At 46.1% G+C, this 122,507-nt stretch overlaps 5 protein-coding genes across 12 annotated transcripts; 4 read left to right on the top strand and 1 right to left on the bottom strand.

Annotated features, from left to right (window-relative positions):
• The first annotated feature begins 1,475 nt into the window (after positions 1-1,475).
• ABCF1 (ATP binding cassette subfamily F member 1) lies at positions 1,476-38,881 on the top strand. 2 transcript variants are annotated; one of them, XM_088662709.1, is made up of 28 exons: positions 1,476-1,658; positions 6,510-6,556; positions 7,025-7,108; positions 7,687-7,819; positions 9,519-9,556; positions 9,864-9,968; positions 11,259-11,321; positions 13,672-13,734; positions 15,223-15,309; positions 15,558-15,602; positions 16,991-17,107; positions 18,678-18,770; positions 19,034-19,156; positions 20,008-20,108; positions 21,264-21,349; positions 22,374-22,513; positions 23,910-24,058; positions 24,960-25,043; positions 27,182-27,306; positions 29,438-29,550; positions 30,442-30,613; positions 31,471-31,545; positions 31,933-32,003; positions 33,634-33,666; positions 34,604-34,772; positions 35,780-35,844; positions 37,309-37,381; positions 38,352-38,881. In XM_088662709.1, exons 1-28 carry the CDS (start codon positions 1,568-1,570, stop codon positions 38,516-38,518), a joined length of 2,712 nt encoding a protein of 903 aa, XP_088518835.1. In that variant the 5' UTR covers positions 1,476-1,567; the 3' UTR covers positions 38,519-38,881. The 2 variants fall into 2 exon arrangements, with proteins under 2 accessions (XP_088518835.1, XP_034963133.3); XM_035107242.3 differs by having other exon boundaries at positions 7,684-7,819.
• Positions 38,882-43,226: 4,345 nt separating this feature from the next.
• On the bottom strand, positions 43,227-65,538 carry PPP1R10 (protein phosphatase 1 regulatory subunit 10). Of its 6 annotated transcripts, none has more exons than XM_088662704.1 (20): positions 65,186-65,319; positions 64,378-64,753; positions 53,590-53,707; positions 52,955-53,041; positions 52,357-52,492; positions 52,064-52,115; positions 51,864-51,941; positions 51,401-51,571; positions 50,894-50,999; positions 50,298-50,407; positions 49,893-49,993; positions 49,275-49,422; positions 48,806-48,967; positions 48,146-48,392; positions 47,516-47,591; positions 46,880-47,077; positions 46,359-46,473; positions 45,690-45,797; positions 44,777-45,391; positions 43,227-44,362 (listed from the first exon to the last, which is right to left on the bottom strand). In XM_088662704.1, exons 3-20 carry the CDS (start codon positions 53,694-53,696, stop codon positions 44,253-44,255), a joined length of 2,727 nt encoding a protein of 908 aa, XP_088518830.1. In that variant the 5' UTR covers positions 53,697-53,707; positions 64,378-64,753; positions 65,186-65,319; the 3' UTR covers positions 43,227-44,252. The 6 variants fall into 6 exon arrangements, with proteins under 6 accessions (XP_088518830.1, XP_088518832.1, XP_088518834.1 ...); XM_088662706.1 differs by having other exon boundaries at positions 45,116-45,391; XM_088662708.1 differs by lacking the exons at positions 46,880-47,077; positions 65,186-65,319 and adding an exon at positions 65,381-65,538 and having other exon boundaries at positions 45,116-45,391.
• A 26-nt stretch (positions 65,539-65,564) lies between these two features.
• Positions 65,565-73,968, top strand: MRPS18B (mitochondrial ribosomal protein S18B). Of its 2 annotated transcripts, none has more exons than XM_035107248.3 (7): positions 65,565-66,073; positions 68,462-68,556; positions 71,285-71,382; positions 71,608-71,676; positions 72,374-72,440; positions 73,295-73,354; positions 73,603-73,968. In XM_035107248.3, the coding sequence occupies exons 1-7, from the start codon at positions 65,946-65,948 to the stop codon at positions 73,818-73,820; spliced, it is 735 nt and encodes a 244-aa protein (XP_034963139.1). In that variant the 5' UTR covers positions 65,565-65,945; the 3' UTR covers positions 73,821-73,968. The 2 variants fall into 2 exon arrangements, with proteins under 2 accessions (XP_034963139.1, XP_034963138.1); XM_035107247.3 differs by having other exon boundaries at positions 65,974-66,073; positions 68,406-68,556.
• A 6,877-nt stretch (positions 73,969-80,845) lies between these two features.
• ATAT1 (alpha tubulin acetyltransferase 1) lies at positions 80,846-107,718 on the top strand. The gene is made up of 12 exons (XM_035107250.3): positions 80,846-81,019; positions 83,487-83,547; positions 83,975-84,066; positions 84,995-85,055; positions 85,562-85,675; positions 86,410-86,511; positions 88,862-88,907; positions 93,673-93,744; positions 94,514-94,733; positions 103,086-103,183; positions 104,533-104,584; positions 106,609-107,718. Exons 1-12 carry the CDS (start codon positions 80,925-80,927, stop codon positions 106,937-106,939), a joined length of 1,344 nt encoding a protein of 447 aa, XP_034963141.3. The 5' UTR covers positions 80,846-80,924; the 3' UTR covers positions 106,940-107,718.
• Positions 107,719-110,979: 3,261 nt separating this feature from the next.
• Positions 110,980-121,240, top strand: C2H6orf136 (chromosome 2 C6orf136 homolog). The gene is made up of 6 exons (XM_035107251.3): positions 110,980-111,184; positions 114,784-115,302; positions 117,067-117,155; positions 119,764-119,964; positions 120,642-120,711; positions 120,864-121,240. The coding sequence occupies exons 1-6, from the start codon at positions 111,050-111,052 to the stop codon at positions 121,020-121,022; spliced, it is 1,173 nt and encodes a 390-aa protein (XP_034963142.2). The 5' UTR covers positions 110,980-111,049; the 3' UTR covers positions 121,023-121,240.
• The last annotated feature ends 1,267 nt before the right edge of the window (positions 121,241-122,507 follow it).

Genomic DNA, 122,507 nt, shown 5'->3' with positions numbered 1-122,507 from the left:
ATTTTCAACTAGCTGGAGCTTCCAGGTTAGCCTCAAGACAAGAGCCATGTCACGTAGAGTATATAGCAGCACATGGACAATATACCAAGCTTGGCTATCTTGACCCACAAACAGTCATAGCTACCTTACTTACCAAAGCTGGTAAAAGGCACTCCTATTTGCTGAAGTCACCTGGGCCTCTTGCAAGAGAGATGGATCGAGCACTCACAAACTGCAAACCTCCTCCTTCAGACTGAGCATAACTTCATCCAAAGCAGGCAGTTGACTAATTACCTGGACTTAGGAACCATTTACCCACAGGGCCTCTCTGTCTTGTCATGATTCAATGTCAGTTTGTTGTCCCTCATCCAGCCCACCACCAATTCCATAACTTGTGCAGCCTGTCCTGATTCAAGTGTTAGTGTACTGATGGCCACTCCCAATAGCTTCATATATATGTTAAAATAGCACTGGGGACAGGATGATATTATTCAGCACCCCATAGCACAAATGCCTGGGAGCCAAGAGACAATCAACACCTTTCTTGGAAACTGACCCTGGAGATAGGACCAGAACCACCACAAAAAAACTGATACTGCTCACAGCTGATTATAAACCTTGATCGATACCATGGTAAGCTTTTCCATTAATCTTATACTTTTTTATATTTGGTTTTGTAAACTCTGGAACTTCTGCCCAGTGTAGTTTTCTTCTTCTTAGGGACTATATAAAAATCAGTAATCACAACTATAATGATTATAGCCGTGTATACGCACTACATTTTAAAGCACAAGGCTTCCCCCAAAGAATCCTGGTTAGTGTAGTTTTTACCCTCTCGGAGAGTTGCAATTTGCAGCACTCTTTAAAAAACTACAGTTCCCAGGATTCCTATCCAGGGGTGGGTAGGAGAGAAAGAGGCTGTTGTGCTTCAAACGCGAGGTGTGTACTCAAACCAAGCAACCCTACATTCTTGAGTATATACAGAGTTGCTGTTTAGATCTGGACATCTGTTTCATTCTGGGCATGCACCTGCATTCCTCTCAATAAAAAGCGCTGCAGGTCTTTCTCGGAGGCAACGACCCCCTTCCCACTCTTGGCTAAAATAAGCGGAAAAGTAAACTTGTGCATGTCCTAGAAACTGCACGTCTCCATTTGCTCTCCTGCAGCCTGCGACTAATCTTCTGGGTTTTTGCTGGTCCGCTCTAGGAGAGGCGCTTCCTGATCTTGATGTCGCAACCTAGGTCTCTCCGGTGCCCTTCTAGGAGAGGCCCTGCCTCATCTCTTTGCGGCAACCCGGTCTCTCCCGTGCCCCTCTAGGATGGGCGCTTCCTCATCTCTTTGTTGCATCCCGGGTCTCTCCCGTGCCCTTCTAGGAGAGGCGCTTCCTGATCTCTATGCTGCAACTCGGCCTGCGCTCGGGGATCGCTGACGAAAGCATCTGTTCTCTTTCTGGCCCGGAGAAGCCCCGGTCGCGTCACCTCCCGCGCAAGCGCAGTGCGGCCCAAGCGGGCATGTGTTGTGAGCCAAGATTGCGGTAGGAAGAGCCGCAAAGAAGCAGGCGGCGGGCGCCGGAGCGAAGGGAGCAGCCATGCCGAAGGGAGGGAGGCAGCCGCAGCAGCCCCAGGAGGAATGGGTCGGGGACGAAGAAGAGAAGCGCTGCCCCGGAGAGGGCGCTGGAGGTGAGGGCGGAGGCGGGTGGGCGGGGAGGAAAGGGGCTAGTCCTCATGAAGGTTGGGAGGAGGACCTTCAAGGGGGAGGGGGAAGTGGGGATAATATCGGGGGGGGGGGCTAACATACACAATTACGTGTAAAAGTCTTTCCCCTTTAAAACAACCCAAAACAAGCAGCCACCATTCACACACCTCTGTCCATACACGTGCCTTTCTGCTCAGAAGCGAGCTCCGCCGTGGTCAGCGGGCCTCGCATAGTCGTAGGCAGTACTTTTTTTCTTTTAAAAAAACGTTTAGGGGTACTCTCATTTTCCTACTCATATTGAAATACTGCCCCTCAAAGAGGCCAAACTTAGATTCACAAAATGTTTAGGGGTATGCGTCTCCCCAGAAAAAAAAGCACTGGTCGTAGGTGTGTCTGAATGTGTCTGCTAGCATTTAGCACACCCTCCCCATCTCCGGTTGCCCCTGCCTCTCTTTCCCCTCTTCCAACTCACTTTCTCCTAATTTGCTGCTTATGTTTTGTCTAAATGGACAGGAGCCCAGATGTCTCTCCCCCCCCCCTCCGTTGCTGGTTGCTCTGGGAAGTGCCAGATGCGGTGCTGGTGGTTTCATTGCTATTCTTAGTATTTTTGATGTGCTCCCCTTGATTTGTGTGTTAAAGGAACGTTCAAGCGGCTGGCTAGATAGAGGAGGAATATTGGGGATGAAACTTTGTGGCTTGGACAAGGAACCAGACTAAAAGGCCCCATACATGTGAGCCTCCATATGTGTCTTCATTTATATAACTAGAGATAATTCGACCAAGGAATTCCCTAGGAAAAGAAACAGTGATTTAAAAATAAATTTAAAATACGCTAGGTTGAACTGATAAACCCAACCTGTACTAAGTAAATCAAAGTCCCAGCTAATCCTAGCTGCTAATGTATATAAAAACAAGGCATGTGTCTGCTTTTAACAACTCTTTGATATTTGAGTAGTGCTTGAGTCTCGCATCCATGATCTGATCTAGTTGTAATCCTTAGTTTAGTTGTTTTATTATTCCCTGTATTGTAGATGAGGGGGCTGAGAGAGTAGTTTGCAGAGGTTAGATTTCTACCAGAGACTTCCTTTTTAGCTACTCAGTCTCTTAGCCATAGTAATGGTTATTTATTTTCTTTATAAATATCAAATAAACAACATAAACTTTCATAAAAATGGCTTTAGGTTCTACTGCCACTTGTGGAAGCAGTATATGTTCCTCCTTCCTGCCAACACCATAGTTATTTCCTGCCATTTTCTTTGCTGGAAAAAGGGCAGAGGTTCCGATTGGGTAAAATATGCTAACTGCGCAGAAATATTTGTTCGGCATTATTTAATGTGGACTTGGGGCTGGGGCAGCATCCTTTTGCTCCTTAGCCTGTATTGTCTTAACTTCCACCAGCGATAGGAGCTGCCCAACAATTCCCATAAAAGTTTCTCAACCTCTCAACCCATTTTACAGACACTAGTGACAAGGCATTTGGAAGAGGAAGGGTGGGGCATTGGGCTATGATGAAGAGAACCAGGTGAGTCCCAACACATGTTGCTGTAATATGTGAGTTGCCAATTATATATAGTATAATTACTTTCCTTGTGGGGCTCCTGAGCTTCTAACAAAGAGGCAGAACTGCAGTTGCGGAAGCTACAGTCGTAAGCAGTGTTAGAAATTCATATACAGTACAGTATATATAATCTAATTGCCAAATGGTCCCTTAAACCTAGGCTGCAGTCGCCACAATGGAATGTCTAGGCGCTGGTGTCCCCCATCCCAATGGGAATTATTATTATAATAATTAAATTTCTGTACCGCTTTATATTTTAAAGAACAAAGCCGTTCACAACACATTAAAACATCAAATAAAACATTCGAAAATGAAACTACTTCAAGCCTCAAGGAAAATATTTCTCATATTTTTATTAAATTTTCGAAATCACATTTCAAGATATTCACTTAAACAACCTTAAATCAGCGACTTCCCTTCTTCTCTTTCCATGGTTCAATTTGCATACCATACATCCCTGCATATTTTACATGGACTAAACCATTCAGTAATCCGATGTTACATCCATCAAATCTTATCTACACTGTTGAATTTAAATTAATGCTACCAGTGTTTTTAAATGAACACAGTTTTCACCCATATACTCAGTTAACATTTTCCCGTCTTCTTCAAACGTGCATTCTTCTTGTTCTCTTATTCTATATGTTAGATCTGCAAGCTGTGTGTATTCCATCAGTTTTAAGTTTGCTATTCTTCTTTAGTTGGGACCTCGCTCGTTTTCCATTTTGGGGCTAACGAAACACAGGCCGCCGTCAAGGAAAATATTTCCATTCCTTCTCTAAGTGACATTTTGCTTTCTGCAGTCGCCAACCTGGTGCCTGGCAAATTTTGAACACTGGTTGTAAGCAGCAGTGCTAGTTGCAAGAGAGTGCTATTATGTCTGGGTCCTGCTTGCAGGTTTTCCCCTGGCTAGCCACTGAAAGAAAAAGGATCTAGCACTAGATGGGCCATTGACCTGACCCAGCAAGCTCCTCCTATGTTCTTAACTGCAGTAGCTGAATCTTTTTCCTATTACTGCTTTTCCGCTGCCGGTAGAATGGCCATTGATTTTCCGTGTGTATGTAGTTGTGGGAAGATCCAGGAGCCCCACAAACAAAAGGCTCAGTACTGTAATCCTGTATGGCAGGAGTGGGGACCTCGTGGACCTCCAGATCTATCCATCATCCATTGACCATGATGGCTGGGACTGGAGGGCGTTGGAGTCCATCAAGCACCTGCAGATTGCGGGTTCTAATGTATGAACTGGGGATATGGACAAGGGAGAGAGGCCATTTTCAATTAGCTGTGCAGGAAGTTGGCTGGAGTGAAAGTGGCAGGAGAGGTGTGGGCAGAGTGAGACACACAAGCTTGACAAGCCGGGGTAATTGGAGCTGGGAGGGAAAGGATGCTAGGTTTGGAAGAAGCCCAGCAGGCTTAGACTGCTGTGAAATAGGATGTGTCATGATTGAAAGAAGAAAACTATGCTGCCTGTTTACAGCTTGCCATAGCTCAGTGGTAGAGTATATGATTTACACCCAAAAGCTCCAAGGTTCAATACCTGGTGTCTCCAGGTAGGACTGGAATAGATTTTTTCCTTAGCTGTATGACTTTATTTTAAACTAATGTGGACCTCTAATGGATCGGACATCATGGTAAGAAATAGGTGCCAGGTGAAAACACTCCTCTTCAACTAAGCCTTTGACTGATTAATATCCCACAGCCTTTTAAATGTGTTTGTGGTAGGGGGGGGCATTAATGTTTTGTTGCTTCTATTTTAACTATTTATTTGTGCTTTTATCTTGTATATTTTGCTTGTGAATCACCCTGAAATATTTTGGGGTGGTATATTTAATAATAATAATAAGAAAAAGAAGAAGAAGAAGAAGTGGAAGAATTTTCCTGGTGAAACATGTCAAGTCTTTTTCCCTGGCCAATTTCTGGAAACAAATTGAGGCATTCCTATTTTGCCAGGCATTCTGAAATTGCAATTGAGATGGTTTACTATTGTTCTTGGGCTAATACGTTTATATTTTCCATTTGCTTTTATATTTGCTTTCCTCCCTCTCTATATGAATACACATGTACCCACATATATGTATTTGTATACTGTAGTCTAACCTGCAGCACATTGTGTAATTGCACCATGTTGTAATTCAGCTTTCTTTTATTTCTGATACTTTCCTCCTGCCTTTCTTTAAAATCCTCAGTTTATCAGGGTGAAGCACGTGCTTCTCTCCCCCTTCCCTGTTTTCTCCCCACAACAGCCCAGTAGGTTATGCCGAAAAAGAGTGACTTAACCGAAGATCACTTGGTGAGCTTAGTGGCTGAGTTGGGGATTTGAGCCCAGTTCTCCCCCGTTCCTAGTTCAACTGAGAGATGGCCAACATCCTGCCCTCCATGTCGTTGCACTACAACTCCCATGAGCCTCGGCTGGCATAGCCCATTGGTCAAGGGTGATGCAAATTGCAGTCCAGTAACATGTGGAGGGCAGCAACTTGACTGCCTCTGCTCCACCCTTTCAGTATAGTAAATAGTGCACTTGAGTGTGGAATATGGTGTGTGCTTTCGTGTACCCGCACTCTTCTTGATTCCTGGTCTCTGTGGGGGGAGACAGAGAGAGAGAGATATATACTTTTTTTCTGTGGCTGAGGACAAATACTCTTGGATCTGTACGGTACGGTAAAACCTTTATTGGCATCAAACAAACACGCAAACAAAATAATAGCAGATTAAAATTATCACTGTGGCAAACGCTGTGTTAAGAGAGAGAAGGGAGTATTCCGCTATCCGCTTTCACGACATTGGGGCTTCTAATAATTCAGACATCTGCAGATTATAACGACGAGAAAATAGCAAATGAAGATAATGAGCCACCATCTTGGTGAGCTCCTGATCCTTCCCCAACAATAGGAATTGTAAGATTTCCCGCTCTGGTCTCCTTCTGGGGATGCAGAGCCGGTCCAGGAATTGTTGACGAAGGTCGTCGTAAAGTTTACAATGAAGAACCATGTGTAGAAGGCTTTCCACCTGGGGGTCATGACACGGACAGATCCTTTCAGCCTCTGCCCTGCCCAAGAATCTTCCCCACAGGAGGTTCGATGGGTTTGCGTTGAACCTGGCCAACGAAAATGCCCTTCTTTCTTGAGGGTTCAGTAGAAAGTCAAGATAATTAGGTTTTGTTTCATGAGCCCACAGGAGGTGGAAAAGAAGGGGGGAACATGTTTTTGCCTGCTGCCGCAATAAGTTCTTGGCGCTCAATGTATCTGTATCTCAAATACTTCCCGATTCTTTCTTTCAGACAAAGTGGTAAAGAAGGGGAAGAAGGATAAGAAGACCAAAAAGTCGGTAAGATTCGGTCTCGTCCTCTGTTGACTTCACCCCCATTTGGTCTCTGTGTGACATCCATGAATCTGGACGTGCTCTGTAGTTCTGTTGACCTTCATGAGAACTTTGCCACCTTCCACAAATGCTCTGTTTCCTCCTCCAGACACTTCAGCATTTTGGGGAATGTGCACCGGTGGTTGTTAACTGCACCTGTAGCACTTTTTGATGTCCCAGAATGCTTTGCCACCCCTTTCCTGTTTACTCACCTCCATAATTCAGCTGAGAGGTAGTAGCTCCATTTATATGTAAAGCTAATCCAGGAATTTGGGGGGTTGTTTAATATTTTTGGCTTACTGAGGATTTATTTTTGGTTTTTGGAAGGGATGGAGAAGCCTTTTGCCCTCCTTCCAGTAGGGGGTAGTGGTTCGGAGGGAGGGGGCTACTACCTCCCTGCCACTATCCTAAACTTTTTTCCTTCTGTCTCCCAAGTTCTTTGAGGAACTGGCTGTGGAGGAGAAACATGCCAGTGAGGAGCAAGCAGCTGAGAAAGAGGAACAGCAGCAGCAACAACAGGTAAATAACTTTGGAACCAGGAGTGCCAAGCAGGATCACAGAATCATAGAATGGTGAAGTTGGAAGGGACCATGAGGGTTATCCAGTCCAACCCCCTGCAATGCAGAAATCCTTTGCCCAGTGTGGGGCTTGAACCCACGAACCTGGGAGGAATATATATTGTGGGTCTTGTCACCAGAGGGCATGCTAGTTGACCTCACTGGATTTAGGGTAGTGTGGGCCATTTCTCCATATGGTATGCCAAGCTGAGGGGAACACAAAATAATAATAATAATAATAATAATAATAATAATAATAATAATAATAATATATTTATACAGGTACCTACTCAGAAGAGCCATTAAAAAGCAAATGTACCAAAATGAATTATTCTTAAAATAAGAAATTTTTGGCCAGGGAGGGTGCCAAATTTTGCCCTGGTTTAGGGTGCCATATTACCAAAGTCCACCTCTGCAATGGGGCTGAGGATGTCACAGTGCCACAGGGAGATAATTTGCTAAGAAAGGCAGGTTGCCCACCCTCTTCATGTTTGTTTGTTTGTTTGTTTGTCTGTCTGTCTGTTTTCATGGCTGCAGCAGTCGCAGCAAAAGAAGCGACGAGACAAGAAAAAAGACCGAAAGAAAAAAGAGACGGAAGACGATGAGGACGAGAACCAGCTAATTGAGCGGCTGAAGAAGCTGTCGGCCCAAGCCAGTGATGAGGAAGAGGAAGGTTGGAGGCTGCGATCTTGTGGGGGGAGGGAGATTCTCTACATTGGGGCTGAGGAACCTTTCCAACCCCCTAGACCAGAGACAGGAAACTGGTGCCCCCTCTCCCTCCCGATGTTGCTGAACGACATCTCCCATTGGCCACAACTGGTATGGCCAAGGCCAAGTTGCAGTCAACATTGGGAAGGCCCATGTTCCCCACTCCTGCTCTAGGATCTTGCTGGGGACTACAGCTCCCATCAGCTCTGACTCTTTGGCTATGCTGCCTGGGGCTGCTGGGAGTTGTGGTCCAACAGCCATATGGAAAGCCACAAGCTGGTCACCCTTCACTCTGTGTGAGTTCCAAGACATTTCTTCCCTCTCTCACACACCCATTGGTCCTTAGGGGAGGGACTGGGGACCACCTTTTCCTCAGGGGTTATCTGTTGGAAGGTGCATGTAGGTCAGGCATCCCCAAACTTCGGCCCTCCAGATGTTTTGGACTACAATTCCCATCTTCCCCGACCACTGGTCCTGTTAGCTAGGGATCATGGGAGTTGTAGGCCAAAACATCTGGAGGGCCGCAGTTTGGGGATGCCTGATGTAGGTGGTGGGTGGAAATGGTGCTTGTGGTGGCTAGTGGGCAGGGCCACTTCTCCTCTCACCTTCTCTTTCTGCCACCTCCCCTCCCTCATAAAAACAGGCTTCTTCCCTGATGCCCAAACTATTGGTTGGAGTGGGCTCCCACCCCTGTTTCCCCTTTGCTTCATCCACTTTAGCTTTTCCTCTTCTCCCGGCCCTTCCTCCACCTATGTGAAATGAGCCGAGGGCCAAATCATTTTGGACAGAGGGGCCCCCCTGCATTAGTGTTCCCGGCCTCACGGAACAGGTTCATGTCTGTCAGGGCACTGCCTAGCAAGCCCTTGAGGGTAGAGAGGGAGGAGGAGGCTGGGCAGCGACAGCTGGGAGAAGAAGGACAGGAAATAGCAGTAGGAGAAGGGGTGTGGTGTGGCAATAAGCAGCCAGGGCGTGAAAGGGCTTGAGGATGCTGTTCCCACCAGCTCGGGAACAGAGGGGGAGATGGGAGTGGAAACTTAAAGGGCAGAGGCGGAGGTTAGGGCTGCCTAAGTTTTTGTGTTGGAGACAAAGCCGCCAAAAGTTACTTCCTGGTTCTGAGTCCGACAGTACAGATGGCTGAATGATGTCTGCTGCTTTGTACATATGTAAATAAAGACTGAAATATGTATAGCTTTGAGTGATCAGCACCATTTCTTGCAGAGAGCACCCACTACTCTCACAATGTCAGAGACGGGATACCTGTGGCCCATCCAATGTTGCCAGGGACTACAACACCTATCATCCCTGACCATTGGCCATGCTAGCTGGACCTGATGGGAGCATAGCTACCATCTGCAGAACTGCAGCTTCCCCACCGTTGATTTATATCCAGGCTATCAGTTTGAGCAGATCTGTGTTAGCAGTGCAGTTGCCTTCAGTAGCAGGGGCTGTGGGCTGTTGGTTGCAAACAGAGTGTGAGGCTTACATCGTGGCTTACCTGTGAGCTTTCCTCGGCATCTGGCTAGCCACTGTTGGAGACAGAGTTTGGGGCTGAATAAGCTCCTTGGAACCCAAGAAGAGCCTGCTGGATCAGGCCAACGGCCCACCTTGCCCAAACGTCCTGTTCCTGCCCAGCAGGTATTCACAGTTTTTTGTTTCTTTTCCAGCGCCTCTCCCCATCAGCAAAGCTGGCAAGAGAAAGAAGGTGGGTTTCTGGGCATTTTGACGTTTCCTTTGGTTAGGGAAGGGTGGGACAAATAAATAATAATAATAATAATGCCCCGGAGTCAACCTGGGGCCCTGTGGATGATTGGAACCCCAGACTAACAAAGACTTTGTGCGCAATGGACTCCCTTTCTGTGGCCAGACCATTGCATGGTAAAATTTGGGCCGCCACCAACAAATCCCCCAGGAGAAGCTGCCTTTCACTTTTGGTGACCAAGCAAAGAGGAGCTTGTTACCTGGTACTTGTCTCTGCAGTTTCTTCACTGCCGCTTGCTTTCTCTCTTTAGGGGGGAAATGTCTTTGCCGCCTTGAGCCAGGATCAGAGTGAGGAGGAAGACGACGAAGAGGAACCTCCGAAACCAACCAGACCTGACAAGAATAAGATCAACAAGGTTAGCCTCCCTCTGGATCCAACAGGAAGTGATTTGGATCAAGACAGGGGCGTAGCAAGGGGGGGCGCGATGGGAGCAGTGGACCCCGGGTTCCAGCCTGGGGGGGGGCGGTGACACTTGGCACACCCCTCCCTGCCCCTCGCCTCTACCCGCGCGCACCATACAGTCATACGCGGTCCGTACGGGCTGCTGCTGACGTGTGGTGGCCTTGCGGGCCACCGCACGAGCGGGACCCTGTTACGGGGTGCCACTCTCGCACAGCACCCCATTATGGTCCACTGTGCGCGAGTGGCGGCCCATGGGACTGCTGTGCGCAAGTGGCACCCCGCACGGACTGCACATGTGCAGCATCCCGCGCATGCACACTTCATACGGGGCTGGTGCACATGTGCAGTTCGTACAGGCTGCTGCTGCCGTATGGTGGCCTTGTGGGCTGCCGCTCTCACGCAGCACCCCGTTATGGGCTGCCATGCGCCAGCAGCACCCCACACACAGGTGACCCGTACGGACTGCGCATGTGCCACGTCCCATGCAGGATGCCACACGTGCGCAATCCGTAGGGGTGCCGCACAGGTGCCGCCCCCGGTACCAGCTGGGCTAGGTATGCCCCTGGATCAAGATGGGAATTTGTAGAATATTAGGTAGGCCAGGACACAGTGTCAGAAGAGAAATTTTGTGCACTTCTTCACTTGCGTATTTGGGCTCTGTAGCGCAAATGAGCGGAATGCAAAACATTTACTCCCATTAAAAAGAAGTTGCTTCTAGCCACTATGTCTGCAGACAGAAGGGTTTGAAACACTTGGGAAAGGCCTGGTCAAGTGAAGGTTGAGATGCAGGGTTGCCAGGGCTCTTGGTGGTTTGGAGGTGGGTCTTCAGCATTCTGTGTAGTTCCTTCCACCTTCCTTATATAAGCAGAAGGGTGAATTTATGCAAAGCCAAGGACATACAGAACATGGGGATTTTCCAGCATGCGAACAGCCAGAGAACGACTGTCAGCAGGACTGAAGATCTCAAATTCTTTGGCACTGATCTTCAAACCCTTTGGCACTCGGCCTTCCCAGCACTGGAAAAAGGCCTCGGACTCCTAAGCACAGGAGCTGCAGATAGGCAGATAGATAACTGAGTGATCAGACTGCTGGGGTTTTTCTAGCCCTGCAGGACAGTCCTCTCTCCTGTATGCATTTGCTCTTGGGAGGTGGCATTGTGGCAAAGTACAGAACCAGAGTCAACAGGGATGCCTTTCTGGCCTTTTCCCTAGTGCAGATAAACAATCCGTCTCTGCTTCTTTAGGCTTCTTCAGATGATGAAAAGGAGAAGAAACCAGGCCAGAAAGGGCCAAAAGCCAAGCAGAAGGTCAGTATGGGCTGCGCTGGGTGGGCCAAAATAAAGAGAGGGCTGGAAGACGGTGGATCGTCTTCATTCGGGTGGGGGACTGCATCCAGCCACAATCCGGTCGCCTGATGGCATATAATGTCAGGTGATTCAGGATCAAACGGAAAAATCGGGGAAGCGCTCCCCAATGCTTCCTTCGCAGCTGTAGCTGCAAAGATTCCTCCCGAAAGCAGGACTTACATTGCATGCCAAATTCGGACTCAAATTTGAACTCGGTGAAAGCAAGCCCTGCTACTTGCAGGGGTCGGATGCACTTAGGAGTGCCAGCTGGTAGCTTCTTAGTGGAGCTGATTTTAACAACAACAACTACTACTACTACTACTATAAGGGATGCGGGTGGCGCTGTGGTCTAAACCACTGAGCCGAGGGCTTGCTGATCGGAAGATCGGCGGTTTGAATCCCCGTAATGGGGTGAGCTCCCATTGTTATGTCCCAGCTGCTGCCAACCTAGCAGTTCGAAAGCACGTCAAAGTGCAAGTAGATAAATAGGTACCGCTCCGGTGGGAAGGTAAATGGCGTTTCCATGCTCTGCTCTGGTTTCGCCAGAAGCGGCTTAATCATGCTGGCCACATGTCCCGGAAGCTGTATGCTGGTTCCCTCGGCCAGTAAAGCGAGATGAGTTGTTTGCGACTGGACTTAACTGTCAGGGGTCCTTTACCTTTTTAATAACAACTAGTACTATTATTACTATTTATACCCCACCTATCTGGCTGGGTTTTTGGCTTCCAACAAATATTTAAAATACAATAAAACAAGCGTGGTTTGTATTGGGTTCCAAATTCGAAAAGCACCGAATGCAAGCCCCTCTTGCAGAGAAAAGCTAATTGGGGGAGCACACTTTAAAGCCCCCAGTTGTTGCTTTCCTGACATGGCTTTACCTGCTGCACCCCTGACATCATATCAAACTAGGTGTGGGCAGGTGAGTATCGGGGTGGACTGGACTGTACCACATAGGCCATTGGTCTGGCTCTGTGTAGAAGTGGGCAAGTAAATCATATTTGAGCAGCAGCTGTCAAACTCCTGCCTAAATTGTTAAAGTCTCCTATGTTTTTAAAAGATGACGGGGTCAAGGGAATCCTCGATAACCACGGAGGGTGCCTTTCTGTGCATGTTTAAACCAGTGCTTCCATGTCTCCTGGGATCACCCTCTTGATCTTGCAAACAGGATATGTAGAAAGAAGTGGTCCTTTAAAAATGTCGGGACCAAATTGTTTTGGGCAGTGCATGCTTCCGGGTGGCACTGCTGTGGGAAAGAGTTTGGGTTCACATCTGATTGGTTAAAAAAACCCCAAAAACCTTTATTAAACTCTTCCCCTTAAAAGCCTCACCATTGGAGCTCCCTGTTGCTACACAAGGGTGAGGAAAATGCACTCTGCACTGGCTCAGGGGCACTTCTGTACTTACTACGTATGTTCTAGGGATGGAATACTTGTTCGGGTTTTGCAAAATGCATACGTGCAAAAAGGATCAGCTTCTTTCTTCAGGCAATTAACGCTGGGCAGAAAGCCAATATCTGCTCTCTCTCAGCATGGTAACAGGAGCCTAGCAACTACTCTCTGATTGGATGACAAGTTCCTAAAAGATAAGGATTGTGTGATGTTAAGACAGAGGAAAAAGTAGAAAGACTGTGGCGTTTGTAACAGGTGGTTGTGTGTGTGAGAGAAACAGAAAGGAAAGGGTTTGTTTTATTTCTTTTGTGTTCTAAAGTTTGTACATAGTAATTCTGGATATCATTCATCCAATAAATCCTGTATATAGTTATTCTGCGTCCAGATGTCTAGTCATTTAAGTTACCACCAGAAGCTTCCGGAAAACCTGCGCAGACTCTGCTGTGTTCAGGCTAAAGTTATTCCTGACACTTAAAAACACTAAGAATACTGGCATTGGAACCAGATGCCTGGGCTTCAAAAACCAAACTGGGCAGTTAGGGATGCCTTTGATACCACACCGATATTTGCTCCCAGGTTTTCCTGGAAAGCTCAACAGGAAGGAGATTCTGCAGAGCCCTCCTTATATTTCTTATATTCCTCCATTGGGACTTAGAAAACGCAACAAATCTAATAGTTGGGATAAAAACAATACAATATTGCCCTCAAGGATGTATCATAGGCTGGAATTAATTGTGTTCACGGGCTTTCCTAATTCTTCATGATCGTAACTATTATGCTGTAACACACGTAATTTAATTTTTAAAATAATAATGCAAATCCTCAATGGCTGAACCACTCTAGATAGGTGGGCTTCCCAGTGCTAGTTTGCATTGGTTGTGGTAGGAAATAATAATCAGAATTTCTTGTCTTTTATTTCCCAGGAAGAGGAGGAAGACAAAAAGAGGAAGAGTAGGAAAAATGAGAAGAACAAAGGAAAACAGGAGGTTTGGTGTTTCATCATTGATCATGAAGACACTGTTTTTTAACCTTTTTATCAAAACATTAAATTAAATGTTTTTAGTTACTAATCTTAAATTATTTCTTTGTAAATTTGTATCCCACTTTTGAGCATAAAATGTTCCCGGAATGGCCTGAGCAGTCCAAGCTGTTCAAATTGCCTTATGAACCTTTTTATTTCTCTCTTCCATCACCCTTGCGCTATAAAGCAGCTTGATATTATTCCCATTTTACAGATGGCCAATTGAGGCTGGGGCTTGGGAGATGCTTTGAAACTGTGTATTCGATGCAAAAAATATGCCGTTGGTAGTACGTAGACCAGGCATCCCCAAACTGCGGCCCTCCAGATGTTTTGGCCTACAACTCCCATGATCCCTAGCTAACAGGACCAGTGGTTGGGGAAGATGGGAATCGTAGTCAAAAACATCTGGAGGGTCAAAGTTTGGGGATGCCTGACGTAGACCATTTTGAAAACCCATATGCTCTCCCAGTTTTTTGCTTTTTGTTAACTGTGCAGATCACGCTAAAACATATAATTTCCCTAATTTTATTTTAATTGTAGCGCATTAAATGGGAAAATGAATTGGAGCATTTCAGAAGGATTTGAGGTGGTAGAGGGAGGAAAAATCATTTTCATACAGCATGGCAAATTGTAGATTGTTGATCAGGAATAGTGGGTAGTCGGTAGATGCCCTGGAGGCAAAACATAATTTTCCACTTGTCACCTGGGAGAAACTGGAAACAATCCAGTGCTGCAGAGGAACAGAAACCCATGGAGCTTGAAAATTCCAGGCTGTCAAAATTTCAGCTTCAGGTCTTGAAACTCATCTGAAGTTTATACTTGTGTGAGGTTTCATTTCTGCTTTGATCAGAGTGAAGGAAAAGTCAAAGAGCAGCAGATTTAAGCTTTTCTTTCCTACAAGCATCTAATTTGTTTTGTTTTCATATTGTTTGAAATATATTGGCTGGGTTTTTTGCTTTGAATTTTTAGCTGTTTCTTATTGAACGTTGCCTTCAGATAACTGTGTAGAAGCTGATTGATAAATTGGTGGGAGTGATGATGACTAATTGATTATGATGATGATGATGAAAATAATAATAACACAGTGTTACCTCAGTTTTCAAACGTAATCTGTTCAGGAAGACCATCCGACTTCCAAAACATTCGAAAACCAAGGCGCAAAGGACGGTCTGCAAATTCAATGGAGAAAATTGGGGGGGGGGAATCAGTGGAAGCCGTTCAACTTCCGAGGTGTGTTAAAAAACGGAAGCATTTACTTCTGGGTTTCCGGCATTCGAAAACCGAAACATTCGGCTTCCGAGATGTTCACAATCCGAGGTACCACTGTGAATTGATTGTGATGATGACCATAATAATAGTGATGATAGTACTCATTAACCCAGGTTGCTGAACCCCCTTTTGACTTGGTATGCATTACCTGTACATTTTGTCTGTTTTTCACCTGCACTCCTAGAGAGGGGGTTCAGCCATTGCTATCCTGGCTCAGAGTGATGAGGAGGAAGACAGCGAAGAGTTAAAGAAACCCAAGGAGAAAGCTAAGGTACAGCAGCAGAGGAATGGGAGAGTCATGTGAAGAGTTGGGTGGTTGGGTGGGTGGTTAGACAAACAGGAGAATCCCAGGCTTCTGGATTATGTGCCTGACAGTTAAAATAGGTGATACTCAAGTTGCTTAACTCACCTTAAAGCAGAGGGGAAAGATCTGGGCATGTGGAGGAGAAAAGGTTTGCTGCAACAGCTGCCTTTCACGCTCTCTTCTGCCTCTCTCATCTCTTTTCATACTTCTTTTAGGCTGCGACCAAACAGGCTGCAGGGAAGAAGAATCAGCCAACCAAGGTAAGGGACACCTCAAGGCGATTCCTGGTGGCCAAAATCCAACCCCCAAGGCTTAGTAGTGCTGTGCCACCGGCATCCCAACAAACCAGTGTTTGTCAGCCAAGAGTAAACCTTGGTTTTACCAATCCACGATTTATTCGAGAGAAAAGCAGCCCATGGTTCAGATGGAGCCCTAAGCTCGAGCATCATGGTTTGTTGCTCCCACTTGCGAGCAGGGAGGAAATTGAAGCAAGAGCCATCTGTGCATTCGCAGTAAACGACCAACCCTGGCTTACTTCAGGAGTGGGTTACAGGTAGGTAGCCGTGTTGGTCTGACGCAGTCAAAACAAAATAAAAAAATCCTTCCAGTAGCACCTTATAGACCAACTAAATTTGTCATAGGCATGAGCTTTTGTATCTGTGGCCCTGCAGATGGCGTTTACTTATTTTATTTGTGGCGACATTACAACGCCTCTTGAGAAGCTTGAGGTGGTGCACATGATGTTCTCCTGCTCCGCATTTTATTCTTGCACAACCCTGTAAGGTAGATTAGGCTAGGAGACAATGACTGGCCAAAGTTTGCCCAGTGATCTTCGCAACTGAAGCCTGTTCCCAGGCCCTGAGCTCATAGCAGCTGCACCATACTCGCTCTCCTGCATGGCCACGGTCAGGTATAATGGGACTTGTAGTCCATCAACAGTGGGATGGAGGGGTTGGCTCAGGTTCCCCACCCTTGGCTTGCCATGATGCACGAGTGCAGTCACTGTATCCTTTTCCTGAGGATAGCTATGCTCTGTCTCCACAGTCAGAGACAGGAATGCTGAATAGCACTTGCTGGAAACCACAGGAGGGGAGAGTGTTCTTGGGCTCAGGTCCTGCTTATGAGATTCCCTGCAGGCATCTGATTGACCACGGGAGAACAAGATGCTGTACTAGAAGACCCAGGGACTGCAGGTGGCTCTGTGGTCTAAACCACTGAGCCTCTTGGGGTTGCAGGCCATAAGGTTGGCGGTTCGAATCCCCGTGATGGGAGTGAGCTCCCGTTGCTCTGTCCCAGCTTCTGCCAACCTAGCAGTTCGAAAGCACACCAATGCAAGTAGATAAATAGGTACCACTGCGGCGGGAAGGTAAACAGCATTTCCATGCACTCCGGTTTCCGTCACAGTGTCCCGTTGCTCCAAAAGCAGTTTAGTCATGCTGGCCACATGACCCGGAAAGCTGTCTGTGGACAAACGCTTGTTCCCTCGGCCTGAAAGTGAGATGTGCGCCACTCCCCATAGTCGCCTTTGACTGGACTTAACCGTCCAGCAGTCCTATACCTTTTTTACTAGAAGACCCATTGGCCTGGCCCAGCGGGCCTCTTCTTAAATCACGTTCTTGTACGCATTTTTGTTTCTTTGGTTCCACAGAACATGTTTGCTGCTCTGGAGGCGGAGGAGATAGATGACGAGGAAGAGTGGGGTGAGGATGACCAAGAGGAAGAGGCCACAAAGGGCAAAGAGAAGCCCAAACAGGGCAGCCAGCCGGTAAGGGAGCTTGTGACTTCGCTGCGTCAGTTGGCCTTTGTCCACACTGCATTCCACCTTATGCAGGAAGGCTGAGGAGAGAGCTTTAAGGCTCTTGCTCTCTCCTTTGATGCACATAGGCCAGGCATCCCCAAGCTCGGCCCTCCAGATGTTTTGGGACTACAAATCCCATCATCCCTCGGTAACAGGACCAGTGGTCAGGGTGATGGGAAATGTAGTCCCAAAACACCTGGAGGGTCAAGTTTGGGGATGCCTGACATAGGCTGTTTGGTATTTATTGGTATTCTATTAATTGCACTTGCATCCCATCTTCGTTCATCCAAGGTTCTCAAGACAGAGAGCATGGCTCTCCCTCATTTTATTCTCACAAAAATCCTGCAAGGTGGTTTGGGCTGAGATCGGGTGGTGGTCTAAAGGTGAGCTTCGTGGCTGAGTGAGGACTAGAACCCACACCGCCCAGGTCTCAGTCAAACTCTCTAACCACTACACCACACTGGCTGTCTCTTGTATTGTGTGCATAGCTTAGATCTCTGCTCTTCCTGTCTACTAGGAACAAAAAACGCTGGGCAAGGCAAACTCACGTATTGGTGAGGGTTCTGGCAAAAAGCAACGGGGTGTGTGTGTTGGTGTCATGTTAACAATGGGTGAAATGGCACAGTGCTTTGAGTATATTTCCCACATCTGGATGTTCTGAGATAAGGGTGCCAGGCGCACTGGGTTACCATAGCAACACAAGGGAGGTTGAGTGTATGCCTTGCTGAGCCATTCACCCTCCCATTGGTTCAGAAAATATGCCTAGAGAAAGTATAATAGTCTCCAGGGCATTCACTTCATTACTTTGAACTGTGTGGGTGAGGAGTTTCCCTCCCTTCACGAGGGATTGTGGAAGAAGCTGTTCTGCTGGGAGCAGGGAATCTCTGCTGATACATCACACTGGTCGAGGTGCGGTGAACTACCGACTGACTTCCACAAGTCGCCCATGGGGTGGAGTGCAAACCATATTCCTTCAAACACATTCAGATGCACCCTTCTTCAACCTGGAGATGGCTTGGACTACAATTCCCATCAGCCCCAGCTAGCATGGGGCTGATGGGAGTTGTAGTCCAAAACATGTGAAGGACCCCAAGTTAGGCAAGGCTGTTCCTAGTGCCTGGGGCAAATAGACGTAGGTGCCACTGCAGCTTACCCCACCCCCCCAAAAAACCTCCTCCTTCCTACCTCTTCCTTTCTACTTCATGTGGGCAAGAAATGAAAGGGAGAGCTATAGAAGCAAGCCGCTTCTCAACCCTATGACTGACCCAGAACTCCGGCAAGCTCTCTGGAGAGACTAGAGAGGTCTATGGAAGCACCTCTTCTGTCTCCTGGGGTTCATTCCCTGCAGAAAGGACTCTTGAGCCCTGCAGAGCCATACCAGAAGCGAGAGAGAGCAGGAGAGGAGTCTTAACTCTGAACTGACTTGGAGGGGAGAGCAGCACAGGGTCTCTCCAAAGGTTTCATATTAGGACATTTTTGCTTTCCTTTCCTGGCCCCGTTTGCTAACACAAACCACACCACCTTGTGATTTTTGTAGCAGTCGGAAGAGGAGGGAGAGGAAGGGGAGAAGAAGGAAGACGATCCCTACGCCCATCTCAGTAAAAAGGAGAAGAAGAAGCTCAAGAAGCAGGTTAGATCTTTGCCGGGGACCAAAGAAAAAGGCCCAAAAGGTTATTCCTGTTTGTGGCTGGCCGGGGTGGGGGGTGGGGAGGACTCATGGCTTTCTCTGCCTGCTCGTTGTAAGGTCAAATCCTGGTAATGCATGCCCTGAATAGAAATAAGTCTGTGGAGAGTGTGTTGGTGGACTGACCGGCACCTGGCAAATGGTAGATGGGGAAGAGTCTCTTTTTTGCTGCTGTTTCACGGACAGACCTTTTTTTCTCCTCCCAACAGCTGGAGTTCGAGCGGCAGGTGGCAACCTTAAAAGCAGCCAGCGCAGCAGAGAACGACTTTTCGGTGTCCCAAGCGGAGATGTCCTCACGGCAGGCCATGCTGGAGAACGCCTCTGACATCAAGGTATGGCTTTCTCGATCCACTGCCCTCCGCCTTGCCCCTCCAGTCTGGATCATTCCTCCAGTCTCTTCTTCCATTGCGTCGCTAGAGTGGACATCTAATTTTATTTTCTTGACGGATATGTAAGCTTAAGAGGAAGCCGAGTCACTTTTGGCAGAACAAGGAGATTGCAAGGAGGGTCAGCCTTGGCCCAGATGTTTTGGACTTCAGCTCCCACCAGAAACATCTGTATGGAGGGAAACAGGTTGGGCCAAGGCTTGAAGGCCTCGGTCCAAATTTGCAGCATCTCCAGTTAAAAGATCTTGGGTGGAGGGTCCAGGAAAGAGGTTTTAGGTGAATGAAGGGAGGTAGCCTCAAAGCAGTTTACAAAAAAGCTAAAGCAACAAAATTATCACGAATAAAAAATTATGGCAATAATTTAAGACTTTCAAAAAGTTAGAACAAGAGTAGAATAAAAGTAGATTAAAACCCGCATCCTGGGTAAGGTTGTCTAAACGTTCAGAATCAGCAGGTGGAAAAAGACATTAAGAAGGACTTCTCTTTCCCCCCTGAAATTACTATTATTTAATTTTACATGTGCAAAGTTATAACAATACAGAATGCATATCCACATTTAAGAGATTTCTCTGAACTTCAAGACTTCCCACCACCCCCTCCCTGGGTTCTACTATTAGCCTTTTCAACTGCATATTATCTCTTAATCCATAATTCGTATCTGTCCATATTATCCATGCTATTTCCTACATTACAAATGTTATTAAAATCCTGCTAATGTTTTTTATCTGCTTATAGTGGTCTTCTAAATGAATTGTAATAAAAAGGACCTCTCTGATCTCCTTCACCTTCTATTTCAGCTGGAGAAATTTAGCATCTCGGCTCACGGCAAAGAGTTGTTTGTCAACGCAGATCTATATATTGTCGCCGGGCGCCGATACGGCCTGGTGGGGCCTAATGGGTATGTGTCTGTTGTGAGGTGAATCCCCACCATTTTGTTTGCTTACCCCAGTGGATGATGGAACACACGTTGTCTCTTTAATTCACAAAGCTGTAAGCAGCTTGGGCCCCAAAGTACCTTATGAGCTCGCTCGCCTGATTCCATATGCTCCACCTCGGTTGCTGTGAGGTCTTTAGTGCCCCTGTATCCCCTAAGGTTCGCCAGGCCTTTACTGTGGCAGGTCCTGCCCTGTGGAACTCCTTGCCAGTGGAGGTTTGGCAGGAGTCACCCCTGCTTGTTTTTAGAGGCCTTTCAAAAACCATATTAGTTAGACAGGCCTGTTGAACCTAAATGATGTTTAAAAATTGTTTTGCCATGCGTTTGTTTAGGTTGTGTGTCGCAGTGTGATATTTTACATGGAAGTGTGGTCTGCAAATATTTGAAATAAATCTCCACTGACCAAAGGCATGGCGCTGGAGGGAGTGATTTTATTTGTGTGGGGCTGGGGCTGAGGTAGGAATGTAACAAAGCTTTGTCTAAAGTTCCTTCCCCAGTCCAGCAGTGTCCTTATTGGCCTTCCCTCCTCTCTGGACCACGCGGGGGGAATTATTTCAATGATCTTGGTCCCATTTACACGTGCAAAAACATATTAAGGAAGCACACCTGTCCTCAATCCCTCGGGCACATGCCAATTAAAAAATGGCTGCTCCCATTTTTAATTGACATGTGCCTTTATAAATTTAGTACAGTATAGGAGTGCTTTAGTACAGTATAGGAGTCCTTGTACAGTAGTGTTTTATGGAATATTAAATATCTGTTGGTATCTCAGTGGTGGCGCCTGCCCTGTGGAACGCCCTCCCAACAGATGTCAAAGAGGAAAACAACTACCAGACTTTTAGAAGACATCTGAAGGCAGCCCTGTTCAGGGAGGCTTTTAATGTTTAATAGATTATTGTGTTTTATTTTTCTGTTGGAAGCCGCCCAGAGTGGCTGGGGAAACCCAGCCAGATGGGCGGGGTATAAATAATAAATTATTATTATTACTATTATTATTAGTTTGCAACTTTCCTTTTGAGCACTTTATCTGTAGCTCTTGTTTTGTCTATGGTTGCTTTTGGTTAAGGAGAGCACCAATATTCCAATCCTTTCTTTCTTTCTTTCTCTCTCTCTCTCCAGGAAAGGCAAAACCACCTTGCTGAAACATATTGCCAACCGGGCCTTGAGCATTCCGCCTAATATTGATGTCCTGCTCTGTGAACAAGGTAAAGGGAGAAGCCTTCCTCCCCTCTGCAGAGGCAGCCCTATCATTGTCCCGCCTAGCCCTGTGTTGCCTCTTATTAAGAACAGAGGAAGCTGCTGTCTGTTATTATTTTATTTTATTGATAGATAGATAGATTGGATTTATATACCGCCCTTCACCCACAGGTCTCAGGATGGTTCACGGAACCACTGGCTCATTTCAGTACTGCCTGCGCCGATGGGGAGAAGCTCTCCAGGGGTTCAATAGAGTGTCTTTCTTAGCCCCAGCTAGATATTCTCGGGGCCTTCTGCTGTCAGGAGCCAGAGTCAGGAATAGGTCAGCCATAAAACACCCAGTGTCAGTGAAGAAACCAAAAGAGTTCAGCCCTAGTGATCCCAGCAGGGTCTTGCCCCAATGAGGCAGTTGCAAAGACTGAAGGCCCCTGCCTTCCCACCATTCTCTAAGGGTCCTCCTCTGGTTCCTTCCCCAGCAGCCAAAGGCTCCTTTAGTTTGTCTGTCTGCTGCACCCTCTTCATTTCTCTGCATGTTCTGGGAAACCAGAGGGGAGTGGAGTTGGTTGCAGCAGGAGGGGGAGAGTCTCTGCTTCTTCAGCAGCTGAATCTCTGCCTCTTGACCCCTGCTCTGCTTCTGCCTCTGATTCTAGACTGCTCTCTGCCACAGCCTCTTCCCGCTCGCTAAACCCTGTTGCCTCTCCAGCTTCCGACACCTCCTCCTCCCAGTCTGCTCCTTCTTCTCCCTCTGATCGCTTAGCTTTGTCGCACCACCAGTCCCTGGGCTCTGAACCTTCCCCTGTGAGTTCCTTTGGGGTTTTCCCCAGTCCATAACATCCGCATGCAAACCAGATGCTCAGCCACTGATCTTAGAGCCCTGCCCTCTCCATTCAGTAGCACAATATGAGTGTTTTGGCTGCAGAGGTTTTCTTTAAAATAATAAAAAAAGTTTGGCGCAGGCTTTGATCAATCCCTGGCCGTTGGGCTTAAGCGGCGGAGTCTTCACGGTGGTGTCCTCCTCCTTCATCTTCACAGAGGTGGTTGCGGATGAGACCCCCGCAGTGCAGGCTGTGCTAAAGGCCGACACCAAGCGGCTGAAGTTGCTGGAGGAGGAGAAGCGTCTGCAGACGCTGCTGGAGAAAGGGGACGATGGAGCTGCAGAGCAGCTGGAGAAGGTACTTGTAGAGCGTTCTGTGTCCTGTGACTGAGGGGCAGTACAAACCTGGGTTACCCAGGCAGCAGTATTTTGCACAAGGAGCTCTCTGATCTGGAACGGCTGGCATCGTCCAAAATGTGCCCCTAGATACATATTCGCAGAACTGCAAAAATGTAACTACAGGCACATCTAGTTATACCAGGGGTCAGCAACCTTTTTCAGCCATGGGCCGGTCCTCCGTCCCTCAGGCCATGTGGTAGACCGGACTATGTTTTGAAAAAAAATATGAACAAATTCCTGTGCCCCACAAATAACTCCGAGATGCATTTTAAATAAAAGGACACATTCTACTCATGTAAAATCACGCTGATTCCCGGACATTCCGCGGGCTGGATTGAGAAGGCGACTGGACCACATCCGGCCTCCGGGACTTAGGTTGCCTACCCCTGAGTTATACCAGTTGCTGCGAATCACAGGTGGATAGAAAGATCTTGTGCTCAGGTTCTGTTTGCGGGATTCCATGGGCATCTGGTTGGCCGCTGTGAGAACAGGATGCTGGACTAAATGGGTCACAGCCCACTGATCCAATAATTGGACGTTTGAAGAGTGGCATTTCTTTTGCTCTTACAAAGGCCAGCAAAGCAAAGCAAATACTATTAATATTATTTATTGAATTTATGTACTGCCCTATACCCAGGGGTTCACAGAATAAAATCAAAATATAAAACCACAAAATACATAATCAAAATAAAAACAACCACCCAATAGGGCTCACCCCACAAAAAATTTTTTTTAAAGTGCATAAGACGTAAATCAGATCAACCAAAGGCCTGGTTAAAGAAGAACGTTTTCGCCTGGCGCCTGAAGGTGTATAATGAAGGCGCCAGGCGGACTTACCTGGGGAGAGCATTCCACAGACGGGGAGCCCCTGCAGAGAAGGCCCTGTTCTCGTGTTGCCACCCTCCGGACCTCTCGGAAGAGGAGGCACACGAAGGAAGGCCTCAGAAGATGATCTCAGGGTCTGGGTAGGTTCATATGGAAAGAGGCGGTCCTTGAGGTGTTGCGGTCCTGAGCCATTTAAGGCTTTGTAGGTCAAAACCAGCACTTTGAATTGGGCCCGGAAACTAATTGGTAGCCAGTGCAGTCGGACCAGGTGTAATATGCTCAAACCGTCTTGCTCCGCTGAGCAACCTGGCCACTGAATTCTGCACCAGCTGAAGTTTCCGAACCGTCTTCAGAGGCAGCCCTACATATAACGTGTTGCAGCCATCTAACCTTGAGGTTACCAGAGCATAGACAACACTTCTCTTGTGGGGTGAGAAAAAAAGAAGAAGGGACGTGTTCACACTCAACTTCTGGTCGGTAGGCTTTTGTTGATCTCCGCTCACGCCATATTTTTCCTCCCCTTCCCCCAGGTCTATGAGGAATTGCGAGCTACAGGAGCCGCAGCAGCTGAGGCAAAAGCCCGGAGAATCCTGGCAGGTTTGGGCTTCAACCCTGAGATGCAGAACCGGCAGACCAAGAAGTTCTCCGGAGGCTGGCGGATGAGGGTGTCCCTGGCCAGGTAATTGCCAGGTGGGGAGAGGTGGAGAAATGGGAGCATCAGCATGACGTATCCTTGAAGTTAATTAGTTTTCATTTGTTGCCCCGTGGCCAATATTCTCTGGGTATAACGGAACAGTTTTAATCAGAAATCCAATACAGCATCGTTCAGATTTCAGCACAGGAGTCCAATAAAGCAAAGGGTGAAAGGTCACAGGGGCTAGCTTGTGATGAGTGGTCGTCGACTAAGTTTTCCTCAGAGTAGACGTTAATGGACCTAACCCAGTCATCGGTGGTATACCACTCATTTTCTCCTGTCACGAGTGGCTTTAGGATAAGGAAGTCCGCCGCTGCCACGTTCTGCCTCAAAACACGCACTGTCTTGCACCGCACAATGTAGATCAGGGATTGTCTCGGCAGCCAATTGGTTACATTTTGGAATTCTGAGAAAGTGCCGTGGTGGTCACAAGATGGCTGCCTTGGCAGTGTGGTGTAACACAAAATGGCTGCCCTTCCTGTCAGTAGGACGATAGACACCTATATCAGCCCCCACCACTCTCACCCACAAAGAGATGTTTTATTTGCACCTCTCCTCTGTTCAGAACTGATCAGGCGGCCGGTGTCCACTCCTAGTCGCCAGTGAAATGTGGGCCTGTTTAAGGAGAGGCCGAGCCAATTTATGCAAACAGGAACTGAGCATGAAGAGCAAATGGCCTCTGTTGCTTGTGTAGGAACAGTCAAACCATCTAGTTCAGTATTGTCTACTCTGACTGGCAGCAGCTCTCCAGAGTTTCAGGCACAGTTTTCTCCCTGCCCCACTTGGAGATGCTGGGGGTCGAACCCAGTATCTTTGGCCTGCAAAGCAGATGCTCTACCACCGAGCAATGGCCCTTTGCCATTGCTAACCGCTCTCTTCCTTTCAGAGCGCTGTTTATGGAACCCACACTGCTGATGCTCGATGAGCCCACCAACCACTTGGATCTCAATGCCGTCATCTGGCTTAACAAGTAAGTTGCTGACTCCATGCATTTGGGGGCATAACAGCTCGGCTTCTGCAGCTTGGGGGGGGGGCACCTGTGCGGGTGAACATGCCCAGTTTCCAGTGAAGAGTGGGCGAAGCAATTTTGGTGCTAGCCTTTTTTCTTTACTTAATATCATTTATTTCCATCATCCTACTGGCGCTGTGGGTTAAACCACAGAGCCTAGGGCTTGCCGATCGCAAGGTCAGCGGTTCGAATCCCTGCAACGGGGTGAGTCCCTGTTGTTCCTGCCAACCTAGCAGTTCAAAAGCACGTCAAAGTGCAAGTAGATAAATAGGTACCGCTCCGGCAGGAAGGTAAACGGCGTTTCCGTGTGCTGCTCTGGTTCACACATGACCACATGACCCGGAAGCTGTACGCCAGCTCCCTTGGCCAGTAAAGCAAGATGAGCGCCGCAACCCGAGTCGGTCACAACTGGACCTAATGGTCAGGGGTCCCTTTACCTTTACTTGCCCGATGGATGCCACCCTCTGGACGATTTGCAATAAAAGTTTAAAATCCACCAACCAAGGAAAACCAACCACGCCTTGCATTGTTTATGGCATGCAAATGCAGGCCCTGGCAGGAAATAATAAGATGCACACGAGCTTTAGTTATTGATTTATTGAACTTGTATCTCACCCTTCTTCCCCAAAGAGCCCTGGGCTGCGAACAGACACACATTTTGCCATGTTTGTTCTCTGTAAAAACATTTTTAAATGGATTAAAATGTTCTAAAAACCAGTTGCGATGAAAAAAAAAATCTAAAAGCACTTGCGATTAAAACATGTGTCTATGTGTTGATCTCGGGGCTGCCAGGAACAGTATTCTTCAACCACCAAATGCCTGGGCCAACAGGAATATTTTTGAATCCCTCAAAGTTAGTGATGGAGATGGACACACTTCTCTAGGGAAGGCATCATTGTTTCTGAATACTAGTTGCTGGAAACAACAGGAGGGGAGAGTGTCCTTATGCTCCTTTTAGGCTCGCTGGTTTCCCATAGGCATCTGGGTGTCCACTGGGAGATGCTGGACTAGATGGGCCATTGGCCTGATCCAGCAGGCCGTTCTTATGAGGGCATTCAACAACCAGGGAGCCACCACTGAAAGGACCCTGTTTTATTTTACACAGGTCACAGGCTTTCCTTGGGGCAGAATCCTTCCCTCTCTGTTAATTTCTCAGCCCCTCCTAATTGCCACCTTACCTACATACTTCTCCTTTTGCCTCTGTTCCTGATTTCAAAAGAAGGCCTAACCTTGAACATCTGTACATAGAAACTGTTGTTGTTGTTGTTGTTGTTTGAATTTATATACCACCCTACACCCGGAAGTCTCAGGGCGGTTCACAGAAAAGATCGACATAAAAACCACAATATATATAATCAAAATAAAAACAACCCAATAACACACACACCCTAAAAAAGAGCCACATTTTAAAAGTGCATAGGATGTCAATCAGATCAACCAAAGGCCTAGTTAAAAAGGAATATTTTGAATATTTTTGCCTGGTGCCTAAAGGTGTATAATGAAGGCGCCAGGTGAACTTCCCTGGGGAGAGCATTCCACAGATGGGGAGCCACTCCAGAGTTGCCACCCTCTGGACCTCTCGAGGAAGAGGCACACAAAGGAGGGCCCCAGAAGATAATCTCAGGGTCCGGGTAGGTTCATATGGAAAAAGGGGGTCCTTGAGGTATTCCAGTCCTGAACTGCTTAAGGCTTTATAGGTCAAAGCCAGCACTTTGAATTGGGCCCGGAAACTAATTGGTAATATGTAATATTACCGTCTTGCTCTGCTGAGCAACCTGGCTGCTGAATTCTGCACCGGCTGAAGTTTCCGAACCGTCTTCAGAGGCAGCTCTACATATAACGCGTTGCAGTAATCTAACCTTGGGGTTAGCATAGCATGGACAACAGTAGTTAGGCTATCCCTGTCCAGATAGGGGCGTAGCTGGGCCACCAGCTGATGGAAGGCGCTCCGGGCCACTGCTTCTGAAGCAGGGCGGCTCCATTACAAGGAAAATGTACTCCCTATAATCCTTTTAAAAAGCATCTGGTGATGGGTTAAAATTGTGAAAACCAATCCTCTCTCCTTCATTGTCTAACGATTGCTCCACACACTCTTACAGCTACCTCCAAACATGGAAGAAGACCCTCCTCATTGTCTCTCACGACCAGGGTTTCCTGGACGACGTCTGTACGGATATCATCCATCTGGACATGCAGAAGCTTTTCTACTACCGAGGAAACTATAGTAAGAGCCCACAGAAGCCTCCACATTGGAAGGGCTAGGCAGTTTTTGGGGGGGGGGCAATGCCGTTGCTAGGGTGCTGTTGGGTTTCTTTGTGGGGGGAGTTAAGGAAGTGAAACGTCAAGGAAAACTCATTCAATATCGGTCATAAGGTAACCTTGTAGAACTGAAGCATTTTTTTAATCCCCCCCAAAATCTAGAAATCTGTCAAGTTAGAGAAATTGGATTTTGACTTCGGACGTTTCAATTTCAAAATTCCTTGGAATTTGAAGGGTTTTAGACATGTTGGGGGAATCTTTTGACTCTGTGTTTTTCTTTTGTGTGGGTTGTTGTTGTTTTAAAGAGCGTAAAGTTTCGAATGACCTAAAGGGCCAGCTTTCAAGTACAGTTAGAATCAGAGGGTTGAATCTAGAAGTCGTGTGTATTGAACTGAGCTCAAGGGGTGCTCTCAATGGATTTTTACCAAGTGCCCAGGCTGCTGTTACTTTTGTACATTTAAGCCCTGTGTGAGTCTCTGGGATTGAGGTCTACTTCCAGTTCAGAGTGCGGTACTTCAGAAACTTAGAGGCCCGAAACTGGGTGGAATGTTGTTAGACTGTGAAATCTCCTTGCCCCAGAGCAGCGTCTCCAGAGGCCTCCTTTCGCTGCAGATACAACATCAGCTCCTTCCTTTGTTCAAACCGGAGCAAGGACACAGATCTTGTGACTTGGAGTGGAGTCGCATGACTGTGCCAAGAGTTTTCGGGGCTGCCTCTCCATTCCCATGCCTTCTGCCAGGGCAAGGGAGATGGACGTTTTCACACAGAATGTGGAATGCTGATGTTTGGCAAAACTCATTCTCTCTCTGTTCAATATATTTTACCTCACCACTTAACTCAGCCAACGTACGACCATTTGCTGCAAAGTTCAGAAACGACTCACTGGCAATTTCTTACCCTTTTCTCTTCCTCCCTTTGCTCCGGCTCCTGATCAAATCAATTTAAATTCAAGGAAGGGTGAGAATGGGGGAATAGCGGGACAGAAAACTTCCGTTTTGCCAACAGAATAACTAAATAAATGTGTGCAGATATGCTTGTCCAGTAATGAGGTGGCAGAATTTGAACTCCCTGCCTAACTCTAAGCAGAGGTGGCTCCATTCTACCCCCCTTTTTAAATATGGGGGGGATAAATTGGGGGGCACCCCTCTGGAAGCATGAGGTCTCAAGATTAGTGATTCAGTAGATTGGGTGGAATCTTAAAACTGGGGCATTTCAGCCTAACGTGTCTCCAGCCTCCCCCCCCCCCTTTTTTTTTGGCCAATATGCAAGTGCTGAGATAGCAAAACAGTTTTATCAAATGTATTTTCTAGGATTGAGCAACTGAAACCAGGTTGCTTCTGCTTTTGAGCCCTGGGGCAAAACAAGTCCCTGCTCAGTGGCAAGCAGTGACTTGGATCACATTGGAATCCACTTCCCATAGTTCTGCAAAACTAGATTTCCCCATGCCTGACTTTCCCAGGGTGCATTTCCAGGGAGATTTGAATCTCTGTTACCTGTCATTCACAAACCTCTTCTTGGAAGATTTAGTCCATGCGTCCTTATCGCCTATAACAGCTAAGAGGGCAACTTCCTCATCTGGCAGCAATATACTTCTGATTAGCAAATACCGGTGCTTGCAAGTATTGGATGTTATGAAGTGTGTGCATGCCAGCCTGAAGTTCTCACTTGCAATCCTGACACCCTTTTTTTTTTTAACCAGGAGATGTTGCAACTAAGCCTGCTTAAACACGCACGCCTGGGTTCCGGCCATGGAGGCTTTTTCAGGGCCAAAATAGAACTTCCTGGCTCAGGTGCTATCTGCGATAGCAAAAAGCTGGGCTCCAAGGAGTGCTTCACAACATGGTGGAGAGCTATTGCCTCAAGGTCTTTGCTGGCCACAGCTAGACTCCCAATTCAAGACAAGATAGTTCAGATGTTGAACTACAACTCCCATCATCCCTGCCTATTGGGTTCTGACCGGGTTTGATGATAGTTGGTGTCCAACAACATGCACCAGATTGGAGAAGGCAGATCCAGGCTGATTGATTCAACCAATGCAGTTCTTAAGAGTTCTCTTCACCCCTCTGCATCTCTCTTCACCCCACCCCCCACCCCAGTGACTTTCAAGAAGATGTATCAGCAGAAACAGAAGGAGCTTCTGAAACAGTACGAGAAGCAAGAGAAGAAACTGAAAGACCTCAAGGCCGGAGGGAAGTCAACAAAGCAGGCAGTAGGTTTCCGGTTTGTATTCTGTCATGGGACCAGCAGACTCGGGAGGGACCCCCCCCCCAAAAGGTTGCGTGGTTCTTCTCTGTGGGCTTCCTGGGAGCAGGGTGGTCCAAGGCGACAGAGCTTTTCCCTGAGTTAATCTGTGGGACTACACGCTGCAGTGTTCTTTACAGCGATTAAATAAGCACAACTATTGGAGTAAGATCACCTGGCACCGTTAGCCTTCTGCGTGGCCTCAGATATTAGGGAAGGACATTTGCTCCAGTGGGGGAAGTTGACAGGAAGGGGGTTGGTTCTGTTCTCAGTGGCCCTTGTGTCTGAAAAAAAATGTACACAGTACAGTGGTACCTCGGTATAAGTACACAATTGGTTCTGGAAGTCTGTACTTAACCTGAAGCGTACTTAACCTGAAGCGAACTTTCCCATTGAAAGTAATGGAAAGTGGATTAATGCGTTCCAGACGGTCCACGGAGTACTTAACCTGAAGCGTACTTAACCTGAAGCGAACTTTCCCATTGAAAGTCATGGAAAGTGGATTAATCCGTTCCAGCCGGGTCCATGGAGTAATCAACCTGAAGCATACTTAAGCCGACGTATGAGTGTAATTGGTTCTGGAAGTCCATACTTTACCTGAAGCGTACTTAACCTGAAGCGAACTTTCCTATTGAAAGTAATGGAAAGTGGATTTATGCATTCCAGACGGGTCTGCGGAGTACTTAAACTGAAAGTACTCAAACCAAAGCGTACTTAAACCGAGGTATGACTGTATTGCACTTTTTAATTAAGGGTTTCCGTTTGGTGAGATTAAAAGAACATAGGGGCCTAGATTGGGCCTGTCAAGAATGCTTGCAAACAGGTCCCTGTTAACCTGTCTCCCTCTGGCCGTCCCCAGGAAAAGCAGACCAAGGAGGCCCTGACCCGAAAGCAGCAGAAGTGCCGTAAGAAGAACCCGGATGAAGAGGCGAGCGAGGTGCCCGAGCTGCTGAAGCGGCCAAAGGAGTACACTGTTAAATTCACCTTTCCAAACCCACCGCCCCTCAGCCCACCCATTCTGGGCTTGCATGGTACGAGTCTGCCTTAGCAAGGGAGAGTCCATTGGGGAGCAGGGGCAGGCAGTTGTCTGGGCGACTTCAGAAAATCACAAAGAAAAGAAATCAATGGCATCTATTAGATAGATAGATAGACAGATATTAATATATGATGATTATTACTACAACATTTATGAATTACTTTTTACATGTGTCTCAACATACTATGAAAACAGCTAATTTCTCATAACAAGACTGTTTTGCTTCCAGATACAGTGGTACCTCGGTTCTTGAACTTAATCGGTTCCTGGCGTACGTTTGACTCCCGAAACCATTCAAAAACCGAGGTGCGGCTTCTGCTTGGCTGCAGGAGCTTCCTGCACTCAATCGGAAGCTGCGTCGGACGTTCAGCTTCCAAAAACTGTTCACAAACCGGAACACTTCTGGGTTTGTGGCGTTTGGGAGCCGATTTGTTCGACAACTAAGCCATTTGAGAACCAAGGTACCACTGTAGTTTTAAGAGGCACTCATTGTAACTGATAGCTGCAACAATATATTACAGCAATAGCATATAAGAACATACATTAAATGGACTTGTACTATAACGGAAGCAAAACAGGCTTGTGTAGCTAGAATGAGCCACTAAGACCAAAAACATACATTTAATTGTGAAGCTGGGTCTAAAAAGAAACACTGTTGTTGAGATCTCCAGATTCTATTTTGTTCCATTGCTTCTTCAAAACTAACTTAGAAATAATAATAGATTAATATATTTCTTGAGAATAGCACACACACAACATTTATTTCCACCGTTTCCTACAACACAGTGGCTACAATTGGAGATATTTCCTTCCCTGTTGCCCAATCTCTCTCCTCCTTTTTCCCTCCTGTAGGTGTGGACTTCTGTTATGAGGGGCAGAAGCCTCTTTTCAAAAATTTGGACTTTGGGATTGACATGGAATCTCGAAGTAAGTGGTTTTGGGGTCAGGGGTGGTGAATAAATCCTTCTAAGAAACTTGTCTGCCAGCACTTCATGTTTGCCTCTTGTTTACTGAACGAGAAATCCACCTCAGTGTGTCCTTTGAAACCGTCCTAGTTCCTTCCAGATGTTGTTGGACTCCATCTCCCATCAGCCCAGGCCGTCACAGCTAAAGGTTGGGAGTCTAGCAACATCTGGAGCCACACTGGCTTATCCCCATTTCAACCTCTTGCAGTGTTTTATTTTTGCCTGCAAGTTCCCTTCTCAAGTCTGTCTGCCTCACCTCTTGAGAGCAGTCCACGGGAAGGATCTCCTGATAGCATCGCCTGCCACGCAGGGATCTCAGAGTTGACTCTGTTTTTCTCTCTCCCCTCAGTCTGTATCGTGGGTCCCAATGGCGTCGGGAAAAGTACGCTGCTGTTGCTGTTAACGGGCAAATTGACGCCGGTAAGTGAGCCCTGCCCCACTTTCCCCGTTTTTGTCTTCCCTCTTTGTTCCTCTTTTCTGCTTGTCTTCCCTCCACCACGTGCCTCTTCTGATCCAGCCAGGAATGTGTGTCCCATTTCTGCTGAGGCAGTGAGAAGGGCTGCTCTAGGTGTGTCCTCAAATTAAGCCCCCTTGGTGCATGAATTGTTGTTGTTGTTTGTTTAGTCGTTTAGTCGTGTCCGACTCTTTGTGACCCCATGGACCATAGCACGCCAGGCACTCCTGTCTTGCACAAAGTATTGGAGCCTCAGCTTCACGATCTGTCCTTCCAGGGAGCACTCAGGGCTGATTTCCTTCAGAATGGATAGGTTTGATCTTCTTGCAGTCCATGGGACTCTCAAGAGTCTCCTCCAGCGCCATAATTCAAAAGCATCAATTCTTCGGCGATCAGCCTTCTTTATGGTCCAGCTCTCTTTATGGTGCATGAATTGGGCCGCGCCATTGCTGGGGGGCAAGGGGTGAGCTGCAGGACCCATCTGTGGATGGCCACATGTGTTCATTTAGTAGATTCATATACCACTTTTTGACTAGAGAGTCCTTTAAGCGACATTTATAAAAGCTCTACAGGTACACCAAGGACCACGTGCTCAACGGGAGCTGGCATCAGGGGTTCCTTCCTGCAGGGCAAGTGGTGTTTCTTGGCCCTGTGGTGGGAACCGGGCTGGAGCAGGCCCAGCTGTTGTCTATGCCTGCCCACCTCCTGTGAATCTGGGGCCTTCTGCAAGAGCCTTTAACCTTAGGCTCTGCTTTGCAGCCAACACGTATTCTCCTACCCAGGTTTGTAAGCCTGGACCTGAGGGGTTTAACTGCTGAGCAAACACCTACCCCAAGAGCTGTCCAACCCAAAATTTTATCTAAAAAAAGAAGGGTGGGTTTTTTTGGGGGGGGGAGGCCATACGGGGACCAAAAGAACAGTAGGTGTTGGTGAAATCCAGGCAAACTCTTATCACTGCTGCTCAAATGTCCCTCTTGCACCTTAACCAGGCACAAAATCATTCCTTTTCATTTTGCACGATCCCAAAATAGGCTGCATTTTGTTTTTGTGTGTTGGTTTTTTGTTTTGTTTTTACAAGTTAATTCACAGAAAAATATTCTTGCAAATATTAAAATTTAACACAGTATTCTTTCGAATCCTAGGACTTCCCTCCTCCCCTCTGTGGGTTCATTAAAAAACTTTTCCAACTGCAGATTATACTGTAAATCCATCCAGTTTACAGCCCACAATTATATCCAAAGTCTGTGTATCATTGCAAGAGTTATTTAATGCCTGCCAAAGAGTTCAAGTGTTTACAGTGGTCTTTCAAGTACAATCTGTATTTGTCCCATTCTCTGTTGAAGTTTTGATCCTCCCGATTTCTGATTTTCCCAGTTAATCTTGCCATCTCTGCATAGTCCAATAGTTTCATCTGCCAGTCCGCCCTCATAGGTATCTTATCATCTTTCCAGCTCTGGGCAAGCAACATCTTTGAAGCTGGCATTTTGGCCCTGATGAATCCGATCTTTTCGAGCACTTCTTCTTTAATCAAGGAAGGTCATTAGACCATTGGACTACACTCTTAACTTGTTTTTGTTTCTGTTTTCATCCTTCCAGACAAGAGGGGAAATGAGAAAAAACCACAGGCTGGTAAGTACCCGTGACAATACAGCAAGGAATGTGGAATGACATTTTGAGCGGGGGGAGGGAGGGATTCACATCTGGAGCTGCTCACACTAGCCATCTTTGTTGTTTTGATTTCCTGTAAATAAAGAAACTTTCGTGATGCCGCATACCCTACGCAGCCTCACTTCTTGCTGAAACGCTGCTGTAGCGTGCCCACAGGTCCACTGGATGTGGGTTGCAGTTCTCCTCCGTACAGGGGATGTACGCATAATGGATGCATGTCTCTAAGTATGGTCTGCTGAAAAATCAGTGCAGAGCAATGGGATCTCTAATATATATATATATAATCTCCATCCCCCGGCCAAAGCTGGGCTCAGAACGGCTAACAACAAGTAAAAATAGCACAGTGTACCGGTACATAAAATCACAAAGTCAATTAATTGAAATACATTCAGAATCAAATTAATGGCAACCATTGGGCTAGAATTGTATAAGGATTACAGAAGGAGAGAGGGGGGTCAGACTGTGCCTTGGCCAAAAGCCTGGTGAAACAGCTCCGTCTTGCAGGCCCTGCGGAAAGATGTCAAGTTCCTCTTCCCTGTCCAGATTTGCCAGGAACATTTGGCTGAGCTCGCACAGCACCTCATTTGGCACCCTTTTAAACTGGTTAAGGGAGTGGGGGGTATTATTATTATTATTATTATTATTATTTTATCTTATTTATACCCCACCCATCTGGGTGGCTCCCAACAGAATATCAAAAACACATAAAAATGTATGTTTTTTTTAAAAAAAAACACTTCCCTAAACAGGGCTGTCTTCAGGTGCCTTCAAAACATCAGATAGTTGTTTATTTCCTTGACATCTGATGGGAGGCCGTTCCACAGGGCAGGCGCCATAGTTGGGCGGGGTGACATTTCCCTTTGCAGGATGAAAGACCTGTCCTTTTCTCTCCTGGCAGAAAATCGGGTTCTTCAACCAGCAGTATGCCGACCAGCTGAATATGCAGGAAACGGCGACAGAGTACCTGCAGCGCAACTTCAACCTGCCCTACCAGGATGCCCGCAAATGCCTGGGGCGGTTTGGCCTGGAGAGCCACGCCCATACCATCCAGATCTGCAAGCTCTCTGGTATATAAAATATTCATCATGATCATAAATTTATTATTTATACCCCGCCCATCTGACTGGGTTTCCCCAGCCACTCTGGGCAGCTCCCAACAGAATATCAAAAACACAATAAAACATCAAACATTAAAATCTTCCCTAAATAGGGCTGTCTTCAGATGTCTTCTAAAAGTCAGATAGTTGTTTATTTCCTTGACATCTGATGGGAGGGCGTTCCACAGGGCGGGTGCCACTACCGGGGAGGCCCTCTGCCTGGTTCCCTGTAACTTCACTTCTTGCAGGGAGGGAACCGCCAGAAGGCCCTCGGAGCTGGACCTCAGTGTCCGGGCTGAATGATGGGGGTGGAGACGCTTCTTCAGGCATACTGGGCCGAGGCCATTTAGGGCTTTAAAGATCAGCACCAACACTTTGAATCGTGCTCGGAAACGTACTCTCTTGGAAGTGGGGAGTAGGAGGAAGAAAAGGAGGAGCCTTAGGGCAGGGTGGGCTGGAGAACGAAGGGTTGCCAAGAAGAGTGTCCCTGCTTGGCCTTCAATGCTTGTGCTCCACCTTGGGCTGGAGAAATGGGAAGCGGGCGGCTTTCAGGGGCTGATATTTAACAGCTTTTAGAAAAAGACTGGGGCTCGTGGAATCATAGGGACCCTGAGGGTCATCTAGTCCAACCCCCTGCAATGCAGGAATCTCGGGTAAACCATGCATATAACCAATGGTCATCCTTACAGAGCTAAACAGCTGTGAACCCACCCCTTGTCCTTATTTAGCTGGATGAAAGAGCTTACCTGCCCCAGCTTTGGCAAAGCTGTTTCCCTACCTCCACCGTCAAAGGTGGCATGCCTCTGAAAACCAGCCGCAAGCGGGGAGATTGCTCCTGTGCTCGGGTCCTGCTTGCTCGCTTCCCTGGCTCCTGTGAGAACAGGGTACTGGACTAGATGGGCTCTTCTTAGGTTCATTTGCATAGAGGGGGGGCATCTCACCTCATTGTCTCTCTTCTGTTTTGTACTTCCTTCTAGGGGGACAGAAAGCCCGTGTGGTCTTTGCCGAGTTGGCTTGTAGGGAACCAGATGTCCTCATTTTGGTGAGTCACACACACAACTCCTTGAAGAGGAGGGGCGGCGTATGGGATATATCTTTAAAAAATTCCTTCAGTAGCACCTTAAAGACCAACTAAGTTTTTATTTTGGTATGAGCTTTCGTGTGCATGCACACTTCTTCAGATACAGTGAAATGGAAGTTTCCAGGCACTTATGTAGAGAAGGGGTGGGGAGGGGTAGGGATGGGGAGGGGGGATCACTCAGAAGGGTGGTGGAAATGGGTGATTGACTGACTGATAGCTGTTGATGACCGCAAACGACTGCAAATGGTTTTGCATGAAAAAGCAAGGGTTGAGATGGCTGAAGATCGCTTATCATGTATAATGAGATAAGAACCCGATATCTCTGTTCAAACCAGGTCCCTCCATGGTTTTGAGCTTGGTGATAAGTTGCAATTCAGCAACTTCTCTTTCCAGTCTATTTCTGAAATTCTTTTGTAGTAAGACAGCTACTTTGAGATCTTGTATAGAATGTCCTGGGAGATTGAAGTGTTCCCCCTCCCCATCCCCACCCCTCCCCACCCCTTCTCTACATAAGTGCCTGGAAACTTCCATTTCACTGTATCTGAAGAAGTGTGCATGCACACGAAAGCTCATACCAAAATAAAAACTTAGTTGGTCTTTAAGGTGCTACTGAAGGAATTTTTTTATTTTACTTCGATCCAGACCAACACGGCTACCTACCTGTAACCAGAACTATGGGATATATCTTGTAAGATTGTACTAGTTATCTCATTACTACAAAATAACAATAAATTTGAAACTAATCAATCTTGGCGCACTGGGATTGTTCCCCAAGGAATTGCCTTTACCTTACCGCCAGCAGAGTATATTGGAGCAGTCCCAGACTGTTGGATCTGTTAAACAGAGAGGCCACAATAAGACCTACCTCCTTCCTTCCTTCCTTCCTTCCTTCCTTCCTTCCTTCCTTCCTTCCTTCCTTCCTTCCTTCCTTCCTTCCTTCCCTCCCTCCCTCCCTCCCTCCCTCCCTCCCTCCCTCCCTCTCCTTCCTTCCTTCCTTCCTTCCTTCCTTCCTTCCTTCCTTCCTTCCTTCCTTCCTTCCTTCCTTCCTTCCTTCTCTCCCTGTCTCTTAATGAAAGGATGGTAATCCTTGGTGCACCTTCCTCCAATTCTGTTGCTCTTTTCTTCACAACCCCATTCAGCTACCCTCTGATTCAGATCCTGAGTTAATCTTTAAGGTCCTTAAAAGCACTTTCCTGAGTCTGCACTGGCTTCCGGTTGCTAATGCTTGGAAACCCAGCAAGACTGCTTTCTGAATTCTGCCCAGTACTACAGAGATCCTGGGAGCCGAAAGCATCCTTCTCCACCCTCACCCCCCCCCCACTACCCACCACTGTAGAGCAATGAGAAGCCAAGAGACTGTTCCCACCCCCACCCCCATGCACTTCATCCTCTATTTATGACTTTTCTTGACCCCCCCCCCCCCAGGATGAACCGACGAATAACCTGGATATTGAGTCAATCGATGCCTTGGGTGATGCCATCAACGAGTATAAAGGAGGTGAGTGAAATATCTGGAGAGCACTGGGTTGGGGAAGGCTGTTCTAAAGAGCATGTGGATTATGTTTCCTACATTCGGAATGATCAGTTTGCAGCTGGGGTCACTTCCAGTCCCTGCATTTGAAGCCCATTTCAAGCATATTTACACACACAGCTTCCTCCCGTGAATCCTGGGAGCTGTCGTTTGTGGAGGGTGATGGGAATCGTAGTTCTGTGAGGGGTGGACTACAGTTCCCAGGATTCTTTGGGGGAAGCCGTGACTGCTAAAATGGTAGATGTGTGCTTTGAATGCATGGTGTGGATGTGCCTGAAGACACCATACATGCAGCAGAACCGGACTGCCGATTTTCCCGTGTATAAGACGCCCCCATGTATAAATTCTTGGGGACTCAAAATTAAACTGTTTTGGGGGGAATCCCAAAAATCACTAACTGACAAATGCTGAAGCCAACATCAGCCGGCAATTGCATGTCCAATTGACACAGGGGCAGCCAAACCAAAGCAGCCCTTGCCGCAGCAACCAAACACCCGCCCAATTACTGCAGCAGTCCTTGCCACAGCCCCCAGTCACCCACCAAATCGCCGCTGACAAGCTCCTGCTTGCGGCTGCAACCGATCACCAGTCCCCCCCCCCCCCGTGCACTATCCGTGTATAAGACGGCCCCTGTTTTTTAGCATTATTTTAGAGCAGGCATAGGCAACCTCGGCCCTCCAGATGTTTTGGGACTACAATTCCCATCATCCCTGACCACTGGTTCTGCTAGCTAGGGATCATGGGAGTTGTAGTCCCAAAACATCTGGAGGGCCGAGGTTGCCTATGCCTGTTATAGAGGGGAAAAACATTTGTCTTATACGTGGAAAAGTGTGGTATATTGTCCTGTGGAAGTGTTTTTTTTTGGGGGGGGGTTGCAGCAAGTGGGATTTTCTCAGAGCAAGATGTGCTAACTGTCCCGCCTCTTTCCCCCTTCCAGCCGTGATCGTTGTGAGCCACGATGCCCGTCTTATCACAGAGACCAACTGCCACCTTTGGGTGGTGGAAGACCGCTCTGTCAACCAGATAGACGGCGACTTCGAAGACTACAAGCGTGAAGTGCTGGAGGCCTTGGGCGAAGTCCTGGTCAATCGGCCCCGGGAGTGAGGATGACAGAGGCAGGGCCTTTTCGGTATAGGCCCCGCCTCTCTGAGTTTTCTAGCATAAGCTCCGCCCTTTCCTCAAGAAGCAGGACTCTATTTATCTGACAGCTGAGGGAGGAAAGAGTGAGCATTGGGGAGGAGCTAACAGCTTCATTTTCCTCTTCCTCTCCCCTCCTCCACCACCAGCAGGAAAGTTAAAAGTGTTAGGGCGGGGGGTTGGAAAAGTGTGGGTGTGCCTCCCAGTGGCTTGTTGTCTCCCCCCCCCCCCCGGCTGGCATTTTGGTGTCATTTTTACAGATCTCCCCTCTCTCTTTTTCCTCCCACCGTACACTTAATAAATTAAAATGTGAAGGATGCTTTTGCTTGATGGGCTGCCTTTGTATTTATTTATATAGATGTGTATATATGTCAGCACATCGAAAAACAAGTGCTGAGGTGGAAACATAATTGCACAGTTTACAACAATGCATCTGATAATGAGTTGCTAAGATTATAATCCAGATTATCAATATCTCTGAATAAACAAGGAAGAAAAGCAACATACTTCATACATTTAATACAGTTAATAGAAGAGCCTACTCAGTATCTTTCCCCTGTTTATATACTTAAAATCTTTTGTTTAAGGAGAATCATATTCATCTTAGATTCATAGAGTTGGAAGGATCCCTAGCGGTCATCTAGTCCAACCCCCTGTAGTGTGAGAATATGCAGCTGTCCCGTATGGGAATCAAACCTGAAATCTTGGTGTTATCAGCATCATGCACTAGTCAACTGAGCTATCTATGCGATTGCAAACAGGTTTAATTTTTTTTAATTCTGGAGAATAAGGAGCGAGAAGGTGGGAACAAGTTGGTTGAGCAAGGGGAAGGATGCAGGCAAGTGGGGCAATTGTTTCCCCACCGTCACTCCCTCCTTTGAGGGGGTGGTCTCTAAGCAGTTTTAAAGTTCTGCTTCCTAGCACCAGAGTTGCCAATGTGGTGCCCATATGCCCGCAGGGCGTGCGCCCCCCAAAAAAAAATTGGGGGGGGGCTTGAAGCAAGCGTTCTATTGTAGCCAGTAGCCAACTGGTTGCAATGTGTGGGGTACCCATGACAGCTTCCTCTCGTTCCTCTGCAATATGCCTCCCCCCCAAAAAAATCTTGGTGACACTAGTGCATGCCATGATAGTTGCTAGATGGCGACCCCTAGTCCAGTTTGTAAATTGTCTTCATGCATCTATGATTGCACAAAATGGGCATCTCAGCATGTTGAACTGAAAACTAGGGTGCTGCTGAGGACATGCTGAGCCAGTCAGTTTTGTTTCCAGAACAGAATCTTCCGCCCTTCCACACACAAATCCACTTCTGATCCTACCCCGCCTTTGCTTCAGCAGCCTAATTTAGCAGCGTGGGGGAAGGGACTCTCTTTGGTTGCTATTGTTAAATCTTTGGGAGTCATACACTTACGAATCTATTGCAACGCACCCCTAGATCTACCAGCAGATCCCGATCTACCGTCCACTCTAGACAGCATGTAGCTGAGCTGAGCTAAAGAGTGTTCTAAGTGGGTAGTAAGTGAAGACGGTGAGTGGGGTGCAAGTTCTAAATTCAGATTAAGGCAAATGGGCTCATTCAGTCTCAGATCCCATGATAGGCAGTAACAGCTCACCTGGGACAAAGTAGGGTAAAGTGTGGAACAGTAATGCAGAAGAGAATTAAGAATGAGCAAGGAATTAGGTACATGTGGAGCCTTTTCCTTGTTTAGCTTGTCTCTGCATCCATGAGATCTAGAAACTTGTTTAATTGGATCTCAGGATTCTTCAAAATACTATGGCTGTAGTGAAGTGGATCATTGAGGACAAGTCCTTATATTTGTTAGCTCTACTGCTGAAATCTAGTCTTGCCATATTAAGTGTTCATTTTTCTTCAGTGGCATTGGGATATTTTATCTAAACTTGCTGGACGTTCCGAGTGTTATTCTGGCCACCCTAGTATTTGTAGGACTTGGGCTGCAGTGCCAGGGGGAATGAGGGCTGCTCTGATATTTCTGCCCACAACATGGACTGGAAGTGCTGCCTTTGCCAGAAATGAAAGCTGCATTCTTTACAAGCCAGTTCTGGGGATTGGAACTCGGACTGTGAACTTTAAAACGACAGCCTTGCTTGTGTGTGCCAAGGTGATCAAGCCTGAGACACACGATCTGGGGGGGTCCTTTCCTTGCAAAGGGAGAAATAACCAGGCCAAAAATAAAAATTCAAAAGCGTTATTTCTAACCAAACTTTTACACAACTTGGGTGTCTTCTCCTGCTTATGGAAAGTGAGCCTGGAAAAGGAAAACAGAAATTGGGTTCCAACAATGTAAGGTTAAACCACAGAGCCTAGGGCTTGCTGATGCGAAGGTCGGCAGTTCGTTTCCCCACAATGGGGTGAGCTCCCGTTGCTCGGTCCCAGCTCCTGCCAACCTAGCAGTTCGAAAGCACGTCAAAGTGCAAGTAGATAAATAGGTACCGCTACAGGGGGAAGGTAAACGGCGTTTCCATGCACTGCTCTGGTTCGCCAGAAGCGGCTTTGTCATGCTGGCCACATGACCAGGAAGCTGTACACTGGCTCCCTCAGCCAATAACGCGAGGTGAGCGCCGCAACCCCAGAGTCGGTCACAACTGGACCTAATGGTCAGGGGTCCCTTTACCTTTACCTAATATATAAGGAGGGCATCATGTAGGATTTTCCTGTAGGTTCTGCCATAGATGATAAGCAATACAAATGGGTGTTGTTGTTTTTAAAAAAAGATTGTTCCATCCATGATGAGCCAAGAGCAACCAGAAGCCCTCCAGATGTTGCTGGACTACATCTCACCACCCCTGAACATGGACCTTGTTTGCCCCAGCTGATGGGAGTCCCAAGAGATCTACAGCCCGAGGTTCCCCATCCATGCCAATTGCAGCTGCCTCACAACTGAAACTATTCCTAGCAGCCTCCAGCTGGCAACTGTAACATGTAAGGAAGGCACTATTCATGGTCCTACAACAAATTACTCCTTTGTCATTAACATCTTTCTCCAGAACTCGTACAGGGTCTCGGACTGGTAAATTTACAGGGCCAGACTGGCTCTGCTTTAGTAGAGCAGCACTGTAGGCCTTCCAGTTGTTGTTCCAGGCCTAGGTTTACTTCTTCTGAGCCATCATGGTGCTACCTGCCTGTTGAGAACAGCTCACCCATTTTGCCCAGGTTAAGACATTTTGCTGCCTGAGGCAGTGGACAATTCCCTCCCTATTTTAAGTACCGAAGCCAACTAAGGCTAGCACCGGACTCCTATTTCAGCACTGGCAATGGAACAGCATCACCCTCAGTAGAGGGCAGTAGGCTAGCTTCCGGGATGATCAGCTCTGTCAAAACTCATACCTGAGCCAGGGCTCTCACTCTGCTTAAGGGTAGAGCCAGCCATGCTTTTTTGCCAGTGGTAGAGAAGTATTGCCACCTTAAGTTCACACATATATTATTTAAGGTGCTGCTGGAAGGAATTTTTATTTTGTTTCGACTACGTCAGACCAACACGGCTACCTACCTGTAACCATATATATTCTGAAAGTCTGCTGTAAATAGCTTAGGAGCCATAGGACCGACTGCCACATACCCATCACTGTTTAAACTACACCTTATTTGTTGCGTTTAACCTATCCTGCAGAACTTTGGAGGATGAAAAGCCACCACCTCTGTACAGATACCAGAGTTAAATTGCTTCCATCAAGGGTGATGTTAATGTCACTGGCTTTATCATGTCATGGTTGCCCTCCATAGGTATTGCCCCAAAATTGATGAAATACCTATTTTTGTAGCTCTGCAATTTCATGTACGGTGCGAAATGGGAAAACCCCTTTCAGAAATCAAGCTAACGAGCCCAGATCACATCCTTGACACTGGTATTATGGAAGATAATGCCTGCACATTAAAAAATGAATGTGGAAATTATCAGATTAGAAAGGCTTCAGAGAAACATGTTTAGCGAAGATGACACGCAGGCCAAGACAGTGGGTCTCTTTGAACTACGGCAGGCCTGCAAACCTGCGGGCCTCTCTACACGTTGTTGAGACTCCCAACAACAGCCAGGGATGACGGATGCCAAATTGCATAATGGTGCCTGACCTATGTGGCAGAGGGGAGTCAACCCCAACTTGCCTGGCTCTACTTCAGAGGAAGCTTTAAAAATCCTCAGCACTCTACAACAAACTTGTTTAGCAAATGTGCAAAAAGGGGGGGCAGCCTAAATGAAGCAACTCTGTGTGGAAAAATAATGGCTGGAGTTCACCAAAAGCAGGAGAAAGCAAGCAGGGACACTTGCGAGAGTTGTATAAAATGCATTGTATGAAGAAAGTGGATTGAGGTTAAGTTTTTCTTCTCTGGTAATACTAGAAACTAGGCTCATTGGTAGTAGATTTGGGACAAACGGAAGGTTCAGAATATTTTGCTGGGGAACTAAAGTAGGAGAAAGTAATCACATTCATCTGCTGCATGTGGGCTTGCAGGAACTGAAGGTTGGAGATGTGCCCTTGGTCTGCTACAGCAAGACTTTTTTTACAGTTTTCTTTTGCAAAAGATACACCCCTGGGCAGCCTATGCTGGAGAATTGGCTAGGTAATAGTTCAAAACCACTCCCCCCTTTCCCCCCTCAAGGATCAATGCATACAACATAATTTATTTGCCAGGGAAAAGAACAGCCAGCCCAGACGACAAGGGTTAAATTAGATAACTCATTTTCCCACCATGTTTATTACTAATGTACAAAATATACAAAACTTAGAGAGAGAAGAGACATTTCCTTCCCCGCAGGAGAGGGGCGGCTGCACCCACTTCAAGGAGAAGGGGAGACATAAGATGTAATGACAAGCCCACACCTTGTGAGACACTTAAAAAAAAAGGAAAAAAAGAAACCCACAACCAACAACATAAATCAGGAAAACAAAAATTACCCCCCTAAATCATTAGAGTCAAGGTTGAGTTTTCATAGAAAACAGTTTGTAGGTTTCCCCTAATGACAGAACATAGCACCAAAGGAAACCGCATCTCTGCAGCCAGTGGGGAGGGTTTGATAAAGGGGAGAGGATGGGGAACCAGTAAGGTATTGTGCAAGTGGCAACTACTGGAATTCCCCCATCTCCTAGTGGGCCTTCAACCAGGGCTGTAGATTCGTCAACCGCAGAATAATCCATAAGCAGCTGCTTCTCGCCCTGCCTCACATGCATGTTCCTAAAATTTGGGCAGCGTTTGCCTGCCCGAGGCCAGCTGTTCTACTGGACGAAAAGCAAAGTCCTCAGTGCAGGCCTGGTTCCTGGGAGCCTGTGGTGGAATACAGCCCAGCCCAGGCAGGCCTTTCAGAGCTGCAGTGCCTCCTCTTCCTTTGCTGGTTCTCACAGACAGGGATATTTACACAGGTCGGTCGGCTTTTCCAAAAATCCTGCCCTGACGTCTCTTGTGCTTTCACAGCCATGGGTGGCCTCATCACTCCACAGACCAGACGGAGGTGGTGTCTCCCAGTGGTTTCCTCTTTTGGGGGATGTGGCAGTTCATATCAGTAGCAGCGGAGGGGAGAGTGGTCGGCTCCCCCTTGCCCCAAACGTTTAAAGGGCCTCACAGAAGCCATAAAAAGGTGGATGCAGCATGAGTCTCGAGAGTTGGGGTTCAAGTCCCAGAGTCCGTGACATGGGAATGTGTGCTGATACCACAGTTAAGAAGAGCTGGGGAGAGGGGGCCGGGGCCCTGCGACTAGGGCAAGGGCGGCCCGTTGACGCCAGGGTGGTAGAAGGCACACTTGTTCTCGTACCTGCAGCTGCCTTTCATCGTGAAGTGACGGCAAACGGGACGCTCTGACCTGTCTGTGAGGCAAAAGGGAAGGGACAAGGCAGTCAGCCACAGCAGGAAGGAAGTTCGGGCAAGTTTGCATGCATACCTTCCCTCAACATGCTGTTACATCCCAGCCACCCGCAGACCCAGAACGTGATGCATCACAAAGAACCGATGATGGCAGAACAAGTTTCAAAAGAAAGCATGCTATTAAAAATAAATGGGAAGAGACTATCGTATGCCCAGGGCAGCATTGTTACATTTGAAGGATCTGTTTTAGGGGCCAAAGACAAAGCGCACAGACAATCTGTATTCAAACATTTCTGTTCCCCTTTGTTTTTCTTTTTGCAGCTGCTTGCCTCCCCATGAAACTCTGCATGCTGGGCTGACACCCTCGCAAATCCCACCCCATCAAGGGAAGAGCACTGAAAACTTTCAGTATTTACCTCCACCATGGCCGCCTCCGTGCCCCCAGCCGTGGTCCCCTGGGTGACCTCTGCCGTGGTCCCCTGGATGTCCCCTGCCGTGGTCCCCTGGATGTCCCCTGCCGTGGTCCCCCGGATGTCCCCGGCCGTGGTCCCCTGGATATCCCCGGCCGTGGTCTCCTGGATGACCGCCAGGATGTCCCCGGCCGTGGTCCCCGGGGTGGCCCCTGCCATGGTCCCCGGGGTGGCCCCCTCCTCCGTGACCTCCGTGGCCACCGCCGTGTCCCCCTCCGTGGCAGCCACCGCCATGTCCCCCTCCGTGGCCACCGCCCATGCTGTTGTTGGGAGGGCCACCCCTACCATTAGGGGGGCCGCTGTTCCGCCTGCTGCCTCGTCCACGGAAAGGGGGCTCTCCGCCTCTGCCACCTCGCCCACGGTGAAAAGGGGCGGGGCCAGGGCCCGGACCAGGGCTGCCGCCTCTCATGCCTCCTCCGTGGGGCCCACCACGCACGCCACTGTCGGGAGGGTCCCAGTAGCCATCGTTACACTGTGGAGGGGGTGGGCCCATCATTCGAGGCCCGCTGGGCACGCCAGGGCCAGGAGGCATGTTAGGACCAACTGGGCCCCCGTGGGGTCCTGGGGAAGACAGAATAGGAGCACAATGAGCATGGCTTTGGGTTTAGCCAAAGAAACACAACCGACAATGGTTTCCCAGGAATACGCCATGCCCACCCCGCACCCCCCAATTCCTGGGATAGATCAGGTGGTAAGAGCGCAAGACCTCAGGGTCGTGGTTTCAAGCCCTGCATAGGGTGAAAGATTCCTGCATTGCAGGGGGTTGGGCTAGATGATTCTCATGCTTCCTCTTCCAGCTCTACGATTCTATGATTCCATGCTGGCCTTTTATTTTTAGGAAGAACCCATCTCTACTTACCAGGCATAGGTCCTGGAACTACAGGAGGGAAGAGCTGCATGTTTTTGGGCCCCGGGGGAAATCCGTTGGGAACTGGACCAGGACCTGTTCCAAGCAGTCCGTGAGGAACTATAAGGAGAACAAAGGAACTGTTAATGGAGTCCCAACGCAAAGGAGAATGAACGCTAAACAGAGAAAAACAGCTTTATATGAAAGAAAAAAAAGGAGAAACAGCTCTACATAACCACCAGGATAAACCCAACCCGTTGGCCACTGTAATTCGAACACAAAGCTTTGGGACGTCCTCCCTTGGATGGGCCAGCCCAGTCCACTGTCCCTTAGACCTTGTGGGGGGGGGGGCGTGGACTATATTTTTTGTAGGGAAATGAACAAATTCCTATGCCCTACAAATAACCCAGAGGTGTATTTTAAATAAAAGGACACATTCTACTCATGTAAAAACACATGGGTCGAATTTAGAAGGCGATTGGGCCAGATATGGCCCCCGGGCCTTAGTTTGCCCACCCACGACTTAGGCCTACATTTTGAAGTGGGGGGGAGCAGCCCTATGGCGCCTTATGCAACAGACTCATGGGGAGGAACTGTGTCGCATACCTGGGAGGGCAGCTGATGGAAACAGCAAGGCCTATTCAACGGGGGGGATTAAGGTGCCAAATGAAACCAACTCACCTCCTGAAGGACCCGGTCCAGGCTGACCCTGCAAGTTGCCCAACAGGTGCTTAATCTTGTCGGAGTAATCTGGCTGCTTCAGCAGCTCTTCTGTTTTGTGATTGTTGGCGCCACCCTGGAATAAATGGGGAAAATAAGCCATGGGATTAGAAAGGAGGTCTGCAGCCTTGGCCTACCCTGTCCCCACTGGCTACACTGGTCCTGCGTACACCTCTGCTTAGCTAGGGCAGGTGAGCTACTCCGGTTTTGCGCAAAGGAAGGCACCAGAAAATGGGTTTCAGGACAGAATCCCATTTATCAGCTTCTCTTCCTGGCGCAGCGTGGGATAGTCTCCTGCTCTTTTTATTTCAGGAGGGGAAGAGGAAGAGGATGATTCTGGACTCTGCACCTATTTGAAGGTGTCGGTAAAATGGGTTCAGCAGAAATTCGGCTTCTCAACTACAAAGGAGGCATGGCAGGCCAGGTCAGCTGTGGTTGGTTTTCTGCTGTTCAAAAGACTGCAATGTGGCAGTTCTAGTTACCATGATGGAGGTGAGGATCTCTTGCACGTTGATGGAGGAGTTGGGGTTGGGGCCCTGCGGGTTCTTGCCTGCCCCCATGCTGCCCATGAGGTTGGCCAGGACCGGGGGCAGCTTCGAGCCCCCAGCTCCGTCCGGAGACTGCGAGGCGGTGGTTGGGTCGAGTCTTTCCTCGTAGGTAGCCTCATCCATGGAGCATTCCTGAGAGAGGTGACAGAGGAGACAGAAGGAGTCAGCAGAGGCTGGCTGCTGGGGAGCTGGCTGCTCAAACCCAGGGAGACGGGGCGGGTGGGTGGGAGAGCCGGCTGTGCTTCTGATCCAAAATATTCCCCTTCTCCAGCTTGTTTCCACTACACAGAAGGGAAACCAACACAGAGAGGGGGGGGGGGAATAGGCATAGAGCAAGGGGTTTCTGGGGGTCCCTTTCTAAAATATGCTTTCTTAGCACAGGGAACCTAGGAGTTTTTGTCTATCAAGTGTCCTGCTTTATAAAAATAATAAAATAAAATATTGGCCTTGTGCACAGTTGCAAGACTAGCCCTGGCTAACACTTCTACTCCTGTTGTAGCCACTTTTTTTTTTAACTTTCCTCTGCTCAAAGCAGGGGATTGGAAACCAACAAAGTGGGAAAGCACTTACCTCATCCAGAGGAATGAGCTTGGGCGGCACTGGCTCATAGGACTCTGGGTCAGGTTCATGAGGACTGTCGGGAACACTAGGGAGAGAGAACATTGGTCTGGATTTAATACAGGGAGAGAAGAGACGGATAAAGCCTTGCCTAAGTTAAAATTGCTAAGCCTGAAACTAGGGAAGCCAAGAGACTTGAAATCCCTGGCCAAGTCTGGACAGTTCACCTAGTGCCCTACGTAATAAAGGTCCTTCTCCTGCCATGTGGGAACACTGGGAGGACAAGCATGGTGAGACCTGTTGAGAGAGCCCAGATACTGCAGAAGAAATGGGAAGATAGAGCAATAATTGCCCAGGTCCTCCCCAAAATGGGACTAGCCATGGAATTGCCTCTCCCAACCATGTCACTAGTTTTTCTAAATTCTCAGTAGTGGTACTGTTTCTCCACTGCTGTCTTCCAGGATACATGACTGAATCCTTGTTAAAATTAGAGCATCACCTATAGAGACAGTTCTGTATTCCATTTAGTTTCTGTGTCCTATATTCAGTTTGGAAGTCATCTGCTGAAGATGCCGGGTATCTAACCCAGGGTATCAAGTGCTCAAAATGCACACGTCAGCATGTTTGCTGGAGTTTACCTACCTCTCTTTGGAGAGAAAGATTTCCTGCAAAATGCCTTTCTCGCGCTCAGCCTGGGTGAACTTCTCCTGGCTCCCGCTTCCTGGATGAACCAGTGGAGAAGGCAAGTCAATGGGTTTCGGATAGACCCAGGGGATCTTCTCCTCCATGGCATCGTGACTGAGCCGACGTGCTGTCTCAAAGGCCTCGCGATCCTTCAGCATCTCTCGCTTGGCAGCCTCGCCAAAGTCTTTGATTTTGTTCACATTGACTGCAAGGACAGAGCAGACAGGTCAGCCCAAACTAAGATCTGGCAACTCTTTTTAACAATGCAGCTTATTGCCTTCCTACACCAACTTCTTGAAAGGGGAAACCAATCCTTTTTGTTGATCAGCACAACAGAGAAACTCCAAATTTTCCTACACCAAACAATATATGTTTGCCTAGAGGACTCTCAGTTCCTGAATATCAAAGTTTTAATTAAACAAAGAAATAAACCCTGGACATTACTGCTTGCAAAGAAACCCTTGGTGGAAAACAAAGAGTGCCCAAAATAATTGTTTACACTGCCACGTGGCCTTGTGACTTAGCCATTGCAGAAGGAATCCCTGGGCTGGGCATGTGTTTTTTGCATTCCAATTTCTTTTATTTTCACAGACCTTCTCTCCAGAACAGGGCACTCACCTCGCTCTGTCTCATCCAATTCGAAGTAGAAATACTCCCGTAGCTTGCTTTCCTCAGGCCAGCTCACAGTCTTCTTCTTCTTGCCCTTCTTTGTCAGCTGGGTTGAGTCCACCGGGCTATCGGCTGGTTTGGAATCCAGCAATCCGCCCTGCTCAGAGGAGTCTGCAAAAGCACAACCACATGCAAGCTCAGCAACAGAGCTGCAGAGACATCCTATGCTTCGAATACCAGGGCCGGAAGAGGCAGGGAAACCCCTAACCTGTTTCAGATGCCATGTATATCCCTTAGGCCAGTTGCCTTTTAGACACCATGCACTAGCTGCTCAGGATCTCGCTTTGAGACAGCAATTTCAAGATGGTGAAGGCTTCCTGGACAAGCTCAGCACTGCATTGGGTAAAAAGCTCTGCTCCATACACACCCACACCCACAGAGATACACTGGATGTGCCTTCCCTCCTGCTATTCCTTACTTGTCTCCATTGGCTCAGGAACCTCCACAGCTGGTACAGGGGTGCCAGGTCTATCCACATCCATTGGCTCTGATGCAGGGGTAAGCTCTGGTGAAGCTGGCTTGGTGGTACTCATTTCCTGCACTGGCTTCCCTTCAAAGGGGCTCGACTGAAGATTGAGAAACACAACCCAAACCTCTATTTAGTTAATTGGCAGATACGGTGTTAACAGTAGGGGAAGCTGGGGCTTTGGCCATCAATATACATCCACCCCCATGCCCGGACACTCAGGTCTAACACCGAGGGCCTTCTGGCGGTTCCCTCACTGCAAGAAGTGAGGTTACAGGGAACCAGGCAGAGGGCCTTCTCGGTAGTGGCACCTGGCCTATGGAACGCCCTCCCATTAGATGTCAAGGAGATAAACAACTATCTGACTTTTAGAAGACATCTGAAGTTAGCCCTGTTTAGAGAAGTTTTTAATGTTTGATCACGTTTTTAACATTCTGTTGGGAGCTGCCCAGAGTGGCTGGGGAAACCCAGTCGGAGGGGCAAAGTATAAATTTATTATTATTATTATTATTATTATTATTATTATTATTATTATTATTATTATTATTATTATTATTAGGATCCTCTCACCTTTGCTGCAGTTGGAGACAAAACTTTCTTTTTCTTCTTGATCTTGATCCCTGGGACAGGGGCAGAGTTTAGGGCATCCAAAAAGCCTAAGCCTTCCATAGCTGGGGATGAATGGAGAAAAACAAGTTGAAAGCAATTCTGTAATCAAAGTCCCTCATCAGTGCAATCCTGAGCGTATTTAGTCATAAAATGCCCCACTGTGCTCAGTGGGAGCTACAGCAAAGTCTGCAGCCTCGGAAACATTCAGCAGCCACAACAGCCTCACTCATGAGAAAGGTCAGAGCGCTGGCATTCTAGCTGCCTCTATAGTGCATGTTACTCCATAGGTCATATTCTACCTGGGACAAGCCTTCTGGGTAAGACACAATGGTGTGAACAACCATTAATTTTTTTAGAGAAGCTTACGTTGTGCGGGGATGATCTTGACTTTAATCTCTTTGGTAGTGTTAGGGGTGGTATTGAGGGGCTTGTATTTCTTCTCAGCAGGTGGGTTTTCTGCAATGGGAGTAGATGTGCTGCAGGAGGAAAAGGGACACAGTCAGTTAAAAGAGGAGGGGGCACTAGGAAGGTCCCCAACAGTTTCAGGAGTTTATATCTCTTGTAGTTCACTCGACACAAATTGCATACTTGTTGTTATTTATCCAATTTATAGCCCGCCCTTTTATCAGAAGAACCCAGGGCGGTGTGAACCCAGATTCTGCCCTATCACTATTCCAAACCTCCTTGCTCCAGCATATCTAAAAAACTGGTGAACAGAACGGCTTGAGCCACTTTCTCCAACTATTACACCTCATTCACTACAGATAACAAACAAGAGGCCTCCTGTCACCATCAACTCCTGCCTCCTGAAAGAGTTGGTGTTACAACTTAGGAAAGTGCTGGCTCAACTGGAATAATAACTGAAGCTTTCCCAACGCTGGGTTGAGACCCTCCAATTGACAAGTAGTTAAGAGCAATGAGATGAAGTGAGATGAAGTCATCATTAGGATCCAAAGACTTACTTCTGTCTCTTCAGTGGTATTGGCTTCAAGTTGTATTTATCTGAGGTTACTGCAGGACTGACAGTTTTCTTTACGGGAAGGAGGGATGGAGTCTCCATTTCCAGCCCTGCAAGTTAACGGCAACATTCAGTGTCTTTTAACTGTTTCCAACAACAACTGCAATAATCCCAGAATAGACTGCCCACCTATCCAAGACTGTAAGCCAGCTGTTTCCAGAATGTATTTTTGTTCAAAAAAGTCATATTTTGTTCACTACATTTATATCCCACCTTTCCTTCCAAGGAGCTCAGATTGGCAGACACAGTTCTCCCCACTACCACCCTCATTTTATCCTCACAACAACTCTGTGGGGTGGGGCTAAGCTGAGAGGCTGTGACTGGTCCAAGGTGACCTCGTGAGCTCCACAGTTGAGTTGGGATTCGAACTCTGCTCTCCCAGGGTCCTAGTCCAACACTCTTAAATGCTACACCATACTGGCTCATTAAGCATGACTATGCCTGCACTTACCAGTGGAACGGAACTTTGCATGGCTGGGCGCTGTAGTGCGGAGAGATTTTGGCTTTTCTTTCTTCTTCTCAGGGGTCTCTTCAGGCTTGGTTTCTGATTTGGCCTCCTGAGGCTTCTCCTGAACGGGTGTTTTGCCTTTATTCTCCTCCTTCCGCTTTTTCTTCTCTCGCTCTGCAAGGAAGAATGAAGGTTAGAAGGGTTACAAGTCGGAATACTTCCTGGCCCTTTCAGGATGTAGCTAAGGGAGATTTTCATGACTGTTTGTACCTGCTTTAAACAATGTGTGCATATACCAATCTCTTTGGTCTAATCCAGTGTTTCCCAAACTTGAATCGCCATCTGTTTTCAGACTACAATTCCCATCATCCCTGACCACTGGTCTTGCTAGTTAGGGATGATGGGAGTTGTAGTCCTTGTTCTTAGTTCCGAAGGATGAGGCCGGTTAACAGCCAGATTCACTCACCTGTAGGTTGGGAGCTACTCTGGGAGCGGATGACACCCATCCAGTCGCTGACCAGTATTGAAGCCAGTCTGCGAAGCTCTGGAAAGGAGAGAGACATAGGCACTGAATGAGCTGGAACACAGTGATAATCAATGTAAGGGTGCAGCCCCTAAGAGGGCATGTGTCAGTATTCTACAAGTGTCCAGAGAACAGGTTTTTACCTTCATCCTCACTTGTCTTGCTGAGCTGCTTGACCAGTTTGGCAGTATTGTTCTGAAATAGAAAGGGTGGGAGGAAAAAATAGGTTATCACATCAAGCAAAACACCAGGCAGAAACAATGCATGTCAGGTTGCTGTACTACTGCACCCAGGGGGTCTTGGCTTTGGGAGACGTGTGTCATCCCGAGAAAGAGGCCAACCCCTCCTGGCCCACCCACCTTGCCGCAGAGCATTTCTGCTGCCCTGAGACTACAGAAGGGCAAGTCTGAAGAGCAAAGCTGTTTCATTGACTAACTTGTTTCAGATGATCCACAGTAAGGGGTAAATGCTGAAGGGTGAGCAGGATCTGTTGCAGGAGGGGCACGTTATTCGCTGCTTTTGAGCTAGTCAGCCATGTGTTGAGAAGCTTGTAGCCACCAACCTTGATGAATCTGCAGAAAGAGGGGAACACACTGTTGAGATAAGTGTTTTGCTCACCGTTCCTCCTAGATGGTTGCAGTGAGTGCCTAGGATTTGTAAGACTAACTGGAAGGCGGACAGACAGGCAAGAGCAAAGCAGGGATATGAATATCCTGAATGCAGGTAGGCTCACCCTGCTAACTATTATTATTTATTTAAACATTAGTTACTTATTGATGTTATTATTTATGTATCATTGAGAGACCACAAGGTGGGTTAAAACATAAAACGCAAAATACACAAAGCAAAGTGAGTGACCTGGACAATTCAGTGGCACCCGTAATTATAGAAACCATATTCATTTTGCTGGAGGTGGCGACACAAGTCAGAAGTCCACCCCAGCCCCTTTCCTAGACTTAATCCACAGAACTTCCCTCTGCCTCTGGAACTAGCAGACCAAATTCTACTCACTAGAAGCATTCAAAAGCCCTTACTTTGCGAGTATGTCTTGTGTTCTGGTCTGCAACAAGATATTCAGATAGATGCAGCGACTGACCATCTTCTGTGCATCTTTCATCAAGCTAAAATTGGAGAAAAGGGAAATATTAGCTACTACTGCAAGCAGGCCACCCATAAGATGAGACTGTGTATAAAGTCACCGCTTAATATTTGTAAGGAAAAGGGAGTTTTCTCAGTGGGGTGGGGTGACACACACGCAGATACATTTGTTGAGAGAAGGGAATTCAAATTCTGTCAACTCTGGCTCACCAAGTTGACATAGTTTTCAGAATTATATGCAAGGACATAAGATTGCCACTGGGGTGCCAGCTTAAACAACCCTCTCTTGATGGGCCATTAAATTATCCCATAGCTCAGGAATCCCCAAACTTGGCCCTCCAGATGTTTTGGAACTACAATTCCCATCATCCCTGACCACTGGTCCTGTTAGCTAGGGATGATGTGAGTTGTAGTCACAAAACATCTGGAGGGCTGAGTTTGGGGATATAAACAGCTATAAACTATGCTGGAGGGTTCTTACATAGCATGTACAACCTAAGGTTTTAGTAAGCCATCACTTTTTGGAGTCACAACAAGCCTTTCAATTATACCCTTTACACTAAAAACCTACTTGAAAATTTTAGTGATTCCTTCGTTTGTTTTGACTTCTCCATCTTTGCCAAGGAAACAGTCCAGTCCTTTCAGGAGTTCCTTTGGGTCTATCGGTCTGGAACCCATGGTTGGAAATTCTGATAAAATACATGAGAAAAGGAGCGTTCTACAGTTAGTTCTAACTCCTCAAAACAGTTAAAAACTACACCTTTCCTTTGCCAAAAAAAAAAAGTGTTGAGAAAATTTCAGGGGGTAGCTTTCAATTCTAGTAAGTGCAAAGTATTATCATGTTTCCTGTTTAGAGAAAGTTCTCAGAAGTCAATGTACAGTACAGAGAAAGGATCAAGATTTGCATTGAAGAGTTATCCTGTCCTTTGAGCCAACAAGCAGCTTCCTCAATCATATAAACTTTGGAAAATAAAAAGGAGCGGTAAGCAGAGAGATGGTGAAAGACAATGAGAAACAGTGAAGAAATGCTATCCTCTCCACTGATAATTTTTTTGCCCTTTTGTTGATCACCATGACCTTTGAACGAGTGTTGGTGAAATATGCAGGCCATTACAAGATACTTTGTTTCAAACTGGAACAAGCCTTTTTTTAAAATAAAAATTTAGTGTTTTGCCACATGCAGTCCAAGTCTTATATATTTCAGTCACAACAAATGTCTCTCTACCTAATGTTCTGAGTGCTCTTCCCTACTAATATCATTTAATTTCAAGTTAAGATTTTTTAAAACTTCTACAAATTTCACAGCACAATCCTACACAAGTTTACATTTCAGTGGGGCATACTCTCAGGCACACAGGAGCACAACTCAAGTTTCTCCTATCTTAAAGGCAGGATTATTCATACTGGAATATGTAGGCCTGACTCTAGAAACACTGTAAATAATCCAGGCTAAAATATAAAACTTCACGAGAAGTGTGAGGGCCAATATACCAGAATCAAGTTTTATAGGTGCTAACATTTCTGACATCCACTCTCACTGCTTTTGCAGGAATACAGCGCACATTTAAAATGGGCAAGTGCACTGAATGAGCATTTACAACAGTTGCTTTGATGCAATTATTTCACTGGGTCACATAAAGGCTTCTTGGACCTAGCAGCTTAGATTGTCCATTGTCTCACATATCAGGAAACAGCAAAGTAAGATCCAAGGCCCATCTCTTTTGTTCCTCCACTGCCATTATTGGAAAAGGAGTAGCAACCTCCTTTTATTATTACACTAGCACCTACAGGTGTACATTCAACTCTCTCATTAACCCACAGCACTTATATTGCCACAAGTAGCAAAATCAGGCACTCATAGGCGTTTTTCCAAGTTTTTGGAAAGGTACTACATCCCATGGAGGTCAGTGGGGGTCATCAGTTACTTCACAGCCAAGTGCACAAGCCCTTTTTTGAGGAAAGGGTTTGAAGTTGCTATGATCAGAAAGCAGAGTTCCAATGGTATATTCTGTGCAAGTCAAGAGCGGAAGCTGTGTGGTTAAAAAAGCCCATGGCCGTATGCATTTCTACGCTGCCAACACTCAAAGGGGGCGGTCAGTGGATGTGCAAGCTTTATGGTAAAAGCTACCTGAAGATGTTCATGAGTCATGCTAACGTTTAATGTGCTTCTCAACTTTCATGGCCAGTCAAGTTATACTATATAGCTGCTAACTGTCAAGGCCCCAAAGCATAGGGCAGTACCTGACCATGGGTAACAATTGAGCTAAACTGTAGCAAGGGATGCCAATTTAATTTAAATCTGATCCAGTGCATGGTTGTCGGTCTCTCTCACGTGCACACATTATGGGTGGCAGCTGGTTTGAGACTGTGCAGGGCACCAGCTGTGCCCCCTGCAATTAAACCAAGAGCAGCTGATGTTTTTAACAGCCAACTTCTGGTAGCCAACGTAGGAACTTGCAGGTACAAAATCATGCCCGAGTCAAGACCGTCTCTTCTTCACATCATGGTTTATTAGTCTCTGAAAGAATACCATGTACGCTTGACCAACACAAATCTTACTTTGAGAGGCAGTGAGATGCCAATTTCACGTTAAGATTTGGGGCTTCCCGTTTTTCTATCTTCTTTGCAAGGACAGCTAGTTGCATCAAGAGGTGTGCTAGCTATTGAAATTGTTCAAAGAGGTAGCCTGTATCAACCCGCTAAGCATCTTTCTACTGGATCAGGCTCAGATGCCAATCAGCAACAGGGTTGCATCTATGTAAATGTCAGTTACCTCATAGCAATACGGTATGCATTCTGAAGCACCTTAAATCCTTGCAAGTTTGATGCAGTAGCAACTGTCTGCGTTGAAAAATGTACAAATTCAAGAAGTCTGAAGCATATTAATAAATGTAGCTGCCTGAAAGACTAAAACTACCTTTGTGTTCACTCTTAATGTGAAATTGGTGACTTGAGTTGCCTTCTGTGGAGGCATTATCTCCCAGCAAGTGTGATTTCAAGTTTGTTTTTTTAAATACAGGATTAGACTACAAAACCCAGATCTTCTCATAGCCCTGCTTTTTTCCAATGACTGAGATTTCCCCCTAAACCAATAGGGTCCAGGAGAGGTCCTAGATTCTTCTAAATCCTTGAATTTGGTTATTTTAAGAAGTGAGTCCATTGTTAGTGATAATCAATAGGCTATTGTGCACTCATATGATGGAAAATTAAATCCAAGGACAGCTGGGCAACTGAGCGGGAGATTGGAAGGTGTTACCAGCTTGTGGTTGCTTGAAGATCTTTTTGCGTGGCTTCAGTCCAGTTCTGAAGCATTTGCATTCAAGGTCCATGTTTGTGAATTCACCCTGTAGTGGATAGGCCAAATGACCAAGTGGGCTTTGGAGACTGAACTCCCCCTTTCACCCCACAATATGGCCTTTCACATGCAAGGCAGCAATAGACTGGTGACGAAGACTTGCACTGATGATGCTTGGGCTCAGCCTGCTGTGGCGGTGAAGAGAGAGGACTTCAGTCTCCAGAGCTGTCAATCTGGCAATTTCCAGCACTACATTCCCAGGAGAAATTCAAAAAATATGCATGTTACTTATGTACAATTTCAGCAACTTCAGCCCGCCCAACCTCCCTGGCCTTGCAAGCAGTACTATGGCACCCTGAGAACACCTACTTCTGCGATGTGGAGAACTGAGGTACCGTAGTAAGTTTAACTAGTTGGTGTTCCATGCCTGTGTTTGAGTGTCTCTCCTTTTGTTGCCATTCGATCCGCTACAAAGATGGACTATAAAGTTGCAGCCCAACAGAAAACCACATTGTTTAAAATCTTCTTAAAGTATCAATGTGCACTACAAACCTTGTGAGACTGGTAATTCTATAGAACAGTCCATTCTCAACTTTCCAGGCTCCATAGTTATGGGTTTGTGACTATGTTCCCCACATCCATTTCATGCATGAATTAAGGTATATTAGTAAAGTACTCTGTTCTATATTTTAAGTAATGCAAGTAATTTTAAGTCCCCTAAGGAGCAGTATGACACTGACCTTAATCAGGGTTTACTGGGCTCCAGGATAAAGCGCCACATTTATGAGACACCTCAGAAAAAATAGCACATATGTATTATGGCACAAGCTTTCATGAGCTAGCACCTCCTTATTTCTGATAAATTTGACCCTAGGTTCTTAAGTTTATGCCATGACACTTTGAAGATATCACAGGACCTGTTTGCTGAGCTTCCAGCTGCTATGAATTACATTTTTCCCTATATACAGAACATTAATCTGAGTTTCCCCCTTCAAAAAAGATGCCATTTCCCTGCATATGCACAAAGCTACAGTATTAGGATTACAGTGGTGGCTCACTTAACAAATGCCCTGCTTAACGAAATTTCCGCTTAACGAAAGGATTTTGAGCGGAGGTTGCCTCGCTAGACGAATGCGTTTTATGAAAAATTCGTCTAGCGAATCACAGTTTCCCATAGGAATGCATTGAAATTCAATTAATGCGTTCCTATGGGCAAAAAGAAATTTTTTAAAAAATTCAGTGCATTCCTATGGGATTCGCTAGACGAATTTTTCACTATAAGAAAAGACCCGTGGAAAGAATTAATTTCGTCTAGCGAGGCACCACTGTAATTATTTTTGTACAGAAGCTGCCCCACAAAATACTGGTGACAGATTAAGAGTCAATCCCTGAAAAGTAATCAGTGTTAGATGATGACTTGAAATAAGTTTTCAAAGCAACACATCCTGTAATAGAATCCTACAAGGATTATGGGCAATTTACTAATGAGGGGTGTTTAGAGAGGCAATTTACCAAAAGCTAGGGTACGTGTATTTGCTGTAAATTAAAAAACCTAGAGTAGGGAATATGATGGCAGCAAACTACTTTAACAGCTTAGAAACCAGTTGAAACCCATCATATGCTCCAAGGTACATAATGAGATTCTGAAAAAGAATGCTATGAAAATGGCAATGTGTTTGATTTCTAGATATAATTCTTATTTCTAATTATGACTCACAGCTCTCAATCTCATAGTCAGCTTTTCTCTGCAACTCTGACCCTCTCCTCTACTACATAGCTGTAAAACAATATACCCATTTGACCAAACAAAATAAATAAAAAATTCCGTCCAGTAGCACCTTAGAGACCAACTAAGTTTGTCATTGGTATGAGCTTTCGTGTGCATGCACACTTCTTCAGATACTTCTTCAAATCTGAAGAAGTGTGCATGCACATGAAAGCTCACACCAATGACAAACTTAGTTGGTCTCTAAGGTGTTACTGGACGGAATTTTTTTTATTTTGTTTCGACTACGTCAGACCAACACGGCTACCTACATGTAACTAGAACCATTTGACCAAGACATTGCTATAACATCAACGAACTGAAGGGTTAAGAGTTTCTCAGTCATTCAGGATTAGTAAAGATACATTCAAAATCCATGCTCATCACGAAGTTTCCATTTCCTATACAGTAACTATACTATACAGTAGCTTCAACTCTGCAGAACTTGTTCCCAAGCAATCAGGCTGCACAAAGCCACACAAAAGCTTAAAAAATCCTAATGTGCTAAGAAAAGAATGGGTATTGCTGTATCCACATTCACAAATGAAACAGCATCTCCACCCCCCCCCAATTAGTAGTAGTACTGTTAACTGTTTGACTGTGTCACTTATACAGAGCTGGTTTTGCTATTAAGCCAATAAATGGTCAACATTCATCCTCCATTAGAGAAACTAGTTAACTGACCATGCTAATATTTTCTCACATATTTAAATGTGACATGCAATTCAGAAAAATAAGGGCCAAGTGAGATCCTGGCAAGTCTACAACAGCATACTCGGATAATCTTCCTGTAGCTGACCAAACCTCAAATATATGCTATGCTTCCCAATACGGCACACAGGGGAAGATTTTGGGGCCTGTACTTATTAACATGCATATAAATCCAACCCTCAGTAATCTTACCAGAAATGGCAATTATGTTTGTCTCCAGTCTATACAATTCCAGTATTTGTAAATAGAGACACAATTTTACTACAACTTGGCACAAGAGCTACTATGTAGCACCAAAGCAAACAAATCCAGTGTGAATCACAGCTGGCATTTTAAGTATTTTTCTTCCAAACTAGAGGAAACATACAGTATTCCAACTACTAACCACAAAAATACCCCCCTCCAAAATAAATATTAATAAAATAAAGGGCCATTTAGGATCAAAGCTTTCATTTGGTTTAAAAAAAACCTTGAAAGGGTAAGCAGTATTTTTCAAGAGCAGACTGAAAACATAGGAATTCAATCAAACTCTGTCTTATTTTAGACTTAGAACACCATTCGGAACAAATTCTAAATAAATCTGCACTCAGTCATGCCACTCCTATTTAAAAAACACAAAAAAATGGCAAAATAGTAAAATGCCAGATGAACATAAAAAAGGGATGTCTCAGCATTCATTCCTTAAAAGTCAACACAACTACTTTTCACACTCTTATAAATGCTTCCAGATGCAGATATAACACTAGGCAGTTAAATGTACTGCTTCCTTGATCATATACAAAACTTAATGAAATTAAACATTATGCCACTTTCATAGCGTTTATCAAAGGTCAAGGGCGGCAAAAAAATTTGCAAGGTAATTTGCTTTTTTAAAAATACAAATATCTGACACCTCTGTAATTTAAGGTGTCAGCAAAAACTCAACTTGCAATAAAAACACTGTAGCATGTTGTACCTTTGCTAAAGAGAACATATTTTTATTAGGACAACTGCGAATCAATACTTAAATGTTTCATCCATGTTCATAAATTGTGTAAAGTTAAAAATTATCAACTTCCACCCTACTTATAAACCAAAAGCATGGATTTGGGAAATAAATTATGCAAGAAACCTGAAGCAGCTCCCCATCAAGACACTCCTGTAAGAATGCCTTGTGTCAACTGCTGCCATACAAGCAGAAGCAAGCAAGATCACTCACAGCTACTTGCTCCCATTGTATTTGCTTTCTTGCACAGACTCTTGTCAATCTTTTTACAAAACACTACAGAATTTGGGCTTGCTGAAGCCTAAGTAACATGTAGGCTGTACCATAGAAAGTCAGAAACTGGATGGAGAACAAACTAGGAAGATACAGGTGATACTGGAACCACAAGCTAAGCATGTCTACTCATCTATTCAGCATTATCCTCTCCCAAATGCTCCAATTGTCCTGAAAATAAGTTCTCCAGGATTGGACTCCATGGGGAAGAGTCATTTGATACTTACAGTTTTAGAGAATGGACTCGAGATTTTAATCCAATTAAGACATCTTCATATCCTACAATTCTATCAATATATGTTAGCAAAGTGTCTTAAATAAATGTGTTCCCAGGGGAATTACTGAAGTGATAATTGCTTATTGCAAGCTTCCAGATCACCCCCACTCCCACATACAAGTATGTCTGCTTCATTTTCTATTAAAGGTACTTTGTTCACTACGGTTGTGTGCTGAATTTCCACTCCAGCAAGTATGGGGAAACTGATCTGTAGCAGACAAGCAATTCCACTTGAGGTCAGCATTTCAAAAGTGCGAAATTCAAAAAGCCAGTTTTCATTTTAACTTAGAAGTAGCAAAACCACCTAGCTTGATGCTCATACTGACTTTTCTAGGCAACGGAGTTCATGGCATCCAACTGATCTTTCTTTTTTGTTAGCTCCTGAATTAATGTCACAGGTTTTTAGATGGAGCCAAGATTTGAGAGGAACATTAAATGCTGCAATCCCGGATAGACTTGAAAGTAAATCTGTTGAGAGGATTTTTTTCCAAATAGGTCTTGTTAAATTCAAGCTGCATGGCTGCTGTTGCAGAGACAGCAGTCCTGCGACACCTTTCAGACAAATTTACGGCATTATGTTAAATGCCAATAAATTTCCTAAAAATGGACAAATTGCCAAAACTACTACGGGAAAGGTTAGTCACTCAGGTTTCTAGTTTGCACCAAGCTTAATTACACTTACATGGAAATTGGCCCCACTGAAATTTCCAGTTAAGATTGATTTTCTCAAAAGGGAATACCTTTTCCCTCACAAAGTGTGCAGGAAGCAGGGGGCCAGACTACATGTACTATTGTCCATCAAATTTAAATCAAGGTTCTAACTTAGTCCATGTTTCCTTTGGCAGCGGTTAAGAGATGAAGAAAAAGAATGCCAGACTTGTGGGAAAGGCACTAAGAGCCAGCTTTTCAGACTGTTGTTTTTACACTATGCACACACAGGATCTAAACCAGCTTGTCCCAAAGTCTTGTGACATTTCATTGCCTCACCAGCTCACTGGCTGACCTAATAATGTAGGTATAACATTTGGCAGAGAAGCTAAGCCATAAGGAAACAGGTCAAGACTTCTGAAGCCCGTGGCACCACTAGTCTTTATAATGCTTAACTGGGCTGCAGCTCTTTTGCCAGGCTTCCAGAATTGAAATTTCAGAATACCAAGCCAACAAAGATTCCAAAGCATTGTTTTTCCTTAAGAGGGAATCTTTCAAACAATGGATTTAAGGGGAGTCTTACACCACACTACTTGCCTTACTTTTACTAGTTTGGGTAACTTCCTAGTTAAGCCGTTGTGCTTCCAGAAAGGCTGCTACTCACACCAACACTCTGCTTATCTTAAAATTAAATTCCTTAACTTTTAAAATAGAATTGTAGCATTCAACGACACTGCGAGTTTTTATTTATACCTTTCAAGCTCACACTGAACTAGAATTATCACTCTGATGTGTCTTTACTGAACCAATATGAACATTTGCTGTTGTGCTTTAAGAATCTAAAGCCTATTAGGAACTATTCTTGATGCACCAATGCTGCAAGTTATCCCATAACTGTTGTGGACAGTATGTTTTATTCTCCTAAGATCATTTCACCTCTAATGGAGCATATCAATTTTGAAATTTAAATGCCCACTTAATCAGTGCACGATCTGACCACCCAATACCTGCATTTTGAGATGAAACTGTCTTCTGCAAAGTTTTCTTTTGTTAATAAGTTTGTATTATATAGCTTACCTCATTCTATTCCCCACTCCCAAACACAAGTTAACCTGACAATAGGTGTCTTTCTTAATAAGGCACTTTGAAAAGTTCTTCAATGTGAAATGACAAGTGCCTCAGTGCTATAAAGTCTAGCCAGAAGTGTGTCATTTGTTCTTTTTTTGGGGGGGGGGGGAGGAGTGTTACAATATGAAATGCTACCACCGGAGGTGTAGATGGAGACATTTAAATTCTGTAAAGGATCCAGTGCTTAATTGGGGAAGTCACAAGGGCAGCATCTCTAAAATGCTATTTGATGTTCATGCACACCAATTTTAAAAATCCAGATTCCTCCTGTTTTAAGGAATTAACCAACTTAAACATTAGTGTCCTAAGCAGATTGGCAAACATTTAACACCCTTAACCGCCTGCATGCATCAGTAGGTGTCACTTCATGGCGCTGACGATGGAAGAGAACAGCAGCAAAAAAATAAAAATAAAACAAAGTGGTTTGGAACAGAAATGAAGGTTGTGAAATGTAATTAATACCAGAAAGATTTTGCTTACCAGGTGGAATTGTGGCTGTTCCCCTCCCTTTGATGAGGTAATACAAGTGCTGGATTCCCATTTTTCCTAATGATAACTTCTTTCCTAGTACATTGTACAGGAACTGTGGAATGTGGCAAATTAAGACAAAACTTACCCCCTCCCCCAGCTGTGTGCATATGGCCAGAGAAAATGCCGACACCCCCCTTTTCTAACTTTTTCAGCAAGTGTCATTGACACTCACAAAAGATTTGGGGTCCAGTGGTAGCATTTCATCTCTTAGCAATTAATTTGACTGAACATGCTTTCCCAACCAAGCCCGCCCTCAAAGAAACCTAGAGATGAAAAAAGGGAAGGGGAAAAGAGAAGGAAAAGAAACAAAACAGTTTGCCTGCCTGATACTAAACATAAGCACTTGACAAAAATTTCCTAATACAAGTAGAGCAGACAAACACGGGAGAAATAACTGAAATCCAAAGCTCATGTGATGTTGAAACCTAAAAAAACAGATTGTGGATTTATGATAATACTTTGCACTTATCAAGCTGTATCTAAAGATCTCCTATATATGAAGTGGGAGTGGAATTTCATTAATCTTTTTTTGAGAAAGGTAAAGGCGTTCTCCCCTCCCCCATCATCTCTCCTTCCCTCCATTTCATGACTGCTTGCTTGGGGCGCCAAACACAAGCTATTCAGGGGGAGGAGTTTACTACAAGCTGCTTACATCAGCTCCCTGCCCAGCAAGCCTTGTGGGTTCTTGTACATGAGGAAGGAAAGAGGCAGCGACGCCATTTTAGAAGCACAGGCAATTAGGAAAAAAAGCAAGAGGCTTTAGAATCTATTAAGAGGAAACTATAGCAATACAATCCCCACCATATACACAATTTGTAGCATATTATATCAGTTCTATAGACTAGAACCTATTTAACATACACAGTTGGGAGGGGGAGAGAAAGGAATTTGTCCGCGAGTGCCGGAGATTCAAAGAACCTCCCATTATTCACTACTATAGGGTAAACTCCACTCCCCCCCTTCTTTTACCCTCCACTTGGGGGGAGGTAGAAAATGGCATTAGAATGGAAAGGTCCTGTAAAGGAAATATACAATGCTGCTTCTCAGGGACAAAAGATAAAATAGCACCGCCATATTGCAGCAAGGGGAAATAAATAGGATGAACATTTTAAAAACATTAGACCTCATTTGAGTCCGAGAAAACTCTCAATTGGCTTTTTTATAAAAAAATATTGAGTGGTTTAGAACAATTTTCCCATCATGTTGCAATCTTTATTTTTAGATTGCTAGTTATTTGTTGCAGCATTACATACTTACACATACATTATAAAACCTTCCAAGCTTACTTTTTTTTTATAAAAAACAACCCCCATTTTAACATTGACAAATTTAGAAATAGAAGACACTGACATATCACCCTGTATTTTAAACTGTCTAACTACTGGCTAGAACCAAGTTATTGCTTTCTTCATCCCTTCGCCTCTTACCCTGCAATCTTTATGTACAGATTGCTTATTTAGCTCCATTTCTACGTCTCCCACACAAAGAAGTAGTACTTTATGGCTCAGTCACCACCATCTATTATGTGGGAGCTCATTAACCCTTGACAAGTCCTGGAGATGATGGATTACCCATCATGCTCCTTATAAATATGCATTTTAGGTGACAAAATGCCCGAGTCTTAAGGGTTAACACCTCAAACAAAACCCACTTCCCCTCCATTTTTTGTCTTTTCTTCGTGCCATTAGCTCACTTCGACACGGACCAATTTTCTTTTGGTCAGTTGGTTGAAAATGCGACACTTACTATCCAATTAATTTTCTCGTCGACAGCGCCTCAAGGTTTAGCTTTTTTTGGATTAAGCTGTGTTTTTAAAGAAAAATATATATTTGGTTTTCATTTCTTTAAAAAAAATAGCAACTTTTTGGGCGGTCAATAAATAACAAAAAGTTGCCTATTAAAAATCAGGGAAAGTTGTTGCTAAATATTAATTTTGTTTTTTATGTTTTTTAGTGGCGGTTCTCCTTCAAGGTCACAAAGAATTTTATCAGCTTCCCAATACAGACGATCTGAAATGTAGCTGGCTTTTTTAGTGTCGTCTCAGAGGCTCAAGATTGTGGGGGTATTTTTCTCTTTGTTTCGCGGAGCAAGTTCGACGGTGGTATCTCAAGCCAAACCAAACCTATAACAAGAAAAGAGAAAAAAAATCACAAAGTTAAGCTTAAGAATTTAAACTCAGAGGGGAAAAAAGCAAGCAATAAAACCGAACTGTTACGCAATAACAAGCCTTTGTTAACTAGAGTAAGCCGCGACGATCATCAGCAGGGCGGGGGCTTGAAAGTATTTTTTTTCTTTTCTTTTTAAGGGAGGACGTCCCTTTAAAATTAAGTTGCTCGGTTTAAAATGGGTAATATTTCCTTTAGGGAGAATTCAGCTAAGAACCGTCTTGAAAGGACAATTTACCTCCACTACAGCCAGTCAAATAATTTACTAAAAATCGCCAATTAGGACGCATTCTGGGAAGGCGAAAAATAAAAATAACCCTAACGTACTGCCCCTTTGTCCCCACTCTAGCAGTTCCCCACAATAACGTTCCGAGATACACCGTACTTACCTTTTAACAGACCCCAGAATGGCCGACCAGGGCGCGCGCGGAGGCTTTTATATGAGGCCACTCCCTCTCCCCAACTCCCCCCTCCCATCGTCGCGCGCTGCAGTAAAGAACAAAGGCCAGAGCGCGCGTCGCCGCCCCATGCCGACACAGTTGCCCGGCCAAATCCGAATCAAAATTTACTTCAAAGCACATCACCTGAATCGCATTTTGAAATCCAATCGGGCTATTTGAGCCGAAATAAAAAATTCCGCCCGTGAAGGCTGTGGCGCAGTTAGTAGAACACGAGTACGCATGCGCGATCCGTTGCCAGACCGGTGACGTGTGCGCGCCCGCTCGCGCGCGCCCTCCGCCCTATCTTCCGTGGGGGGGCAGGGAAGGTGAATGCGAGATGGCGTCACAAACCGAGCATGCGCCTAATTCGGTGGTTGACGGCGAGTACCGAACTCGGCACAATGGTCAACCATTATGGTCATGCGCAGTGAAGAAGCTCTCTCGGGGGGCCCCGCGTTCGTTCGGCTGCTTGTGGCGCACTGTTTTATTGTGGGGAGCGCTGTGCGCGTGCGCGAGACTGGGCTGAACGGGGAAAAGGCCGTAACATAGCAAAACGCGAATTTAAATAATTTTCCAACTTTTTTGTCGTAGACGTTTATATGTGAATAAATACCGGCGGCTGGTGGGGAACAAAAAAATTAACTATGAGCCCAAACCTGTCGATGCCCCAATGGCACCACGTACAAGGTCACCTTGAGGAAGGAGCGCTATGGCGCATGCGCAGCGACACCTTATCCGGACTCCAAGATGGCGCTGTCCAGTTGTGCCATGCTGCTCAGCAGGAGCTTGGGCCGCATGGTGGCTCGCACTGTGCTTAGGAGGCCTCTTTGGGCGCAGGTGAGGAGCCTTTTGTGTTTCACCGGGGAGCTCGCCTACAACTCGAAGTATTCGTTTTATTATGCGGGGGTTAGAGGCTTCCGCGGAAACAAAATGGTTTCTCTTTGTGCTCGTACTAAATTCGGCTAATTCTGTTTCCTTCTCCTTTGTTGCCCTTCTCTAATTCTGCATCGTTGCTTCTTTTACCTGACAAGAAACCTTGCGTGTTTTTACGGCTTTAAATGACGGGGCTCTTCCTCTTCTTCCCGCTGCGGAAAGCGGGATGTCTGTATCCATGGTTACATCGCTGTGTTTAAATAGGGATTGTAAACCATCCATTTATCTATTCAGGAAAAAAATCTTAAACTACATTTTCTGTATTAAATGTTCGTTACGGTTTAGTAACTGAAATGGAATGCGCTTTTGGACTTGGGAAGCCTGGGTGTAAATTCTGTATTACAGGCTGTAGTGCTTACTTTAAATTATAATCTCATCCGGGCAGGGACCGGAACAGTGTGAAGTACCATGCCCAGTGCTGAGTATATAAATAATTACCGGTAATTGGTGGTTCCCGTATGTTAGTGTGTTAATTCCCCTTTATCCTTTGCTAAAAGCATGAGCCAGTTAATAACAAACAGCACAATCCTATCTATGTCTACTCAAATGAAAGCCTTGCTGAAGTCAATGGGGCTTACTCCCAAGTAAGGCAGGGTAAGAATTGCAGCCTGTTCTAGTATTTTTAATATAGCTTTAATAGAGGACAAATTATTTATTAAATTTATTAGAGGATAAATAAGCTAAATCTATATTAGCCCCTCCCATGTTTCTTCATTTTATTTCCACAGAGAAAGCTTAACCTGCTGATCTTCATCTGAAAAGCCCCCCCCCATCCTTCCTACAGCCAATCAAAACAAGACATTCCCTCCCATAGGCTTTCAGTCTAAAAAGGAGAAGGGTGGGGGAGAAAGCAAAAGACACCAATTCTTAAAGTGTAACAATAGCTATTTCTTGTTCATACATTACGGTGGAAACAGTTGCAAGCAATCGCTGTGTTATAAGAATTTTGAGGTCATAATAATAATAATTGTTCATAAAACATGTACATGAATGTACAGTACAGGCACATGTCTGAAGTAGCACAGGAAGACAGGCCTGACTGACACCATTTTGACTCACTCTCTCTGACCAGGTGTTCCTCTGCAAGGAAGAAGGGGGGTGGGGGGAACCTTCTCATTGTCTCAGGAATTAAAGTGATAATCCCTGGCATCCTGATACCTGAGTGCCAGACAAAAGGGTGTGATTAACTTGGCTGGGAAACAGGGAAATGTAAATTTCTCTCTCTTTTGTTGATTAGGTTTTGGGGGCAGGGGGCAGGGTCCAGGATGTACAGATTACTGCCACCAGACCTCCCCTTTCATGATGTACCTATGATGAATCTAGGGAGGGCGGTCTTGGGCTACACCCCTTCTGTGACATATGGGTGGGCTGAAACCAATTTCAAATTTCTATTTAAGGACAGAACACCTTTGTTTGGGGTTCCTTCCTTGTTCTCCTGCGTGAGAGGAAGGACCCTGTTGCAACAGCGAAATAAAGGCTTTGCTTCTCAAACTTCTCTGGTTGGCCTCTGTTATATTCTCCAACCGATGGAGAACCCAATAAGGGAATAAGGGCAGATTTTTGCCTATATCAGCTGCACACATACAAGTGTGATACACTTGGTGATTTGTACAGCTCAGGTATTGTGTACACTGCTTGATGGAGGAGAGAGCATGCAAACTCACTTTCATTCTTTTAACTATGGTTAACAGACAGGAGAACTATGTCTTCGCTGTCCCATAAACGCATATTGTGTGAAGCCAGGATCTCATAATTCTTTGAATTCCATCATAACCACAGAATTCCTTACCCCCATACTGGCTGCATCTTAAGTTCCCTATAGGAAAAGTGAAAATATGACTGCTACTTATTTTGTATAGTTTCGAGAAAGAATGAGAATAGTTTTATTGTATTCTATTGTGTGCTGAATTGGCAGTGGAGATGGCAAATGGGGCCCTTAATTTCTGAACACTTCATTTGAGGAATATAGCTTTTTGAACTTGCTGTGATGTAATAATAATAATTATTATTACTGTATTATTATTATTATTATTATTATTATTATTATTAATTTCTATGCCACCCACCTGACCGGGTTGCCCCAGCTACTCTGGGTGGCTTTCAACAAATTGTAAAACCTCAAATATTAAAAACTTCCCTATACATGGTTTCTGCTTTTTTAACAACAACAACACTATCACCATTCATATCGATACCTGCCTTTTTACACATGCCTTGCTTTGCTTCTGCCCTTTAGAATGTATCCAGCATTTCCGTCCTGCAGGCCAAGCAATTAACTTTCCGTATTTACAGCACAGAGGCTGGCGAAGCTGAACCCACAGAGCAAGCAGCTTCTGACACAGAATCACGTTTTAAAGAGAAGCCGTGGGAGTACTTTGAGTCTGAAGGTATCTGGGGAATATAAGGACAGCGGCAGTGTGTGTGTGTGTGTGTGTGAGAGAGAGAGAGAGAGAGAGAGAGTGAGTGCAAGTGAAAGGAGTGGGGTGTCTTTGAAGGTGGGGTGGGCATGAACTCCAATGACATTCATGCACTGCAGATCTTTTTACATAGATACAAGTGGATAATGCTGGGTTGGTCAGTGTGGCGCTCTCCAGATGTTGTGGACTCCCAACTTCCACCAGCCTTGGCCTGATGGCCTGTGGATTAGGGAATTGTAGTCCACAACATCTGGTTCACATTGGCTCATGTTGGCATCTGTCTGTCTCGGGAGACAGTGGAGGAGTGCACCTTTGTGAGTGAAGTCAAACCATTGGAGAGTTACAGCACCTGCTGTGGCCATAGGGGCTGATACTGGGGAGACATGTTTTGTTGCAGCTGGGGCAGGTGAAGGTGTCTGGTTGTGCTGCTGCAGGTGTACAATGGCATGTCTTCTCTTTCTACACCTCCCAGTGGTTATTCCTCCTCTGGTCACTGCTGCAGATACACAACCTGACTGTCTCCAGGTGCTGCGGTCGCCATATTGGCTACTCCTGGGATAATCCCCATGGCCAAGAATGTTGAGCCCTGCGTGTATGTAACAGTACAGTTACATCCAGGAGCTGACCATTAGCCACTCTGTTTGGGGCTGATGGGCGTTGCAGCCCTGATGGCGGTTTGGAGTTAGTAACAAGGGGTAAGGGCCTTTTTAGCTGTAGCTCCCCACTTGTGGAATGCTCTCCCAGTTGAGGTCTGCCTGGCAACATCATTAACATTTCTTTGGCACCAGGTAAAAATGTCCTCTTCTCCCATGCACTGACATATTATGTTAATTCTTCTGTTGTTTGTTGATCAAATAAACAAACAAACAACAACATCAAGAGGGTTATCAGGATTGGAAGAATCTCCTACAGAAATGTGCTAGACCCGGGGTCAGCAAACTTTTTCAGCAGGGGGCTGGTCCACTGTCCCTCAGACCTTGGGGGGGGGGCAGACTATATTTTTTGGGGAAAATGAATTCCTATGCCCCCACAAATAACCCAGAGATGCATTTTAAATAAAAGCACACATCCCACTCATGTAAAAATACATTGATTCCCGGACTGTCCGCGGGCCGGATTTAGAAGGCGATTGGGCTGCATCCGGCCCCTGGGCATTCGTTTGCCTGTCCATGTGCTAGACTTTACATTTTCTTTTCTTTAACCCCACATACACCATTACGTACATGGAAGTTCTTTTAAGTGTGCCATTCCTTTCTCCCGTGGGACAGCATACAAATGGTTCTCAGAAGTATTTTTTCCAGGCATATTCCAAAGCAAGACCAGCATGCTTGCTCTGTGTGATTTCCCTTGTATCTGTTGGGAACATGTGAGCATTGGCTCTCTGCTTTGGGTTCGTGCGGCTATCTTGTTTGCCTCCTTCCGGTTACAGTTGAGCACTAAGCTCACTGGGTCAAGTTCAGTCACTGGCACCTCCAGTTGCTTGGTTTGGAACATTCTCTGCCTGAGGCTCTAGAGAGCCATTGGCAGTATGACACCAGATGACCCATTGGCCTGATTCAGTATAAAGTACGGTAGTTTCTCCTTTCCATCTATGAATATTTACCAGATTCTCATTAAAGAATGATTAGCAAAGCAATAAAGTTTGCTTGGGGCACATACGGTAGCAGTAGCAGTTGCGTAACTACTAGATTTTAAAACTCACTGAACTCCCAGCATGCAGTTCTGTGCTGTTTTTATTTATATAGCACTATCAGTGTTCATGGTGCTTTATAGAGTTCTCTCTCTCTCTCTCTCTCTGTGTGTGTGTGTGTGTGTGTGAGAGAGAGAGAGAGAGAGAGAGAGTGAGAGAGAGAGTAGGGTATAAATTTAAACAGCAGAGGGAGGTAATGGGGTCAAGGCAAGAAAGAGTAAGGCAAGGGCAGTACTGGATGAAGAGGAAGTCAATGCGCTTAACAGCTACATAAGCTCCAGTTGATTTGGGAGTGAGAACTAAGCAGTTAAGTAAAAATCCTCATGAGAGAGGTAGGTTTTGAAGGAAGAAAGTGCTACTTGGGGAGTTCAAGCCACAGGGAAGAGGAGGAGCAGGAAACTTTGGGGCAACTGGGGGTGGTCAAGTTGGAGGGACAAATATCACTGGCAGGAATACAGGGGAAATAAAGGCTGAAGGATAGGGTGAGACAAAGCTGCAGAGAGGCTCCAAGAGCAGTTGCACACTAAGATGGGAATAAAATCTATTGAACCCTGTGGGACCTACATTTGAGTAGCCATGGATGGGCTTGTGTTCGAAAGGAAAGAGACAAAGGGATGCTTGTAGTCTTGGAGAGGGTGTATTAAATATTTTTTTTAATGGGTGCAGTTCATCACAACACTAACATTCCTTTAACCACCATCTGTGATTTTGATGGACGGTGCAGTCGAAGGCATGACTTTCTCTGGGGTAAATCACGTGGCTTAGTGGGGCTCACTCACAAGTCGATAGAGCTGCAGCCCAAGTTTCTTAAACTACCACCACCTTTTCCTTCACAAGACAGTAAGCCTGTTGTTTCATCCGGGGCATCCGGTGTGAAGTGGATGTGTACTTGAATCTGTAATAGTTGGGATCAGGAAGCTGAAAGCTTTTGCTGTGTTGTCCTTTTGGAGAGCCTTGACAAAATGCTGCTGTGATTGACTGGCATCGTTTTCTCTCTCTCCCCTTTAGAATACATAGAAAGATATGGCAGCAATCCTGTCTGGTTCGGCTACCGGCGTAATCACAAGGGCCAGATTCCACCACAAAAGACCCGGAAGACTTGCATTGTGAGTGCATTTCTTTCCCCCTTTTTTGTGATGTGTGCCAGGAAAACTTAACTTCCAAATGGATACTTTACATCTCTCTGTGTGTGAGAGTGACAATACCATCACTACTTTTTGGGGTGCCTATAGTAGCCATTTTGTGGTGGCACCCATGATACTTTTATCAATACCGGCACCACTTCTTTTTTTATATGTAATGACATTCATTTGATACGTTTGTTCCTGCAGAGAGGAAAGAACGTCTGTGGGAATCCCTGCCCTATCTGCAGAGACCAAAACCTCTTCTTGGATTATAGGGTAAGAGGAACCAAAATTTGTTTCTGAATTGAAATAACCTGCTTTTCAACTTAAGGTCTCCAAAGCAGATAACAAGACTTCTTAGAAATAGTATACAAATTTGCTACATTTTGAAAAGGCGGGTGGTGGTGGATTGGTCACCATGTTAATCAGAACAGCAGGGACCATAGCTGCCAAGTTTTCCCTTTTCTCGCGAGGAAGCCTGTTCAGCATAAGGGAAAATCCCTTTAAAAAAAGGGATAACTTGGCAGCTATGGCAGGGACTGGTAAGAGAGGTAAAAGTACAAACTTCAAGGCCCTCCAGCCTTCCTTGCCTTGACATCTTAAGAGCCAATAAGGGAGGAATGATGTGACCTTCCCTAGAGAGGACACTCTGTGGCTGCAGAGAACGCCCTGGCTCACGTCGCCACCATACCATGTCAGATGGCCCCAAATGGAAGAGCTCTGTGGTCAAGCATCTACTTAGCATTTAGAAGGTTCTTGGTTCAATTCTCAGCATTTCCAGGTAGGGCCGGTAGGGATACATCTGATGTCCTGTGGAGCAGCCGGCAGTCAGTGTCAACAGGACTGAGCTTAAGATGGACCAATGGTCTAACTAACAATATAAGGCAGCTTCACAGGGAACTGGCGGAAATAGCTTTAGTGCCCATGATCCCTTTTTTGAATTGTAACATGTAAAGTCTGATTATTCCCACAGAATGTGAGGCTTCTGGAGCAGTTCATCAGCCCCCACACAGGCATCACCTACCACCCAACGCACACAGGTAAGCCACCCTTTGCCCGTCATCCCCCCCCCCAATTCCACTTAATTCTACATCCCTGTTGTTTTCTACCTTGTTGAGGTTTCTGGAACTGGAAGGAAGTGAGAACTCTGGTATAGAGAGGCTCTTCTCAGCCTCCAAATTCTTTCCCATTGTACTAGAACTTGTGGTCACTCACTAAAACTGATCAACAGTGGATTCAGGGCAGACCCCCTAAAACAAACCTGTTTCACGACTGTCATGTAGTTTGACTCTGAATAAGGCAGTTTCCTAGAATCCTGACCCATTTTAAAAGGTGTATACAGGGCTGTCTTAAGCACCTCTGGCGCCCTGGTGCTGTGGTGCGACGGATCCCTCGTCGCCCCCCGCTGCCCCGTTTTCCAGCGCGACGGGCGGGAGGGCTGCTGGGTCAGCGCGCAGTGCGGCTGCCGAGGGCGCTGCTGCACGGCGGGCGGGCTTAGCGCGCAGTGCTGTTGCCGAGGGCGCTGCTGCGCGGTCGGCGCCCCCCCCCCTGGCAGGCCGGTACCGTGGCGCCCTGCGCCACCCAGCCTGGCCATAGGGCTGGCCCTGGGTGTGTATGAGCCTTCTCATTTTCCTGTGGAAAGGCCTGCTCATGCCTAAACTCCATAACTTTCAAGCTCTTTTGTGACATCAGCTTCATGACTACTCATGAAAAGATACACTACCAGACCATTTGATTTGGAGAATCGACTCCATGAGTAGAGAAGTTGGCCAGTCCGGCTTCCAAGGTATAAGAGGCGCGATAGACTCTCCATCCTTGAGTGCAAACAAGTTTTTATTTGCATGCGACTGCAGTTTCTGCTGCACTTTGAAACGTTTGCCTCCTTCCGTCACAGGTATCTGTATGAAGAAGTATCAGCAACTGACCAAAGCTATTCAGATGGCTCGGGACAATGGTGAGTGGCATGAAGCTGAGCAAAGGAGGGGAAGAGAGTTGGGTTGAAGCTGGAGGGAGGGAGGGCACCTGCAGGGCTGCGTGTGGGGTAATGCAGCCCCACCCGTACTCCATATCAGCAGTGGGGATATTCTGCTGCAGCCCAGCAACAGGGAGATATTGTGAGTGTGGGAGGGGGTGTAGTTCCATCTTTGGAGATCGCAAGAAGTTGTCTTTCTGACATGTTTACTCCTCCGCCCCCTCCCTCAGGCCTTTTATCCTCTAGCGTCCCCTTTGTCACTTTCCATGAGGACTACAGCAACCGGCATCCAGCTGTCACCAAGACCCCTCCGTCCCCAGCTCTGCAGAACAAGGCAGCGTGGTATGAGTGGTACGACTGGCAGCAGCCCCCGGAGAAGGAGATTCAGCGGATGAGGAGGATTTACAAGGACTACCTGAAAGAGGAGAGCAGCCCCCCCGTGAGTTAGGAAGGTGGCTCTGGTGAAACACTCCCTGGTGGTTGTGGAATTGGTCCTAGAAAATATTCTGAACATCCAGCTTGTATGGATGGATCTTGGCTGCCTTCTGTTTGCTCATCTACCCATGCTTCATGTGTCAATAAAGTCAAATACTTTATCAGTGACTCTGGTGGTTTATTTCCCCCCCCCCCCCCGGTCAATATCTGGCCCTGTTGTGAGGTAGGAGAGAAGGAAAAGTAAAGGTTGGGTACTGGGCAACCATTAACTCCAGATTCACCCTTCCAGTGAGCAGGTATTGTGTTTATACACAAGCAGAAGTTTGTTGTTGTTGTTGTTGTTGTTTAGTCGTTTAGTCGTGTCCGACTCTTCGTGACCCCATGGACCATAGCACGCCAGGCACTCCTGTCTTGCACTGCCTCCCGCAGTTTGGTCAAACTCATGTTCGTAGCTTCGAGAACACTGTCCAACCATCTCGTCCTCTGTCGTCCCCTTCTCCTAGTGCCCTCCATCTTTCCCAACATCAGGGTCTTTTCCAAGGATTCTTCTCTTCTCATGAAGTGGCCAAAGTATTGGAGCCTCAGCTTCACGATCTGTCCTTCCAGTGAGCACTCAGGGCTGATTTCCTTCAGAATGGATAGGTTTGATCTTCTTGCAGTCTATGGGACTCTCAAGAGTCTCCTCCAGCACCATAATTCAAAAGCATCAATTCTTCGGCGATCAGCCTTCTTTATGGTCCAACTCTCACTTCCATACATCACTACTGGGAAAACCATAGCTTTAACTATACGGACCTTTGTAGGCAAGGTGATGTCTCTGCTTTTTAAGATGCTGTCTAGGTTTGTCATTGCTTTTCACCCAAGAAGCAGGCGTCTTTTAATTTCGTGACCCACTTTTAACCCATTCATAATTTCGGACCCACTTTTAACCCAATCACACATCTGGGGGACCCATTTCTTAACCTTTTATCATAGGTAAAGGTAAAGGACCCCTGGATGGTTAAATCCAGTGAAAGGCGACTGGGGTTGCAGCGCTCATTTCGCTTTCAGGCAGAGGGAGCCGGTATTGGTACACAGACAGCTTTCTGGGTCATGTGGCCAGCATGAATAAACTTCTGGTGCAACGGGACATCGTGACGGAAACCAGAGTGTACGGAAACGCCGTTTACCTTCCCACCACAGTGGTACCTATTTACCTGCACTGGCATGCTTTTAAACTGCTAGGTTGGCAGGAGCTGGGACAGCACAACAGGAGCTCATCCCATTGCAGGGATTTGAACTACTGACTTTCTGATCGGCAAGTCCAAGAGGCTCAGTGGTTTAGACCACAGCGCCACCTGCATCCCTAACCTTTTACCATATATTTACATGATAGTAGTGCTCCTGTTGCAGCCCACTAGCACGTCCCTACAAGCATTTGAAGGCTGTGCCTTTTGAGAATCTAGTTTTTTCTGTTTCTATTCCTTATAGTGCATAATAACTTCAGATGTGTGACTTTGTGTGTGAGAATAAATACATAAAGCAGTGTTTTGTTTCTGCTTATGATCTCTGCTGATGCTTTGTATTTGAGCATGACTGTAAATGGCCTTGTAAATTAGTGCATCACACTTCCTGTCGTGCCAGCAATTATCTCTAAAGAAACTGCCAGAGAAGATGCAAAGAATTTTGAATGCCTGAATTACAAGGCATCATGTAATAATCATGTAATAATGGTCCAGGACAGCCAACAGTACGTAACTTATGACTGCATAATATACATTCAGCTACAGCCATGCTGTTCCCGACACTGGGATGAGTCTTGTTGGAGAACAAGTGTCACCCTTTTCTTAAAAGCAACATAAGAGGAACAGAGCCTTGAAGACATGCAGTTTTGTTAAAATCTAACATGCAAATGCTTTAACTCTTGTTTAAATTTCTTAGCCCTAACCAGTCCTAAGAGGTTTTGAAAAATACTATGAAGGGCGCATCAATAACATTTGCATTATGCAGGTTCCGGTTTCCGCCGGCAGGAATGGCGGACCTGTTTTCCATCCCTCTGACCTTCGTAAGGAATTTGGCGGTTGCTAGGGGAGTAAATGGCAACCCCCTACCCCCTCCGGGGGTTACGGAGAGGGGCCGCTGGCCCGCGATGCCCCCAGACCCACTCCGACTGTTTATGGAGTGGGGGGAGCTTGGGCTGAAAAGCACTTACGAGGGCCAGGACTCCCGGACGCTAATCTGCATGGCGGGGATTTCCATGGTTAAAGAAGATAATTAGGCTTAAATCTATGGACATACTTCAGAAGGAGGGGAAGAAGCGCTGTTTACTGCTGAGAAATCTATGCTGCTGAGGGAGAGGAGTTAAAGGCTGTATATCATCTGGAAGAAGGATTGATGGGGACGGAGCGATAAGGGAATGGAGTTTTATTTTTCTTCATATGAGTTACTTCGTACCTTCCCAGACGCGATGTCCTGGCTTGTTTGGAGTGAAAGAGAAGCAAAAGACTGTGTGAGTTGAACTTTATAAACTGTTGTTACTGAGCATATTTTTTAAAGATGTGGAGTTGCCGATGAGAAAAGCCCCCCCCCCTAGTCGGACGGAAGGAGTCCTGGACGCGTTCGGAGGATTTATGAGCTGTGACGCACTTTGAATTGGAGCAGCGACCTGAAGCTAAGTTCAGCTATAGGGCAAGGAGATCCATTAATTTACCAAGAGTTTATGGTTTGATGTTTGGGTCTTCTGCCTGGAAAAGCTGTAAATTTTATAAAGATCGTTAATCTTCATGGCTATGAGAGAAAACGAAAGTGATTTGAGCTTTTTAAGATGGCGCTGCTTCGACGCAACAGGGAGCTCCAGACTAAGAAGATTTATGGGGAGGCTGGACTGATTAACCCACACAGGAGAAAGAACATTTGTGAAACCTCGTTTGATATTTATCTCAGCAGCTGGGAAACAATCGGTTGAAAGTGGAAAACATCTATGTGACTGTAAGGGGAAGACCTGGATTATTATGAACTTGGAGGACGATTTGAACTTTAGAAAAAAGACGGCAGTGGACGGTTGCGAGGAATCCCCAATTTCTTGAAGCATGGGAACCCAAATAAAAAATTCTTTAGACGATTTGGCATAACATTCGGTTTGATTGATATATATATGTGTATAATTTGAAATAATGAATGTGATATAATTGGTTTTAATTGGAAAATTAATAAAATATATTTTAAAAAAAACCATTTGCATTATGCATCAGTGGCAAACCTTTTGAGGCCACTGGGGTCACCTTACAGCTGCCCGTGGATGCCAGGAGCTGGTGCCAGCCCTGACTTAAAGGATAATAATAGTATAATGCAGGTTTAAATGTTTGCAAACTGAAGAGCAATTTGCCCATGAAGATTGCATGAACATTACATAAGGCTCTTCTCCTTCCAGAACTGGCTCCCCCAGTGGCTGTTCCACCAGATCATTATAATGATTATGTAACATTAGGACAGCAGAGTTGGTACCTGAAGCTAATTATTTTCCTCTTCTTACTCCATCCCTTTCCCCTCTAATATTGTGCCTATTAGACTGTACGCATTCTCTTCAGAAGACTGTACTGTCAGTGGCAGAAAAGCAGAATATAAAAGTAATGGATGGCTATCAAAAGCACATAGCCAGGTTAGTCCATTAAGATAGGGTTGCCATATTTCAAACCCAAAAGTTGTTGAGCTTTTTTTAAAAAAAAGAAAAAGTCAAAAAAACACCGCACTTATTTGGTTTACTTGCCAAAGATCCAGGACAAGTGCCACCTTCCTGAAATCCCCCCTGGGTGTCATTTCTGCCTTTGAAATCCCAGGAATGTCTGAAAATTTCTAGAGACTTATGGCAGCCCTAGGTAAAGGTAAAGGGGCCCCTGACCATCAGGTCCAGTCGTATCCGACTCTGGGGTTGTGGCGCTCATCTCGCTCTATAGGCCGAGGGAGCCGGCGTTTGTCCGCAGACAGCTTCCGGGTCATGTGGCCAGCATGACAAAGCTGCTTCTGGCGAACCAGAGCAGTGCACGGAAACGCCGTTTACCTTCCCGCTGGAGCGGTCCCTATTTATCTACTTGCACTTTGATGTGCTTTCGAACTGCTAGGTGGGCAGGAGCTGGGACCGAGCAACGGGAGCTCACCCCGTTGCAGGGATTCGAACCGCTGACCTTCAGCAAGCCCTAGACTCTGTGGTTTAACCCACAGCGCCACCTGGGTCCCAAGTCACAGGAAAGGCAAATTAGTAATATTATTGGAATCAAGCAATGCTCACATAGGGTATGAGTCATTGAATTAAATCAAACTCTTCTATAGGCCAGTTATTCTCAAGAAAAAAAACACATTTTGAAGGGGAATGTATTATGGTCAAAAGTATTCAATGTCTTATGTTCAAACTATGTCAGATTCAGTCTAAATATTGACAGGAAGAAGTCTCTTCAGACTTAATTCAGTTTAATGGTTCCACCTTCACCCCCCGGAACACAGGAATATGGTCTGCAGCCTTATACCATCTAGTGACTGGCAGACGCTTTCCAAGGTTTCAAAAAGGGGTATCACCCAGCCCTACATAGAGATGCTGGTGTTAAAGCCAAGGCCAAGACTTAATGTCACGCTGTAATGAAAGCTTGAAAGGGGGACAAAGAACAGAGAAATGTGTAAAAGAAAGTTATAGATGCATCCAAGGGCTTGGGCTGTGCAGCAGACCTTACAGTAGGTAGGGTTTTTCCCACATCACTGGTAATGATAGGCTTTTTAGTTACACTAATTATGTGCATTGAAAATCTAAATGTTAGCTTCCATCCTATAGCTCCTGTTACTTTCCGAAGTCATCCCCTGTTGTTGGCAAGCCCAATCTTGTGTGTAAAAATTATAACAAGTCCCAGAGGGGATTTTTACGTCACTTAACCCAGGTGGCGCTGTGGTTAAACCACTGAGCCTAGGGCTTGCTGATCAGAAGGTCGGCGGTTCGAATCTCTGTGACGGGGTGAGCTCCCGTTGCTTGGTCCCAGCTCCTGCCAACCTAGCAGTTCGAAAGCACGTCAAAAATGCAAGTAGATAAATAGGAACCGCTACAGCGGGAAGGTAAACGGCGTTTCCATGTGCTGCTCTGGTTCGCCAGAAGCGGCTTTGTCATGCTGGCCACATGACCTGGAAGCTATACGCCGGCTCCCTCGGCCAATAATGCGAGATGAGCGCGCAACCCCAGAGTCGGTCACGACTGGACCTAATGGTCAGGGGTCCCTTTACCCTTTTTAACAGTCTTTGGCAGCTACACAGCATAATGAAGTTACTGCTCAGGAAGTCTGAAACTAGTTCATTAAGTTATAGCTGTTGCAGTTGTGGGAATAACCTTGAGAAATACAACCTTACAGAAATACCGCCCATGATAGCATGGGAATGGTATTACTGCAGCTACTTCATCCTCTTTAGGGTGCCTGAAAGCTGTTGTGTTTGCTGCAACAGAAGGTAAGCCTGCAATCCTTCACACACAGTAATATAGGAATGTACTGCCATGGCCACCCAGTTGGGAAAGGATCGTTCTTAATCATTAATTTCCATTGCCTTGCTTTTATTCTCTTCCTGACTTGTTCCAGAGTTGAAATGATCAGAGGGAAACTAACATTAGCCTTGCTATTTATTTTCTACTTTGTTCTTATGATGGGCTTTATTAGTATAAGCTCTCCGTTTTTTATAGAAAAGGTTTTTAAAATGAAATGTGATTCTTAGGCTGCACTCACCTGAGAAGTAAGCCCTATTGAATTCAACAGGACCTAGTTCTGAGTAAACACTGCTTGGATCACACTGCTGCCCAGTTATCAGGTTTACACTCAAGGATCCGTGTCATGCATTATGATACTTTGTGGGAAATGTAAAAACAGCTTGTAGGGAGGGCATAATGCAACGATCACACACTCACGGGTGGGTTGTGTAGCGGAATCGGGATAATGCAGTAAATGACTATTGAAGTGGTAGACTGGACTCCTCTTGTCAGCTCACTTTTTTTAAAAAAATGCTCCCGTATATAAAAGATGCTTATGGGTGGATGGGTGGGGGGACGGCAAGCCAAGAAGGCGGCAGTGAGGGTAGTGGGCACTGAGTGGAACAATGCCAAAATCAAAAGAACTTGTATCTTCAGCCTAAGATACCACAGTTCAAGGAGGATACTGACAAGCTGGAACGTGTCCAGAGGAGGGCAACCAAAATGGTCAAAGGCCTGGAAACAATGCCTTATGAGGAACGGCTTAGGGAGCTGGGTATGTTTAGCCCGGAGAAGAGAAGGTTAAGGCGTGATATGATAGCCATGTTCAAATATATAAAAGGATGTCATATAGAGGAGGGAGAAAGGTTGTTTTCTGCTGCTCCAGAGGAGCGGACACGGAGCAATGGATTCAAACTACAAGAAAGAAGATTCCACCTAAACATTAGGAAGAACTTCCTGACAGTAAGAGCTGTTCGACAGTGGAATTTGCTGCCAAGAAGTGTGGTGGAATCTCCTTCTTTGGAGGTCTTTAAGCAGAGGCTTGACAGCCATCTGTCAGGAATGCTTTGATGGTGTTTCCTGCTTGGCAGGGGGTTGGACTGGATGGCCCTTGTGGTCTCTTCCAACTCTATGATTCTATGGTTCTAATCTGCCAGTGATTCGGGCAGTAAAGTTGACCAAAAGGTGAAAAGGAAAAACAAGCAGTGCCCGAAAAGCCTATTAAGAAACAGAAGACTGGTGAAAGCTGCAAAGGTGCTGCCTCCTCCAAACAAAGTAGCAACAGAGATGAAAGTATGTTTCAGATTGGTAAAATAAGATACTGTACTGTATGTCAGCAGACATCCGTGCTGCTGGACATCCAGTGCAATGCTGAACTTCCAAAGGGAATGTGCGTTGTAAACGTGGCAACAGAGGCAGGTTCCCTCGCTGGCTGGCCTACAAGTCTAGACGCCTGGCGGCGGGCGAGGAAGGCGGCGGTTGCTAGGGGCCGTCCGGTTGCTAGGGCGAGCCTGGCAACGGAGGCGCCGGCAGCAGGCCCGGTCGCTAAGGGCGGGGCCGGCCGCGCGCGCGCCGCGTCGCGTCGCTCAGAGGCGTGAGTCGGCGCGACCGGGGCGGCAGAGAGAAAAGGACCCGGATGCCGGGGCTATGGAGTTCCCCTTCGACGTGGACGCGCTCTTCGCGGAGCGCATTACGACGGTGGATCAACACTTGCGGCCGTCGGGCCGGAGGGGGGCCCACAGGTAACCGTGGCAGCGGCACGGGCTTTGGGTGGGCCTGTCATACCCCCACCCCACCCCTCGCCTATGGGGCTCGTTTCGCCCCTCGAAAACAGCGCAGGGCGGCAGTCCGCCCCCTCAGTTGCGCCTGAGCACCGCGGGGAGGCGCTCTCCCTGCGCGCCCGTGACGCCCCTAGGAGCCGCTCGTGGCGGCTGTTCCCACGCCCATCTATTGTCTCATGCGCAGGGTAATTGATAGCCCTGGCTGCTTCTCGCCTCTTTCCCCTGGGAATGAAGGTGTCAACCTTTATATACTGTGTGTGTAGGTATAAATTTTGACACCCTGGTTCCTAACTCAGAAGTCAATGTCACGGGGCTTTATTCCCAGACATGTGACCTTAGCCATGAATGTTCTTGCTCTTTCCCTCTTTGTTTACATGCTAACGTCTGTACCCAACTTTTTATTCAAGGAATTCCAGCTGTTCAGACGTAGTTCTCTCTTCCCCCCTGCCTTCCCCATCACTACCTGTTGTTTTCATTTCTCCCCTCCCACAACAACCCCGTGAGGTAGGTTAGGCTGAATATAGCGACTTGCCCAAGGTCACCTAGCCGAAAAAGAGATTCGAATCCCAGCCTCACGTTCGCATACAGTACATGTTTTGGGAATAAAGTGGGGGTTAGCCTGTGTTTGTGACACTTGAAGTGGATGGAGGATGGGTAGGTACAGAAATGATAAATGATTCACAGGTCCATTGCTCCATGGTTGCATCTACGCCTGGTTTGTTGTATTTAAAAGAAGATTGTAGCAAATAGGATACTACTACTTTTTTGAAGATGATAGTACTGTATAGAATAATATTATTTAACATGGTTAATAGTGATGTTTAAATAGTATCGGCCTACTTCAAAGCATGATTTATAGTTCTCTGTTTGACCATGAACAATCTTAAAGTGAAGTAACTACGGTAAAAGTTTTGCTCTTACCTGCACAGCCTGGGATAGCATATTTAAAATCAGCTACAGCTGCCATCCTGAGAATGGTGGCTAATCTGCTTTAATCTATTGTCTTGGAACAATGATCCCTGTTGCTGTATGTGCTTCGCAGGGGGTTTATTTTTGTTCTATAAGTCTGCACAGAAAGATACAGCAGTCCCCTGTGGCAGATACTGTCCCTGCTTTCCGGTTGTCTTACAGCAGTGTTTCTCAGGCACTATATCTGTAGGAAATCCTTTATGCATTTACATTTTTGCTCAGGAGCTTCTGTACAGTAGACTAGCTTCGTTTACACAATGACACACCCCTCCCCATCCTCCATCCAGGCACCCAGTAGACATTATCAGTGTTCAATTATGAATCTATCCTGTCAAAAATACATGGTGTGAAGTGGGGCTGATGAGGGCTGCGGCCTGGTGAGAGTCCTGAGGGCCAGGGTACCCTACCCTGATGTAGGGTTCTTGTTAAGTGTTTGGGGTTCCACAGTTACCCCTTCATAATGGAGGTGGTGATCTAGTACAGTCAAACCTCGGTTTGCGACCGCCTCCGTTTGTGACCGCTTCAGTTTCCGACCACCGCGGACCCAGAAGTGTTTACATCCGGGTTCCGTGGCGCTCGGATGCGCAGAAGCGATCTGCGCAGCTTGCGCATGAGCAGAAGCACTCTATCGGTGCTTGGCGCACGTGCAGAAGCGTGCCTTCGGTGAGCGACCGAACCGGCTCCGCGGAACAGATTGCGGTCGCAAACCGAGGTACAACTGTATGTATTTTGAGCTGTCTTACAGGGGGAGCATTACAAAGGCCAATAGGTAATGGCGATCAAATTGCCTTTCATGGAAGCTTGTCTGAACCCCTTAATAAGCTTCCAAGGAAGCCTAGAATTTCTCAGATCAGAGTCTGAAAACCATGGTCTAGAAGCATCAATATGGGCAATGACGGTTTACATTAGCATCATTCTTTCCATCCATCCACAGTGTATAGCAGCGAGATGCCCCATTGCTTTAGGATTACCTGGTTGCATGGATGAGGTACCTTTTGTTGACTAATCTCTTATCCTTTTGCCAGCAACACTAGGAGAGGGCTGTTAGCTTCATATGCTGCTTGTGGTGTTCCCAGAAACATGAAGTGGCTACTGAGGGAAAAAGGATGCTTTACTAGATGGTACTCTGGTCTGATCCAGCAGCAGTTGTCTTCTGCTTAGCGTCCTGGGTGGATCTTTATTAGGCAGCCTTAAACCTTTCCCAAAATTTATCTCTGTTTTGAGTTGCTATTTTTCCTAACGTGCTCAGTCAATTCCAGGAACCTCCTATTATTTCTTTCTGTCCCGGGGCTATGACATTGCAGAACTTGCCTGATACTTTGCTGCCTCCAAAGTGTCAACGATTCCTCTCCTCCTTCAAGTATTTGGACCATTTCCTGTTCTAGGTTTCTCTTCGATTAGATTATTCAGGCTCTCAACCTAGTTGCTTTTCTTTCTCTCTCTTTTTCTTCATGGCCAGGGTGGATCATCAGCAGGAGCTCATGAGGATCATAGATGAGATGGGCAGGGCCTCTGCCAAGGTGGGTCAAGGATTATGGTTTTTGGGTAAACAGGAGGATGTGTGTGAAGCCAGGTTGCCTATCCCTTGTAAGCCTTGGCCAATTCACTTAAAACTGTAACTAAAACACAAATATAACTGTGGAGCAGAAGTGGGTGGGTGGGAAAAACAGTTTCATTGAAAATGAATAATCTCCTAAATGCCTGGGCAAAAGCACAGGTGAAGCAGCTGTGGTTGGCTTTGTAGGTCTTAAGTTGCTCTGTCCTGGGAGATGCACTGTCTCCCAGTTTAGTTCAGCCTAGAGGATGCAAGAAAGGAGAGAGGGGATCTTTTTCTCTCCAAGGGATATAAGCTCCAGTTCAGATATCAGTTTGTTCAGTTGCCCTTCCAAGTCCTTTTTTAAAAAAAAAATCTTCGCAAGTCAGTGAAACAAAACTTTTGGGTTTCAGGCCCAGAATCTGCCAACGCCAATCACCAGCGCTTCACGGATGCAAACCAACCGCCATGTTCTCTACATTCTGAAGGACAGTGAAGCAAAAACGTGAGTGTGGCTGCGACTGAGGGGCTGGAGTCTTAAGGGTCCAGTCCTTTGCATGCCTACTCAGAAGTAAATCCCACTGAGTTCAGTGGGACTTACTCCCAGGTAAGTGTACATAGGATTGCAGCCCAAGCCATTTCTATGGGAACATCTTGGGATACAGCAAGAAAAGACTGTTGTTCTGAACCATACATAGGAACTCTACACAATCTGCTTAGCCGTAGCAACCATAGAAATGTTTTTCAGGGATTTGCAGACTCCTTGAAATATCAAAGTTCCCCCTCTTTTTCATTGGGTGGGTGGGGAGATCTTGCCCTGTTTCCTTCATCACAGTTGCTTGTCCCTCACAGTTGCTAGTTCCATGTATTCCTGTATCTGTATGCTGCTTTCTCTCTATCTGTGACATTCTTGACCAAAAATCCTCTGCTCTTGGAATAGCATACATTTTCCTGATTTGCATAAATCATTACAATTTTGGAATCTGAAAAGCAAAAAACCCTCTCTATTTAATAATACTGTTTCCTCTTGCTACTCCGAATCATCTAGCCTCTAGTTCAAGGATGAGGACACTTTGGCCCTCTAGATATTTGTTGGCCTCCAACTTCCGTCAGCCTTGGTAATCATGGACAATGGTCAGGGCTGATGGGAGCAGTAGTCAAAAACATCTGGCAAGCACCAGGTTAGGGGAGATTGATAGTCTCCCTTGGGCCCCTTATCTCAATTTTATACAGCAGGTTTTATCACTCGCCCTAAAAGTGTAAATAAGCAGGTGTTTTGCAGATAATGTTTTGGCTCTAAGTAACTGTAGATCCTGTGGCGCCGTCAGGAATAAATGCATTACAGTAATAAATGATAGCCCTCCTCTGCCTCAGTGGCCCATTGTTCATACATCTCTAACTAATGGTTTGTATCTTTTCTTCATTGTTACCAGGGCCGGGAAAGGAGTCATAATTGGCTTCCTCAAGGTGGGATACAAGAAACTCTTTGTACTGGTAAGTTGCAATGGGAGGTTGCCTTTGTGTGCAGAGCAGTTGTCTCTGAAAGGGTCATTGGTACCAAACAGGATTCTTCCTTAAAGAATCGTGGTTGATTTGATACCAAGGCCACTGAGAGATCTAGCAGAACTAGGTGGAGACAACTGCCTTCCTTCTTTGTAATATCCATGAAGTCAGCTGACATTTGTATGTGTTGGAGGTAGAAGGAAGGAAGATCTTTAAAATGAAAGTGCTAGCAATATAGATTGGTTTTTGTTGTAATCGTGTTGCGTGCTAGGTCACAACATGGGGCCTGAATTTCCTTAAAGTAGCATTTGACAATTTGATTTAAACAAGAGTGTCTCAGAAATGTAAGCATAAGCTAGCATGTATTGATATAAGTGTCTCAGATATTTTAGCTCTGTTACTTATGGTGAGTATGAAATGTCTGTTTTTATTCTGTGTACTCTGCTCTGTTTTTATATATAGATACGCATCTTGCAAGTCTTCCTCCTTTCTTTCAGGACCGCCACGGAGCTCACAATGAAGTGGAACCACTGTGCGTATTGGACTTTTATATCCATGAGTCCCTCCAGAGGCATGGCTATGGCAAGGAGCTCTTCCATTACATGTTGCAGGTGTGCCTCTGCATATTCTCCTCTGTCTCTCTGTCTCTGTCTCTGTCTGTCTCTCTCTCCCCTGCCCTTGTAATATCCTGGCTGGGTCATATATCCCTGTATTCCATGTGCCCACTTCCTACAGTTAAAGGCTCAATCCCCTTCACAGTGAATCAATCTGTGTGGAGATTTCATTCTTGACCACAGATAAGGTGATCAGTTAGACAACAGGCGTGAAATACACTTTCTCCACAGAGTCTTCTCCAGGGGATATTTTATCTCTGTGAGAACACATCCCATCCCATGTACAATGCTTATTTGTGGATGTTGTGGTTTCTATGGCCTTGGAGCTATTCTCGGTTCATATTAATTTTAGCTGTATGGAACCAGTGCAGATGGTTATCCCAATGGGCACTAATTAATTCACCCAGCCAGGCTGACCTGGATGGGGTTGGAACAAGCTCTTGGGAGCTACTGTTTAACATTCTTGCCCTGTGGGTTGCTTCACAGCCTTAGCAAGCTGCTTGCACCTCTCTTCTGTAAATAACAGCAGCTGCTGTTGGGAGTGTTGCTTTGGTTTTGTTGATATCTCTTTTCACCTGTCCTTCCTGTTACTGCACCTTTCAAGGTTCATAGAAACTCGCTGCTGGCGATCCAGCTCCTAAATCCAGCTCCTAAATTTTACCCCTTCTTTTGAGGTGGAGGCTGTAGTCCCCAACCTTTATCTTCACTTCTCTCTGTCTCCCCTCCCTCAGCAAGAGCGAGTGGAGCCTCACAAACTGGCTGTGGATCGCCCCTCAGAGAAGCTGCTCTGCTTCCTCCGGAAACACTATAATCTTTGTGACACTATTCCCCAGGTGAGCTGGTCTCTTTGTGATGGGAAGGCAGGATGGAAGAAAGCAACAGCAATTCCTTCACATTTTGACTTATTTTATTATTTGTTTCATAAAATGTATACACCACTTGGTGGTGGTTGTTTTATAAAGAAATCACCCTCAATGCAGTTTGATAGCTAATGTAATAATGGATTCAGTGGATTTGTAGCTGGCTTACTGACCGAACCCAAAGGGTGCTCATCAATGGCTCCTCCTCATCCTGGAGAGTAGTGACTAGTGGGGTGCCACAGGGTTCTGTCTTGGGCCCAGTCTTGTTCAACATCTTTATCAATGACTTGGATGATGGGCTTGAGGGAATTGTGAGCAAGTTTGCAGATGACACCAAATTGGGAGGGGTGGCTAACACCCCAGAGGACAGGATCACACTTCAGAATGACCTTAACAGATTAGACAACTGGGCCAAAGCAAACAAGATGAATTTTAACAAGGAGAAATGTAAAGTACTACACTTGGGCAAAAAAAATGAAAGGCACAAATACAGGATGGGAGACACCTGGCTTGAGAGCAGTACATGTGAAAAGGATCTAGGAGTTTTGGTTGACCACAAACTTGACATGAGTCAGCAGTGTGATGCAGCAGCTAAAAAAGCCAATGCAATTCTGGGCTGCATCAATAGGAGTATAGCATCTAGATCAAGGGAAGTAATAGTACCACTGTATTCTGCTCTGGTCAGACCTCACCTGGAGTATTGTGTCCAGTTCTGGGCACCACAGTTGACGAAGGATACTGACAAGCTGGAACGTGTCCAGAAGAGGGCAACCAAAATGGTCAAAGGCCTGGAAACGATGCCTTATGAGGAACGGCTAAGGGAGCTGGGTATGTTTAGCCTGGAGAAGAGAAGGTTAAGGGGTGATATGATAACCATGTTCAAATATATAAAAGGATGTCATATAGAGGAGGGAGAACGGTTGTTTTCTGCTGCTCCAGAGAAGCGGACACGGAGCAACGGATTCAAACTACAAGAAAGAAAATTCCACCTAAACATTAGGAAGAACTTCCTGACAGTAAGGGCTGTTCGGCAGTGGAATTTGCTGCCAAGGAGTGTGGTGGAGTCTCCTTCTTTGGAGGTCTTTAAGCAGAGGCTTGACAGCCATCTGTCAGGAATGCTTTGATGGTGTTTCCTGCTTGGCAGGGGGTTGGACTGGATGGCCCTTGTGGTCTCTTCCAACTCTATGATTCTATGATTCTATGATTCTATAATACTCTGTTCACTTGAACAGAGGTGCTACTGAAGGGATTTTTTTATTTTGCTTCGACTCAGACCAACACGGCTACCTATTCACTTGAGTTCGTGTCCATCATCTCTGAAAGTATTCATTTTTAAGCTTACACAGACTGTGGGGCAAGAAGGGAATGGCTCCAGAAAAGTTGGGAATAGCTGTGTGCTGTGCAGGAAGCAAAGAATAAAATGGATTTTGAATGCTCTCTTATTCTACCTGGCACTTCCTCTCAGAGCCACTTTGATCTCCCAAATGATTTTCCGTCTAGGCAGCTTAGAGCCCCAAAGCAGCAAAAGTGTATCTTGCATCTTGACCATTCTCTGGGTCACCCAAAGGTGGTTCTGAGTGGCAACACTTTAATGGAACTGCACACTGGTAAATGTGCCATGAACCAGGCTGGGAGCTGGTCATGGTGCCACTAGCTTAAGCATCACAGAGGAGGGGTGTAGGATGCTGCACAGGTCCTTATACCACGCAGCAGACACTCTAGCCTTGTAGTGGGGAACATACGGCCCTCCAGCGTTGTTGAACTCCAACTCCCATCAACCCCAGCAAGCATGGTTAATAGCCAAGAGTGATGGATGTTGTAGTCTGACAGTGTCCAGAAGGCCAGAGGTTCCTTTTCTCTGCTCTACCCTGTTCTGAAGACCTTGTGCTCAAAAACTCCTGGGAATCTTTGATTGATTGTATTTAAAGGGTAGCCAGTCAGTACGATCATGTTTCATTGCCTGTTTCCAAGTATATTGTAATAAGTGTTTAGCTAATGATTAATTGAATGATAGTTTGATGTTTTGTGTGTGCATATTGCAGTTTTATATGTTATTTTTATGACTTGTCACCATGTAGTGAAAGGAAGGCTTACAAATTGCACAAACCAAGATCCAAAGCATATGCTCTGCTACTAAGCCCCTACCCTTAAGAGTTGTATTCCCCCCCCCCGAAGCAAATATGCAGACCAGCTGCAAAAAAGAGGGTGAGCGGGGAGGTATCTGTAGGGAGCCCTACAAATGTGTTTCACAAGAAGCTTGGAACAGTGGTGTAGGCTTGGTTTTCTGGCTGATTTTTTAAAAATCTTATTTTTCTTCTTTCAGGTGAACAACTTTGTGATTTTCCAGGGCTTTTTCAGCCACCACCATGGTGAGTCAGTGGCATAAATATTGCTATGTCCTTTTGCTTTGATTCTGCATGTGATTAAGAGTGGGGGGCTGCTCATGAGAAGGGTTAGAAGAGGCGAACAGTATAAAAGCTTCTTCACTTTTTTTTAAAAAAAAGATCTCCGTCAACACAGGCTGGCTTCTGAGCATTTTGCGTGTCATTTACCTTTGCCATCTCCTGATGAATACTAAATATTTGCAGCTTGTAATGTTAAGGATTCCAAAATCTACATGTTAGAATTCAGTGTTTGCGTTGTGCACAGTGGCCTGATGGTTTACACAAGCACGTGACTGACCACGGGATTCTGTTTCCCACCCTTGAGCTGAATAATGGAATGGCTTTATTCCATGCCTGTAATGAAGTTAAAATGGAACCCTCTGGATCCAAATAGCCAGAATGTCCAAGTCTTCAAGGCTTCAGAAGTATGGATGCTGTTTTGGTCCAAAATAAAAGCAAGGCCTATCAAGTTGAGCACCCCATTTCCCACAGTAGTCAACCAAATGCCCAAGGGAAGCTCAGAAGCAAGACCTGAGTGCAACCCCCACTTGTGATTCCTAGAAGCTGATATTTGAAAGGATATTGCAGTCTACTTGGCAGTAGAGCCATAACCACCATGGCTATTAGCCACTGATAGCCTTCCCCCCCATGAATTTGAATAAGCCGTCCATCTTGGTGGGACATTACTGCATCTTGAGTACTGAATTCCATACATGGTTAGTCATCCATTGTGTGATGAAGTGCTTCCTTTTCTCTGTCCTGGGAATGGATGTCCCCAGTACAGTACAGTATAATGAGAGAGGGATAAAAGCTCCCCATTTTGTCTACACCAGTGTTTCTCAACCTTTTTTGGGCCAAGGCACACTTGTTCCATGAACAAAATCACGAGGCACACCACCATTAAAAAAGTTAAAAAATTTAACTCTGTGCCGCCCTATATTGACTATATAATTATGACTGTAAGAAACACTTGCCAATTGCTGTGTTGGTTGCAATCTCCTGTAATAAGGCTTCACAAGCCGCTGATTTCTCTGCCAGCACAATCCTTTGCTCAGCAAGTTTCAGGTTGAGCTCATCCAGCCAGCTTCTTTAAGTTTGTCTAAATTTTAGTTTAGTTTGTCTAAATTTTGCGGCGACGTGCGGCGACGAGAAGGGCGATTTGCATTGTCACGTGCCTGGCGGCCGCCAATATCCATCACTAACCCGCCGGAAAGGAAGCCGGCCGGGTCACGACGCGGGGCGAGCGCAGCTCTCAACAGCCACCACACCACCCTCCCTTCAATGCAAATCGCCCTTCTCGTCGCCGCACGTCGCGGCACACCAGCCAGCGTCTCTGGTGTGCCGCGGAACAGCGGTTGAGAAACGCTGGTCTACACCATGTACAATGTTATCCTTTCCCCCAAGATTAACAGCTCCAAAAACTGAAGTCTTTCTTTACATTAATAAGAATCTCACACCATGGATTTATATTGGTGGCATTGGTGGGGGTTTGAGAGTAATAATTTCAAGCTAATCTTAGTGTAGAACAAATATACTACATCCTGTTGGCTGTGATTCAGCATCCGCCAAGAATCTGAAAATGGAATGGCAATTATGCTAATTAAACGCAGAGAAAAGGAAGTGAGGGCCCTCTGTCTAATGACAGATTTCCAGTGTTGTTCCTGGAACTTCCTGAGTAGAGTGCCTACACATGCTTTTGCTCGTTGGCTAGATCTTTGAATACAATTAAGGGACTGTTCCTATTGCATGCCTTAACTACCATTCATGAAATCATGTTCTTCTAGGTTAATTCTTAGATGATCACCCACACAGTTTAGAACTGCCATTCATTTGGTTGCTCAGAAAAAGCTCTTAAAATCCCTACTCCCATTTCTGGGTTACCGTGGAATGGCGTCAGACGGCGAGCTCTGTTCTCCGTGAGCGGCTCACTCATCGTGAGAGTTCTGGGGGAAGCACGCGGGCACTGTGCACCCCTGAGAAAGCCCAAAAGGTTCTTTTTGGGTTCAAAGGGGTCCAGCAGCACAATTCTGATTCTTGTCCCGCTCTCCATTCTGAAAAGAGCCGTGGGGGCGAGATTGAGCTGAAAGCACCAAGCTCCAACACAGCTCCACGATGAGAAGCCTCAAGCTCCGTGCATCAAAGGAGTAACTTTTCCAAAACTTTAAAGCCTAGAATTAATTAACTACCAAGAGGATAATAAACTGTTTATTTAAACTGAAATTAATTGGGCAAACATTAGGGGTATAAAAAGGAGGTCCACCCCAGACTCGTTCTTTTAAATCTACGAGGGAAATAATTAAATGATACTCTTTTTTTTTTAACCTACTAATAATCAACTTCTACGAGTGCAATTAGTCCAATGAGATGAACTAGAGTTTATTGATCTCCTCTTTGTGAATATAAGAATCAGAGCATACTTTGATAAATTGCACTGGTTTTGCTGGACTTATTCTCCTATTTTCATCTTACAGTATTTCTATTTTTGCCTTTTTTATTATATAGCTCCCAGTATTGAACTATTTTGATTATTAAGGGATCTTCCTGATGACTGCTTCTCATGGTTGGAATAAGATTTTGTTTTGTTTTCTTTTATTTATTTTATATGAGATAAAATGTTTATACAGTGGTACCTCGGTTTATGAACACAATTGGTTCCGGAAGTCTGTTCATAAACCGAAGCGTTCATAAACCGAAGCAAACTTTCCCATTGAAAATAATGGAAAGTGGATTAATCCGTTCCAGGCGATGAAAAACACCCCCTAAAGCAGCAATTTAACAATAATTTTACTTTCTACCAAGAGCTTTCCGAGGCCTATGGAGGCCTCCACGGAGGCATCGGAGGGTCCGTGACTGGGACGCAGCCACGGAAGCACTCCGATGCCTTCACAGAGGCAAACTGCACAGAAAGGAGCCTTTCCCCGATGCGAGTGCCCTGCGCTGCGGCCGCCTCTCAGTCAAGGCGGCTGAGTAAAGCGCGGGAAACCGGGGGGGGGGGTTCTCTTTGGAAGCTCTTACCTCGAGCTTAGAAAAGGGCTTCCAGCAGCAGTAGCAGCAACAGCAGTGAGAGGCTTTGCGATTCGTTTCGCTGCACGGCGGTGGCAGCGCTCGTAGCTCTCCTTCCCCCTCTCTCTGCGGTGCCGGCCGGGCGACCTTCCTCCTCCTCAGAGCAGCCGCCGCCACCACCAGACGCCAGGACTGGCCGGGGTGGCTCGCGGTGCGCCTGGCTCTGGTTGGAGCGGCGGCGGCAATGGCGGCTCTCTCAACCCCGAGCCTCTCCACTCCGCAGGGGCGCAATGGTGAGGGCCCGGCCTCGCTTCTCTTGACCCCTCCGCGAGGCCGGGCCTTCGCCGTCGTGCTCCTGCGACGTCTCTCCACCTTCGGCGTCGCGCTCCTGTGGAGAGGCGTCGCAGGAGCGCGAAGGTCCGCTTCTCTTGAGCCCTCCGCGAGGCCGGCTCAAGAGAAGCGGGCTTTCGCGTCGCGCTCCTGCGACGTCTCTCCACCTTCGCCGTAGCGCTCCTGTGGAGAGGCGTCGCAGGAGCACGAAGGTCTGCTTCTCTTGAGCCGTCCGCGAGGCTGACTCAAGAGAAGCGGGCTTTCGCGTCGCGCTCCTGCGACGTCTCTCCACCTTCGCCGTAGCGCTCCTGTGGAGAGGCGTCGCAGGAGCACGAAGGTCTGCTTCTCTTGAGCCGTCCGCGAGGCCGGCTCAAGAGAAGCCTTCGCTGTCACGTTCCTGCGATGCCTCTCCACAGGAGCGCTACGGCGAAGGTGGAGAGACGTCGCAGGAGCGCGACGCGAAAGCCCGCTTCTCTTGAGCCGGCCTCGCGGAGGGCTCAAGAGAAGCGGACCTTCGTGCTCCGGCGACGTCTCTCCATCTTCGCCGTAGCGCTCCTGTGGAGAAGCGTCGCAGGAACGTGACAGCGAAGGCCCGCTTCTCTTGAGCCGGCATCGCGGAGGGCTCAAGAGAAGCGGACCTTCGCGCTCCTGCGACGCCTCTCGACAGGAGCGCGACGCCGAAGGTGGAGAGACGTCGCAGGAGCACGACGGTGAAGGCCCGGCCTCGCGGAGGGGTCAAGAGAAGCGAAGCCGGGCCTTCACCATTGCGCCCCTGCGGAGTGGAGAGGCTCGGGGTTGAGAGAGCCGCCATTGCCGCCGCCGCTCCAACCAGAGCCAGGCGCACCGCGAGCCACCCCGGCCAGTCCTGGAGTCTGGTGGTGGCGTCTGCTCTGAGGAGGAGGAAGGTCGCCCGGCCGGCACCGCAGAGAGAGGGGGAAGGAGAGCTGCGAGCGCTGCCACCGCCGTGCAGCGAAACGACTCGCAAAACCTCTCACTGCTGTTGCTGCTACTGCTGCTGGAAGCCCTTTTCTAAGCGTGAGGTAAGAGCTTCCAAAGAGAACCCCCCCCCCCGGGGTTCCCGCGCTTTACTCAGCCGCCTTGACTGAGAGGCGGCCGCAGCGCAGGGCACTCGCATCGGGGAAAGGCTCCTTTCTGTGCAGTTTGCCTCCGTGAAGGCATCGGAGTGCTTCCGTGGCTGCGTCCCAGTCGCGGACGCTCCGATGCCTCCATGGAGGCCTTCATGGGCCTCGGAAACCTCGGGTTACTTACTTCCGGGTTTCGATGGTTCGTAAACCGAAAGTTCGTAACCCGAGGTGTTCGTAAACCGAGGTACCACTGTATGTGATTAGCTGATTTTCCCTTCCTCCCTTCCTCCTGAAAAGCTTACTCATCTTTCTTTCACTCTCTCTTCTCGCAGCTCCAATGAGAAAGTTGCCTGCAAAGCGTCAAGAGGGGGATATAAAACCATATTCTTCAACAGATCGAGAGTGTAAGAGATTGATAACTGAGGCTGCTTCTGGATTGGGAAGTGGGTTTAAGCGTTTCTCTTTTTTGTGGGAACGTTGCAAATCAGCCTCCAGATTGAGGGGGCAAGTTGTGAATGACACCAAGACAAGAGAACCCATTTCATGTTGGTTCTCAGGGTAGGGTGGAGACCAGCTGACTTCATGAAGCAGAGGAATGTGCATATTATGTGTTCATGGTTCCATGATACTTGTCGCAGTTAGATCACTAGGGGTACGGTAGCTGTTTGATTTAGAAGAGGCTGGGGAGTAGGAGAAGAGGCAAGTCAGTTTTGAAATCCGAGACTGATTTCAGTCAGAAGAATCTAAATTCCATCCAAGCTTGGAAGTGAGCGGGCTTTTTTTAAAAGAAAAACGGTTCCCTTGTCTAGGAAGTGAACTACAAGATCCTGGGGCTCAGCCGCCACCTTTTAGAATGTGCCAGTTCCAAACTGGTCCCCTGACAGGATGCCAGGGAAACATTACATAAAGAAGAAAATGCTCAAACTTTGTCCTACCTGGCCTTTCATAAGTAAGGATGCAGCTGTTTTTGAGCTTCCTGTAGTGCGAGTGGGAGAAAAAAAAGCAAGGTTGTTCCCTGGGTCTTTGGCCTTACAGCAAGCGAGAAGGCGAAGGTGATGGTGATGCTGTGGCTTTTAAGGGACCCAGAGTGGCTGCCTTTTTGAATAGCATACCTTGGGCCTCTAGGAACTCGAGGACTGAACCTTTTTTATATATATATTTCCCCACAAATAGTCCTGAAGCAAGAAGTTGAACCACCCTGGCCCTTCAACCAGTCTCGCTCATTGACCCGCTCCAGCAGTCTGGGGAACTCGCCAGTGCGAAGCTGCCTCAAGCCTTTCCTCAACGAGCAGGAGCTGCTGAAGAACTTGCGCCTCTGCCCGCCCCACTCAACTGCCCACCTTCTGATGAATGGTGAGCCCGGAGACCCAGCTTCACAGAGGCGGAGAACCAGGTACAGATGGAGATGTGGGGTATCTGAAAATCTTGCAGTAGGTGGGAAAGAATGCCCCCCCCCTCTCTCTGTGTACGTGTGGAATAGAATATTGTTTCTGTTGAGCTTGGGAAGTAGACAATCCTTAAGGATCTCTGTATCAAAACACTAGCAGGCATTTCATTTCCAAATGACTTCAGATTCTGGTTTTTTTTTTGGTCTTGTCACACTGGGGCCTTGTTAACAGAGAAGTCTGTTTCCTGAACTTAAGTAGTTCAAACTATGCATCAAGACATTCTAAATCCTTGACAAGAAAAACTGAATTCTGCTGCCCGTAAAAATTATTACAAAATGAAATGATTTGTGTAGTTCGGCTTACTTTTACATATTTCATTCTGACTTTACTTTCCTGTATCAGTAAATTTTTAATGTCTGATGTTTTACAATTTTTTAATATATGCTGTAAGCCGCCCAGAGTGGCTGGGGAAGCCCAGCCAGATGGGCATGTTGTAAATAATAAAATTATTATTATTATTATTATTATTTATTATTATTATTTATATTAGTCAAGTGAGATGGGGAAATACAGCTGTGCAAGGTACTGAATACTCCCACTGTAAATCAATAAAAAAAAAGTTTGTTCAGCAGTTCCTCTGGCTTCTGAGACTTCACCAGGCATTGCCCACTTGCCTTCAAACATATCTTCATACCCTAGGGCAGGCATAGGCAACCTTGGCTCTCCAGATGTTATGGAACTACAACCCCCATGACCCCTAGCTAACAGGGCCAGTGGTCAGGGATCATGGGAGTTATAGTTCCAAAACATCTGGAGAGCCAAGGTTGCCTATGCCTGCCCTAGGGGCTAGAATCTTGCTTTGTAAAATGAAAACTGATTTGGAGAAGACTAACTGTGCTCAGTACCCTATTTTGAAACTGTACCATCTGGAATTGGGTGATGGATGTTGAAATCCCTGGGATAAAGCTGTATGTCTTGAGACCCTGGAAAATACTGACTGTGTGAACAGTACAGGGAAGAAGGATGAACACGTTGTAGTTACTTAAACAGCTACAATGCTCTTTCTAGCTACCTCCAGTTCCACCTGGCAGTGGTTGCTAGTGTATTACGTAGGTACCTAGTTACTACAATGTGCTTACCCTTTCCTGGACACAGGAGTTAAAAGGCCAGGTTGGGACTAGAGACTGAGTGCCAGAGGCAGACTTGGAATCAGAGAGGACAGTGGCAGCAGCGAGCCAAGATAAATGGAGGCAGAATGGATGGGTGGAGTTGCAAATACAACAGAGCTTCAGCAGTAAATGTGGGACTTGCACATCTAGGGGAGGGGCAGAGAGGTGCTCATTTAGGCATAGGGTTAACCTTGAGTGAGATGTGGGAAAGTACAGAAAGTGATGGCAAAGCTGAGCTGCCCTAGGCATAGGAATAGAGAGGTTTGCACTGCAGTGACCCACAGGCTCCCTCTCAGGATTTAATCCTGCGTATCATTCCTTATGGCCAGGGGTGGCTAATTCCTCTGTGCAGTTCTGCTAGTTGGCTTGATCACATGCAGACCACATGAAATGGGACTGAGCACTTGCAGTTTGTCAGTTTGCTTTGCATCTGACATGCCAAAAGGATGTTAGATTTGAACTTGCCTCACTGAGTGCTGGATGAGATTATGTTTGATTTGTTTGTGGCTCTCGAAAGCTAGAAAGCCATAAAGATGTGCCAGTTTTGCATGACCAGGCTATATTAATCTTAGGTTGTGGATGTTGCTGTGGATGAAATACACTTTTGTATTGCACATTTTCCATGCATGCTTCTAATGCAGTTATTAAAAAAAAACTTTTTTGTGGGTCTTCAGTTCTAATTGCATGCACTTTCACCTTTGTTCCTTTGAATAAAGAGTGCCCTGGGTCATATTTATTTCACACAACAGTGAATAGTATCTGATATGCTATAAAAGGTTTGGAGAAATGTAGGCAGGGCCTCAGGAAGTTTCAGAAATCAGAGGTTCTAGAAAGGTCTTGCTGCCCTACACAGCTCTTTATCCTCTTGCCATGGCAGCATCCTCACATTCCTTCCCCCTCCTTAATGCTTGCCTTCCATCATCCTCATCCTTGCACTTAATCCAGCACCAAAAGCATAATATATCCACCATTTCCAGAGTACCATTTATACATTAGCACTGTGTCTCTCAGAAGTGAGATGTTTTCTTCGGTATCTTAACCTGATAGATTTTCCCCAAATGGTCTGATTGGGGGTCTAACCTCTCTTTCTTTTTTCTGTTTTCAATCCCCTCCTCTTCCCCCCCTTTCCTTTCTTCTCTTCCTCCCCCTCTCCACCACCAGCTCCCTGAATCGTGCTGAAAACAGCCATTGATCGCCGGTCTCTGCTGTGTCTACCCAGCCGTTGGGCCTCCACTTGTGTCCTTGAGTTCTTTCTAGCAGTGAAAATTGGTTTTACATCCAATTTCCTCATCCCTTCCTTTTTATAAGCTTTATGGGTAGAACCTGTAAGGATGTGGGTTTATTTATATTGTGTGTATGTGTGTGTTTGGTCTTCAATTTTTTTAATGCCAAGATTCCGGAACGCCCTTAAGGAAAGGAACCTAGCTGCGTTTTTCAAAGCTGGGCTTTAACAAAATTCAAATTATTTATTAAGTTGGGCTTCAGCTCCAAAGCGGTGAGAGCTTACAGCTGGGAAAGTATTGGTGTCCCAAGTATACACTCTTTGACACTGTGGTCTGCTGCCTGTCGCCATATAGACCTGTCAGCCGTCTGTTGTGACCTGCCAATCATGGATCCAAAGAAGACAATGCAAGTTTACTGTAAATTATCACTTAGTTCTGTAAGATTTCACTTTTGAAAAAGCTGGCCACATAGATTAAATGAGTAGTCGTCGGACTGGTGACAAAACGTAACACTGTCAGGACTGGATGTATTATTAGATGGGATGAGATCACCCACCTCAGATGGCAGATTTTACTTTACTATTAAAAACAAGCAAATTATTGAAATGGTTATTATAGTCTTACCACCATGAGGCAGGTACGGTTTTGGATTTACAGTGTTAGGCGCTACCTGGCCAGCCGCCTGTGAGTTTTAGATTGGTAAGAGACAGTTTAACTTCAGAGCCTCGTAAAGTGGCATCAACCTGTGGTGCGGACACATCCTGCTGTTATCTCTGATAAACAGGGTTTGCGTTATTATTATTATCATTATTATTATTATTATTATTATTATTATTTCTTGTAGGGCTTCAAAAGCCTGTTTCCTTTTATGTGGGATACACTGCTTTTAGCAGAGCCCAAGTCAGAGGAGCTGTCTGGCAGCCTCATATTATTAAAATTGGGGCCCGTGATATTTCTCCTGCACGTTTGGCTAGTCAGTAGGAATCCCTTCCACTTTCATTGTGGATTTTGACAAAGTGCTCTGATCCCTGAAAAACGTACGGTATAGCGTGTTAGTTTTAGTTTTTCCCCCAGTTGTGGCCAGGCTCCCTGTTGCGTTTGGTGTGTTTTGTATCCATGTGCTGTGAATGGCAGAGGCTGATATATGGACAGGCCGGAAGGACGATTTAACTATAACAGTGATAGATGGGCAGGCTAGGAGCTGCTGTAAACTTACTTGCAAGGCTGAACTAGTGGGCAGGCATTAGGGGTCTCTATGAAACCCCTATAAACTCCCTTTTCTGCCCTCACACACCCCCACGCATAGTCCCTTACTCTGAAGGAATGCCCTTTTTTCTCCCTCGCCCTTGCCGTTATGCACCGCAGCCACTTTCTAGATACCTGTTACCCTTACCTTGGAGGAAGTGGCTGAGACATTAAATCAGGCTACAGTGTGTTCTGTTTTAAGGTATATATAGGAGGAACAAATTGGACGGCCTTGTACCGAGCCAGACCATTGGTCCATCTGGCCCAGCGCAGTCTTAATTTGACTGGCAGAAAGGAGTTTTTCCTGCTTTCTGAAACCCTTGTCCTGGAGATGCCAGGTTGGAGGTGGGGATATTGCTGGACTCCTAACTCCATTATCCCTGACCGTTGGCCATATCTGCTCTAGGGCTTGTGGGTGATGAGAGCCCGACAACATCTGGAGGTGCCACAGCTTCCTCACCATAAGAGCACAAGAAGAGCCTGCTGGATCAGGCCAATGGCCCATCTAGTCCAGCAACCTGTTCTCACAGTGGCCAACCAGATGGCTGTGGGAAACCCACAGGCAGGACCCGAACACTCATGTAGTTTCCAGCAAATGGTATTCAGAAGGATTGTGCCTGGGAGCGTCTGTCTGCCTACAAAGCTGGGGCTCTGCTTTTTCCAAGTAGGCCTGGGAAAGTTTCCATGATGCATCCCTCTAAAGCAAAGGCCACAGCTGTTCTTGGCGAAATCCACCTAGTTCTTCAGTATCTCCTCCTCTCCCCCTGCCACCCCCCCAAATTAACTCCTAATGGAATTGTGACTGTAGCCAAAGGTACTTATTGGGGTTCCATTTAGTGTAGTTATGGTGGACATATGAGAACCACAGTCGTGTTTCCACGTAACCCAGTTTCCATAGAACACAACATTGGCAGCAGTTTCTCCCTCTTTGCCAAATTTTAAGAGAGAGGAAGCAAGAAGCTGATTTGCCTGCCTTGTCCACCTCCCTGCATTCTCCCATCTTCCTCCACTTTGTGATTTGCCAACTGTGTGTTGCTTTCAGACATTATTGTGTCTATAGCATGTTCTTCCCTGAATTCCTTTCAGAATGTCACCCCTGAGGCTGCTGATGTGTTTGGGATGTAGCGTAGAAGGACCTGGCTTTGGTGACAAAACCTACAGCGGTTGCCCCTGTCTTCACAAAGCAGGAGAGAGACCCTTACAGGGCTGTAAAATGGATACCTCAGCTTGAGAAGCAGAAGCTCTGGCCTTTATTTTCAGACTTGGGAGTGGAGATGGACAGGTTTAGAGCATGAGAAGTGGGGAACTAGAAGTCCCTAGAATGAGAGTTGGGTCTTGCATGCCTCGGAGGGGGGGGGATTGGTCTCCAGCAGCAAGAAACTGAAAGGTGTTCGGCATGCCAGCCAGAGAATTACTATGCCAGAGAAGCAAGTGAACATATATTGAGGATAAAAGTGCCAAGGTAGCCTAAACTCTTGTGCCAGGGAAAGCAGCAACTTGTTTTAGCAACTTGCAAATGAGGTTGCGTAAAGGTAAAGGGACCCCTGACCATTAGGTCCAGTCGTGACCGACTCTGGGGTTGCGGCGCTCATCTCACATTATTGGCCAAGGGAGCTGGCGTACAGCTTCCAGGTCATGTGGCCAGCATGAGTAAACCGCTTCCGGCGAACCAGAGCAGCACATGGAAATGCTGTTTACCTTCCCGCTGTAGCGGTACCTATTTATCTACTTGCACTTTGACGTGCTTTCAAACTGCTAGGTTGGCAGGATTAGCTATTGTAATTTAGATGTTTACTTAACCAGTAGGTGTAGTAATAATATAAGGAGCAAGGGAACTATATAGAGCTCATGTGGTGTGATGGATGGGGTGTTGGACTAGAATGGGGAAGACTTGGATTCAGATCCGCACTCAGCCCTGATGCTTACTGGGTGACCTTACCCTCCCTTTCCCTCTCTGTGCCTAACCTACCTCACAGGGTTGTTGTGAGGATAAAATGGGGGCGGAGATACAGATGTCATATGTGCTTGCCTGAGCGGTTTGGCGAAAGGGCAGGATAAAAATGTGGCCATGATTAAAATTCAGGGGCAATGAAACTCTGCCTTTTCCCTTCGGACTCTCCACAGGCTTCTGAGCTTTGAAATCATGGCATTGCCTGATTTCAAATCTGTCATCTCACGTAGGCTCACAGATTTAATGAAAATTCATGAGACTTGGGATGCTACCATCAGAGCCCAATACTATATTCCTCATGTGCGCTGAAATGGCAGAACTGTAAAGTGCCACACGCAGTCCGGCATACGGCATCCTCATTTATGCAGTTTGTTTTGTGCTCCTGTGACACCACATCAAAAGAGGAGACTGCAGAGGCCAGAGATGGGTAGGTTGAAGCACTGCCCGCTGAATGTGCCAAGGGTTGCCACCCTTTGTGGTCCGCCAGTTGTATCATGTGGCAGTGTGGGCTGCCATCGTATGTGGTTACACCTTGCATAGGTTGTGCCATCAAGTAGCTTGGGCTCGGCTGTAACAGGAGACCACTTTGCTTAACAACGTAGGAACTGCCTTGCTGCATTGCTCCACCTAATCTTGCACTTGGTTTCAAACAGCAGCCAGCTAGTTGCTCCCAGGAGGTTTATAAGAAGATAATGCAGGAGATGGTTTTCCTGCTACTCTTTGTCCTCCGTAACTGGTACTTGGTGTCATTCTTGCAGTTCTGTTTTAGTTTAGCATTTCTAATAGCTTACGATACTCCTATCCTCTATGGCTAAATCTAATCTGTTCTCTCTCTCTCTCTTTTTTTAAAAAAACAACCTAGTGGCTATCTAGTTCTTCGAGTATTTGGCTTGTGCTGCTTTTAAATTTGACTCTTAACAACTTAGACCAGGCCCCTGAATGATACTGAGCTTCACCAGCGAATTTGCTATAAATGTCAGGGCTGGCCGGTGCTACCACTAGGCAAAGGGAAGCAGCTGCCTCAGGTGGCAGAAGCTGAGAGGTGACGAGTGGCAGGGAAGGACTGAAGAATAGAGCTGCATGTGCCAAGTGGTCTGCTAATCTCTGCTGAGGATGCTGTCCCGTACCAAGTGTTAAGTAAGATTCATGTAGAAAAAGGTGGGGGTTACGATGAGCTTGAGGCATCAAATGTATTGGGGCAGCCTTGATAATTTTGCAGTGGTCCAGGGCTTGCTTTTAGCCGGAACTCAGTTCTGGCACCTCTCAGGTGAGCGCCATTGGCATTATAAGAGAACAAGGGAGGTATTCATGGTGAGTTCCAGCACCTCTTTTTCTAGAAAAATAGCATTGGCTAGGTCTGTCACTGACAGCCTTTATGGTTTTAAACAGGCATAGGCAAACTTGGCCCTCCAGGTGTTTTGGAACTACAATTCCCATTATCCCTGACCACTGGTCCTGTTAGCTAGGGATCATGGGAGCTGTAGTCCCAAAACATCTGGAGGAGGGCTGAGTTTGCCTATGCTTGGTTTTAAAAAGGGGGCCCTCTGAAGTTCATACACAATAGGTTATATCCAGCTAATCTCTACACAGAGTAAACTCATTGAAATTTAGGAACCTAAGTTAGTCATGTCTGTTAACTTCAGTAGGTCAACTCTTGAGTAGAACTAGCCTTGGGTACATCTCAGTATTGCTCTGTTCTCTAGATGTTGAGGCCAGATGGGGGAATGGCTTTTTTCACCATGCCTGTTGGAAGCATTTTTCTCTGGGAGCATCCAGTTGAACGCTGTGACAGACCTTTGGACAGACTTAGCATAGCCAGTTCTTGCGTCTTATAGCACATCCCCAGATGCCATCTTTAAAGCCCACCCTTCTCAACCCAATATTGCTAACTGGGGGGGAAAGTGAAGCTGAGTGAGAGATGACGTCTGTGGACAAGGCAGAAGTTTGCTTAGCGTCTTAAGCTTTTCTCTAGAATGAAGCTCATGGGCCCAAGTAATGTCCCTTATTCCTGGACACAATGGACTTCAAAAGCTGCTCGGATGTGGGGAACTCCCAACATTGCCCCCCTCCATCTCTTTAAATTCAGATTTGGCTGCTTGAGAAGCACTGCTCTTTGAGGCTTGCCTTTCCCAACCCCTTTCTCTTCTTATCAAAGCACCTGAGACTCTGAACTGCCTTTGGCTGTTGGTGTCTGGCATGGAAAATACAAAACCTTTTGTTTACATTTCAATAAAGTTTGATTTTTTTTTTTAAAGTTTCAATGCGTGTGGTCTTGTCTTTTTTGTTCCGCATCTGCTGGCTTCTGGAATAACTTGCAAATCCTCTCCTTTCCCCTTCCAGGAATTGGTGTAATATAGTAGGCAAATAGAGCACTGACACTGAACCCTGGAAACCTTGGTTCAAACCTCTCCTTTGCCTTGTGCAGATTGCTTGCCCCTCTTGAGTTAACCTACCTTATACAGGGTTGGGGTAATGAATCCATGTAGGGGCGGAGGGTTGATATAAAGTAACGTCGTCCAAGTACAAGGGAAAGTACATTGCAATGTTGCTCACTTCTGCCCTCCAGGTACAACCTTCTGCAATATAATTCCTTTTGAATGGGGGGTGGGACTGTGCCCCACTGGATGGATTTCATTCTGTGCATCCTTTCCCCGTGGGACATCCTTGTCCCATTGTATCCTTGCTTGCTGTTCCTGCCCTACCTGCTGCTTTCTGCTGCCGCCGCTTCATCTCCACCCTCCCGCTTGTCTTCCCCCTCCTGCCCTCCAGGACAGGCACTCTAAAGGACAGCCTCATGGCTCAGAGGTCTTCTTACAGCCGCTTCAAGAACTCTGCCCCAGCCGTGGAGCATTCCGATAAAAGAGCAAGTAAGTGACCGCTGGAGGCATAGGAGACAATTCCAGATCTATAGCCAGCTTTTTCTCAAGGGACTGGGTAGTGGGACAAATACCGTTGTACCTTGGATCCCGAACGCCTTGGTACTCGGACATTTTGGGTCCTGAATGCCGCAAACCTGGAAGTGAGTGTTCCGGTTTGCAAACATTCTTAGGAACCCGAACGTCCAACACAGCTTCCGATTGGCTGCGGGAACTTCCTGCTGCGGGAGCTTTCAGCAGCCAATCGGAATCCGCGCCTTGGTTTCCGAACTTCTTGGAAGTCGAACGGACTTCTGAAATGGATTCTATTGGACTTCTGAGGTACCACTGTACAGGTTAACTGTTTCAGCGGATCCAGAGAACCTTTGGCCCCCTCTGAATGTTGCTGAACTGCAGCTCCCATCAGCCCCAGCAAGCATAGCCAAGGATGATGGGAGCTGTAGTTCAACAATGTCTGGAGGGCCAAAGGTTCCCCCACACTTGCATTACAGCACTGGGATCCTAGCCCATAAAGGACTCCCCCAGGTTGCAATCTTTACTGCATTTACCTGGAAGTCGGCCCCACTGAATTCCGTAGGAGCTACTTCTGAGTAGGCATAGTTAGGATTGCGCTGTTCACGGTGAACGTTTCTATAGCACCTCTACAGTGCTTATTTAATGTTATGCCTCATTATTATTTGCTCTAAAGTGCTACAAGTTTTCTCAGCACTGCGCAGGTATTAACAGGTAACAGTCGCTGTCTGCAGGCTCACAATTTATGAGACACAGTACAAAAAGCAAGCATTGAACCTGTCTGATACTGAGTTAGCTTCTTGGTCCACCTAGCCCTGTGCTGTCTCCGGCAAGGGATCTTTTTCCAGCCCTCCGACCTGGATCCTTTAACAGAAGATTTCAAGGATTGACCCTGGAACTTTAATACACCCAAAGGATGTGTTTTGTAAATTGTACTAGGCTACATGGACAAATAGTCTGGTCTGTTTGTAAGGCAGATTCCTATGTTCCTATTGGACAAAAAACAACACTGCCCTAGATGTTTCTTTAAAAAAGAAAAACCCAAGCTGTGGTTCCCAGGATTTTTGAATTAGGTCCTTGATATCAAATTCTGGCCTTGTGCAAAAGCAGTCTCAACCATGTGGAACAGATTGACGAAGCTCTGATTGGTTTCTTTCTAGCTATTACTTGCTAATGTTTGAGAGATTTCTGCCTAAGGGCTAGTTTTAATATAGTGTGCCTGCCTTCCAGTATGAAGAATTTGGGAGGGGATGGTGGCGGTGGCGGGGTATTGTCATGTCTGTACTACTGAAATGCTGCATTTGTCTGGTTTCTTCCTACCTCTCTAGATGACTTAGAGGACAACCTCAGCTCACCCAGAAAGCTTCAGGAATCAGATAGGTACTTCTTGTTACTTCCCTATCCCATGACTTTTGTTGCAATAAAACAACTGAAGGCACCAAAAGCTCTGGTTACAGGTAGGTAGCCGTGTTGGTCTGGATCGAAGTAAAATAAAAAAATTCCTTCAGTAGCACCTTAAAGACCAACTAAGTTTTTATTTTGGTATGAGCTTTTGTGTGCATGCACACTTCTTCTTCTTCTGAAGAAGAAGTGTGCATGCACACGAAAGCTCATACCAAAATAAAAACTTAGTTGGTCTTTAAGGTGCTACTGAAGGAATTTTTTTATTTTGCACCAAAAGCTATTCTGGTTTGGTATTTTACTAGGTGCAGGACCATCTAACCAAACACACCTATGTAATTCAGCCTGCAGCAGCACTGCAAGTATATTACAGTTTCTCCTGGTGGCACAGTCCCACTTGGTATTGTTTACATAGACTGGCAGTGGTTCAGGGATTTCTCCCACTCCCAGTGGTACCTGCAGGGGCTGAGGATTGAACCAGAGACCTTCTGCGTGCAAAGCAGATGCTCTACCACTGAGCTATAGCTCTTCCCCACCCGCAGGAGAGAACAATCTCAATCCCTGTAGGGAAATTATCTTATTTCTTTCCCTCCAAACACAGTAGCCACTTTTTCTCCCTCCTTCACTGCTAGGAATCTTCCAGTTGTTCGCTGTGAATGTAAATAAATCAAATCCCTTAATTTCAGTGGGTCTACTCTGAGTGCGATTTAGTTAGATATTGCCCAAATACTTTTCTGCTTCTTAAAGGCAACAGTGGCTAATGAAGGCTCTGAATAGAATGGCAATATCAAATTTGCCATCTTGATTGGAAGTTCAAATTTGATTGTTGTTGTTTAGTCGTTTAGTTGTGTCTGACTCTTTGTGACCCCATGGGCCGGGCGTGCTCTGGTCCATGGGGTCAGGAAGAGTCGGACATGACTAAACAACAACAGCAATCAAATTTGTACTTCCAGTCTAGATGAATTGCTTTAAAGGGATTGTGTAAAAACTGAACATCACCACCATTAGCCTTTGGATCATGTCATATGATTTATTTATTTTTCAAGTTTTTATTTATGCTTTTCAAGTTTATACATTTCATTAGTTTTACAATCAATTTAACATTTCAAACTTACTTCCCCCTCTTTCTGTGGTTCCTTAAATTTATTTTTAAATATTTCTGCATATCATATAATTTTCTCCTTTAATTATCTACTTTAAATATATACCTTTATGAAACTGCAGGTTATTACAATAACCCTGACAATGTTTTTATCTGTTTGCAATTTATCTGTAAATATTAAACAAACCATTTCTGTTCTTTTATAAAAAAAAAGTTTGTTATCTTGATTTCTTATTCTTCGGTAAAGGTAAAGGTACCCCTGACAATTAAGTCCAGTCGCGAACAACTCTGGGGTTGCGGTGCTCAGCTTGCTTTAAAGGCCGAGGGAGCCAGCGTTTGTCTGCTTCTGCAGACAGTTTTCCGGGTCATGTGGCCAGCATGACTAAGCCGCTTCTGGCGAAACCAGAGCAGTACATGGAAACACTATTTACCTTCCCGCCAGGGAAGCACTGCGTGCTTTCAAACTCCTAGTTTGGCAGGAGCTGGGACTGAGCAACGGGAGCTCACCCCGTTGCGGGGATTTGAACTGCCAACCTTTCAATCGGCAAGCCCTAGGCTCAGTGGTTTAACCGACAGCGCCACCTGCATCCCATTTCTGCATGTCCCATAAGTCTTTGTATCCATTCTTCCTTTGCTGGGACTTCTGCTTCTTTTCACTTTTGGGCAAGTAACATTCTTGCCGCTGTAGTAGCATACATAAATAAATTGCTGTACAATTTAGGTAGTTCTGTCCCTATAATTCCCAAAGGAAAAGCCTTTGTGTCCCCCCCCCCCCCCGAAGTTATTTTGAACATCCTTTTCCATTCATTGTGTGTCATTTCCTAGTAAGCTTTAACCTTACTACAAGACCACCACATATGCTAAAAGGGATAATGATGATGATATTTATTTTCTCCGCTAGGCTGGACAGCACCATCATCATCCCCTCAGAACCAGCCAACCTCGGGCAGATGGGAGAGACAGCTCATCCTTCTGCAGAAGCTACACCTCAGAGGATGGACTCCAAAACTTTTATGACCCCAGCTCCTCCAGAAAGGATTAAGGACCATTATGCTTTGGCAGTCACGAACAGCCAACCCTCCTGTGAAAACGGCCATCACGTGGGCAGACTCTCCCCGCAGCAGAACAGAGGGTGGCACAATCTGACATCACAATGGACAGTAGCAGGGAGCCCCTATGAAGCCAAATGGATCCACCACAAGTATCTGTATTGCAATACTAGACCCTGGTGAGAGGAATGGCCTGCACTCGTGGCTGTAGTCTTCAGCCAGCAACAGATAATCTTGCCGATATGAGGAAGAGGACTAAATTAGCTGAGATTCTTCTCTTATTGACATATTGACTTGGATCAACCTGTCTTACCTGGAATGCCTCCTACCTCTGGCATTAAATTGTTAGCATTTTCCTGCTCCTTTTCCTTCTGCCCTGGATTCCTTCTGCAGAAGAAGCATGCCATTCACTATATCCCTCTCACTCACCTTGATGTGGTGCCTTTTTGTTGTATTTCCTGCCAGCACCGTTCAATTTGAAATCCTCCTCTTTTTTCATCATTTGAAACAAGCGTTTTAATGAAAGTCCGTTTAATTAGGTGATCCTGCATTTGTAAACTTTAAAGTGCCTGAATTTTTACAGAATTTAGATACCGGTGCTGAAATGCGCCAGCCAAATTTTACTTGGCAACTCTTATGTAGGTTTTTGCTCCATCCGAAGATGTGAAAAATAGGAAAGCCTGAATTCAAAATTTCAATAATTGTTTTGGTACAAGGTTGAAACTTCCCACAAACTTTGAGAAGGGAAAGGTCACTCACTTCCTTTGCCTTTATCCTGAATATGAAGAGCAGTAGAATGAAAATACAGGAAGAAATAAATAGCATGTGCAGGAAATAAACTTGGTCCAATTTAATCAAAAGGGATTTAGCACTTCTGGATCTGCTTAATCTAGATTTAAATCTACCTCTTCCAATTTGGTATATTTCTCTTCCTAACTGGACTAAATATAATCTACACGAATTTGGTCTTAGTAGAGCATTTATTTCAAATTAGCCACCACTGAAAAGTGAATTCATACTTATTTCATTGAACAAATGCCTTACAAAATCAGCTAAGTTCACTCCCTGTGTCTTTTACCTTCCTGTTCGTTTTCTTATTAATGTTTTCTCATTCATTTGTTTACTTATTAATGTGTCTAGGCCAAAGCTCCTCAAGGCTTTAATAACAAAGCAAATGTTAGAATTTTTCCCCATATAGTATTCTCTTCTGGTGGTAGTGGCCACATCAATTTAAACCATTTAGGCAAACTATTATAGGCTCTGGCATTTGCTTCTGCCTCCACGTTGTACCAGCTGGAAAGGAGCACTAACTCATGCAAAGGTAAGTCAGCACCTTGTCCAAACAGGGCAGGGTGAACATGAAGGGTCAAAAACATTTTAAATAGAAGCGCAACCATTAACAGTTATGCATCACCTTAACTGGGTCGCTTGGGGGATTAGGAAGAATTTATAAGATGATCTAATGAAAACGCTGGGTGTTGAGCTTAAGAGACTGGATAGTGTCAACTCCTCATGTCAGTCATTTGCACATGTACCATCATACAGAATGTGCCATTAAATATTGAATTTAACAGAACATAAAAGCTATGAGTGTCCTGTACAGAATTTATGTAGATGTAGGTATAACAGGTTATTTCATATCAAGCTGTTGCTGTTGTTGAGGGTTGATCATGCAAGTATCTCTTCAGGCTAGCATAGCATTGAAGAGCATGCATAAATTCCACATTTGATGCAGTCACAGACCCCTGGAAAACATGCATGAATTAGCTTTTGCAGTCATTGTTCTGGTTGTTGTTGTGTTGTTTAGTCGTTTAGTCGTGTCCGACTCTTCGTGACCCCATGGACCAGAGCACGCCAGGCACTCCTGTCTTCCACTGCCTCCCGCAGTTTGGTCAAACTCATGTTCGTAGCCTCGAGAACACAGTCCAACCATCTCGTCCTCTGTTGTCCCCTTCTCCTAGTGCCCTCCATCTTTCCCAACATCAAGGTCTTTTCCAAGGATTCTTCTCTTCTCATGAGGTGGCCAAAGTATTGGAGCCTCAGCTTCATGATCTGTCCTTCCAGTGAGCACTCAGGGCTGGTGCAAAGATGCATTTGCATCTTTCAGCTTTCTTTCCCTATTTGTGCAATTTGGGTTGCTTGTCCCATAGATGCAGAAAAGTTTTCTAGCACTTAAGTCTGAGCAGGCTCAAGATAGAGAAAAAGCAGAGTTCCTTGCAGCCATCATTTCCTGTTCAGATTAGAAGCTTCCATATGCAGGACAAAAGAGTTGCAAGTACACGAGAAGTACGTTTTTGTTCCAGTGTGTTGAAATCAGTGTAACTCCTCTAGCTTGCAAAAATGTTTTTTTTGTGTGTGTCCTTCAGTTGAGCCTGCTCTCTAGCTGTTGGAATAAGGCAGGGTTTAAAGTAGGAAATCATTTATTTTTTTGTTTATTTGGGGAAGAATAAGGCAACAGTGAAAGTTCGGATAATCAGTGTAACTTTATCTTTCAAAATCTTACAAGGAACTATTTTTTAGGAAACTCACTTCTGAATCAAAGTACTGTAATGCTAACTAACTGGGCAATATTGTACTCCCTAAAGAAACAATGTAATGCTTCAAAGGAGAAGGGGGGGGGGAATGTATGCATGATAAAGGGAGCTGCTGTTAGGTGTACCCAGTGCTTATTTCCTAAAAAATGTTTAGGGGTATTATCATTTTCCTACTCATATTGAAATACTGCCCATCAATGAGACCAAACTTAGATTCACAAAATGTTTAGGGGTATGCGTACCCCTGCGTCCCCCCCAGAAAAAAAGTACTGGGTGTACCTAAACTCACTGAAATCAATAGTCTGTATAATTCTATGTTCACATGCCGTGTTTGATAGCCGCACTCATAACTGAAGCAAACATTTTGTGAGGAAATTACAGAAGTGGAGCTGTGTCTGTTGTAGCACGAATCTGACGACACCTTAAAGGGTTCAAATAATATTGTGGTGTAAGGTTTTGTGGATGAGAACCCACCTCATCAGACACATAAATAGTTCCTAACTTTATGTGTGCATACAGAGGGAAAGATGTTATCACAAAGGGAGGCTGGAAGATAGAGCAATGCACAATTTCCATTTTACTGTGAAAGCGAGAGCCATTCAAAAGGAGCAATTGATGCAATCTGGTCTGTGTTGGTGTGACCAGCTCTCAACTGGTAATAAACTGGTAAAACCAGATTAACATTCACCAACAGCAACAAGTAGGAAAAGTGAGCTAAAAGACTGGGCTTTAAGACTAGAACTGAGCAACTTCATGTTAAGGGTGTAAGGATTCACCAAGGGGGTTGCTGTGATATTGAAGCCTATTACGATAAATATTGGCTCTCAGCTTTTGAGATCTCTTATGTCTTTACCTGTCATTAAGCCTTTTAGAGGGCTGTATTATTATCTTCCTATCACATCATCTTTGAGGGCATGAGGTTTCTTTCTCTTTCCTGGGTAGAGGACATGGCTTTTTCAAAGGACTGTAATGAAAGAGTCTGAAAGTTGCATCTTTATGCAATACTTCGTGGAACTGTTGCCCTTCTAATTGTCACGAGACATTTAAAAAATGCACAGGAGCACTTTGTTGTTAGGGGGATGGTTATGTCAAATCCCCTCCATGCAAAGGAGCCTCTAACCACGTGTGGTTTGGGGCTTTGCATTTAATTATCCTACATAACTAAAAGTGAAGTTATTCTAGTGTTGATCGTTTTGACTACATAAGTGCAAGAGGGAGACAGTTGCAGCTTTGGGGAACAAAATATATTCAATTTATTATGAGGAGGGGGGTTGACCCTCGCCCCCCCCAACCCCCCAAAAAGCTGCCCAGTGAGTCCTGGCTGTGCTCAGTGCATGCGCTGTGTGTGATGCGAGAGGATGGGAAGGAACATCCTGGGAGGGAAGGACTATCCTGTCGGCCCTCTGAATTTCTAGCACTCTCGACCCCCGCATATGGGGGATGCTGTCAGCTGCGATAGAGAACCGGAAGTCTCCCTGCAGCAGAACCATAACCCCTCGCAGCAGCAACCTCGTTGCGCAAGCGCAGTGGGCGAAGAGCTCTCGCTCGCTCGCGGAAAGTTCAAAGCGGGGTCGGGGGCCCGCCAAGAGGGCGCCTGCGTACGCCTTCCTCCTTCAGCCCAAGGAGACTACGGCACTACGCCTGCGCATTTGGAGGCTCCCCTGCCGGCGCAGGCGCCGTGGCTTCGCCGGCTGCAGCGGGCGCTTTCTGAGGCGAGAGGCGTTGGGCTGGAGGTGGGAAGCCGCCCTGTGTCCGCGTTATGTACCAGCGGAGCCGGGCGATGGCCGGGCGCCTGGGGCCTCGGTGCCCTTGGAGGTGGGGAGGAAGCGGCGGCGGCAGGCTCCGGCTGGGCCATGGCGACTCGGCACGATGCTGTTACCGGGCACGGCCGAAGGTGAGCGAGCGAGCGAGGAGAGAGCGGGAGGCTGAAGGGCGGGGTGGACGAGGGGGCGTGGCCGGGTGCCAACAGGGCGTGGCCAGGCGGCCCTGCTCCTTTCTGAGTGCTGATGATGGGAATCCCGGAAGGGAGGGCTGCTTTAGGGTGGGGTGTTTGGCACATGGTCCATGGGGCCAACTTGCTGAGCACTGAGCCGGGTTGGGTAGGATCGCGGGTGGTGAGATTGGCAACTGGATCGTTGCTAGTGCCTCCCTCGTGCTCAGAGTGCTCAGGCTGGGGGGGGGGGGCTTGAGTGCATGATGAAGGGGACCCAGTACTCTGGAAACTTGCGTCTTCATGGTTCTTAAAGTGCCACAATACGCATGCACTCTATATTTGCATACATATGCCCAGTGCTCCCCCCCCTTAAAAAAATGTTTAGGGGTACTCTCATTTTCACTCAAGAAAATAACGATTTTATAATTCAAATCGGGAAAAATGGCGCAGTGACAGCAGGAGGCCCCATTAGCTAAAGTGGTACCTCAGGTTAAGAATAATAATAGGTAAAGGGACCCCTGACCATTAGGTCCAGTCGTGACCGACTCTGGGGTTGCGGCGCTCATCTCGTGTTATTGGCTGAGGGAGCCGGCATACAGCTTCCAGGTCATGTGGCCAGCATGACAAAGCCGCTTCTGGCGAACCAGAGTAGCACACGGAAACGCCGTTTACCTTCCCGCTTGGAGCGGTACCTATTTATCTATTTGCACTTTGATGTGCTTTCGAACTGCTGGGTTGGCAGGAGCTGGGACTGAGCAACGGGAGCTCACCCCATTGTAGGGATTCGAACCGCCGACCTTCTGATCAGCAAGCCCTAGGCTCTGTTTATACCCTGCCCATCTGGCTGGGTTTTCCCCAGCCACTCTGGGCGGCTTCCAACAAAGATTAAAATACATTAAAATGTCACACATTAAAACTTCCGTAACAGGGCTGCCTTCAGGTGTTTTCTAAATGTCAGGTAGTTGTTTATCTTTTTGACCTCTGATGGGAGGGCATTCCACAGGGCGGGTGCCACTACCAAGAAGGCCCTCTGCCTGGTTCCCTGTAGCTTTGCTTCTTGCAATGAGGGAACCACCAGAAGGCCCTTGGCGCTGGACCTCAGTGTCTGGGCAGAACGATGGGGGTGGAGACACTCCTTCAGGTATACTGGACCGAGGCCGTTTAGGGTTTCAGGATGGTTTCAGGTTAAGAACGGACCTCCAGAACAAATTAAGTTCTTAACCCGAGGTACCACTGTAGTATCTGTAGGCAAGGGCAGATTGCTGAAGTGGGGCTTACTGACCGATCACTGGATACCATCTTAGTCTGTGAAGCTTCACTAAGCTCTACCCACCCATTTTCAGATTTTGCCCTGCATTTATGGCAACTGGAAAACTAACATTTTCAAAATACCAGGTTCTGCCTCTGATACTGTTGCTAGGCATTTTTACTTTGCAGTATCTTGTGTGTCAGTTTCTGTACAATGCTGAACACAAAAAATGGCCACTTAACTGATGTGAGCTGGTGTGAGGATGTGAAATATCTAAAACAGTTATGTTCTCACTGAATACCAAGGTAGCCTGGGAGATGGGAACTGGCTGGTGCAGGAATTGAGGAAAGGAATATGGGACTGTTCTCTTTAGACTCTTATATACGGTAGGTCTGGTGCCAGAACCAGTAACTTAGCAGTTGTCAGTCTTAAGTCAAATCTTGCCACGCTTCCCATTTATCGGTGTACATGGGTTTTTAAAAAGAGCCGAGGCCTTAAGGGGAGAATGGTGGCTGAGGCTGTAGGACTTGCCTTTTTTAAATATAATTTTTATTATTATTTAAATAAAAACACAACATAAAATATAATATTACAATAACAAATCAATTTCATTTGCTCCGCCGAGCTCGTGACTTCCCTCCCTCCCTTCAACTGGTTTCCCATTTTCTAATAAATTGTATGCACATTATAGCTGCCAGTTTCTGTCCTTCAACATATATCCATTCCTTTTATTATCCAAGGTCAGATACTATTTTTATGTTATGTTACAGGATTCATGTCAATCCTGCTAGTGTCTTCACATTTTTGCAATGATCTTTCATATATTCAATAAATTTACTCCAATCTCTTTGGAATTTCTGGTCGTCTTGGTTCCGGATCCTCACAGTCAGTTAGGCCAATTCTGCACAGCCCATCATCTTCATCTGCAACTCCTCAGGCATTGGTAATTCTTGTGATTTCCACCTTTGGGCTAACAAACTTCTTGTTGCAGTGATATCATATATAAATAGTCTTTGATCTACTTTTGCAATTTCTTCTCCCATCAACCCGAGCAAAAATGCTTCCGTTTTGGGGGGGGGGAAGGTTTATTTTAACATTTTTTTTAGTTCATTGTAGATCGAGGCTGTAGGACTTCCTAATGTGCCTTTTTAGAAATAAGAAAGGAAAGCCTTGGTGCACCAGTGCCTCCCACCTGCTTCTCAAAGTAACTTAGCAAAATGGAGTTCCAACCTTCAAGACTGTTGAAATTAGCAAAGCCAATTGCAAATTGTTTCACTTTTCTCTATCGTATTGTCACCCAGTGGTCACTCGCTGTGGTTCTCCAGCAGAAGCTCTGATGAACATGTGATTATCCTTGGAGTTCATCTCATTTGGTTACGTTCAGGTTAGACGTGTGAGGGAGGCAGTCAGCCAATCGCCTAGCGTAAGCCCACAACTTATGCACATTTAACTTGTGTGCATTCAGCTTTATGTACTTGGCAAAAAAAGTTAAAAACAATTAAAAAGGGGGGCGGGCGTCTGGGGAAAAAAGACTTCGGTAATCCTACCTGCCATTGCACCCAATGTGTTTTGATTATACGTGATTTTGCCTTTAGATGTGATCCCCAGAATGTAACCTCCGCGTAAGTTGCGGACTTACTGTACATCCTTTAAATACTTGGGAAGAGGAGTTCTGCCCTCCATGATTGCCAGCTCAATCAGTAGCTGCTTTGCAAATATCAAAGGCTTTCTCTCTGGTCATTGGAGCAATTTCCACCATTGTGTCAGTGGAAAAAATGGACCTTTGTTCACCCCCTCTTTGTTTGTACTATGCCATGGTGTAAATTTATTGGAGTATTACTTAGCCTTTCGTACAATAGTATACAATTAATTTCCCCCATCTTGTTGTAAACTGCTTTGAGGGCCTGGTGGGGTTTTAAACTGTGCGTAGGGGTTTATTGTTTTTGTTTGTTACTGTGATTTGTATTTTTGTGTTTTTATATTGTAAATCTCCCTGTGACCCCCGCATGAAGGGCAGTATAGAAATTTAATAAAGAGAAATAAAAAGCAGGATGTCAGTATGACGTAATTGTGTTTATAACCCAATTTCACTCTCAATAAAACAAACAAATATTGTGATTTTATACATAACACAGATGAAGCAATCTTTCTTTTTTCCCCTGTGGATGTTAGTTATTTTGTCAAGTGAGGTCGGATGGCTCAGGAGGATATGTTAGGTGCTTTTGCAAGCTTCTTTCACTAATCAGGAGCTCCAGGGCCACAGCTGGGTTACCTAGCTTTAATTGTCCTCAAATACCTTCTTTTCTTCTAGGACTTGGATGGCTCATGGGACAAACTACCTCCAGGGCTAGTCTCTTCCGGTTCCATAGGACCGACATTCCACTCCCTCTTCCCCAAGAACCCATCGGAAGTTCCCACCGTCCTGTCTGCACCTCCTGGGGACAACTTTGTCATTATCAACAGTACGAAACTGAAGACCAGCCTTTGCCCGCCGATGCGCTATCTAGAGACTAGGGTCCTTCCCCACCCCGCTGTGCTTTCCCCACCAGAGGGCATGGAGGGTGCCATCACGCTGGTGAATGGGAGGCAAGAGGATGACATTGCGGTGCAAGAGAGCGAAGGGCTGGACGGTGCCTCTTTAGACTCTCTGCACAGCCTTTTCCATGGCTGGCAGTACCGATCGCCTTACCAGGCTTCAGAGGTAGCACTGGGGCCCCTTGCACCTTTCAGGGCTACTACCGGGACTCCCTCCCCAGTGAGTTCTCCAGAAAGGGATGACCCCAGCATGGAAGAGCATCTTGCAGTCATGCATCAGAAACTACGGAAAGAGGTATATATGGGGGATCTTGTCCTGTTATGGGGCTTAGTTCTTTTGCTTTGCTAGGGCTGGAAGACTTCCCAAAAGCAGGCTAGTATATGCTGAACTCCATATTGGAATAAGGAGTGGCATGGCAGGCTGGGTTCTGTTCTGTGTGGCTTGGGCAGGAGTTAAGGGCCCCTTCTTGTTATGTTGTCCTTTGGATTCCTCATCTTAACATACTACTTTGAGGTTAGGTTCAGCTTTACTACTCAAGAGGTCCGGAGGGTGGCAACACGAGACGGGGCCTTCTTTGCAGTGGTTCCCCGTTTGTGGAATGCTGTCGTTCGCCTGGCACCTTCATTATATACCTTTAGGCTCCAGGCAAAAACATTCCTTTTTAACCAGACCTTTGGTTGATCTGATTTACATCCTATGCCCTTTTAAAATGTTTTTTTTTGGGGGGGGGAAGGAGCTATTGGGTTGTTTTTTATTTATTTTGTGGTTTTATATCTTGATTTTATTCTGTGAACTGCCCTGAGACCTCAGGGTATTGGGCGGTATATAAATTCTAATAATAATAATAATAATAATAATAATAATTAATTATTTATGAGATAAAGGTCACCCTGAGGTGTTTTTTACATGGTGAATATCATGAATAAGTTAGTTTCGTGTACTAAGACCTGAAATCTTCTATGCCACAACCCTTGTCTGCAGTGCTTTCTTTGTTCTAGTGTCTTCTCTTCATGAGAAGACACAAATAATTTATCACGCAAAACTGACTTGGGCTGCTTACACAACAGACATTTGAAGCACATTCCTTCCCGTCCCGCCCCCCAAGAATCTTGGGAACTGTAGTTCACCCATCAGACCTACAATTCACAAGCACCCTTAACAACTACAGTTCCCAGGATTGGGCAGGGGGGAGTCATGTGCTTTAAATGTATGGTATGTGTGCCTGCCACATTGAGAAGTAGCACATGAATCTTCCCATATCCCCTTGGATGACTTCCAAGCATCATGTTTATCTGTGTTATTGGCAGTGGTGGAAGGGTGAGGAGTAGGGTGGAAGTAGCCTCAGTGAGGAAGCCTCACTATCACAGGTCACAGGCGGTGGGGAAAACCTCTGCCTGCTTGAGAACCTGGAGGGCCTAGAAATTATAGCAGTAAATAAATACCCCTGAGAACTGAAAACTTGAAATTTAAGTGTAGGATTTCATATTTCAAGGGCCTGAGTATTTGACTTCTAAAAGCCTATTTTGTAATGAGGCGGGAGTTCAAGGCAGGGATCCAAAAAACACAAGAAGTAGCTTGGAGTTCTCCTTCTCTTACAACCACCTCCTGGAGCTACTCATGACAGCCAGGGGACTTCGGTGCATCAATATCCAGCACGTAACAATATCATGTATCCATGCAGAAAAAGTTTTGTTATGTGCATGAGTCTCAGAATCCTGGCCCACTTTCTTACTAAAGTGTATATACCAATTCTATTTTATATTTGTGCATGGAAGGCTGAGTCAGAATATCAGATTTTAAAATGTAAATTTCCACGTACAAAGTTGAGGTTTCAATTTGGAATTAACCAAGTATATGTTCCCACTCCCCTGGGTCAAACCTAGGCCAAAGAGCCCACAATCTGAATTGAGGAAGAGAGAGCTGTTTGCCATGTACTATAGATGTGAAAGCTGAGGACAGGGGGGAGTTTTTTGAAGGTAGCACTGGAAGCCTGCATCTGGGCTGGGAATGTTTCATAGTTCATTGCTTTTGTTTTCTCTTCTCCCCCTCCCCCTCCAGTTACCATACTTCTTTTTGAAGACCCACGACTATGGAATCTACTCCCAGGAAGTAGAGTTCATCAATGAGATTCTGCATATGAGAACACGGTCAGTTCTAGGAACAGTGAAGGGATTGGGGGGGGGATGACTGCCAGCTGAATGATCTGCTCTCTGATGATGGGGGAAAGGTTCTGTGAGACGTTTAAAGTAGATGAAAGAAAACAGTCCCTTCTATCCATTGTGTAAGTTAAAGATCTAATGGTTGCATAGCAGAAGTTATCTGGCTCTCTGTGGGAAGCATCCCAAAGATAATGGCAGCCTTCTGACCGTCTTGACCTAGACAGCCTGAATCACTGGCAGAAGTGGCTTGCTATATGTGTGGTGTAGTGGTTAAGAGCGGTAGACTCGTAATCTGGGGAACCAGGTTCGCGTCTCCGCTCCTCCACATTCAGCTGCTGGGTGACCTTGGGCTAGTCACACTTCTCTGAAGTCTCTCAGTCCCACCCACCTCACAGGGTGTCTGTTGTGGGGGAGGAGGGGAAAGGAGATTGTGAGCCGCTTTGAGACTCCTTCGGGTAGTGATAAAGCGGGATATCAAATCCAAACTCCTCTTCTTTTATATTCAGTGGGCATTACTCAAATCTTTCCAAAATGGCACCAGTCCCAATGCCCTAGCTGGCACTCCACTTCATCTTTTGAATTTTATTTATTAAAATCCACCCCACTTTTCATCAGCCTGTCTTTAGGGCAAGGTTTCTTTCACAATTCCCCATCTATTGCATCTCCTTTGTCAATGTCTTCTTATAATTCGCTCTACGCAGGGTTGCCCTTAAAGCTGACCCAGAAACTCCAGCGGGTGCAGAATGCCGCGGCGAGGCTCCTTACAGGGTCCCGGCCGCGGGATCACATTCATCCAGTGCTTTACCAGCTGCACTGGCTCCCGGTGGAGTACAGGATCAGGTTTAAGGTGCTGGTTTTGACCTTTAAAGCCCTATGCGACTTGGGACCCTCGTACCTACGGGACCGCCTCTCCTGGTATGCCCCGCGGAGGACCTTAAGGTCCACAAATAATAATATTATGGAGATCCCGAGTCATAAGATGGCTAGATTGGCCTCTACTAGAGCCAGGGCCTTTTCAGTACTGGCCCCAACCTGGTGGAACGCTCTTTCCCAGGAGACCAGGGCCCTGCGGGATTTGTCATCTTTCCGCAGGGCCTGCAAGACAGAGCTGTTCCGCCTGGCCTTTGGGTTAGACTCAGCCTGACCCCTGTGTTTTCCTCCCTCATGGCTTGGATTTATGGCCTACTTGAAATGAGGCTGCACTTTAAATTTTAATACTGTATTTTAATCTGTATTTTAATTAATTGTTTTTTATGTTTTATTGTGGTTCTGTTGGTGTCAGCCACTTATGGCCTACTTGAAATGAGGCTGCACTTTAAATTTTAATACTGTATTTTAATCTGTATTTTAATTAATTGTTTTTATGTTTTATTGTGGTTCTGTTGGTGTCAGCCGCCCTGAGCCCGGTTTTTGACTGGGGAGGGCGGGGTATAAATAAAAATTTATTATTATTATTATTAATTACATACCCTGTCCTGTTCACGTTGGATGTGGCGCTTGGCAGATGGCATCACACTGCAGAGACACAGCAAGAGCAATAAAGAGCTCAGGCTGGGCTTCCCGGAGTCATGTCTTAGTCTCTGAATGTTTTGAAATGGACTCTCATGTGCCTATGCCATTCGGCAAATACCTTACCGTTGAATTCGAGGTGAGCATAAGTAGAGGAACGAAGATTTACAGGGCTCTCTTCTAGCACGGGCCCCTTGAAGTACGGTGAAGTGTTGCTTCTGGCTGAGAGCATGGTGGAAGAAACAACTGTATGAGGAAAGAGCTTTGAACCCTCGTCCCTGTGCTCTGATATTGGTTGGATAGTCTTGCTTCAGCTTACTGAAACATCCCCAACAATTGCTGCTACTTCAGTTATCCTCTGAAATCCCTTGGTTGCTTTCAGCATCTAGCTGATCTGTGGCAGGGGGATCATATGCTCAAGGGTCTAATTCCCAAATATTTGTGAATTACTTACTAACTTGTAGCACAATTTGTATGTTTCCTCTTCTTTCCCCCCACCCCCAACAAGCATTTTGTTTAATGCAAGATTATATGAGTTAACTGTGGCATTTGATCTGTTTCATGTGTGAGTCTTTGTTGTAGTCCTCGGGGGCTGAAAGGGATGTATCAACTTGCCTGTGAGTGAGTGAGCTTATCGGGGGTTGCCAGTGTCCGCAGAGAATTTCTAATAGGGCCCTCTCCCATGCCTGAAATTAAGCTCGAAAAAAAGCCCTACGTTGTAGTTGGCTGAAAAGGTGGTGATTTGTGTGGAGTGCTCACGACAGTTTCTCCAGCTTACAAATGGGCCCCCAAAAGGCTGCCTACCCTTGATCTATTTAGGGAAGAATGGTTGGGGGAACCTTCTTAATCAGCTTCCCAGGTGTTCCGGCTGGAACTGTACTGCTTTTGTCTAAACCTGCAGGGATGAACAGAGAACGAAGTTCAATATATGCCATTCTACTTGAGATGGCAGTGCGAATCATCTATCTCGGTAGAGATGAGAGGACTAGGTCATTCCCTATCTGTGAGGATGGGGGAAAGAGTGTCTTTATTTCCTATCCCCGTCTGACCTTTCCATTCTCTTCACCTCTCTGCCTCCCATCACCAGCGGCCGAACCATGTACCAGCTGGCGCTGACCTTCTGCCGTTTCTTGGCTTGGAACTACTTTGCCAATCTGCACATGGAGGTGCTGAAGGTGACACAGCACCCTGAGAACTGGAGCATCCAAGCCCGGTGGCGGATTAAAGGGCTGCCTTTCCATGTATTCCTTTTGCGCTTCTACAAGAGGGATAAGAGTGAGCTGTACAGGTGAGACATCTCCTTTGGGGTAGCAGTTTCTTTAGAGCTGAGCAGCCCCAGACAGATCCCTTGGCATCAGAACTTTTGATGTGCTTCTATCGTTCTTTTTTTTGCGGGGGGTGGTGGTGGTGGAGGAAGTGAAAAGGGAACCATCTTGCTCTGTCTTAATGAAATTCTTACACCAGGGCTAGTCTTCTGAAAGCACTGTACTGTACAGTGGTACCTTAATTCTCAAATTTAATCCATTCTGAGAGTCCGTTCGACTCCCGAAACCATTTGAAAACCAAGGCGTGGCTTCCGATTGGCTGCAGGAGCTTCCTGCACTCAAGCGGAAGCCATGTCGGACGTTCAGCTTCCGATAAACGTTCACAAACTGGAACACTTGCTTCTGGGTTTGTGGCGTTCGGGAGCCGATTTGTTCAGGAGGCAAGCCGTTCGAGAACCAAGGTATCACTGTATTTAGACTGGCTTGCTGTGGCTAGGGTTAAGTAGCTATGGGAAAGTCTTAAGGAAAATAGTGTATTCTGCTTATTTGTGTGCTGTTTGAGGGCTGGTAGCATGAGCTGAGCCTTTCAGATGCAGTAATATATTCAAAACACGTATATTTTCATGCTGTATTTGTTGGAAGAAGTCACCCAACTGATATCTTGCCTAATTTTTTTTTAAAAAAAACATTTCCTCTCCAGGACCTATGATGCCTATTCCACTTTCTACTTAGATTCACAAGGGTTGATTAAGTGTCACAGGGTAAGCAAGGTGAGTGTTGGTGCATGAATACCACCTGCAGGGGAGAGTAGAAAAACACTATCTCCCTCCCCGCGCCTGCCACCCCTTCACTTTGCTTGGTTCTAGAGACGAAGATGTTTTATACTCACCAGCCTGATTCTTGCCTTTCCCCCCCCTTGCAGCTCATGCCATCCCAGCCTCCCCTGAACAAGTTGAAAAAGCTTGTCGTAGCCTCGTTGTTGGGCCTGGGGCTGTCAGAACAGAAGCCGTCGCTGCTCTTGCTGTCATCAATTCTGGCTGGCAAGCAGCAGGAAGCACCACTAGGTTGTAGAGATAGCTGAAGTCCAGCGCTCTCACTAGTCATGTCTCTCAGCTCATTGACAATATCTGTGTGTGGCCGGCACGATGCCACTAGTGGCTCATTGTGTATCGGTGTTGCCTCTCTATAAATAGCGTGGGCTTTGCCTTCCATGTGGCTATGCTGTCAATTGCACCAGCAAGCGCTGTATAAAGATGGTTGTAATTTAATCTGTACATAATAAAAGGTTTATGTTGAAAATATGTCTGGGCGAATAAAGTGGGTCCATCGTGGAAGCACAACTTGCACCTAAACTACTGATTCAGAACAGAGGCCCCCGATTCGCAACACCCTTTTCAGCAGCATGAAAAGGCGGTCCCTGTTTTGGCAGTCTTTCAGGGCACATGCAGATGTCTTTCAGATGCCGATGGTCACTGCGGAGGAGGCGAATCACAGCGATGGGGTTGGTGCTGTGCATCCTCTCTTAGCAGCACTTTATAAAGATCGCCATGAAATGAGGAATGCCTCTATGGATCAAAGTGCTTGCTGAGAAGGGACGGAATCGAGGCATATAATGTGCAAACAATTTTTCATAAAGGGCGGCTTGTCTTCGCAAGAGCTTCTTTGCACTGAAAACAGAGCCGCATGAAAATTTTGTCCAGCGCCAATTTAGACTTATGGTTGATTTTATACCGGTATTGCATCTTAAAAATCATTATAAGGATGATTGTATTAATCAAGACAATTCCTTTGTTGGGCTAGAAAAGTGATTAGTATAAATATAAGCTGCCAGTTACCTAACTTAGACACAACTTCCATCATCCCTGACCATTGGCCATGCTGGCTAGAGCTGATGGGAAGAGAGTCCAACAGCACCTGGCAGGCCACAGCTCAGTCACCCTTGGCTTAAGAGAAACAGAGAAGTAGTTGACACTATAAATCAGAGGTTTTCAATCTTGTTGAGTCCATGGCTCCCTTGACCAACAACATTCTTTCTGCGGAGCCCCTGAGGGACTCAGGAGCCCAGTTATGTCACCTCTTGCCTGCAGAGCTGGCTGCCTCTCACCCTTTTTTGAACTCTTCCCCTCTCCTTGGGAGTCCTCCAGGCAGCTGATGCTGCCGTCCCTGGTCTCTAAAGAGGTGCCACCTCACACTGCTCCACAGGGGTCTAGGAAGCACCTCCTGGCCAGCCCCAGAGGCACCATTCGCCTGGGGTGATTGTAGCCAGGGGTGCTGCAACAAACAGCTTTGACGACCTTTGGGGGAGGTAGAGATGCAAGAGGGCATCAGAGGGAAGGAAAGGGACAGAGGGAGGCCAGTGTTGCCTGCGGCACCCCTGACCATCATTCAAGGCACCCCAGGGTGCCACCGCACACTGGATGAAAACCACTGCTATAAATAAAAAGCCTATCTCCGATTTCTCTGCAACACATTTCTTTATCATACATAGGGTTTTTCCAACTATAACTAAAAACAAGGCAGGCATTCCAGCTTCCTGTAGCAACATTGTAGATTTTGTATTGAGTAC

Source organism: Zootoca vivipara, chromosome 2 (genome assembly GCF_965207765.1).
Source record: "Zootoca vivipara chromosome 2, rZooViv2.hap1.1, whole genome shotgun sequence".
Classification (NCBI taxonomy): Eukaryota; Metazoa; Chordata; class Lepidosauria; order Squamata; family Lacertidae; genus Zootoca; species Zootoca vivipara.
The sequence above is the reverse complement of the archived record's forward strand: the minus strand, read 5'-3'. Positions and strand labels throughout refer to the sequence as shown.

Excerpts from the sequence above, each read along its gene's own strand:
- ABCF1 (XM_035107242.3), top strand. The coding sequence starts at position 1,568 with ATGCCGAAGGGAGGGAGGCAGCCGCAGCAGCCCCAGGAGGAATGGGTC. Across the intron at positions 21,350-22,373 it reads TGTCCTGCTCTGTGAACAAG|AGGTGGTTGCGGATGAGACC; the intron begins GTAAAGGGAGAA and ends TCATCTTCACAG. Across the intron at positions 32,004-33,633 it reads TAACGGGCAAATTGACGCCG|ACAAGAGGGGAAATGAGAAA; the intron begins GTAAGTGAGCCC and ends TCATCCTTCCAG.
- PPP1R10 (XM_035107246.3), bottom strand. The coding sequence starts at position 56,347 with ATGGACCTTGAATGCAAATGCTTCAGAACTGGACTGAAGCCACGCAAA. Across the intron at positions 53,708-56,274 it reads CTTCAAGCAACCACAAGCTG|AATTTCCAACCATGGGTTCC; the intron begins GTAACACCTTCC and ends GTATTTTATCAG. Across the intron at positions 49,994-50,297 it reads CAAGATCATCCCCGCACAAC|CTATGGAAGGCTTAGGCTTT; the intron begins GTAAGCTTCTCT and ends ATTCATCCCCAG.
- MRPS18B (XM_035107247.3), top strand. The coding sequence starts at position 65,984 with ATGGCGCTGTCCAGTTGTGCCATGCTGCTCAGCAGGAGCTTGGGCCGC. Across the intron at positions 71,677-72,373 it reads ACCTCTTCTTGGATTATAGG|AATGTGAGGCTTCTGGAGCA; the intron begins GTAAGAGGAACC and ends TTATTCCCACAG. Across the intron at positions 73,355-73,602 it reads TCAGATGGCTCGGGACAATG|GCCTTTTATCCTCTAGCGTC; the intron begins GTGAGTGGCATG and ends CCCCTCCCTCAG.
- ATAT1 (XM_035107250.3), top strand. The coding sequence starts at position 80,925 with ATGGAGTTCCCCTTCGACGTGGACGCGCTCTTCGCGGAGCGCATTACG. Across the intron at positions 84,067-84,994 it reads AAGGACAGTGAAGCAAAAAC|GGCCGGGAAAGGAGTCATAA; the intron begins GTGAGTGTGGCT and ends CATTGTTACCAG. Across the intron at positions 85,056-85,561 it reads ACAAGAAACTCTTTGTACTG|GACCGCCACGGAGCTCACAA; the intron begins GTAAGTTGCAAT and ends CCTTTCTTTCAG.
- C2H6orf136 (XM_035107251.3), top strand. The coding sequence starts at position 111,050 with ATGTACCAGCGGAGCCGGGCGATGGCCGGGCGCCTGGGGCCTCGGTGC. Across the intron at positions 111,185-114,783 it reads GTTACCGGGCACGGCCGAAG|GACTTGGATGGCTCATGGGA; the intron begins GTGAGCGAGCGA and ends CTTTTCTTCTAG. Across the intron at positions 119,965-120,641 it reads GATAAGAGTGAGCTGTACAG|GACCTATGATGCCTATTCCA; the intron begins GTGAGACATCTC and ends TTTCCTCTCCAG.